The 106,348-nt window shown below is 44.7% G+C and overlaps 3 protein-coding genes across 4 annotated transcripts; 1 reads left to right on the forward strand and 2 right to left on the reverse strand.

Moving 5' to 3' along the window:
* The first annotated feature begins 1,003 nt into the window (after positions 1 to 1,003).
* On the forward strand, positions 1,004 to 42,490 carry tax1bp1b (Tax1 (human T-cell leukemia virus type I) binding protein 1b). 2 transcript variants are annotated; one of them, XM_038976250.1, is made up of 18 exons: positions 1,004 to 1,133; positions 7,026 to 7,219; positions 15,861 to 15,963; positions 16,551 to 16,741; positions 16,817 to 16,975; positions 18,135 to 18,374; positions 19,570 to 19,755; positions 20,389 to 20,640; positions 21,172 to 21,249; positions 21,304 to 21,414; positions 21,523 to 21,595; positions 21,878 to 21,996; positions 23,565 to 23,690; positions 25,741 to 25,827; positions 28,633 to 28,819; positions 31,490 to 31,650; positions 38,849 to 38,937; positions 41,458 to 42,490. In XM_038976250.1, the coding sequence occupies exons 2-18, from the start codon at positions 7,043 to 7,045 to the stop codon at positions 41,660 to 41,662; spliced, it is 2,544 nt and encodes an 847-aa protein (XP_038832178.1). In that variant the 5' UTR covers positions 1,004 to 1,133; positions 7,026 to 7,042; the 3' UTR covers positions 41,663 to 42,490. The 2 variants fall into 2 exon arrangements, with proteins under 2 accessions (XP_038832178.1, XP_038832177.1); XM_038976249.1 differs by having other exon boundaries at positions 21,172 to 21,414.
* Positions 42,491 to 43,823: 1,333 nt separating this feature from the next.
* On the reverse strand, positions 43,824 to 79,937 carry LOC120031330 (juxtaposed with another zinc finger protein 1-like). The gene is made up of 5 exons (XM_038977037.1): positions 79,804 to 79,937; positions 52,227 to 52,299; positions 49,353 to 49,555; positions 48,277 to 48,446; positions 43,824 to 44,999 (listed from the first exon to the last, which is right to left on the reverse strand). Exons 1-5 carry the CDS (start codon positions 79,916 to 79,918, stop codon positions 44,826 to 44,828), a joined length of 735 nt encoding a protein of 244 aa, XP_038832965.1. The 5' UTR covers positions 79,919 to 79,937; the 3' UTR covers positions 43,824 to 44,825.
* A 2,696-nt stretch (positions 79,938 to 82,633) lies between these two features.
* LOC120030950 (synaptonemal complex protein 1-like) lies at positions 82,634 to 93,919 on the reverse strand. The gene is made up of 8 exons (XM_038976457.1): positions 93,791 to 93,919; positions 84,796 to 84,858; positions 84,656 to 84,718; positions 84,285 to 84,401; positions 84,096 to 84,206; positions 83,887 to 83,979; positions 83,704 to 83,778; positions 82,634 to 82,696 (listed from the first exon to the last, which is right to left on the reverse strand). Exons 1-8 carry the CDS (start codon positions 93,917 to 93,919, stop codon positions 82,634 to 82,636), a joined length of 714 nt encoding a protein of 237 aa, XP_038832385.1.
* Positions 93,920 to 106,348: the final 12,429 nt, after the last annotated feature.

A 106,348-nucleotide genomic window follows, 5' to 3' on the forward strand; every position in this document is an offset into this window, starting at 1 on the left:
ACTAATAAAAATTTGATTTGAAATAAACTATATAATAACGGCATAGGGGGCATACTGTACTGTATCATAATACGACGATCATGTTACATACAGGCTTTGGCAGTCAGGATTTCCCTAAATATGTCAAGCCCCCCTAACTATATCAAGTCTGATCGAGTAAAATGATATTATGAAAGAACAGTATCTGGGGCAGCGGAATATTATGGGGAGCAGTATCTGATGTTGGAACAGTTATATTATGGAACATTATCTTATTTAAGCAATAAGGCCCGAGGGGGTGTGGTATATGGCCAATATACCACGGCTAAGGGCTGTTCTTATGCAAGATGCAAAGCAGGTGCCTAATTGCTATTTATTATAATCTAGTTACCAACGTCATTAGAGCAGTAAAAATACATGTTTTGTCATACCCCTGGTATAAGGTCTGTTATAAACATGGTTCTAGCCCTGAAGGCTGATTGCCTGACAGCTGTGGGCTCCTGAGTGGCGCAGCGGTCTAAGACACTCCCTGGTTCGAATCCAGGCTGTATCACATCCGGCCGTGATTGGGAGTCCCATAGGGTGGCGCGCAATTGGCCCAGCGTCATCTGGCTTTGGCCGTGGTAGGCTGTCATTGTAAAAAATCATCTGTTTTTACCTGACTTGCCTAGTTCAATAAAGGTTACAGTTAAAAATAAATATAAAATCTGTCGTTCTGCCCCTGAACAAGGCAGTTAACCCACTGTTCCTAGGCCGTCATTGTAAATAAGAATTTGTTCTTAACTGACTTGCCTAGTTAAATAAAGTTTTTTTTTTAAATGGCCCAAATATATTGACATCTACCATTTTGAAGGGTCCTACTCAAATTTCAGAGTTTCATTCCTGTAACAGAAAGTGTGTCAAATATCTATTCTTTGTACCATTCATTATTTTTCAGATAGTTAGCAACACGTTGTTAACAATTTGTTACATTGTAACAAGTTTGGAATTCCCACATGACAAATAACGGTATTTTTCCGGAAGTGATGTAGCTAATGTTGTTATTCTATTCCAGGAAGAGAAGACGGGGCTTGCATTTAACATCGAGCAACTGCGTCAATAACAGTTTTGACGAATATCTTTAGTTTTCCTCTACTCTTCAGCATGGCGAATGGGTATGTTATCATCTTATGTGCTCTTGTCGATAAAAGAGAACAACTATTGAAAAATGTATTCGTCTTGTCCTGGTAACTTGATATGCTAGCTAACGAACTAACTGGCTTGCTAACTAGCAAACCAAAGGGTCCCTGACAAAGCCAGGGCAGCAAACAGCTAGCTAGCTAGTGGGTGGACGGACAACTCACGCTATCTTGGGAGGACATAGTACAAGATTGGCTGAAGTCTGCCCCGTATCACGCTTTCGAGAATAGTCATTAATCTCTGTTAAAGCTAGCTAGCTATAGGAACAAACGAGCTAAGCTATCTTTAAGGAGTTAGCTAGCAATATGTTAGATAGATTACTAGCCTCAACAAGCACTTTGCAGCAGGATGCTAGTTTAACTACACGATTTAGCGAGGCCTTTTTCTTTGTTTTGTCACATGGCTATATTTATGTCTGGAAGATATGATACTTGCTCAGTTAATTATAATGCCATTACATTAACTAACGTCAGCTAGCCCTAAAGTTACATCATTGTGTGATTCATTTGGCTCTAACACACTCACTGACACACTTACCGACACACGCACTGGGTTGTCAACAGTTCAGATAAAGATGCTATCAACCTGTAAAATCAAACTAGGTAGGTTCATGTCACTCATCACAATCCATATAATAAATGTATAATTTAAGTATATACTTTTTTTTTAATGTCAGATACATTTGGCATGTCGAACAATGCTCTGCTATTGTCTGGCAATGATGAATTGTATAATTTGGAAATGTTTTAGTACGAGTCTGTTTTTAGACATTATTTAGTATGAGAATAAGTGGTGTGTGTTATTGGTGTGTTTTGTCTAGATTACAACCTCTGGTCTGTGTTTTCTTTCTCTATTTACCAATGTTGTCTTAGATACTTCTCATGTGCACTGTTTTCCTGAACACGTCACTGTGACTGAACAGAGAGACTGGAAATTCCTGCTCATCTTGTTTGATCTTTAGGTCTCTTTATGTAGTGTTGTGGTGTCTCTCTTGTCATGATGGATGTTTTTTTTCTTCTCCAAAACATTTTTATCCCAATCTCAGGCCCCGAATGAGGTGTTTTGGTCTTGGTTGGCCATCATTGTAAATGTGTTCTTAAGCGACTTGCCTAGTTAAATAAAATAAAAAAAGCCTACATGCCTTTATAAGACTTTTAGCTAGACTTCAGTGATATAACTTTTATCTGTTGAGAATGAGATCGTGGACAGCATTTTTGCAGTCCTTTGACTGTTAACTTCTTTCTCATTGCAACAGTGTGGAATGTAGAATATCTTATCTTGTTTCAGGGAAAATGCTGACAGATGTTGTGGCCAGAGGAATACATCAGCACATTTAGGCGACAGTTTATGCCAGACTAAATCTATACCCTTTATAGTTCACTATATGGGGAATAGCATTTGGACATTAAACGTTCTCTCACTGTGGTCGCTGATCAAGTCCTTTGTCTAAATATACCGACAACCTTTAGTTTGGTTCTTTCCTCAGAGGTCTCAGCGGATGAAACAACTGGAGGCCGTATCTGGATTACTAAATAAGAACAGTTTGAATGAAATGGTATCCTTGCTGCTTTGTGTGAACCAACCACACTGCAAAGCTAAACACAGGAAGAACACCGTCCTGAACAATTTGATTTGCATTTTTAGATAAGACCTTTGTTGTTGGTACATTTAGATTACATTTGACATTTTAGTGACTAAGCAGACACTCTTATCCAGATCGACTTATGATGTTGGTATGTTAAACTTTCTGCTTGTTCAGTCATTGACTTCATAGTCTAGTGAAGAGCTGGGGAACAGACCGTAACAGACCAACCCTTGTCAACTCTAGTCAGGGATGATGAGCGTGTCATAGTCATGCACACCACGGCAACAACAGTAGTCATATTCACCACGGCAACAACAGTAATCAAATCAAATTTTATTTGTCACATACACATGGTTAGCAGATGTTAATGCGAATGTAGCGAAATGCTTGTGCTTCTAGTTCTGACAATGCAGTAATAACCAACGAGTAATCTAACCTAACAGTTCCACAACTACTACCTTATACACACAAGTGTAAAGGGATAAAGAATATGTACATAAAGATATATGAATAAGTGATGGTACAGAACGGCATAGGCAAGATGCAGTAGATGGTATCGAGTACAGTATATACATATGAGATTAGTAATGTAGGGTATGTAAACATAAAAGTGGCATAGTTTAAAGTGGCTAGTGATACATGTATTACATAAAGATGGCAAGATGCAGTAGATGATATAGAGGACAGTATATACATATGCATTGTTTAAAGTGGCTAGTGATACATTTTTGATCAATTCCCATCAATTTCCATTATTAAAGTGAGCTGGAGTTGAGTCAGTATGTTGGCAGCAGCCACCCAATGTTAGTGGTGGCTGTTTAACAGTCTGATGGCCTTGAGATAGAAGCTGTTTTTCAGTCTCTCTGTCCCTGCTTTGATGCACCTGTACTGACCTCGCCTTCTGGATGATAGCGGGGTGAACAGGCAGTGGCTCGGGTGGTTGTTGTCCTTGATGATCTTTATGGCCTTCCTGTGACATCGGGTGGTGTAGGTGTCCTGGAGGGCAGGTAGTTTGCCCCCAGTGATGCGTTGTGCAGACCTCACTACCCTCTGGAGAGCCTTATGGTTGTGGGCGGAGCAGTTGCCGTTCCAGGCGGTGATACAGCCCGACAGGATGCTCTCGATTGTGCATCTGTAGAAGTTTGTGAGTGCTTTTGGTGACAAGCCAAATTTCTTCAGCCTCCTGAGGTTGAAGAGGCGCTGCTGCGCCTTCTTCATAACGCTGTCTGTGTGGGTGGACCAATTCAGTTTGTCCGTGATGTGTACGCCGAGGAACTTAAAACTTACTAGCCTCTCCACTACTGTCCCGTCGATGTGGATAGGGGGGTGCTCCCTATGCTGTTTCCTGAAGTCCACAATCATCTCCTTTGTTTTGTTGACGTTGAGTGTGAGGTTATTTTCCTGACACCACCCTCCGAGGGCCCTCACCTCCTCCCTGTAGGCCATCTCGTCGTTGTTGGTAATCAAGCCTACCACTGTAGTGTCGTCCGCGAACTTGATGATTGAGTTGGAGGCGTGCATGGCCACGCAGTCGTGGGTGAACAGGGAGTACAGGAGAGGGCTCAGAATGCACCCTTGTGGGGCCCCAGTGTTGAGGATCAGCGGGGTGGAGATGTTGTTACCTACCCTCACCACCTGGGGGCGGCCCGTCAGGAAGTCCAGTACCCAGTTGCACAGGGCGGGGTCGAGTTTGGAGGGTACTATGGTGTTAAATGCTGAGCTGTAGTCGATGAACAGCATTCTCACATAGGTATTCCTCTTGTCCAGATGGGTTAGGGCAGTGTGCAGTGTGGTTGCGATTGCGTCGTCTGTGGACCTATTAGGGCAGTAAGCAAATTGGAGTGGGTCTAGGGTGTCAGGTAGGGTGGAGGTGATATGGTCCTTGACTAGTCTCTCAAAGCACTTCATGATGACGGAAGTGAGTGCTACGGGGCGGTAGTCGTTTAGCTCAGTTACCTTAGCTTTCTTGGGAACAGGAACAATGGTGGCCCTCTTGAAGCATGTGGGAACAGCAGACTGGGATAAGGATTGATTGAATATGTCCGTAAACACACCAGCCAGCTGGTCTGCGCATGCTCTGAGGACGCGGCTGGGTATGCCGTCTGGGCCTGCAGCCTTGCGAGGGTTAACACGTTTAAATGTTTTTCTCACGTCAGCTGCAGTGAAGGGGAGTCCGCAGGTTTTGGTAGCGGGCCGTGTCAGTGGCACTGTATTGTCCTCAAAGCGAGCAAAGAAGTTATTAAGTCTGTCTGGGAGCAAGACATCCTGGTCCGCGACGGGGCTGGTTTTCTTTTTGTAATCCGTGATTGACTGTAGACCCTGCCACATACCTCTTGTGTCTGAGCCGTTGAATTGCAACTCTACTTTGTCTCTATACTGACGCTTAGCTTGTTTGATTGCCTTGCGGAGGGAATAGCTACACTGTTTGTATTCGGTCATGTTTCCGGTCACCTTGCCCTAGTTAAAAGCAGTGGTTCGCGCTTTCAGTTTCGCGCGAATGCTGCCATCAATCCACGGTTTCTGGTTTGGGAATGTTTTTATAGTTGCTGTGGGTACTACATCGCAGATGCACTTTCTAATGAACTCGCTCACCGAATCAGCGTATTCGTCAATGTTGTTGTTGGACGCAATGCGGAACATATCCCAATCCACGTGATCGAAGCAATCTTGAAGCAGCGTGGAATCAGATTGGTCGGACCAGCGTTGAACAGACCTGAGCGCGGGAGCTTCTTGTTTCAGTTTCTGTCTGTAGGCTGGAAGCAACAAAATGGAGTCGTGGTCAGCTTTTCCGAAAGGAGGGCGGGGGAGGGCCTTATATGCGTTGCGGAAGTTAGAATAACAATGATCCAGGATTTTACCAGCCCTGGTTGCGCAATTGATATGCTGATAGAATTTAGGGAGTCTTGTTTTCAGATTAGCCTTGTTAAAATCCCCAGCTACAATGAATGCAGCCTCAGGATATGTGGTTTCCAGTTTACATAGAGTCAGATAAAGTTCGTTCGGGGCCATCGATGTGTCTGCTTGGGGGGGAATATATACGGCTGTGATTATAATCTAAGAGAATTCCCTTGGTAGATAATGCGGTCGACATTTGATTGTGAGGAATTCTAAGTCAGGTGAACAGAAGGACTTGAGTTCCTGTATGTTGTTATGATCACACCATGTCTCGTTAATCATAAGGCATACCCCCCCGCCCCTCTTCTTACCAGAAAGATGCTTGTTTCTGTCGGTGCGATGCTTGAAGAAACCAGCTGGCTGCACTGACTCCGATAGCGTCTCTCGAGTGAGCCATGTTTCCGTGAAGCAAAGAACTTTACAGTCTCTGATGTCTCTCTGGAAGGCAACCCTTGCTCGGATTTCATCAACCTTGTTGTCAAGAGACTGGACATTGGCGAGTAGTATGCTAGGAAGTGGGTCGCGATGTGCCCGTCTCCGGAGCCTGACCAGAAGACCGCTTCGTTTGCCCCTTTTACGGCGACGTTGTTTAGGTTCGCCAGCTGTGATCAGATCCATTGTCCTGGGTGGAATGCAAAACACAGGATTCGCTTCGGGACAGTCATATTCTTGGTCGTTATGATGGTGAGTTGACGTTGCTCTTATATTCAGTAGTTCCTCCCGACTGTATGTAATAAAACCTAAGATTACCTGGGGTACCAGTGTAAGAAATAACACGTAAAAAAACAAAATACTGCATAGTTTCCTAGGAACGCGAAGCGAGGTGGCCATCTCTGTCAGCGCCGGAAGGGTAGTCATATTCACCTCGGCAACAACAGTAGTAGTCATATTCACCGCGGCAACAACAGTAGTAGTCATATTCACCGCGGCAACAACAGTAGTAGTCATATTCACCGCGGCAGCAACAGTAGTCATATTCACCGCGGCAGCAACAGTACGCCACGGCAACAACTATATGGACAAGATTGATGACGGCATTTCTGGTCCGGGATGAGCCTATCAGACAGCTACTAGAGATGAATATCTTTATGACAGACTAATGAGCCGTAACTGAATGTACCGGACTAATAGGCCCACTGTCATCTGCCCTTCTGGAGACTGAGCTTTGTTTAGAAATATTAAGACACTTTAAAAGAAGACATACGGTTGAAACGTCTCAGCTTAAAAAAAGAAAAAAAAGAACACCATGAATTGAAAACCTTGTTGCAGTTATTTGTAGAAGATGCTGTCACCTTTCCTTTTTTGGAATAGAGGACTTCTGTTGTCCTTCTCTTCCTGTGCTGAGTGACCCATGCCTCTCTGTTGTCCTCCTCCTCTTCCCATGCAGCCTGTGCTGAGTGACCGATGGCTCTCTTCCTGGACGGGACATCAGTAGGCAGTGCCATGGACACGTCAAACTTTGCACACGTCATCTTCCAGAACGTGGGGAAGAGCTACCTGCCCCACGCCGCTCTAGAGTGTCACTACACTCTCACCCAGTTCATCAAACCACACCAGAAGGACTGGGTTGGCATATTCAAGGTGAGTCCGTCCTCTCTCCTTCCTCTCCCATGCGTCTCTTTTAAGGTGGACGCAGTAATATAGCGTACACCACACAGGGTTACTTTCAGCTTACAGAAATCAAACACAATTTCAAATCTGCCATTATTTAGCTCCTCCCAATTGGCCTGAGTGCCATTGTGTTTATGCTATCATGCCAACACCTTGTCACGCCAAACATTTTTCCACAGCGATGGAGTTGGCAAGAGCACGAACAGATCTGGGTCCAGGCTAGTTCCCAATGTGTTCCATAATATTAGTCTGGTCAGTTATGGTCATCGTGTTATCGTTGAAGCCTGTAAGCAGGAAGTACCCCTGGCCACACTGTGTAGAATAATAATGTCATGTTGCTGATTCATCTGCCCATAACAGGTCAATTCTATTATAAAGGACCAAGGGCATCTGTCTTCCAGACTTGATTACATTTCTAGAGTGGAACCTGGACACCTACTAACCTATAATTCCTATCTGGCCCAATCCACTCGCTGTGAGCAAGCATATTAGAATTGTTGTGTGTCCCTAATAGTTACCTATCCCCTTTTATAGGGCACTACTTTTGGTCAAGTTCCATATGGCTCTGGTAAACAATAGTGCACTATATAGGGTGCCATTTAGTACTTAACTGAACTCTCAAGACTCCTGGTTTATCTGAGAGAGGTTTTGCTTTACTTATGTAAAAAAAAAAAAAAAAATGTTTTTTAAAGTAAGGTAAACCATGTCCTGTAACCAATGTGTTTGAGCGCAGCTGTACTCTCAGTATGAAAAGTGAGGTTGGCAGAGCGGAAGGGAGGGGGGGGGGGTCTTTTTGTCCTGCTCTGCAGACTGGCGTGTCCCAGATGGATCTGGTTATAGGAGCACATTAAATCCAATGCACTGGCAGTTACTGATTTGAGCCACTTCTGTAGTGAAAGATGGTGGGCAGAGTGGAGCTGGGGCGAGAGCTTCCTCCAGCAGTAGACCAGCAGCAGGAATGCTACTATAAAGGAGATGTGGAAATGATGAGAGGTGGTCTGTATGTCTGGGCTCACATCTCATCAGATCAAAGCAGCAGTCTGTTTCTGTTTTCTCTCTATGTGGGCTGGATTGAATGCAGTTCAATGAACACACACACACGCACACACACACACACACACACACACGATTGCTTCTGTTTCTCTGTACTTTTATGGCACTGCAGAATTTGTTTTTTTTTATCAGAGCGTATGGCAGAAGCCTTCAGTAAAAAGTGACTTTCAGTGTCATATAATTATATCTAATTGAACGGATAACATGATTAAGTTTGAGTTTAAACCATAACCATAAACTGGCTCCATAAAAGCACAACACAAGTTTCTTTTAAACATGAACCTGCTGTTTAATCTTCTGTGTGAAGTGTAGCATGGTAGAGAGGAGGCCAAACTCCAGTCAGTCTTGTTGTTATATTGGGGCTGCGACTGGCCCAAATGGCACGCTGTTCCCTATATAGGGCACTACTTTAGAGCACAATGTAGGGGATAGTGTGTCATTTGGAACGCAGCGTCCGACACAAGGGGGACGATCAGGGAACATCTGGGAATTTGTTTGAAATATTGGAGTCGGGGATTTGATTGGAGTGTTGTCTGATGGCGATGTCATACCACAGCACCCAACTGCAGCAGTGGTGCAAGTTCTCCCAAACTCCAAACACGCTAATTCACCAAGGTGGAAAAAGCAGAGCAGTGTGGAACATAAATCATGTAAATGTTCCCGGGCGTGTTGACAGACAGGAGGCTGGGGTGCCAAGCTGAGCTCCAGGCAGCACTCACAGGAGGACAGATACCTGGACCATGACTCACTCTCTCACTGTGGGAAGGGAAGAACACTGCTGCTACCTAACTTGAGGACCAAACTGAAGTGAAGAGGAAATCCAGCAACTCTTGGAGGACAGTGGAAGTAGATAAAAACGCTCATTTTATTTTTAAAACCTTGATTAAGGCCTCATACCAAAACACAGATTATTATTATCAAATTCTACTTCACTCACTGTCCCCAGAGCTGTGCTGTGTGGTGCTGCTTCACGGCTGGGTCCAATACATCAGCCTGTAAGGTGCTATCGCCCCCTAGTGACTTGGAGCTGCTATCGCCTCATAACGGATGAACTCCGATAAACATTTTGTCTTTATCTTTCAGCCTGAAATGGTTTCATATCCTTGTCTTTTTTTCTTCATCTGCACTAATCTGATAAGTCATGATAGGGAAGAGCAATAGGTTGTTAAAACTATACTGGGTGCGTAGGGTGGCAGGTTTCCTAGCGGTTAGAGCGCTGGGCCACTAACTGAAAGGTTGCTTTTCCATGGTTTAACCTAGTTTATCAGAACATTTGAACATGTACCTAGGCTATCCAAACCAATAGTCGTGTACAACAAATGTCGTAATAGCGCGGTACCACTCGCCAAGATAAACAAAACATTTCATCCAACCATTTATTTAGCATCGGCAGCAGAGCAGTGGGGGACAGACACTGACAGACTCTTGTTAGGCAGCACCGTGTCTTCTACCTGTTCTATCTGTCTATGGCTCTTTGATGTTGGAACGGTTGAGCGCACACACACACACAAACCGTGATAGAGGAGTGCCAGGACAGGCAAACACAGCCTTTATAATTATCCTGTCGTAGAGCACAGCCCCCCTGCCTGATTCATTATCCACTTGTCCTACCTGTTTGGTCTTACATCGCGCCGCCCCATGCGACAGAAACAGGAGATGGGTTCCTGCCTCGGACTAGGCTATATGCTAACAAACATGGCAAACAAGAACGCCTTCAACTGTTGCAGCAGCTTACTATGCTAGCTACTAGTCCGTAACCTGCAGGGTACTATGCTAGCTACTAGTCCGTAACCTGCAGCTTACTATGCTAGCTACTAGTCCGTAACCTGCAGGGTACTATGCTAGCTACTAGTCCGTAACCTGCAGGGTACTATGCTAGCTACTAGTCCGTAACCTGCAGGGTACTATGCTAGCTACTAGTCCGTAACCTGCAGGGTACTATGCTAGCTACTAGTCCCCAACCTGCAGGGTACTATGCTAGCTACTAGTCCGTAACCTGCAGGGTACTATGCTAGCTACTAGTCCGTAACCTGCAGGGTACTATGCTAGCTACTAGTCCGTAACCTGCAGGGTACTATGCTAGCTACTAGTCCCCAACCTGCAGGGTACTATGCTAGCTACTAGTCCGTAACCTGCAGGGTACTATGCTAGCTACTAGTCCCCAACCTGCAGGGTACTATGCTAGCTACTAGTCCGTAACCTGCAGGGTACTATGCTAGCTACTAGTCCCCAACCTGCAGGGTACTATGCTAGCTACTAGTCCCTAACCTGCAGGGTACTATGCTAGCTACTAGTCCGTAACCTGCAGGGTACTATGCTAGCTACTAGTCCGTAACCTGCAGGGTACTATGCTAGCTACTAGTCCCCAACCTGCAGGGTACTATGCTAGCTACTAGTCCCCAACCTGCAGGGTACTATGCTAGCTACTAGTCCCCAACCTGCAGGGTACTATGCTAGCTACTAGTCCGTAACCTGCAGGGTACTATGCTAGCTACTAGTCCGTAACCTGCAGGGTACTATGCTAGCTACTAGTCCGTAACCTGCAGGGTACTATGCTAGCTACTAGTCCGTAACCTGTAGTGTACTATGCTAGCTACTAGTCCCCAACCTGCAGGGTACTATGCTAGCTACTAGTCCGTAACCTGCAGGGTACTATGCTAGCTACTAGTCCCCAACCTGCAGGGTACTATGCTAGCTACTAGTCCCCAACCTGCAGGGTACTATGCTAGCTACTAGTCCCCAACCTGCAGGGTACTATGCTAGCTACTAGTCCGTAACCTGCAGGGTACTATGCTAGCTACTAGTCCGTAACCTGCAGGGTACTATGCTAGCTACTAGTCCGTAACCTGCAGGGTACTATGCTAGCTACTAGTCCGTAACCTGCAGGGTACTATGCTAGCTACTAGTCCCCAACCTGCAGGGTACTATGCTAGCTACTAGTCCGTAACCTGCAGGGTACTATGCTAGCTACTAGTCCGTAACCTGCAGGGTACTATGCTAGCTACTAGTCCGTAACCTGCAAGGTACTATGCTAGCTACTAGTCCCCAACCTGCAGGGTACTATGCTAGCTACTAGTCCCCAACCTGCAGGGTACTATGCTAGCTACTAGTCCGTAACCTGCAGGGTACTATGCTAGCTACTAGTCCCCAACCTGCAGGGTACTATGCTAGCTACTAGTCCGTAACCTGCAGGGTACTATGCTAGCTACTAGTCCCTAACCTGTAGTGTACTATGCTAGCTACTAGTCCGTAACCTGCAGGGTACTATGCTAGCTACTAGTCCGTAACCTGCAGCGTACTATGCTAGCTACTAGTCCGTAACCTGCAGGGTACTATGCTAGCTACTAGTCCGTAACCTGCAGGGTACTATGCTAGCTACTAGTCCGTAACCTGCAGGGTACTATGCTAGCTACTAGTCCGTAACCTGCAGCTTACTATGCTAGCTACTTGTCCGTAACCTGCAGCTTACTATGCTAGCTACTAGTCCGTAACCTGCAGGGTACTATGCTAGCTACTAGTCCGTAACCTGCAGGGTACTATGCTAGCTACTAGTCCGTAACCTGCAGGGTACTATGCTAGCTACTAGTCCGTAACCTGCAGCTTACTATGCTAGCTACTAGTCCGTAACCTGCAGGGTACTATGCTAGCTACTAGTCCGTAACCTGCAGGGTACTATGCTAGCTACTAGTCCGTAACCTGCAGCTTACTATGCTAGCTACTAGTCCGTAACCTGCAGCTTACTATGCTAGCTACTAGTCCCCAACCTGCAGTGTACTATGCTAGCTACTAGTCCCCAACCTGCAGGGTACTATGCTAGCTACTAGTCCGTAACCTGCAGGGTACTATGCTAGCTACTAGTCCGTAACCTGCAGCTTACTATGCTAGCTACTAGTCCCCAACCTGCAGGGTACTATGCTAGCTACTAGTCCGTAACCTGCAGGGTACTATGCTAGCTACTAGTCCCCAACCTGCAGGGTACTATGCTAGCTACTAGTCCGTAACCTGCAGGGTACTATGCTAGCTACTAGTCCCCAACCTGCAGGGTACTATGCTAGCTACTAGTCCGTAACCTGCAGGGTACTATGCTAGCTACTAGTCCGTAACCTGCAGCTTACTATGCTAGCTACTAGTCCCCAACCTGCAGGGTACTATGCTAGCTACTAGTCCCTAACCTGCAGTGTACTATGCTAGCTACTAGTCCCCAACCTGCAGGGTACTATGCTAGCTACGATTTTTTAAATTTTTTATTCAACCTTTATTTACCTAGGCAAGTCAGTTAAGAACAAATTATTATTTACAATGATGGCCTACCCTGGCAAAACCTGGACGACGCTGGGCCAATTGTGCATCACCTTATGGGACTCCCAATCACGGCCGGATGTGATACAGCCTGGATTTGAACCAGGGGCTGTAGTGACGCCTCTTGCACTAAGATGCAGTGCCTTAGACCGCTGCGCCACTCGGGAGCCCTAGTCCTTAACCTGCTGCGTACTGTGCTAGCTACTCGATCCTAACCTGCAGTGTACTGTGCTAGCTACTCCTCCCTAACCTGCAGTGTACTATGCTAGCTTCTAGCCCCTAACCTGCAGCGTACTATGCTAGCTACTAGTCCCTAACCTGCAGCGTACTATGCTAGCTACTCGATCCTAACCTGCAGCGTACTATGCTAGCTACTCGATCCTAACCTGCAGCGTACTATGCTAGCTACTAGTCCCTAACCTGCAGCGTACTATGCTAGCTACTAGTCCCTAATCTGCAGTGTACTATGCTAGCTACTAGTCCCTAACCTGCAGCGTACTATGCTAGCTACTCGTCCCTAACCTGCAGCGTACTATGCTAGCTACTAGTCCCTAATCTGCAGTGTACTGTGCTAGCTACTAGTCCCTAACCTGCAGCTTACTATGCTAGCTACTAGTCCCTAACCTGCAGCGTACTATGCTAGCTACTAGTCCCTAACCTGCAGCGTACTATGCTAGCTACTCGTCCCTAATCTGCAGTGTACTATGCTAGCTACTAGTCCCTAACCTGCAGCGTACTATGCTAGCTACTAGTCCCTAATCTGCAGTGTACTATGCTAGCTACTAGTCCCTAACCTGCAGCGTACTATGCTAGCTACTCGTCCCTAACCTGCAGCGTACTATGCTAGCCACTAGTCCCTAACCTGCAGTTTACTATGCTACCTACTAGCCCCTAACCTGCAGTGTACTATGCTACCTACTAGTCCATAACCTGCAGCGTACTATGCTAGCTACTAGTCCCTAACCTGCAGTGTACTATGCTAGCTACTAGTTCCTAACCTGCAGTGTACTGTGCTAGCTACTAGTCCCTAACTTGCAACCTGCTGAAGAACAGTGGGCTGGCATTACGTGGTGGGTTTTATGGGAAGTATTTTAAGCATGTTGGCATAATGTTTTTTGTTAAGAATGTGTTTTGCATGTTTAAAGGGTATAATTAGCTTAGCTCTTGGATCAGCTAAATTGCTTTGGTCTGTTTTGGGAACTCAAGATTCTCACTTTGTGCACGCTATTGTTATACCAACCTATCCCACCAATAGACCTATTGGATTAAGTCTACGTTTACAGCATGATTAGACCCATGTATGCACGCTGTATCCACTCCTCTCCTGGTTGTAAATGTGGATGCTTACAGGGCAGACTAGGCCCTCTTGTCCTGTGAAAGGTGCTTTAGTCCAGTCCTCAGAGTCTCTTCAGCCCCTGACTCTCACCTCTCTCACCACTAATGAGTGTTACTGCAGTAAAGCCTACTGCTACTAGCCTTCCTTCATTCTGTAATGACAGTCACTAACTATGTGCCTGCTTTAATAACTTCCTGTTCTTTACGGCTGGAAGTGGGAACGCCCCCCAGGGACAACTACCCAGGGTACTCTCAACAACACTGGCATCATTGTAGCGTAGCACAGGAGCATCTGTAACACACACACACACACACACACAGCAATGATGCGGTAGTGGGGAAAAACAAGCTGGTCAGACGGATGTAAGGAGTGAGACATACTGTCAAGTTGTAACCGTGCTGCTTCACGCTGACCATATGTAAACAAACTGTGAGAGATTTTGTTTTTGCTTACATAAAGTCTCAATGGTTAGATTCAAGTTTTGGTGTTGTCTGTATCATAGTTTGACCGACCAGGCTTGTTTTGGTGTCGTGTATATCGTAGTTGGACCAACCAGGCCAGCACTGAGCCTGTAGCCTAGACCTGGAATCCCAGGCAGCACTGAACCTGTAGCTTAGACCTGGAACCCCAGGCAGCACTGAGCCTGTAGCCTAGACCTGGAATCCCAGGCAGCACTGAACCTGTAGCTTAGACCTGGAACCCCAGGCAGCACTGAACCTGTAGCTTAGACCTGGAACCCCAGGCAGCACTGAACCTGTAGCTTAGACCTGGAACCCCAGGCAGCACTGAGCCTGTAGCTTAGACCTGGAACCCCAGGCAGCACTGAGCCTGTAGCCGAGACCTGGAACCCCAGGCAGCACTGAGCCTGTAGCCGAGACCTGGAACCCCAGGCAGCACTGAGCCTGTAGCTTAGACCTGGAACCCCAGGCAGCACTGAGCCTGTAGCCGAGACCTGGAACCCCAGGCAGCACTGAGCCTGTAGCCGAGACCTGGAACCCCAGGCAGCACTGAGCCTGTAGCCTAGACCTGGAACCCCAGGCAGCACTGTGATCCTGATTTCGTTTGACAGTTTTATGACCCTGGGCTGACATTCTGGATGTATTTTCTGTACTCCCCCCTCACCAGCCATCAGTTAACACATAAAATTCATATAATTACATCTTGGTTTCCATTTTGATGTATAACATTTTCACCTATTTTCCCCTTCCTGTTTGAGGTGAGCTGTTGCCGCTGTTCCGCAGCGGAGCATGTTGACGAGGCCGGGCCTCATTATAGGCCATACACGACACGTGGCACGCAGGAATATAGGAATGTTGAAACCATCACCCCTTTTCACATATAAAACCTTCACATAACCTAGCCTAAGTGGTGTTTACGTTTTTATATTGCAAAGGGTTTCATGATTGTGACCCATATCGACACCATATAGGACCATTCCTCTAGATTGTGGTAGCTCCATATTGGCTAATAAAAAGCATGAGCTGGCGTACAACCAGAGAAAATAATTTAGTGTAGAGGTGCTGACTAACGGCGAATAAACTGTAAGCTATAAAAATACATAGTCACACACTCTCTATATAAACTCTGAGTCGTTTATTGGTTAAAACAGCAATGTTTCGCCATCGCTGTGCCTTCTTCAGGGTGGCTACAATGCCACTGTGTCATGTGTAGGCAGGATACTGTTTCACAGCTTTGGGTGGTTTCTTTGTCCACTAACTTGCTCAATTATTACTGTATTTATGTCCCAAATGGTACCCTGTTCCCTATGTAGTGCGTAGTACACGATGTAGTGCACTAGGTAGTGTGATGTAGTGCACTAGGTAGTGTGATGTAGTGCACTAGGTAGTGAATAGGGTGCCATTTTAGGTACAACCTGTGTGTGATGTGGTGCATTGTGTCCCCACCCACTCCTCTGTGTTGCAGGTTGGATGGAGCACAGCGAGGGACTATTACACATTCTTGTGGTGTCCTGTTCCTGAGGACCACACTGAGGGCACTGCCATCCACAGAGCCGTGGTGTTTCAAGGTGGGATTTGGGACCACTGACTGCGCCGTGGTTTTATACAACTTTGACACTTTTTCTAACCTCAAGTCAAGAGGCCTGGCCCCTCCGAGAGCTGTTAAGACTTTTATACCAACACAGTAAAATACCAAACTCTACCCATTAAGGGATTTCTTGTTTTGGTGTTAACAAGATCGTTTTCATTGTGTTCATTGGGATCTTTATTAATAGGTAGACTTGGACTGGGACCAGAAAAGGGATCTGACTGATAAAGGTTGAAACTGAGATCCTGAGCATTTGTTTTATGTTTTAAATCACAATGAATATGATTATGTAGATTGGGGGGGGTTCATAGTTCAGCTCTCCTACTCTGAGAGGCCTGACGTTTACATTTGAGTCATTTAGCAGGCGCTCTTATTCAGAGCGACTTACAGGGGCAATTAGAGTGAAGTGCCTTGCTCAAGGATTCAAACCAGCAACCTTTCTGTTACTGGCCCAACAGTCTTAACCGCTAGGCTACTTGCTACCTGATATGACCCTAGGTACCTAGGCCCCGCCCAGAATGACCCCCTAGACTGTTTGTGATGTTGGTTGTTGTGTTCCTCCCTCAGGATACTACGTGCCCAATGATGATGGGGAGTTCTACCAGTTCTGCTATGTGACCCACAAGGGGGAGATCCGAGGGGCCAGCACGCCCTTCCTGTTCCGGGCTCAGAGCCCCTCAGAGGACGAGCTGCTGACCGTGGAGGATGAGTGCAACTCGGACATCCTGGTGGTGACCACCAGGACCGGATACCTGGAGGTACGTCAGAGAGAGAGAACCAGGCTCTGCAACGATACACACACGCACCTCAATGCTTTCTCTTTGTCCCTGCAGCAAAAGATGGAGGAGGCCCACAGAGAGAAGGAGGAGCTGGTTCGGACCATGAGCCTCCTGCAGAATGAGAAGGAGCAGCTGGAGGAGGAGAAGGGGAGACTGCATAAAGAGTGTGAGCAGGAGAAAGAGAAGTTTGCCCAACTGAGACGAGAGACCCAGGTGAGAACAACTCCTGACAGGTAGAGCAAAACGTAGCAAAACCCTTTGATACGGACAACAATGAGTGTTCTTACTGGTCAAGTTCAGTTTGTACCTCACTCATTTCCAAACCCCCTGTGCTGTGTCCACTGAACACGACCCTGCCTGAAACGTCTCCCTCTAGCCTGTCTCTCAGTGTCCCCCAGTGTGAGACACACACACATTGTTCCACCTCTAACCATTATAAATAAAGAAGTTGACAGTAATGATCTTGAGTGTGATCGCTGTTCAACTCCAGATATTTAATACTTTGACATGTATCTTTAAGACATTGTGTTAATGATAACTCATAGAACTATTCCGTTCCATAAAGTTGCTGGTTTTGAGATGAAAACAGAATTACACATTTGGTGGCTGTTAATTTTACGACAACACTTTTTATATGTTTTTTTATGTGCTGCGAAAAAAATGATTCCAAAATTCGGCTCATAAACTTACAGTAGAAACAAATTCAAATCTGCTGCAATGCCTTTTGGAGCAGTCGTTGAGCAGGCCTGTACTTACGACAAAGCAAGCTTCCCTTCCAGCCTCAAAGAACAATAACACGCCAGATTGAAATGGATGATTTGTGGCCAGATGATTTTACATCTCAAAAGTAGTATTTATGTTTTTCCTCCTCAGCTCACAGCCACACGGTTAGTGTTGGATTTACAGTGTGTGTGTGTGTGTGTGTGTGTGAGAGATTTGAATCCATAAAGGCCTGGCAGTGTCTCAGTGTTTGACACAGACGGGACTGGCTGGGAAATGGCTGGGATTTCCTCCAGTAGCCGCCTGTCTGTCACAGCACTGAGGGTTTGTTCTTGTTGTGCTTTAGAGACAGGAAGTGATTCAATTGAAGACGTTGCAGATATATGTCCTGTTTAAACCTGACATGGTTCCCTATTCTAATCTACATGACAGAGAAGCATGTCTGTTCTGTGTCACGTATTTCTATCTGAATGTTAGGAATGACAAACCAACAACATTCTTCAGGGAAACTAGTCGATGATAGAAGAGAACCTCACTGTCTCTTAGGTTCTCACAACTTGTCTCCTGCTCTCTGGTTTGCCGGGTAAAAAGGGACACAAAACATACATTTTTAAGTTTACAAGTACAAGTTACTAACTCCCTCCCTCCCCAGGAGGTGCAGGTGTCGTGCCAGGCCCTGCAGGAGGAGAGAGAGGAGGTGAAAAGAAGGCTGGAGGAGGCCACAGCCAGGGTCCTGCAGTTGGAGGATGACCTGATAAGAGTCACCCAGAAGGGCCTGCAGAAAGAGACGGAGCTGGACAGCCTGAAGGACCGAGTGAAGAAGCTGACTCTGGAGAATGACGGCCTGGAGTCACACCTGAAGGATGAGAAGGATGAGAAGGAGCTCTACAAGGTCTCTCTCTCTCTCTCTCACACACACACACACACAGCTACGTTGCGCACACTGCTCGTGTACTATGAGTCAAGTGACTAGCTGTGAAGGATCATACCTAGGGTTGCAAGATTCCAGTACTTTTCAAAAATTCCCAGGTTTTCCATAAATCCTGCTCAGACGATTCCAGATTTCCTGCAACCGGGATTTATGAAAAAACTGAGAATTTTGGGAAAATGACTAGAATCATACCAGAGATGTATTTTAGACTATAGTCAACATGCCACTCAAATAATCTGACCACTTCTCTCAGTCCAGATAATCTGACCACTTCTCTCAGTCCAGATAATCTGACCACTTCTCTCAGTCCAGATAATCTGACCACTTCTCTCAGTCCAGATAATCTGACCACTTCTCTCAGTCCAGATAATCTGACCACTTCTCTCAGTCCAGATAATCTCACCACTTCTCTCAGTCCAGATAATCTCACCACTTCTCTCAGTCCAGATAATCTCACCACTTCTCTCAGTCCAGATAATCTCACCACTTCTCTCAGTCCAGATAATCCCATTAGTGTATGTAGCTGCTGTTTCCCTGCTCAGTGGGATCCCACAGTGTTCTGGCTGAACAGGGTATGGTCTGTTCCGGCCCTCTTCCGCCTGGTTCTCGCCTGCTGTTTCTGGGGAGTTTAGTAGTGGTGGTGGTGACTGGTGTGTACAGCTCAGGAACTAAGAGTGGAACACACACACGCACGCTGTCGCCACGGCAGCACTAGTGAAAGCTGCACCTCATTTAGTATCCCAATTGGCACCCTATTCCCTTTATAGTGCACTTCTTTTGACCAGAGCCCTATGACCCCTGGTCAAAAGTAGTGCACTACATAGTGAATAGGGGACAATTTTGGTGGCGTCACACAGTGGGACTGCAGGGTAGTTTAACGAGCCCACCTCAATCTCTGTTGTAATTAAGGTTATGCTGCATTTATTTTAGGAGTCAGAAACGCTGCTGGCTACATGTTGATGAAGGATGCTGATTTAATATAGCACAGAGGGGTGTCTCTGGAACACCAGGCGGAAACATAGCTACCCTTTTTCATGATTCCTTTTGTATACGAACCCCCTACATTGTCCGTCTTTCTGTGACCATTTGAAATGTTTGGATTCTTTCTGATTGTAATGTGATTTGCTATTTAAAAAAAACAAAATTCCGGTTCTAGATCCACCTGAAGAAGCGTGAGCTGGAGAACACCAAGCTGAGTGCAGAGCTGCAGATGCTGAAGGCTGTGGATGTAAACAAGGAGAACACCATCGCTCAGTTCAAAGAGGAGGTGGGACGCCTCCGCTCCTGCCTCACTGAGAAGGAGAAACAACACAAGGAGGTCTTGGCCCAGGCCTCCCCCTTGGTAAGAATCATGATCTTATCATGGCAGCCTCTCAGATCCCTACTTTGGACCAGTGCACTATATAGGTGGTAGGGAATATGGACCGCACACATACAAGAGACTAGAGGCAACACCGTCAAAACCGCAGAGCAGCGCCCATGGAGCCGTCCTTGCTCAAAGGCACAATGGCAGTGGGCAGACTTGGGATTCGAACTCACAACAAATGTTAATTCCGAGTGTATGATTTGTTCATCCATACCTGTGTGTATGTGAGAGAGAGAGATGTGTATGTACTGACCTTTATACCTGTGCATCTATTGACCTTTCTCCCCTGGTGTCCCTGTGCATGTATTGACCTTTCTCCCCTGGTGTCCCTGTGCATGTATTGACCTTTCTCCCCTGGTGTCCCTGTGCATGTATTGACCTTTCTCCCCTGGTGTCCCTGTGCATCTATTGACCTTTCTCCCCTGGTGTCCCTGTGCATCTATTGACCTTTCTCCCCTGGTGTCCCTGTGCATCTATTGACCTTTCTCCCCTGGTGTCCCTGTGCATCTATTGACCTTTCTCCCCTGGTGTCCCTGTGCATCTATTGACCTTTCTCCCCTGGTGTCCCTGTGCATCTATTGACCTTTCTCCCCTGGTGTCCCTGTGCAGAGTGAGCTGAAGGCCATGAAGGAACAGCTTCGTCAGAAGGAAGAGCAGCTTCAGGCCAAACAGCAGCAGGCCTCCATGTTGTCAGCTGAGCTGAGGGACGCGTCCAGCGCCCGCGACCGCACCATGGCTGACCTGTACCGCATGAGGCTGGAGTCAGACGCCCTGCAGCAGGGGAAGCAGGAGGCCCTGGCCCAGTGTAGCCGTCTGGAGTGCCTGGTGAAACAGATGAAGAATGATGCCCAGCAGGAGGCGGTAAGGAGGATGCTTGATTTCAATGCATTTGGCTGCGTCCCAAATGGCTCCCTATTTAGTGCTCTTCTTTTGACCAGGAGCCATAGGGCTGTTTGGATTTGGGATGTATACTTAGTTTGCACTCGATTTAGCTTGGAGATTGAACTTTTGGGACGATTCCATTTGTCTCGTTATACTGGACAAACTAAATCAAGTGCAGCTGATATATTTGACAGACTAGTGTCCTGTCCAGGAGGTGTCCTGGTACATCAAGCTGCCTCACTACAGTAACAGGAGATAGACTAGTGTCCTGTCCAGGGGGTGTACTGGTACATCAAGCTGCCTCACTACAGAAACAGGAGATAGACTAGTGTCCTGTCCAGGAAGTGTACTGGTACATCAAGTAACCTCACTCTAAAAATAACTGGTGACTAAGCTCCTGTTCTGGATCGGACAAGGTTTACTTGCTCCAATATTTGACAGGTCTGACGTTAACATGAGGTGGCCATCTCTGTCCTCACTGTCCCTCTGTGTGTTGTGTTGTGGGAGCAGCAGGCTAAGTCTGAGGTGTGCAGGGTGGAGGATGAGGCAGGGGCTGACCCAGCCACCGTGGCTGAGCTGCAGAGAGAGGTGGAGGATGAGGCAGGGGCTGACCCAGCCACCGTGGCTGAGCTGCAGAGAGAGGTGGAGGACCTGAAGCTCCGGCTGCACATGGCTGCAGAACACTATAAGGAGAAGTACAAGGAGTGTCAGAGGCTGCAGAGACAGGTGGTCAAGCTCTCTGAACAACCTGGGGTGAGTGATATACACACACACACAGGCATGGATGCACAGACACACACACAGGCATGGAAACACACACACACACTCATCAACATGTGTCTTCATATTGTTTGTGTCTAGGAGCTGAGGAAGAACCCAGCAGCTGAGGCCATGGCCGTCCCTCTGTCTGTCAGTCCAGACATCTCTGTTCCAGGTACACACACATTCCCCTCACATATTACTACCAGTGACAAACCCGGAATTAAAACATGTCCTCCTTTGTTGTAAACCTGTCAGGTCTGGTTTACATGCTAAATCTTTGATTTAAAATCTATTGAACAGAGTTGAATTAGGGGTCAAAATAATACTTCCATCAGACAAGATGTGCATTTGATCCCAGAGGACAAGACTTGGAAGCGTTAACTAAAACACTTTCTAGGTCCTTGATGTTAAACCTATTGATGGGTCAGTAACGGTCTGTTCTGTCTGTCCCCAGGGAGTCCAGGTTCTGCTGACCCCATGCTGGAGGCCATCATCCAGGAGAAACTCAAAGGTTTCAGCAGAGAGGCGTCCGACAGGAGCGACAAGTACAGGAAATGCAAACAGATGCTGAGTGTAAGAACTCTTCTTCGCTTCCTGTCTGGTGTGTTCCTCATCATATTGTCACCAGTTATTGCATAGTCGACCAGAGCAACAAATCAATCTAAAAATATATCTATCATAAAGTGTAGAAAGAGACCACTGTTTCCCCAAAGGTGATACCGTGACAGTTTTTCCTCACTTTGAAGAGGTTCTGGTTTGAATAGGAACAGTCGGTGACCAGAGTGTTGTTGTCTCTCTAGAAGGAGAAGGAGAGTAGATATATGTTGTGACCAGAGTGTTGTTGTCTCTCTAGGAGGAGAAGGAGAGTAGCTACATGTTGTGACCAGAGTGTTGTCTCTCTAGGAGGAGAAGGAGAGTAGATACATGTTGTGACCAGAGTGTTGTTGTCTCTCTAGGAGGAGAAGGAGAGTAGCTACATGTTGTGACCAGAGTGTTGTTGTCTCTCTAGGAGAAGGAGAGTAGCTACATGTTGTGACCAGAGTGTTGTTGTCTCTCTAGAAGGAGAGTAGATACATGTTGTGACCAGAGTGTTGTTGTCTCTCTAGGAGGAGAAGGAGAGTAGCTACATGTTGTGACCAGAGTGTTGTTGTCTCTCTAGGAGGAGAAGGAGAGTAACTACATGTTGTGACCAGAGTGTTGTTGTCTCTCTAGGAGGAGAAGGAGAGTAGATACATGTTGTGACCAGAGTGTTGTTGTCTCTCTAGGAGGAGAAGGAGAGTAGCTACATGTTGTGACCAGAGTGTTGTTGTCTCTCTAGGAGGAGAAGGAGAGTAGCTACATGTTGTGACCAGAGTGTTGTTGTCTCTCTAGGAGGAGAAGGAGAGTAGCTACATGTTGTGACCAGAGTGTTGTCTCTCTAGGAGGAGGAGAGTAGCTACATGTTGTGACCAGAGTGTTGTTGTCTCTCTAGGAGGAGAAGGAGAGTAGCTACATGTTGTGACCAGAGTGTTGTTGTCTCTCTAGGAGGAGAAGGAGCGTAGCTACATGTTGTGACCAGAGTGTTGTTGTCTCTCTAGGAGGAGGAGGAGAGTAGCTACATGTTGTGACCAGAGTGTTGTTGTCTCTCTAGGAGGAGAAGGAGAGTAGCTACATGTTGTGACCAGAGTGTTGTTGTCTCTCTAGGAGGAGAAGGAGAGTAGCTACATGTTGTGACCAGAGTGTTGTTGTCTCTCTAGGAGGAGAAGGAGAGTAGCTACATGTTGTGACCAGAGTGTTGTTGTCTCTCTAGGAGGAGAAGGAGAGTAGCTACATGTTGTGACCAGAGTGTTGTCTCTAGGAGGAGGAGGAGAGTAGCTACATGTTGTGACCAGAGTGTTGTTGTCTCTCTAGGAGGAGAAGGAGAGTAGATACATGTTGTGACCAGAGTGTTGTCTCTCTAGGAGGAGAAGGAGAGTAGCTACATGTTGTGACCAGAGTGTTGTCTCTCTAGGAGGAGAAGGAGCGTAGATACATGTTGTGACCAGAGTGTTGTCTCTCTAGGAGGAGAAGGAGAGTAGCTACATGTTGTGACCAGAGTGTTGTCTCTAGGAGGAGAAGGAGAGTAGCTACATGTTGTGACCAGAGTGTTGTTGTCTCTCTAGGAGGAGAAGGAGCGTAGCTGCATGTTTGCTGATGAGCTGGCCAAGATGGAGGTGAAGCTGAAGGAGCAGCTGAAGACCAACGGTTGCCTGAAGCTGCAGCTGGCAGCCGAGGAGGACCGCTATAAGGTAGAGCAGTACTACAGACAGGTCTGAGATCAGCTTAGGAAGACCACTACCAGGTACAGTGTAGATTCTGTAGATACCAATCTAGGAGGACTATTACCAGGTACATTGTAGACTATGTAGATACCAGTCTAGGAGGACTATTACCAGGTACATTGTAGACTATGTAGATACCAGTCTAGGAGGACTATTACCAGGTACATTGTAGACTATGTAGATACCAGTCTAGGAGGACTACTACCAGGTACATTGTAGACTGTAGATACCAGTTTAGGAGGACTACTACCAGGTACATTGTAGACTGTAGATACCAGTCTAGGAGGACTACTACCAGGTACATTGTAGACTGTAGATACCAGTCTAGGAGGACTACTACCAGGTACATTGTAGACTATGTAGATACCAGTTTAGGAGGACTTCTACCAGGTACATTGTAGACTATGTAGAGCAGTACACAGATCTGAGATCACCAGAGGAGGATCATATAAGGTCAGTTGAGCTTCTGTTTCCTCAAACCCAAAACTGACAGGTCTGGGATCAGGCTTGGAGAATCACTACCCGGTCAGTGTAGAGCAGGGTTGCAGACAGGTTTGGGACCAGGCTAGGAGAATCACTACCAGGTCAGTGTAGAGCAGGGTTACAGACAGGTCTGGGACCAGGCTAGGAGAATCACTACCCGGTCAGTGTAGAGCAGGGTTACAGACAGGTCTGGGACCAGGCTAGGAGAATCACTACCAGGTCAGTGTAGAGCAGGGTTACAGACAGGTCTGGGACCAGGCTAGGATAATCACTACCCGGTCAGTGTAGAGCAGGGTTGCAGACAGGTCTGGGACCAGGCTAGAAGAATCACTTCCAGCTCAGTGTAGAGCAGGGTTACAGACAGGTCTGGGACCAGGCTAGGAGAATCACTACCCGGTCAGTGTAGAGCAGGGTTGCAGACAGGTCTGGGACCAGGCTAGGAGAATCACTACCCGGTCAGTGTAGAGCAGGGTTGCAGACAGGTCTGGGACCAGGCTAGGAGAATCACTACCAGGTCAGTGTAGAGCAGGGTTACAGACAGGTCTGGGACCAGGCTAGGAGAATCAATTCCAAGTCAGTGTAGAGCAGGGTTGCAGACAGGTCTGGGACCAGGCTAGGAGAATCACTTCCAGGTCAGTGTAGAGTAGGGTTACAGACAGGTCTGGGACCAGGCTAGGATAATCACTACCAGGTCAGTGTAGAGCAGGACTCTCCTACTCCAGTCCTGGAGAGCTAGATAGTTCAAGTGATGAGAAGCCTGGTCCCAGATCAGAATGTTTTATCCAACCTCCTCTCCCTATCATTGTCATGCCATGATATAGCCTGGTCCCAGATCTGGATGTGATGTAGCCATCTCCTCTGACTTATCATAGTCATGCCAAAGCACACACAGGTCTGGGACCAGGCTAGAATCAGAGCAGATAAATAGATATCACTCCAGTTGAAGGCCAACTCCAGGGACAGTTGTGTTGATGGGCAGAGCCTGTTCAGATGAAGGCTTTATTACTGTTTATGGGAGTTCTGGAGACCGCCAGGTTCGGACTCTGAAGATGTGTCCCAAATGGGACCCTATCCTTATATAGTGTCCTAGACCAGGGCCCGTAGGGCTTTGAACAACAGTAGTGCACTATATAGAAAATAGTGTGCCGTTTGGGACACACCCACGGGGATAGCCAGGGACGGGGTTGGACTCTGAGGACTCCTGTTGCCTGACTAATGCATGAGTTGGCTTTGTTCAGCTCAGCGCGGATATGTTCAGTGTCTCTGTGGAATTCAAACGGCATGTTCTGGTCTGAAGTCCCTCCTGGTGTAAATCTACTGTCTGAACAGTAACTGTTAAGGCCTTTTTATAGCTGCTATCAATTCATTGTTTGTCACTAGAGGTTAAAACTCCATGAAGGAAAAATGAGTTCTGCTTTCAAGTGTACTTTTTGACAAAGGAGCTAAGATGAGTCTGATATCAAATCATTTTCTCAACACCCATAATCTTAAATTGATGTCTCCTCCATGTCTCCTGACTGTCTCCCTCCTACAGAGTCAGGTGGCTGAGAAGGGTCGTGCGCTGAAAGAACTGAAGGACACTCTGGCCGCTCTGATGAAGGACAAGGAGAGACTTGAGGAGGTTAGTATAGTTGGGGAAGTTAGTAAGTATAGCAACACTACACTATAGCTTTAATTTCCCTCTATTCTAGACTTCTCTCTGAACTAAAAACACCCCAAAAGAGCAGCAATTTCCCCCTATCCTAATCTGGCTGGGTTTTAACACATCTCTAATTGGTGAAGTAAAGCAAAGTGACTTCTTATTTTCCATTCAATTACTCTGGACCACAGAGAAGTCCACATTGGGCCCGGGAAACTGCTGAAGGGTAGCTCGCTCGCGTACACATTCGTCACTAAGAGCAACAAAACGACCCAATTTGAGGTTGAGACTGTCAATTAAATTGGCGTCTGGTTCAAACTTCCAGTAAAACACAAACCTTCCATTGCCTTTGAAAATGAGAGGATATTCTTTTTTAATGAATGACTAATTAAACTGTTTGTGAGGGAGAGAGAGAGACAGGGGAGAGAGACAGGGGAGAGAGAGAGAGAGACGGGGGGACCGAGGGGGGGAGGGACCGAGCGGGAGGGAGGGACCGGAGTGGAGGGATGGAGAGGGAGCGAGCGAGGGATGGCGCGAGCGAGGGATGGAGCGAGAGACCGATGAAGGGAGAGGGACCGAGCGAGAGACCGATGAAGGGAGAGGGACCGAGCGAGAGACCGATGAAGGGAGAGGGACCGAGCGGAGGGAGGGAGTGAGAGACCGATGAAGGGAGAGGGACCGAGCGGAGGGAGGGAGTGAGAGACCGATGAAGGGACAGGGACCGAGCTGAGGGAGGGAGCGAGAGACCGATGGAGGGAGAGGGAGGGACCGAGCTGAGGGAGGGAGCGAGAGACCGATGGAGGGACCGAGCGGAGGGAAGGAGCGAGAGACCAATGGAGGGAGAGGGAGGGACCGAGCGGAGGGAGGGAGCGGGAGGGACCGATGGAGGGAGAGGGATGGAGCGAGAGACCGATGGAGGGAGGGACCGGAGTGGAGGGATGGAGAGGGAGCGAGCGAGGGATGGAGCGAGAGACCGATGAAGGGAGAGGGACCGAGCGAGAGACCGATGAAGGGAGAGGGACCGAGCGAGAGACCGATGAAGGGAGAGGGACCGAGCGGAGGGAGGGAGTGAGAGACCGATGAAGGGACAGGGACCGAGCGGAGGGAGGGAGTGAGAGACCGATGAAGGGACAGGGACCGAGCTGAGGGAGGGAGCGAGAGACCGATGGAGGGAGAGGGAGGGACCGAGCTGAGGGAGGGAGCGACCGAGCGGAGGAAGGGAGCGACCGAGCGGAGGAAGGGAGCGAGAGACCGATGGAGAGACCGAGCGGAGGGAAGGAGCGAGAGACCAATGGAGGGAGAGGGAGGGACCGAGCGGAGGGAGGGAGCGGGAGGGAGGGAGCGAGAGACCGATGGAGGGAGGGAGCGAGAGACCGATGGAGGGAGGGAGCGAGAGACCGATGGAGGGAGGGAGCGAGAGACCGATGGAGGGACCGAGCGGAGGGAGGGAGCGAGAGACCGATGGAGGGACCGAGCGGAGGGAGGGAGCGAGAGACCGATGGAGGGACCGAGCGGAGGGAGGGAGCGAGAGACCGATGGAGGGACCGAGCGGAGGGAGGGAGCGAGAGACCGATGGAGGGACCGAGCGGAGGGAGGGAGCGAGAGACCGATGGAGGGACCGAGCGGAGGGAGGGAGCAAAAGACCGATGGAGGGACCGAGCGGAGGGAGGGAGCGAGAGACCGATGGAGGGACAGGGAGGAGGGAGGGAGCGAGAGACCGATGGAGGGACCGAGCGGAGGGAGGGAGCGAGAGACCGATGGAGGGAGGGAGCGAGAGACCGATGGAGGGACCGAGCGGAGGGAGGGAGCGAGAGACCGATGGAGGGACAGGGAGGGACCGAGCGGAGGGAGAGCGACCATAGTTCTAGGAGCTGCTGTGAGGACGTTGTGGCCAGTATTGACTCTCCTGGAGAGGAGGGACATAGAAATGTAGCTGAAGTTAGAAATGTAGCTGAAGTTAGATCTGTAGCTGGCTAACACGCTGACCACACAGAGCGTTGCAAAATAAATGTACACATACATGTTATTCAATCATTGCACCCACACTGCTCGCACGCGCCAAGGAGCGTCTGCGTTGCCAAGCACTAAAATAGAAGTCAGTTCTATTTGTGACGCTGAACGCGGTGGAAGTCCTGCCTCTCCCATCTCCTCATTGGTTTATAGAAGCATATATCCATTTGCCATCTCCTCATTGGTTATACCCACGTGGGTGATTGAAAGATGAACTGAGGTCAGTCGGTCACCTTATTATGAAAGTTAGATGCCAATCGCCATATAAGGTCCAAAGAAGAAAAAGGAGGAGAGATGACTAGAAACTATTCGGTTGACTGTTTTATGTGTGGATTAATTGTCAGAGTAGAGGACCTTGTGCATTTCAGGTAAAATAACAACTCAATGTTTATATCCCAGGACAAATTAGCTAGCAACAGCAAGCTAGCTAGCTAAATTGGCATAAATGTTTAATGCTTTTCGACCTGTCCCCAAATGAATATAATTGGTTCAGAGTTTGTTTTGATATTTCAACCTGGGTGTCGTGATCGTGCGCGTCTGGTCCGGGCATGGTGTCTGTGTTTTCTTCCCAGGACCAGCTACACTTTGAGTGACGTTTCAGACGTGGTACTTCTTAGCATCAAAAGATCATATTTACAATATATGAATACATTTTCTCCACAAGATTGCACAATTCTGTTAGAGAAAATACAAGATCAGTTATTATAAAAGATTCTCTTTCCAATCCTAAATCTATAATAATGTAATAGTGTCTGTTGTCTTGTCTGTCCCCACCAGGATCTCCAGAAGACCGATGGTGCTGGTAGGAAGACGGAGGCTGTAGTGTCAGAGGAGATGAGAATTCAGTCTGTGTTCCTGCAGTATCCCCTGCCCTACCCCCAGGATGCCCCCACTCCACTGCTGGTCCCCCAGAGCCCCACACAGCTGCACTTTGGGAACCCCTACTCCACCTCAGACGCAAGAGGTTGGTCCCCCCTCCCCTTACTAACCCTACTCTACCTCAGTCACATTTCAGTTTAATATGAGAGGTTGTCCCCCCCCCCCCTTACTAACCCTACTCCACCTCAGTCACAATTCAGTTTAATATGAGAGGTTGTCCCCCCCCCCCTTACTAACCCTACTCCACCTCAGTCACAATTCAGTTTAATATGAGAGGTTGTCCCCCCCCCCCCTTACTAACCCTACTCCACCTCAGTCACAATTCAGTTTAATATGAGAGGTTGTCCCCCCCCCCCCTTACTAACCCTACTCCACCTCAGTCACAATTCAGTTTAATATGAGAGGTTGTCCCCCCTCCCCTTACTAACCCTACTCCACCTCAGTCACATTTCAGTTTAATATGAGAGGTTGTCCCCCCCCCCCCCTTTACTAACCCTACTCCACCTCAGTCACAATTCAGTTTAATATGAGAGGTTGTCCCCCCCCCTTTACTAACCCTACTCCACCTCAGTCACAATTCAGTTTAATATGAGAGGTTGGTCCCCCCTCCCCTTACTAACCCTACTCCACCTCAGTCACATTTCAGTTTAATATGAGAGGTTGTCCCCCCCCCCCCTTACTAACCCTACTCCACCTCAGTCACATTTCAGTTTAATATGAGAGGTTGGTCCCCCCCCTTACTAACCCTACTCCACCTCAGTTTAATATGAGAGGTTGTCCCCCCCCCCCCCTTACTAACCCTACTCCACCTCAGTCACATTTCAGTTTAATATGAGAGGTTGTCCCCCCCCCCCCCCCTTACTAACCCTACTCCACCTCAGTCACATTTCAGTTTAATATGAGAGGTTGGTCCCCCCCCTTACTAACCCTACTCCACCTCAGTTTAATATGAGAGGTTGTCCCCCCCCCCCTTACTAACCCTACTCCACCTCAGTCACATTTCAGTTTAATATGAGAGGTTGGTCCCCCCCCTTACTAACCCCACTCCACCTCAGTCACATTTCAGTTTAATATGAGAGGTTGCCCCCCCCCCCTTACTAACCCTACTCCACCTCAGTCACATTTCAGTTTAATATGAGAGGTTGGTCCCCCCCCTTACTAACCCCACTCCACCTCAGTCACATTTCAGTTTAATATGAGAGGTTGTCCCCCCCCCCTTACTAACCCTACTCCACCTCAGTCACATTTCAGTTTAATATGAGAGGTTGGTCCCCCCCCTTTCTAACCCTACTCCACCTCAGTCACATTTCAGTTTAATATGAGAGGTTGTCCCCCCCCTTACTAACCCTACTCCACCTCAGTCACATTTCAGTTTAATATGAGAGGTTGTCCCCCCCCCCCCCCCCCCTTACTAACCCTACTCCACCTCAGTCACATTTCAGTTTAATATGAGAGGTTGGTCCCCCCCCTTACTAACCCTACTCCACCTCAGTTTAATATGAGAGGTTGCCCCCCCCCCCTTACTAACCCTACTCCACCTCAGTCACATTTCAGTTTAATATGAGAGGTTGTCCCCCCCCTTACTAACCCTACTCCACCTCAGTCACATTTCAGTTTAATATGAGAGGTTGTCCCCCCCCCTTACTAACCCTACTCCACCTCAGTCACATTTCAGTTTAATATGAGAGGTTGTCCCCCCCCCCCCCCTTACTAACCCTACTCCACCTCAGTCACATTTCAGTTTAATATGAGAGGTTGTCCCCCCCCTTACTAACCCTACTCCACCTCAGTCACATTTCAGTTTAATATGAGAGGTTGTCCCCCCCCTTACTAACCCTACTCCACCTCAGTCACATTTCAGTTTAATATGAGAGGTTGTCCCCCCCCTTACTAACCCTACTCCACCTCAGTTTAATATGAGAGGTTGTCCCCCCCCCCCTTACTAACCCTACTCCACCTCAGTCACATTTCAGTTTAATATGAGAGGTTGTCCCCCCCCCCCCTTACTAACCCTACTCCACCTCAGTTTAATATGAGAGGTTGTCCCCCCCCCCCCCCCCTTACTAACCCTACTCCACCTCAGTTTAATATGAGAGGTTGTCCCCCCCCCCTTACTAACCCTACTCCACCTCAGTTTAATATGAGAGGTTGTCCCCCCCCCCCCCCCCCCCTTACTAACCCTACTCCACCTCAGTTTAATATGAGAGGTTGTCCCCCCCCTTACTAACCCTACTCCACCTCAGTTTAATATGAGAGGTTGTCCCCCCCCCCTTTACTAACCCTACTCCACCTCAGTCACAATTCAGTTTAATATGAGAGGTTGGTCCCCCCCCCTTACTAACCCTACTCCACCTCAGTCACATTTCAGTTTAATATGAGAGGTTGGTCCCCCCCCCTTACTAACCCCACTCCACCTCAGTCACATTTCAGTTTAATATGAGAGGTTGGTGGCTCCCGTGTTGTCCCTTACATACATATCTATTTCCCTTCTAACTCAATTCACATTCATTCAATTGCTATTCATTTCATGTGTAATTTATTGTACCTTGTACCTGAAATGATTCAATATGCTTACATAGGATATAGAAATGCCGGTAACTTTCCCAGGTTTTCCAGCAATCCCGGCTGAAGGATTCCTGGATTTCCTGATTCTGAGAATCATCCAACTGGGAATTCTGGGAATTTTGAGAAAGCGGATTTTGTCAACTTTAATATGCTTACATTCCTTTTGACCCTCTCTTCTCCATCACTCTAGACGGAGCGGACGGGGAGTTCTCTGATGACCTGCTTCCCCGCCTTCCCCCTGTGGGCCCCCACTCCTGGGATAGTAACGTGGTCTGCATCCAGCCAGCACGCAACCTCAGCCGGCCCGACGGCCTGGAGGACCCAGAGGAGCAGCAGAACAACAACAACAATGTGAGTCAGCTAGTCTGAAAACAACACCGGTAGTCAGCTAGTCTGAAAACAACAACGGTAGTCAGCTAGTCTGAAAACAACAACGGTAGTCAGCTAGTCTGAAAACAACCACGGTAGTCAGCTAGTCTGAAAACAACCACGGTAGTCAGCTAGTCTGAAAACAACAACGGTAGTCAGCTAGTCTGAAAACAACAACGGTAGTCAGCTAGTCTGAAAACAACAACGGTAGTCAGCTAGTCTGAAAACAACAACGGTAGTCAGCTAGTCTGAAAACAACCACGGTAGTCAGCTAGTCTGAAAACAACCACGGTAGTCAGCTAGTCTGAAAACAACCACGGTAGTCAGCTAGTCTGAAAACAACCACGGTAGTCAGCTAGTCTGAAAACAACCACGGTAGTCAGCTAGTCTGAAAACAACCACGGTAGTCAGCTAGTCTGAAAACAACCACGGTAGTCAGCTAGTCTGAAAACAACCACGGTAGTCAGCTAGTCTGAAAACAACCACGGTAGTCAGCTAGTCTGAAAACAACCACGGTAGTCAGCTAGTCTGAAAACAACCACGGTAGTCAGCTAGTCTGAAAACAACCACGGTAGTCAGCTAGTCTGAAAACAACCACGGTAGTCAGCTAGTCTGAAAACAACCACGGTAGTCAGCTAGTCTGAAAACAACCACGGTAGTCAGCTAGTCTGAAAACAACCACGGTAGTCAGCTAGTCTGAAAACAACCACGGTAGTCAGCTAGTCTGAAAACAACCACGGTAGTCAGCTAGTCTGAAAACAACCACGGTAGTCAGCTAGTCTGAAAACAACCACGGTAGTCAGCTAGTCTGAAAACAACCACGGTAGTCAGCTAGTCTGAAAACAACCACGGTAGTCAGCTAGTCTGAAAACAACCACGGTAGTCAGCTAGTCTGAAAACAACCACGGTAGTCAGCTAGTCTGAAAACAACACCGGTAGTCAGCTAGTCTGAAAACAACACCGGTAGTCAGCTAGTCTGAAAACAACACCGGTAGTCAGCTAGTCTGAAAACAACACCGGTAGTCAGCTAGTCTGAAAACAACACCGGTAGTCAGCTAGTCTGAAAACAACAACGGTAGTCAGCTAGTCTGAAAACAACAACGGTAGTCAGCTAGTCTGAAAACAACAACGGTAGTCAGCTAGTCTGAAAACAACACCGGTAGTCAGCTAGTCTGAAAACAACCACGGTAGTCAGCTAGTCTGAAAACAACCACGGTAGTCAGCTAGTCTGAAAACAACCACGGTAGTCAGCTAGTCTGAAAACAACCACGGTAGTCAGCTAGTCTGAAAACAACCACGGTAGTCAGCTAGTCTGAAAACAACCACGGTAGTCAGCTAGTCTGAAAACAACCACGGTAGTCAGCTAGTCTGAAAACAACCACGGTAGTCAGCTAGTCTGAAAACAACCACGGTAGTCAGCTAGTCTGAAAACAACACGGTAGTCAGCTAGTCTGAAAACAACACCGGTAGTCAGCTAGTCTGAAAACAACACCGGTAGTCAGCTAGTCTGAAAACAACACCGGTAGTCAGCTAGTCTGAAAACAACACCGGTAGTCAGCTAGTCTGAAAACAACACCGGTAGTCAGCTAGTCTGAAAACAACACCGGTAGTCAGCTAGTCTGAAAACAACACCGGTAGTCAGCTAGTCTGAAAACAACACCGGTAGTCAGCTAGTCTGAAAACAACACCGGTAGTCAGCTAGTCTGAAAACAACACCGGTAGTCAGCTAGTCTGAAAACAACACCGGTAGTCAGCTAGTCTGAAAACAACACCGGTAGTCAGCTAGTCTGAAAACAACACCGGTAGTCAGCTAGTCTGAAAACAACACCGGTAGTCAGCTAGTCTGAAAACAACACCGGTAGTCAGCTAGTCTGAAAACAACACCGGTAGTCAGCTAGTCTGAAAACAACACCGGTAGTCAGCTAGTCTGAAAACAACACCGGTAGTCAGCTAGTCTGAAAACAACACCGGTAGTCAGCTAGTCTGAAAACAACACCGGTAGTCAGCTAGTCTGAAAACAACACCGGTAGTCAGCTAGTCTGAAAACAACACCGGTAGTCAGCTAGTCTGAAAACAACACCGGTAGTCAGCTAGTCTGAAAACAACACCGGTAGTCAGCTAGTCTGAAAACAACACCGGTAGTCAGCTAGTCTGAAAACAACACCGGTAGTCAGCTAGTCTGAAAACAACACCGGTAGTCAGCTAGTCTGAAAACAACACCGGTAGTCAGCTAGTCTGAAAACAACACCGGTAGTCAGCTAGTCTGAAAACAACACCGGTAGTCAGCTAGTCTGAAAACAACACCGGTAGTCAGCTAGTCTGAAAACAACACCGGTAGTCAGCTAGTCTGAAAACAACACCGGTAGTCAGCTAGTCTGAAAACAACACCGGTAGTCAGCTAGTCTGAAAACAACACCGGTAGTCAGCTAGTCTGAAAACAACACCGGTAGTCAGCTAGTCTGAAAACAACACCGGTAGTCAGCTAGTCTGAAAACAACACCGGTAGTCAGCTAGTCTGAAAACAACACCGGTAGTCAGCTAGTCTGAAAACAACACCGGTAGTCAGCTAGTCTGAAAACAACACCGGTAGTCAGCTAGTCTGAAAACAACCACGGTAGTCAGCTAGTCTGAAAACAACCACGGTAGTCAGCTAGTCTGAAAACAACAACCGGTAGTCAGCTAGTCTGAAAACAACAACCGGTAGTCAGCTAGTCTGAAAACAACAACCGGTAGTCAGCTAGTCTGAAAACAACAACCGGTAGTCAGCTAGTCTGAAAACAACAACCGGTAGTCAGCTAGTCTGAAAACAACAACCGGTAGTCAGCTAGTCTGAAAACAACAACCGGTAGTCAGCTAGTCTGAAAACAACAACCGGTAGTCAGCTAGTCTGAAAACAACAACCGGTAGTCAGCTAGTCTGAAAACAACAACCGGTAGTCAGCTAGTCTGAAAACAACAACCGGTAGTCAGCTAGTCTGAAAACAACAACCGGTAGTCAGCTAGTCTGAAAACAACAACCGGTAGTCAGCTAGTCTGAAAACAACAACCGGTAGTCAGCTAGTCTGAAAACAACAACCGGTAGTCAGCTAGTCTGAAAACAACAACCGGTAGTCAGCTAGTCTGAAAACAACAACCGGTAGTCAGCTAGTCTGAAAACAACAACCGGTAGTCAGCTAGTCTGAAAACAACAACCGGTAGTCAGCTAGTCTGAAAACAACAACCGGTAGTCAGCTAGTCTGAAAACAACAACCGGTAGTCAGCTAGTCTGAAAACAACAACCGGTAGTCAGCTAGTCTGAAAACAACAACCGGTAGTCAGCTAGTCTGAAAACAACAACCGGTAACAACCGGTAGTCAGCTAGTCTGAAAACAACAACCGGTAGTCAGCTAGTCTGAAAACAACAACCGGTAGTCAGCTAGTCTGAAAACAACAACCGGTAGTCAGCTAGTCTGAAAACAACAACCGGTAGTCAGCTAGTCTGAAAACAACAACCGGTAGTCAGCTAGTCTGAAAACAACAACCGGTAGTCAGCTAGTCTGAAAACAACAACCGGTAGTCAGCTAGTCTGAAAACAACAACCGGTAGTCAGCTAGTCTGAAAACAACAACCGGTAGTCAGCTAGTCTGAAAACAACAACCGGTAGTCAGCTAGTCTGAAAACAACAACCGGTAGTCAGCTAGTCTGAAAACAACAACCGGTAGTCAGCTAGTCTGAAAACAACAACCGGTAGTCAGCTAGTCTGAAAACAACAACCGGTAGTCAGCTAGTCTGAAAACAACAACCGGTAGTCAGCTAGTCTGAAAACAACAACCGGTAGTCAGCTAGTCTGAAAAACAACAACCGGTAGTCAGCTAGTCTGAAAACAACAACCGGTAGTCAGCTAGTCTGAAAACAACAACCGGTAGTCAGCTAGTCTGAAAACAACAACCGGTAGTCAGCTAGTCTGAAAACAACAACCGGTAGTCAGCTAGTCTGAAAACAACAACCGGTAGTCAGCTAGTCTGAAAACAACAACCGGTAGTCAGCTAGTCTGAAAACAACAACCGGTAGTCAGCTAGTCTGAAAACAACAACCGGTAGTCAGCTAGTCTGAAAACAACAACCGGTAGTCAGCTAGTCTGAAAACAACAACCGGTAGTCAGCTAGTCTGAAAACAACAACCGGTAGTCAGCTAGTCTGAAAACAACAACCGGTAGTCAGCTAGTCTGAAACAACAACCGGTAGTCAGCTAGTCTGAAAACAACAACCGGTAGTCAGCTAGTCTGAAAACAACAACCGGTAGTCAGCTAGTCTGAAAACAACAACCGGTAGTCAGCTAGTCTGAAAAGAACCACGGTAGTCAGCTAGTTTGAAAAGAACCACGGTAGTCAGCTAGTTTGAAAAGAACCACGGTAGTCAGCTAGTTTGAAAAGAACCACGGTAGTCAGCTAGTCTGAAAACAACCACGGTAGTCAGCTAGTCTGAAAAGAACAACCACGGTAGTCAGCTAGTCTGAAAAGAACAACCGGTAGTCAGCTAGTCTGAAAAGAACAACCGGTAGTCAGCTAGTCTGAAAAGAACAACCGGTAGTCAGCTAGTCTGAAAAGAACAACCGGTAGTCAGCTAGTTTGAAAACAACCACGCTAGTCAGCTAGTTTGAAAACAACCACGCTAGTCAGCTAGTCTGAAAACAACCACGCTAGTCAGCTAGTCTGAAAACAACCACGCTAGTCAGCTAGTCTGAAAACAACCACGCTAGTCAGCTAGTCTGAAAACAACCACGCTAGTCTGAAAACAACCACGCTAGTCTGAAAACAACCACGCTAGTCAGCTAGTCTGAAAACAACCACGCTAGTCAGCTAGTCTGAAAACAACCACGCTAGTCAGCTAGTCTGAAAACAACCACGCTAGTCAGCTAGTCTGAAAACAACCACGCTAGTCAGCTAGTCTGAAAACAACCACGCTAGTCTGAAAACAACCACGCTAGTCTGAAAACAACCACGCTAGTCAGCTAGTCTGAAAACAACCACGCTAGTCAGCTAGTCTGAAAACAACCACGCTAGTCAGCTAGTCTGAAAACAACCACGCTAGTCAGCTAGTCTGAAAACAACCACGCTAGTCAGCTAGTCTGAAAACAACCACGCTAGTCTGAAAACAACCACGCTAGTCTGAAAACAACCACGCTAGTCAGCTAGTCTGAAAACAACCACGCTAGTCAGCTAGTCTGAAAACAACCACGCTAGTCAGCTAGTCTGAAAACAACCACGCTAGTCAGCTAGTCTGAAAACAACCACGCTAGTCTGAAAACAACCACGCTAGTCTGAAAACAACCACGCTAGTCAGCTAGTCTGAAAACAACCACGCTAGTCAGCTAGTCTGAAAACAACCACGCTAGTCTGAAAACAACCACGCTAGTCTGAAAACAACCACGCTAGTCAGCTAGTCTGAAAACAACCACGCTAGTCAGCTAGTCTGAAAACAACCACGCTAGTCAGCTAGTCTGAAAACAACCACGCTAGTCAGCTAGTCTGAAAACAACCACGCTAGTCAGCTAGTCTGAAAACAACCACGCTAGTCAGCTAGTCTGAAAAACAACCACGCTAGTCAGCTAGTCTGAAAACAACCACGCTAGTCAGCTAGTCTGAAAACAACCACGCTAGTCTGAAAACAACCACGCTAGGTCTGAAAACAACCACGCTAGTCAGCTAGTCTGAAAACAACCACGCTAGTCAGCTAGTCTGAAAACAACCACGCTAGGTCAGCTAGTCTGAAAACAACCACGCTAGTCAGCTAGTCTGAAAACAACCACGCTAGTCAGCTAGTCTGAAAACAACCACGCTAGTCAGCTAGTCTGAAAACAACAGCTAGTCAGCTAGTCTGAAACAACCACGCTAGTCAGCTAGTCTGAAAACAACCACGCTAGTCAGCTAGTCTGAAAACAACCACGCTAGTCAGCTAGTCTGAAAACAACCACGCTAGTCAGCTAGTCTGAAAACAACCACGCTAGTCAGCTAGTCTGAAAACAACCACGCTAGTCAGCTAGTCTGAAAACAACCACGCTAGTCAGCTAGTCTGAAAACAACCACGCTAGTCAGCTAGTCTGAAAACAACCACGCTAGTCAGCTAGTCTGAAAACAACCACGCTAGTCAGCTAGTCTGAAAACAACCACGCTAGTCAGCTAGTCTGAAAACAACCACGCTAGTCAGCTAGTCTGAAAACAACCACGCTAGTCAGCTAGTCTGAAAACAACCACGCTAGTCAGCTAGTCTGAAAACAACCACGCTAGTCAGCTAGTCTGAAAACAACCACGCTAGTCAGCTAGTCTGAAAACAACCACGCTAGTCAGCTAGTCTGAAAACAACCACGCTAGTCAGCTAGTCTGAAAACAACCACGCTAGTCAGCTAGTCTGAAAACAACCACGCTAGTCAGCTAGTCTGAAAACAACCACGCTAGTCAGCTAGTCTGAAAACAACCACGCTAGTCAGCTAGTCTGAAAATAGCTAACCACGCTAGTCAGCTAGTCTGAAAACAACCACGCTAGTCAGCTAGTCTGAAAACAACCACGCTAGTCAGCTAGTCTGAAAACAACCACGCTAGTCAGCTAGTCTGAAAACAACCACGCTAGTCTGAAAACAACCACGCTAGTCAGCTAGTCTGAAAACAACCACGCTAGTCAGCTAGTCTGAAAACAACCACGGTAGTCAGCTAGTCTGAAAACAACCACGCTAGTCAGCTAGTCTGAAAACAACCACGCTAGTCAGCTAGTCTGAAAACAACCACGCTAGTCAGCTAGTCTGAAAACAACCACGCTAGTCAGCTAGTCTGAAAACAACCACGCTAGTCAGCTAGTCTGAAAACAACCACGCTAGTCAGCTAGTCTGAAAACAACCACGCTAGTCAGCTAGTCTGAAAACAACCACGCTAGTCAGCTAGTCTGAAAACAACCACGCTAGTCAGCTAGTCTGCCTTAAAGCTAGACCAGAGGAGGCTGGTGAGGGGAGGCTCCTAGTAATAACTGGAGTTGAATAAAGTGTACGTTATGAAAGCATGTTTGATTTGATACTGTTACCTTTATTCCAGCCGTTACAGCTGTTCTCTGATTTAAGTGACACCAGCCTCCACTGAGGTTCACTCAGCGATATGTTGCATCATACACAGTGGGAGGATTATTTCTGAAGTAGTTTTCTACCCTCCACCACAGGGCAATGCCAATGAACAGCCTGCAGCAACTACTGAACCCCACAGCCCATTCTTAAATGATGGACAGACTCCCCTTGGCTTCGAGTCCAGGTAACACACACACACACACACACACACACACACACACACACACACACACACACACACACACACACACACACACACACACACACACACACACACACACACACACACACACACACACACACACACACACACACACACACACACACACTGAAGGCCTGAGCTCCCCAAAATGCATTGAAGTTGGTCTCTCACCCCAGCACAGCAGCTTCCCAGCTCCAACCTGTGTAAAGTCTTTGTTCTGTAATGTAGGTGTTAACATGAGTGGCCCAGCTAGTGGCCCACCCACGTAGAGTAGACCCCCTGACAGATGGTCTTTATTAGCCTGTTAGCTGTCCTGCTCTGCTCCCTCTGCCAACATCATCACTTGGCTGCTCATTAACACAACGCCCTCTCAATACCTTCTCTCTCTGTTGCTGTCTCAATACCTTCTCTCCCTGTTGCTCTCTCAATACCTTCTCTCCCTGTTGCTCTCTCAATACCGTCTCTCTCTGTTGCTCTCTCAATACCTTTTCTCTCTGTTGCTCTCTCAATACCTTCTCTCCCTGTTGCTCTCTCAATACCTTCTCTCCCTATTGCTCTCTCAATACCATCTCTCTCTGTTGCTCTCTCAATACCTTCTCTCCCTGTTGCTCTCTCAATACCATCTCTCTCTGTTGCTCTCTCAATACCTTCTCTCCCTATTGCTCTCTCAATACCTTCTCTCCTTGTTGCTCTCTCAATACCTTCTCTCTCTGTTGCTCTCTCAATACCGTCTCTCTCTGTTGCTCTCTCAATACCTTCTCTCTCTGTTGCTCTCTCAATACCTTCTCTCTCTGTTGCTCTCTCAATACCTTCTCTCCCTGTTGCTCTCTCAATACCTTCTCTCTTGGTTGCTCTCTCAATACCTTCTCTCCCTGTTGCTCTCGCAATACCTTCTCTCCCTGTTGCTCTCGCAATACCTTCTCTCCCTGTTGCTCTCGCAATACCTTCTCTCCCTGTTGCTCTCTCAATACCTTCTCTCTCTGTTGCTCTCTCAATACCTTCTCTCTCTGTTGCTGTCTCAATACCTTCTCTCTCTGTTGCTCTCTCAATACCTTCTCTCCCTGTTGCTCTCTCAATACCTTCTCTCCCTGTTGCTCTCTCAATACCTTCTCTCCTTGTTGCTCTCTCAATACCTTCTCTCTCTGTTGCTCTCTCAATACCGTCTCTCTCTGTTGCTCTCTCAATACCTTCTCTCTCTGTTGCTCTCTCAATACCTTCTCTCTCTGTTGCTCTCTCAATACCTTCTCTCTCTGTTGCTCTCTCAATACCTTCTCTCTCTGTTGCTCTCTCAATACCTTCTCTCCCTGTTGCTCTCTCAATACCATCTCTCTCTGTTGCTCTCTCAATACCTTCTCTCCCTATTGCTCTCTCAATACCTTCTCTCCTTGTTGCTCTCTCAATACCTTCTCTCTCTGTTGCTCTCTCAATACCTTCTCTCTCTTGGTTGCTCTCTCAATACCTTCTCTCCCTGTTGCTCTCGCAATACCTTCTCTCCCTGTTGCTCTCGCAATACCTTCTCTCTCTGTTGCTGTCTCAATACCTTCTCTCTCTGTTGCTCTCTCAATACCTTCTCTCCCTGTTGCTCTCTCAATACCTTCTCTCCCTGTTGCTCTCTCAATACCTTCTCTCCCTGTTGCTCTCTCAATACCTTCTCTCCCTGTTGCTCTCTCAATACCTTCTCTCCCTGTTGCTCTCTCAATACCTTCTCTCCCTGTTGCTCTCTCAATACCTTCTCTCCCTATTGCTCTCTCAATACCTTCTCTCCCTGTTGCTCTCTCAATACCTTCTCTCTCTGTTGCTCTCTCAATACCTTCTCTCTCTGTTGCTCTCTCAATACCTTCTCTCTCTGTTGCTCTCTCAATACCTTCTCTCTCTGTTGCTCTCTCAATACCTTCTCTCTTGGTTGCTCTCTCAATACCTTCTCTCCCTGTTGCTCTCGCAATACCTTCTCTCCCTGTTGCTCTCGCAATACCTTCTCTCTCTGTTGCTCTCTCAATACCTTCTCTCTCTGTTGCTCTCTCAATACCTTCTCTCTCTGTTGCTGTCTCAATACCTTCTCTCTCTGTTGCTCTCTCAATACCTTCTCTCCTGTTGCTCTCTCAATACCTTCTCTCCCTGTTGCTCTCTCAATACCTTCTCTCCCTGTTGCTCTCTCAATACCTTCTCTCCCTGTTGCTCTCTCAATACCTTCTCTCCCTGTTGCTCTCTCAATACCTTCTCTCCCTGTTGCTCTCTCAATACCTTCTCTCCCTGTTGCTCTCTCAATACCTTCTCTCCCTGTTGCTCTCTCAATACCTTCTCTATCTGTTGCTCTCTCAATACCTTCTCTCCCTGTTGCTCTCTCAATACCTTCTCTCCCTGTTGCTCTCTCAATACCTTCTCTCTCTGTTGCTCTCTCAATACCTTCTCTCTTGGTTGCTCTCTCAATACCTTCTCTCTCTAATCTTGCTTTGTTTCTTTCCCCATCTCTTCCTAACTCCATTCTCTCTCTCCTCTGTGCAGTGTGAACGTCCACATGCGCTGTCCACTGTGTGAGTTGATCTTCCCGCCCAACTACGACCAGAGTAAGTTTGTGGAGCATGTAGAGAGCCACTGGAAGGTGTGCCCCATGTGCAGCGAGCAGTTCCCCCTCGACTGCGACCAGAAGATCTTTGAGAACCACGTGCTCACCCACTTTGACTCCGCCAACGTGCTCAACTTTGACTAAACTTCATTTTCTGTCAGTCGCCACTGAAATGAAACTGCCTTTTCCCCCTGCCACATGTAACAGGTGTGACGATCTCATTCTGATTCACTTTTAGGACCGGTGACGTTTTGATTAGCGTATTTTATTAACTAGGGAAAAGGTCTTCATATTCGGCAGTGTGATTGGTGCTCTGATTTGATGTATAATTCAGACCAGGGCTATATATCTGTTTGAATCAGTCTTTAATAATAGCTTCTTTAACATGAAGTGTCCCATTTATTTGTTATTCCTCTGATTCTATTAGTGATGTGAAATGCTATGGCTGACCACTTGATCAGTCCCAGACACTACGTGAAGTCAGGGAAAGTAAGCTACATCAAGCGTTTTACCAAAACATGCATTTGAACTGTTCCAACCAAAATGCTTTCCCCTGAGCGTCATAGTAAAATTCAGGTATTCATTATGTTTAGAAAGCAACTGCCTCGGTGCACTATATGCAGACAGACGGGACAAATCATTTGCTTCTCAACCTGATTATATTATCTTTAAATCATCTATTTTAGAATCATATTTTAAGAGCCAACGGCATTATAAGCTTTCTCAGTATGTGTATGTCTGGTTAGAAAGAGCTGTTATATTTGAGTGTCAGTTGATTCTCATGATTTAGTTCTCCACTGGTTTGGTTGTCTGAATAAAGAAGTCATGTTTCACCTATCGCTACTGATTAACATGCCAGGATTCTGTTAGATCAGAAACTATTCTTTGTTATTTCACGATTATAGAAAACCTTTGATTTCTTTGAGTCCCATGTAATGAAATCTGAACTAATAAAGTCTGTTTGGAACAATATAGAGTATCAGACTATAATATAGCCACTTACTTCTACATGTACATACTCAGTCAGGGCTACTTTGTAAAGCAGACCTGCGTCTCAATGTTTTAAATGTACAACATCTGTAATGGTGCAGAAATGTCCAGGCACACAGAGGCAGTTGTAATGTAATAGCAGCTACATTCCTAAAGCAGCTAGTTTTGTACATCACCGTCAGCTACAAAACAACCTCTGCTGTTGCCTTAGTTTATAGGGGTGGCAGGTAGCCTAGTGGTTAGAGTGTAGGGGTGGCAGGTAGCCTAGTGGTTAGAGCTTTGGGCCAGTAACCAAAAGGTTGCTAGATGGAATCCCTGAGCTGACAAGGTAAAAATCTGCCGTTCTGCCTCTGAACAAGGCAGTTAACCCACTGTTCCTCGGTAGGCCGTCATTAATTAAATCAGTAAATAATTTGTTCTTAACGGACTTGCCTAGTTAAATACGGGTAAAGTAAATATAAATACACACACACAGTAAGGGTCATCATTCTCCAGAAACATATGAAAATATAATTTAATGCACTTGAGACAATACATTTACTATACACATATCAAATACCATATGTACTGGCAGTATAATACTGTCAATGACCATCTGCATTCCAAATGGCACCCTATTCCCCATTTAATGCACTACTTTTGACCAGAGCCCTATGGACTAGAGTGAATAGGCTACCATTTGGAACGCACACTTAACGTGTAGTTCCATAAGGACATTGATTTCCATGCAGTGGTGATGTTTTGATGGGTTGTTGATTAGCCCCTTGCTCTCTCTGATCACCAGTATGACACAGTACCTTTTATTAGACTACATTAAGAGACTAGAGGGACAAAAGAGGAGAAATAGACCAGAAGTGAGATCTGGCCATCTTTTATTTTGACAAGAATGTCTACTCTAGTTCAAGTTAGCCATTCCTGAAGAGTCACTATGAAGCTATACACAGATACTTACTGCATTGGAACTCAATCTTGTGGTCTACAATTCAAGGCAACCAGATACATAATCTCACCACAGGAAACACTGGAGATCTGAACAAATGTAAAACTCCTTGGAAAAGTTGAGTACTTCCGGTCTGGTTCTCTCTAGTTCCTGTGACTGCTACATGTCAGGTTGGTGTGTGCAGCAGCAGAGAGTTATTGGCAACGAAAACCATCCTAATTCTGTTGGCAACTGGTTACTACAAAGTGCTTAAATGCTTCAAACGGCTTTGGCGAAGAAGATAACTGATCAGCACCCTAGAATTGAAGGGCTCTGGATAACTGGGACTCCTGTGACACAAGATTCCAGTGAACAGCATTACAGCTGATTCTAAAATACTGTGTGTTTCCCAAATGGCTCCCTATATAGTGCACTACTTTTGTTTGACCAGGGCGCCGTTTGGGACGCACCTATCAGAACACATGGGCAGGATTGTGGTGCTGAAATGCTTGTGGCGAATTGTCACCTGAGAGTCTTTTAGTTCTAAAACACAAAACAAGTTGAGTGAAAATCCTAGCAAAGTGAATCATAAAACTACACTTTCAGAACATGGCAAGAAAAATATAAAGGGAATACTATTTTACACCTGATTATGAAAGTCTATACATCCTTCAGGAATATATCGTCATCTTTTACAAACATTCAGATTTTCTTGCCTCCGTTTTGTGATGGTGTGGTGGTGATGCTTGCTTTCTCCCCTGGCCTCACCACTCCCATGCCCCTTTTCAAACACAGCATTACCTGAACACTCGAGTCAAATTCATTAGGTTGCAATGTACACAACATATCTGTATGTAAATGTTCCACCGGGTTTTGCTCTGCCGAACACAGCCCAGAAGCATGGCTGTGAACCTTGACTCATGGTGCTTTCAAGACAATTGGGAACTCGCGGGGGGAAAAACAGGTCGTCAGTGATTTTCAGGTCGGAAAGTCAGAGCTCTAGAAAGATGCCAGAGTTTCCGACTTGGAATTCCGAGTTGGATGACCGTTCGGAATTCCCAGTCACAAAAAAAAGAAAAAAGATCCCTGCACTGAAGTCGGAGAGTTCCGAGGTGTTTTGAACGTGGCAATACGCTCGCTTTCAAACGCATCATCATCTTAACAGCAAGTCCTATGTGCCAAAAACGTTATCAAATGTGAAAAAGTACACAGCTGTCAAGAAAATACATTCCAAAAAATGTATAAAAAAAAAAATACAAATAAGGTAATTTTAAAGCATGCAATAAAAGAGTAGTGTACTGGAAGAAGAAGGAAAGTGTGTGTGTGGAATGGAAACATAGAAACAGAATCACTAGAACAGGATGATGTTCAAGGGATTCTATTTCTGTGGGGACAGTGCTACTGCTGCATCTTGTGGATGTGGGTGGAGACGGGCGGGTGGAAGTTGATGGTGTGGTGCCTCAGGCCCTGGGACGTCTTGTAGCTCTTCCCACAGCGGCACTTGAAAGGCTTGCGGACGCGGATCTGTGTCCGGTGGCCGTTCTTGGCGTGGTACTTGATCCCGTTCACATTCTGAATGAGGGGGAGGGGACAGTACAGAGTGGGAGAGGGCAGAGTAAGCAACGTTTGCATTAGTCCAGTGTTCTCCAGTCCTGGGGTGCTACTGGGTGTGTACAGGGCCCTTTGATCTAGCCCTGATTCACACACATCTGATTCAAATATTCAACCAATCAGGGTCTTCAACTGGATTTGGAGAACACTGGATCAGTCTCCTATAACAGTCATGAGTCTCACCACACTATAGTAGCCTAGATTCACCTAGAGATGTCTTCAGTCAACTAAACCTGACTCAACGCTCTACACAGCTCTTTGCATGTTTACTGTACAGCCTAGTGACAGAATAGAATAAAAATATACTTGATTATTTCTACATCTCGCAAAGGATTCAAGAATCTTTGTCCAGATGTCTTCTGTCAGCTGATCTAACTCAACGTCCTTCATGTCTGCGTGCTTCCTGTACAGCCTAGAGCAGGGCTGTCAGTTTCATTTAGCCCCGGGGGCCGCAGTCGGTCTTCAACGCTCTCCGGGGGCTGCACTGAAAATATATTTCCTCTCTGTAAAAATTTGCTAAACAATTGTCCTATATTTTTTATGCCCCCCCGACTGTCTAGCTTTCATTTGAGTGATTATCAGTGAGCTGGACACAGTCAAGATACTGTATATGAATGTAGTGATTATCAGTGAGCTGGACAGTCAAGATACTGTATATGAATGTAGTGATTATCAGTGAGCTGGACACAGTCAAGATACTGTATGAATATAGTGATTATCAGTGAGCTGGATGGACACAGTCAATCCAGCTGTCAATCCAGATGGACACAGTCAAGATACTGTATGAATATAGTGATTATCAGTGAGCTGGACACAGTCAAGATACTGTATGAATATAGGTACAATATAATTTCTATGCAGTTTCAAAATGGTTTTACTCATTTTAAAGTATATTGAGTTCATAGCTGCTGAGGAGAGGACGGCTTATAATAATGGCTGGAATGGAGGAAATGGAATGGCATCAAACACCTGGAAACCATGTGATTGATGTATTTGATACCGTTCCACTAAGCTGGTTGAGAGAATGCCAAGAGTGTACAAAGCTGTATTCAAGGCAAAGGGTGGCTACTTTGAAGAATCTCAAATATATTTTGATTTGTTTAACACTTTTTTGGTTACTACATGATTCCATGTGTTATTTCATAGTTTTGATGTCTTCACTATTATTTTATAATGTAGAAAATAGTAAAAATAAAGAAAAACTCTTGAATGAGTAGGTGTGTCCAAACTTTTGACTGGTACTGTATATATTATGTTTCTTGTACAGCCTAGAGTCTACTACTAACTATAGATCATGTTTCTTGTACAGCCTATAGTCTACTACTAACTATATATCATGTTTCTTGTACAGCCTAGAGTCCACTACTAACTATAGATCATGTTTCTTGTACAGCCTAGAGTCTACTACTAACTATATATTATGTTTCTTGTACAGCCTAGAGTCTACTACTAACTATATATCATGTTTCTTGTACAGCCTAGAGTCTACTACTAACTATATATCATGTTTCTTGTACAGCCTAGAGTCTACTACTAACTATATATCATGTTTCTTGTACAGCCTAGAGTCCACTACTAACTATATATCATGTTTCTTGTACAGCCTAGAGTCCACTACTAACTATATATCATGTTTCTTGTACAGCCTAGAGTCTACTAACTATATATCATGTTTCTTGTACAGTCTAGAGTCTACTACTAACTATATATCATGTTTCTTGTACAGCCTAGAGTCTACTACTAACTATATATCATGTTTCTTGTACAGCCTAGAGTCTACTACTAACTATATATCATGTTTCTTGTACAGCCTAGAGTCTACTACTAACTATATATCATGTTTCTTGTACAGCCTAGAGTCTACTACTAACTATATATCATGTTTCTTGTACAGCCTAGAGTCTACTACTAACTATATATCATGTTTCTTGTACAGCCTAGAGTCCACTACTAACTATATATCATGTTTCTTGTACAGCCTAGAGTCCACTACTAACTATATATCATGTTTCTTGTACAGCCTAGAGTCTACTAACTATATATCATGTTTCTTGTACAGTCTAGAGTCTACTACTAACTATATATCATGTTTCTTGTACAGCCTAGAGTCTACTACTAACTATATATCATGTTTCTTGTACAGCCTAGAGTCTACTACTAACTATATATCATGTTTCTTGTACAGCCTAGAGTCTACTACTAACTATATATCATGTTTCTTGTACAGTCTAGAGTCTACTACTAACTATATATCATGTTTCTTGTACAGCAGGGGTGTCTGCAGGTTTTATTTTTTTCCTTTCAAATAAGACCTAGACAATCAGGTGGGGGGAGGACAAGGGTGGAGGGAAAACCCTCAGACACTCGGCCCTCCGTGGAATGAGTTTGACACGTGGTCTAGAGTCTACTACTAACTGTGTCATCAGCCATAATCCTGTCATTCACGTCAGCAATGCCATTTTCTCAAGCTGATCCCCATTTATCCCGGACACACAGCCAAACCAGATGGGAATGGAACATCCTGTAAAAACTCCCTAAATCACTGCAGTGGACGTGGATGTATGCATTTCAAGATGTTGACATGCTGTAACACTGTTTTCTCAACAGCAGGAACCCCATGGAGGTGTTTGACGTCCATTTGAACTGGGATGTTATATAGACATCACATAGCAGCAGCTACTCTTCCTGAGGTCCACACAAAACATGAAACATGACATAATACAGAACATTAATAGACAAGAACAGCTCAAGGACAGAACTACATCAATTTACAAAAGGCAGACGTGGCCTACATATAAGTAGATACACACAAACTATCTGGGTCAAATAGGGGAGGCGTTGTGCCGTGAGGTGTTCTTGGGTAATGGATGGTTTTCATTTGGAGTCTTATGAGAAGCAGTCACTCAAACAGAAAGCATAGACTCTGTATCTAGCCAATATCACAGACAGGTAGGTAGAGACAGGATACTTTCCTGACCACATGACCTGATGAATAAACACTGGCTCTTAGTTTAACTCAGGGCTCTAGTTAAAAGCTGTTTGAGGTTTTTCCTGGACATGTCACGCGGTCAGGAATAGCCCTGGCTCTATTCATGGGGCAGTGCAAGGGAGAGGATATGAGACCCCATTTACACTCGGTAATAACATGCGTCTTGTATTATCTGGTTGCAATCATCTGATCACATGTCAGAGCATTTACACATGGTATTGATTCATGGACTGAGTGTGGTTGGCCCACCTTGTATCTCTTCTTGCAGCCAGGCACAGGGCAGGCGAAGGGTTTCTCCTCTCCTCCATTCATACACATGGAGCTGAGGATAGACTCTGAGCTGATGGCACTCTCTGTGGTCCAGGACTCACCACTGTCTGACTCCTCATAGTCCACCTCCTCTTCATCATACTCACTGCCTGGAGGGGAGAAACACATACAGACACAGGTACGTGCACAACACCCATCAGAATACAATGTCATAAAACGTGCCTACTGCCGTCCATAAACAATTAGAGTAATACTCCTATTTCAGCAGCTCCAGTACTCTGCTCTGATTCAAGCACAGTTAATGACTAAGGCTGAGTCCCAAATGGTACCTTATTCCCTATATAGTGCACTAGTTTTGACCAGGGCCCATAGTGCACTATAATAGACTGCCATTTGGGACGTATCCTATGACTGGCATGGGCATCCTAGCCTCAAGGGTTTTGGACCGTCTGATGTGCCGAGACAGATTCAGACTCAAGCCGTCCACATGTGTTCTGGCTGTAGGGTTCCCACAGGGTTCTACTGTTGCCTTGTTACTGAGCCCAAGTTTGTGGAGAGACTGAAAAAAATGCTGTTTTGTGGGAAAGAATTTAGCCCGTTTCACAAGGTCCCAGGGTTAAGGCAATGCAAAATAAGATTTGGCTCCACAACCACAAGAACCAAAGAGACAAGGAGCAGCAACTAGGAGAGAAAAACCCAGCATATCTTACTAAGTGGCAACATGGGAAAGACACAAACAAAGAACACAAGTAAGCAAATACCATGGCAACTTAAAATGATGAGATTCTGATTAAATAAGCCCTGTACCTTCCCTGTGTATGACTATACCAACTGACTGTGAGAGTCAACCCTCTATGCTTCTCTAAGGACCCTACTGTGAGACATTACAGCACCCATCTTCCCTGAATTACCTCCATGTCCTCTCCTGAAACTTAAGAGGCATTTCCTGATCCAAACCAAAATATGGGACAATGAAGTGACATAATCCATATTACAAACTACTGACGCATGCCTCCTAGATGACGGTGCTGTACTCTGTTGTCACGGTAACCTACCTGTAGGAGTGCTGCTACGGAAGGAGGAGGAGGGTGTGATGGGAGGAGTGACAGGCGGGGTGAGGTTCCCACTGCTGCGTCTGGGAGGAGTGGAGACGTTACTGCTACGAGGCAGACTGCCCGTCAGAGACTGAGACAGCTTTGGGTGCACCTTCCTCTTCAGCCTCTCAGGCTGCTCCCGACGCGCTGCCTCTGTCATAAACCTGGGCAAGGGAGTGGCCAGAGAGAGAGGGATGAGGACACACAACCACACATCCTATATGACCGACTCGGTTTGCACGCCACAAGGCTGTGCTAGCCTGCTGGGCTAAAGCCTAGCTATTAGCTCAGGGAGTTAACATAAGTCAGATCTTAGGCAAGGTTAATCTCATCACGCCAGCGTGGTTGTTCACAGAACCTCCTCCGTTACAAACTTATATCGCTGAAGTCACTGTACAACATATGCTCTGAGTCTATCATTCATTGAAACCACTCCCATGTTTAACAGAAGGCCTATATCTCTGACCAAACTTCATGTTTAACAGAAGGCCTATATCTCTGACCAAACTTCATGTTTAACAGAAGGCCTATATCTCTGACCAAACATGGTTACATTGTAAAGTATTCTGTAAACGTAAGTCATAAAAATGAAATGTTCACACAGACACTGTTAAAGCAGAAGTGAAATGAACAGATGAAAGCTGAAACCACATCAAGATGTGTGTCTAAAGACAGGGAGACCTCTATTATACAGTTACACTGCTGCCTCAGAGTGCCTCAGCCCTTTTAAACCTCTTTGATATGGTGATTGAATGGAGAACTGGGATGAGATTGAAATGTCATCTTGGTCTAGTAATGTAGGACCGAGGGCTATATAACATCCTATTACCCAACGCTAACACAATTAAACTGACTTATCCACCAGATGAGGCTGACTGCTGCTAGATGGAAGTTGCTAGTGGAACTAAGAGAGACACACACACACAGACACACACACACGGACCAGATTCCCTCGGAAGCTGAAGTGCATGGCCCTATGAAACCGACGTCAGTTCGCTGCTAAAAGCTTTTCTTCCTCCACTGTCCCTGTCCCCTTACTGGGCTCCAACCAGAGGTATTCTGATCGCAAACACACGTGGCCGCCCTTCTTGACAACGTACCAACCAGTTGTGCCATAGAAAAGGATCCTATTGGATAGCACCATTGGTGACATTTCAGACTAGCAGTTGAGTGAGCTGAAGGCATGTTCTTACCTCTGTCACGCCTCTACTGTTGCATGGACTTAGACCTCAAACCTCCAAACGGTCATACCGTTTGGATAAGTAACTGTTTCATCTGTCTCCGCACCACGTGCTCTCACCACTGGTGTCCCCCAGGGCTCTGTTCTAGGCCCTCTCCTATTCTCGCTATACACCAAGTCACTTGGCTCTGTCATATCCTCACATGGTCTCTCCTATCATTGCTATGCAGACGACACACAATTAATCTTCTCCTTTCCCCCTTCTGATAACCAGGTGGCGAATCGCATCTCTGCATGTCTGGCAGACATATCAGTGTGGATGACGGATCACCACCTCAAGCTGAACCTCGGCAAGACGGAGCTGCTCTTCCTCCCGGGGAAGGACTGCCCGTTCCATGATCTCGCCATCACGGTTGACAACTCCATTGTGTCCTCCTCCCAGAGTGCTAAGAACCTTGGCGTGATCCTGGACAACACCCTGTCGTTCTCAACTAACATCAAGGCGGTGACCCCATTCCTGTAGGTTCATGCTCTACAACAGTCGCAGAGTACGACCCTGCCTCACACAGGAAGCGGCGCAGGTCCTAATCCAGGCACTTGTCATCTCCCGTCTGGATTACTGCAACTCGCTGTTGGCTGGGCTCCCTGCCTGTGCCATTAAACCCCTACAACTCATCCAGAACGCCGCAGCCCGTCTGGTGTTCAACCTTCCCAAGTTCTCTCACGTCACCCCGCTCCTCCGCTCTCTCCACTGGCTTCCAGTTGAAGCTCGCATCCGCTACAAGACCATGGTGCTTGCCTACGGAGCTGTGAGGGGAACGGCACCTCCGTACCTTCAGGCTCTGATCAGGCCCTACACCCAAACAAGGGCACTGCGTTCATCCACCTCTGGCCTGCTCGCCTCCCTACCTCTGAGGAAGTACAGTTCCCGCTCAGCCCAGTCAAAACTGTTCGCTGCTCTGGCACCCCAATGGTGGAACAAACTCCCTCACGACGCCAGGTCAGCGGAGTCAATCACCACCTTCCGGAGACACCTGAAACCCCACCTCTTTAAGGAATACCTAGGATAGGATAAAGTAATCCTTCTAACCCCCCCCCCCCCCCTTAAAAGATTTAGATGCACTATTGTAAAGTGGTTGTTCCACTGGATATCATAAGGTGAATGCACCAATTTGTAAGTCGCTCTGGATAAGAGCGTCTGCTAAATGACTTAAATGTAAATGTAAATCTACTATTTACTCATGACATTTGGTCATTCATGCCTTTTCTGGCCAGAGTTAGGACAGTTTACACTGAACCATAAGAATACCATTAGGGATTTCATAACCATGATCCTTTGAGACATGGTTCAAGGTCTGATTGGTATATACACTGAACAAATAGTATTCTTCAGGAGTATTTCTGTCTATAATAAAGCCCTTTTGTGGGGAGAAACTCATTCTGATTGGCTGGGCCTGGGTCCCCATTGGGTGGGCCTGGCTCCCAAGTGGGTGGGCCTACCCATGGCTGTGCCCCTGCCCAGTCACGTGAAATCCATAGATTAGGGCCTAATTTATGATTTTCTTTAATGAACTGTAACTCAGCAAAATCTTTGAAATTGTTGCATTCATATTTTTGTAAAGTATAGATTAGGGTTAGGCTAGTAGCCTGCTCACCTGTTGATGTAGCTGAGGGCAACATATGTGGGCTGCTGCTGCTCCTGCTTCTCCAACTGACGAGGATCTGTGTCTGACGAGAGACAGAGGGGAGAGAGAGGTGGAGGGAGAGCGAGGTGGAGGGAGAGCGAGGTGGAGGGAGAGCGAGGTGGAGGGAGAGAGAGGTGGAGGGAGAGAGAGGTGGAGGGAGAGAGAGGTGGAGGTATATGATTAGGCTAACCTCTAACAGCAGACATGACACACACACAGCCACAAAGGTGCCACTACACAGTCTTCATAACATTTGCATGGGGTCAAGAAGGGCAGGAGTGGTTGTGTGTGCGGACTGGGTGTGTGTCACTCTCACCAAACCAACAGTAGCTAGCTAGTGTGATGATGTTTAACAAATGATGTCATGGGCGCTGTCTAGACTAGTCGTCGTCCTCAAGCTAAGCTCCGCTGGAGATCGTCCACAAACCACCTCGTATCCAAACCCCTCTCTCACATCTCATCAACAAACTACGTAGATAAATTAGCTTTTTATTAAAAACTCACAACAAAGAAGGCTGGGTCTAATCTAGGCTATACAACGTATTTAATGAAGTCTTCCATGGCACTGGCTTTCTCATAAGTCTTCTGATCTGATTCAACTACGCAGCCTCTTCCTTACTGCAGCCACCATATTGCCCGTAGTACCAGACACTCCACACACACTGTGCTTTCCCATGCTGTGCTCCAGACGTTTGGCTCGGCTCGGCAGTGCTGCCAAACAATGGACAACCTCCCTCCATCGCTCTCTCTCTCCCACCCTCCATCTCTCCCTCTCTCCCTCCACACCCTGAGGTGAACCAGGCCCAACTTCAAACAGCCTCCCCACTGCCATGCCATGTGGGAGTGGGGAGATGCCCCATAAAACCACCCCGTGTCTGCCACTCACCAGCTGTGCCTGCCTGCCTACCTAGTGCCTGCCTTGCCTCTGCCTGGTCTGGGCTATGGGAAAGTGCTGCCCCCCCGTGGCCAAGAAGAGAAACACTGGCAGCATGTGGCCCCAAGGGTCAAAGGTTATATCCCAAATGGCACTCTATTCAGTATATCGTGCACTACTTTTGACCAGGACCCATAGGGCTCAGCCTATAGGCCATTTGGAACACAGCCAAGCAACCACAGCCTTTAGGGGAAGGGTTCTTCAGAACTACAGGAGTGTGGGGGCAGGCTTTTGTTCCAGCCCTGCACTAAACAACCTGATTCAGAGTGTATCAATATAATGACACTGCGTATGGTGTTCGCCTCGCTGGCATATCTAATCAATAGATAACGCTAAGTGCAGTCTGAGGGTCTTTAGATCACATAGTCAAGCCTTTTCCATGTTCAAGTAAACGAGCAAAGCAAGTAGCAACGTGTTATGTGTGTATCAAAACACACCCTGGTATCCGCCTGAAGTCACACTGACTTATTCTTATAAAGCAGAAGCACTCCGTGAATGTCTTCAAAGCTCTCCCACTGAGGTGTTGCCCCAGATTTACACTAGATCTGACCTGTGACCCCTCATAAAAACCACTTCTGCAGCTTTTCCTGAGAGCGTTCACTTTGGGTGGGTCCAACATAGAGATCTTATTCAATGAAGTGTTCTTTATGTAATTCTACGGGGCCAAATGTTGTCCATGGACAACACTAGCTAGGTACGTGTTATCTGCACCAAAACACACCCTAGTACCTTCGCCCCATCTTCCCATCTGAGGTCCTGCGGGCTGTGTGTACAGAATGGTGAAAGTGGACAGTGGGTCTGGTCAGAGGAGTTGGGCTGTGTGTGGATGGACATAGTGGTAAGAGTACAACGCTCTCTCTAACACATGCAAACATGCACGCATGCACAGTGTTCACACACACATAGTGTTCACACACACATACAGTGTTCACACAAACACACGTCGAAGCCGTGCTGGGGTAATGGCTGACAGATACACCACCAGTCTTAGTAGGAAACCCTCTTCACTGCCATGATTCCATCCGTCCTCTAATAAATCCTATAGGCTATAGGTCTCTTAAAGCTTGCCTTTATGTTCATTCAGAGTAGGCTAAAGTGTTAATCAGACACTCTTATCCAGAGTGACTTATAGACAGTACATTCAACTAGGCCTATGTTGTTTAGTAGGGAAAAACAAACACATATCCCAGTTACTCAAGTCGACTCTTCTACGACCCATATTCGGCTGCGGAGCCGTCCTATTCGGCTGCGGAGCCGTCCTATTCGGCTGCGGAGCCGTCCTATTCGGCTGGGGAGCCGTCCTATTCGGCTGGGGAGCCGTCCTATTCGGCTGGGGAGCCGTCCTATTCGGCTGGGGAGCCGTCCTATTCGGCTGGGGAGCCGTCCTATTCGGCTGGGGAGCCGTCCTATTCGGCTGGGGAGCCGTCCTATTCGGCTGGGGAGCCGTCCTATTCGGCTTGGGAGCCGTCATATTCAGCTGTGGAACTGAAACCAAACATTGCACATCACTGTAGATGTGAAATGAGGATGGCCATGCAGCCTGAAGCTGTAAATTAACATCACCTCTCCATTAAAAGAGAATAGAGATGATATTACCACTATACTACCACTCCCACTATACTACTACTATACTATCATTATTCAACTAAATGGCGCCGGAAGAAATGGCAGCAGTTTTACGGGCGGCCAACCAATTGTGCTATTATGTGGGGGTTTTTTGCGTTATTTGTAACTTATTTTGTACATAATGTTTCTGCCACCGTATCTTACGGTAAAAAAGAGCTTCTGGATATAAGGACAGCGATCACTCACCTCGGATTAGACAAAGATTTTTTCTACAACAAGACATTCTCCAAACATCCCACAGGACCGACATCCCCGCTATTTGCAAGAGGAAGCGACGCAGGTACAGAGGACAATGAGCCGGATGCCTGGTCAGGACCCGGAGAAGGCGACTGGGAAAGCTGCCGTTACCGTCAATACAACTCGCCAACGTGCAATCATTGGACAATAAATTAGACGAGGTACGATCACGAATATCCACCCAATGGGACATCAAAAACTGTAATATCCTATGTTTCACGGAATCGTGGCTGAATGACGACATGGATATTCAGCTAGCGGGATACACGCTGCACCGGCAAGATAGAACAGCACACTCTGGTAAGACGAGGGGGGGGGGTGGTCTGTGCATATTTGTAAACAACAGCTGGTGCAGGAAATCTAAGAAAGTCTCTAGAGTTTGCTCGCCTGAAGTAGAGTATATTGTGATAAATTGCAGGGCACACTACTTGCCTAGAGAGTTTTCAGATATACTTTTTGTGGCTGTCTATTTACCACCACAGACAGATGCTGGCACTAAGACAGCTGTATAAGGAAATAAGCAAACAGGAAACCACTCACCCAGAGGCGGCGCTCCTAGTGGCCGAAGACTTTAATGCAGGGACATTTAAATCAGTTCTACCAAATTTCTATCAAGATGTCAAATGTGCAACCCGAGGGGAAAAATGTATATATCACCTGTACTCCACACACAGAGACGCAAACAAAGCTCTCCTTCGCCCTCCATTTGGTAAATCCGACCACAACTCTATCCTCCTGGTTCCTGCTTACAAGGAAAAATTAAAGCAGGAAGCACCAGTGACTCGGTCTATTAAAAAGTGGTCAGATGAAGCAGATGCTAAACTACAGGACTGTTTTGCTTTCACAGACTGGAATATGTTACGGGATTCTTCCGATGGCATTGAGGATTACACCACATCAGTCACTGGCTTTATCAATAAGTGCATCGAGGACGTCGTCCCCACAGTGACTGTATGTACATACCCCAACCAGAAGCCATGGATTACAGGCAACATTCGCACTGAGCTAAAGGGTAGAGCTGCCGCTATCAAGGTGCGGGACTCTAACCCGGAAGCTTACAAGAAATCCTACTATGCCCTGCGACGAACCATCAAACAGGCAAAGCGTCAATACAGGGCTAAGATTGAATCATACTACACCGGCTCCGACGCTCGTCTTATGTGGCAGGGTTTGCAAACTATTACAGACTACAAAGGGAAGCACCACTGCAAGCTACCCAGTGACGCGAGCCTACCAGATGAGCTAAATCACTTCTATGCTCGCTTCGAGGAAAGCAACACTGAGGCATGCATGAGAGCATCAGCTGTTCCGAACGTCTGTGTGATCACGCTCTCCGTAGCCGACGTGAGTAAGACCTTTAAACAGGTCAACATACACAAGGCTGCAGGGCCAGACGGATTACCAGGAGGTGTGCTCCGGGCATGTGCTGACCAACTGGCAGGTGTCTTCACTGACATTTTCAACATGTCCCTGATTGAGTCTGTAATACCAACATGTTTCAAGCAGACCACCATAGTCCCTGTGCCCAAGAACACAAAGGCAACCGGCACTCACGTCCGTAGCCATGAAGTGCTTTGAAAGGTTGGTAATGGCTCACATCAACACCATTATCCCAGAAACCCTAGACCCACTCCAATTTGCATACCGCCCAAACAGATCAACAGATGATGCAATCTCTATTGCACTCCACACTGCCCTTTCCCACCTGGACAAAAGGAACACTTATGTGAGAATGCTATTCATTGACTACAGCGCAGCGTTCAACACCATTGTACCCTCAAAGCTTATCACTAAGCTAAGGATCCTGGGACTAAACACCTCCTTCTGGATCCTGGACTTCCTGACGGGCCGCCCCCAGGTGGTGAGGGTAGGTAGCAACACATCTGCCACGCTGATCCTCAACACTGGAGCTCCACAGGGGTGCGTGCTCAGTCCCCTCCTGTACTCCCTGTTCACCCACGACTGCATGGCCAGGCACGACTCAAACACCATCATTAAGTTTGCAGACGACACAACAGTGGTAGGCCTGATCACAGACAACGACGAGACAGCCTATAGGGAGGAGGTCAGAGACCTGGCCGTGTGGTGCCAGAATAACAACCTATCCCTCAACATAACCAAGACTAAGGAGATGATTGTGGACTACAGGAAAAGGAGGACCGAGCACGTCCCCATTCTCATCGACGAGGCTGTAGTGGAGCAGGTTGAGCGCTTCAAGTTCCTTGGCGTCCACATCAACAACAAACTACAATGGTCCAAACACACCAAGACAGTCGTGAAGAGGGCACGACAAAGCCTATTCCCCCTCAGGAAACTAAAAAGATTTGGCATGGGTCCTGAGATCGTCAAAAGGTTCTACAGCTGCAACATCGAGAGCATCCTGGCTGGTTGCATCACTGCCTGGTACGGCAATTGCTCGGCCTCTGACGGCAAGGCACTACAGAGTAGTAGTGCATATGGCACAGTACATCACTGGGGCTAAGCTGCCTACCATCCAGGACCTCTACACCAGGCGGTGTCAGAGGAAGGCCCTAAAAACTGTCAAAGACCCCAGCCACCCCAGTCATAGACTGTTCTCTCTACTACCGCATGGCGAGCGGTACCGGAGTGCCAAGTCTAGGACAAAAAGGCTTCTCAACAGTTTTTACACCCAAGCCATAAGACTCCTGAACAGGTAATCTAATGGCTACCCAGACTATTTGCATTGTGTGCCCCCCCAACCCCTCTTTTTACGCTGCTGCTACTCTCTGTTTATCATATATGCATAGTCACTTTAACTATACATTCATGTACATACTACCTCAATTGGGCCGACCAACCACTGCTCCCGCACATTGGCTAACCGGGCTATCTGCATTGTGTCCCGCCACCCACCAACCCCTCTTTTACGCTACTGCTACTCCATCATATATGCATAGTCACTTTAACCATATCTACATGTACATACTACCTCAATCAGCCTGACTAACCGGTGTCTGTATGTAGCCTCGCTACTTTTATAGCCTCACTACTGTATATAGCCTGTCTTTTTACTGTTGTTTTATTTCTTTACTTACCTATTGTTCACCTAACACCTTTTTTGCACTATTGGTTAGAGCCTGTAAGTAAGCATTTCACTGTAAGATCTACACCTGTTTTATTCAGTGCACGTGACAAATAAACTTCGATTTGATTAATTTACTACCACTATAATATCACTAAACTAACACTATCACTATTAATTTACTATTACTATACTACCACTATTCATTTACTACCACTATCACTATTAATTTACTGCCACTATACTATCACTATACTATCACTATACTACCACTACTCATTTACTTCCACTATAGTACCACTATATAATCACTATAGTGCCACTGATGCTATTCATTTACTACCACTATACAATCACTTCCACTATTCATTCACTACCACTATAATACCACTATATAATCACAATAGTGCCACTTCCGCTATTAATTTACTACCACTATAATACCACTATATAATCACTATAGTACCACTATCACTATTCATTCACTACCACTATACTACCACTACAGTACCACTATACGATCACTACCACTATAGCACCACTTCTGCTATTCATTTACTACCACTATACTACTACTACTATAGTACCACTAACGCTATTCATTTACTACCACTATACTACCACTTGGTCTTTACAACACCAGTGAGACCTAAACCAGAGTCTGACCCAGCCAGCCACAGAGGAGAACACCCGAGCCACTTGGTCTTTACAACGCCAGTGAGACCTGAACCAGAGTCTGACCCAGCCAGCCACAGAGGAGAACACCCGAGCCACTTGGTCTTTACAACGCCAGTGAGACCTGAACCAGAGTCTGACCCAGCCAGCCACAGAGGAGAACACCCGAGCCACTTGGTCTTTACAACACCAGTGAGACCTGAACCAGAGTCTGACCCAGCCAGCCACAGAGGAGAACACCCGAGCCACTTGGTCTTTACAACACCAGTGAGACCTGAACCAGAGTCTGACCCAGCCAGCCACAGAGGAGAACACCCGAGCCACTTGGTCTTTACAACACCAGTGAGACCTGAACCAGAGTCTGACCCAGCCAGCCACAGAGGAGAACACCCGAGCCACTTGGTCTTTACAACACCAGTGAGACCTGAACCAGAGTCTGACCCAGCCAGCCACAGAGGAGAACACCCTAGTGGTAGCAAGGGAGAGTAGACTTAATAATAACAACCTACTTAATAATACAAATCATTCATTTGATTTGTTAAGTGCATTTCTCGCCAGGAGAACTCTGGGCCCTACTAATTATCTATTAATAATTATAACATGACATTTTATATAACATAGTTATTTATTAATAATTATAACACATGGGTTTTATATAGCGTAGTAATTTAATTATTATTATACATGGGTTTTATATAGCATAGTTATCTATTAATAATTATTATACATGGGTTTTATATAGCATAGTTATCTATTAATAATTATAATACATGGGTTTTATATAGCGTATTTCAATGACCCAAAAATGATATTACTCAGGGCCCAGAGTTGTTCCTGGTCAGGTCATATGGTCAACCAGGGAAGACTCCTGGCACTAGGTTGACTATGAATACAGCTGCAACCCAAATGGACCCAGTTCTCTATACAATACACTGCTTCTGACCAGGGACCGTATCCACATAGCAGCATCTCAGAGTAGAAAATTGGTCTAAATGCTGAGAAGAGACATTTTACTCTTATGGCTAAAAAATAAAAACTATGCATGAAGCCTCTTTACTCATCAGAGTCCCACCTGGTCGACAGATATTTAGGAGACTTCATGTCCTAAACAGTTAAGAGTTACCAGCAGTGTTGTTGATAGAATAAAGACAGTCAGTGGTCCCCACAACCATGCAATTGCTTTGGAGCTGTTGAAAGAATGTTTTGATATTTGGGGTGGCAGGTGGCCTAGTGGTTAGAGCAAGGGGCCAGTAACCGAAAAGTTGCTTTATCGAATCTCCGAGCTGACAAGGTAAAAAAAAGAAGGTCATTCTGCCCCTGAACAAGGCAGTTAAACCCCCTGTTCCCCGGTAGGCCGTTATTGTAAATAAGAATTTGTTCTTAACTAACTAGCTTAGCTAAATAAAGGTTCAATTTAAAACATTTTAAAAATATTTCTGTACGATGAAGAGAGATAATCTAGACCTACGTGCAACAACATGCGTTATAACGATCAAACTGTCGTGATTACCAACTTCTGAGGTGATTTTACTCCTGGCTCAGAGCTAGTCTGGGCAGTGTCTTAACATCATCCTAAAACCTACTCTGAGCTGGGAGGGTTTTTGGTCTTAAAACAGGTTTTAACAGGATTCCTAGGACCTTTTCTGAGATGCTTTGTGGATACGGGCCCAGAGCTCTCTGGGCCCTGGTCAAAAGGAAGTGCACTACACAGAAAATAGGGTGCCAATTGGGATGCATCCCCTTTTCTGGGCATTAGGCCTGCACTAGTGCGTGGCAGTGGTAGTGTTTGCTGGTGGTCTCCCACCAGGTAATGTATTGTAGTGGTCCAAACATCAACCTCAGCAGTCTGGAGGGAGGTAGGGTTTCTCTCAGAGCTCCACCACTGAGACTGAGTGTTTCATTAACTGTTATTTACCCGCTGTGAAAAGGACCGCATACCTCCTCTCCTACACGCTTGGAGACATGAAGATAGAAAGACACATTAATGATTGCATTATTCCCCTCCTGCCAAAAGCTGGGAGAGTGGGTGTATGTGGGGTAGGGTGGGTGTATGTGGGGTAGGGTGGGTGTATGTGGGGTAGGGTATGTTATGTGGGGTAGGGTGGGTGTATATGGGGTAGGGTGGGTGTACATGGGGTAGGGTGGGTTATGTGGGGTAGGGTGGGTTATGTGGGGTAGGGTGGGTGTATGTGGGGTAGGGTGGGTGTATGTGGGGTAGGGTGGGTGTATGTGGGGTAGGGTGGGTATATGTGGGGTAGGGTATGTTATGTGGGGTAGGGTGGGTGTATGTAGGGTAGGGTGGGTGTATGTGTGGTAGGGTGGGTGTATGTGGGGTAGGGTATGTTATGTGGGGTAGGGTATGTTATGTGGGGTAGGGTGGGTGTATGTGGGGTAGGGTGGGTGTATATGGGGTAGGGTGGGTGTATATGGGGTAGGGTGGGTGTATGTGGGGTAGGGTGGGTGTATGTGGGGTAGGGTGGGTGTATGTGGGGTAGGGTGGGTTATATGGGGTAGGGTGGGTTATAATGTGCCTGTGTGAGGAAATCCTGTCTAAGAGGCTAATGATCAGTACACAGGAGCAGAGAGCAGAGTCATGGAGTTCTCTAAGATGCCTAATGATCAGAAACTTAAACGTTTTACCTCTCTGTTTAACTCTGTTGCAGATAACCATGCCCCATATAAAAGATTATGGGTAAAGGACAGATCTAACCCATGGTTCACGCATCAATTGTCTTAAAGATTTCATGAAAGAAAGTTAGCTTGGGCTAAGGCTAGATTGACTGATTCTACCTCTGACTGGCAGTCCTTAAGACATTTGAGAAATAGATGTCTTATTCTGGTTAGAAAAGCAATGTCAACATACACAATTCAAGAAGTATCTGAGTGGTGGAAATCCAGCTAAATTCTGGAAAGTGGTCAAATCAACAACAATAAAAACAACAAATCCACTTCCTCAGTGCCCCAGCAGGTTACGACAGCCTCTGGTCCCATAACAGACACATATTTGTGGTGCTTTTAATAAGCATTTTGCCTCAGCTGGCCATCTGTTTGAAAGGATGGTTTCTGAAAATATCTCAAGTTCCACTAGATGGAGTCCTTTATTCACCTCTAAACAGATAGAATAGAATGATGCACTTCCATGATGTATTAAGTGCCTTGCAAAAAGTGTATGTCCAACAATCCACCGGTGCTGATTCGCTTGATCCCTTTCTACTGCAGCTTCTGGGGCTATCCCTAAGATCTGGAAGGCGGCGCATGTCCTCCCCCTTTACAAAGGCGGGGATCCTTCTGACCTAGATACCTACCACCCAGTTTCTAAACTATATTGCCTTGCAAAAATATTACAATCACTGGCAAACTCTCAGCTAAGAACTTTCTTAACTTCAAATTATATTCTTACTGTGTACCAGTCTAGTTTTACACCTGGACTTAGTACCGTTTCAGCAGCTGCACTTGTCTTAAATGATATATTAAATTGCTTAGATAATAGGAATCACTGCGCTGCCATATTTATAGACCTGTCCAAGGCCTTCGATACTGTCAACCATCTCCTACTCATTCAAAGGTTGTCTGAAATGGGCCTCAACCAGGCATCTTGCAAGTGGTTTGGGAACTACAGTTGACTTCGGAAGTTGACATACACTTAGGTTGGAGTCATTAAAACTCGTTTTTCAACCACTCCACAAATTTCTTGTCAACAAACTATAGTTTTGGCAATTCGGTTAGGACATATACTTTGTGCATGACAAGTCATTTTTCCAACAATTATTTACAAACAGATTATTTCACTTATCATTCACTGTATCACAATTCCAGTGGGTCAGAAGTTTACATACACTAAGTTGACTGACTAAACAGCTTGGAAAATTCCAGAAATAGACGTCATGGCTTTAGAAGCTTCTGATAGGCTAATTGACATCATATGAATCAATTGGAGGTGTACCTGTGGATGCATTTCAATGCCTACCTTCAAAGTCAGTGCCTCTTTGCTTGACATCATGGGAAAATCAACAGAAATCAGCCAAGACCTCAGAAAAAAATGTAGACCTCCACAAGCCTGGTTCATCCTTGGGAGCAATTTCCAAATGCCTGAAGGTACCACGTTCATCTGTACAAACAATAGTACGCAAGTATAAACACCATGGGACCATGCAGCCGTCATGCTCAGGAAGGAGACGCGTTCTGTCTACTAGAGATTAAGGTACTTTGGTGCGAAAAGTGCAAATCAATCCCAGAACAACAGCAAAGGACCTTGTGAAGATGCTGGAGGAAACAGGTACAAAAGTATCTATATCCACAGTAAAACGAGTCCTATATTGACATAACCTGAAAGGCCACTCAGCAAGGAAGAAGCCACTGCTCGAAAACCGCCATAAAAAAAGCCAGACTACGGTTCGGAACTGTACATGGGGACAAAGATCGTACTTTTTGGAGAAATGTCCTCTGGTCTGATGAAAAAAAAATAGAACTGTTCGGCCATAATGACTATCGTTATGTTTGGAGGAAAAAGGGTGAGGCTTGCAAGCCGAAGAACACCATCCCAACCGTGAAGTAAGGGGGTGGCAACATCATGTTGTGGGGGTGCTTTTCTACAGGAGGGACTGGTGCACTTCACAAAATAGATGGCATCATGAGGATAGGACAATTATGTGGATATATTGAAGCAACATCAAGACATCAGTCAGGAAGTTAAAGCTTGGTTGCAAATGGGTCTTCCAAATGGACAATGACCCCAAGCATACTTCCAAAGTTGTGGCAAAATGGCTTAAGGACAACAAAGTCAAGGTATTGGAGTGGCTATCACAAAGTCCTGACCTCAATCCTATAGAAAATGTGTGGGCAGAACTTAAAAAGCGTGTGCGAGCAAGGAGGCCTACAAACCTGACTTAGTTACACCAGCTCTGTCAGGAGGAATGGGCCAAAATTCACCCAACTTATTGTGGGAAGCTTGTGGAAGGCTACCCGAAACATTTGACCCAAGTTAAACAATTTAAAGGCAATGCTACCAAATACTAATTGAGTGTATGTAAACTTCTGACCCACTGGGAATGTGATGAAAGAAATAAAAGCTGAAATAAATAATTCTCTCTACGATTATTCTGACATTCCACATTCGTAAAATAAAGTGGTGATCCTAACTGACCACAGGGAATTTTTACTAGGATTAAATGTCAGGAATTGTGAAAAACTGAGTTTAAATGTATTTGGCTAAGGTGTATGTAAACTTCCGACTTCAACTGTATCTGTCAGATAGGACACTATGTGCTTTCAGATGGTGTTAAGTCCAGTTACTTTGATATTACTAAAGGTGTCCTGCCGGGGGTCGATTTTGGGACCTGTCCTCTTCACTATTTATATAAATAATATTGGTCTATCTGCAAAAACCTGTAACATTCATTTGTGTGCAGATGACACTGTTATGTACGCTATTGCCCCTACGGCTGACCAGGCTGTTGGAGCTGCAATCTGATTTTGTCACCTTGCAGAAAGTCATTGCTGACTTAAAATTGGTACTTCATGCGGTAAAAACTAAATGTCTGCTGTTTTCTAATTCTCATAGAAATACTTCAGATGGCTTACACATTTATGCATTGGATGGTTCTTTCATCGAGCAGGTTCCTGCCTATAAATATCTGGGCTTTTGGATTGATAATAATTTGACATTTAAAAAACATACGGATGAACTAGTTAAGAAGCTGAGATTTAAATGAGGCTTCTTTTATATAAATATATCATGTCTCTCCCTAAACAGCAGGAAGCAGATTGTACAGTCAACTCTCCTGCCAGTTCTTAACAGTAACACCCCTTATGGGAATGCAGCAGCAACTGATCTTAAACCTTTTGATGCCGTCCGTCTACCGTAGCGTCCTTCACTTTATCACAGGTGACAGTTTTAATACGCATCACTGCATCCTGTATCAAAAGGTTGGCTGCTCCTCATTAAAGTCCCGTACATCACTTCATTACTCCCTTTCTGTTGACAAAGCTCTACTATACAAGCTTCCGACTTACCTAACTTCGTTGTTAAAGTATAAAAACATGATTCCAAACCCGTTCACAGGATTGGTTAACTCCTGACATTCCTCCGCCGAACTAGGCAAATCCACTTTTAGTTTCAATGATCCACATTTTTGGAATCACTTACAAAATTCATTACATTTGGATTCCCTGGTGCCACTAGTCATGTTAAAACCCTGATGATAAAATGAGTTCACTGAGGTGTGCAATTGTTTTGATTGACTAATAATTTGTTTATGATGCCTGTGATGTTTGTGATGTTCTAACGTAATGTACTGGTTATTCTATATTTTATTTAATGTCAGAGCACCACTGAAAATGAGACCCTGGTCTCAATGGGGCTCCCATGATTAAATACAAGTGAATAAAGATAATGAGCAGTACACAGGAGCAGAGTCATGGAGGGCTGCTCACCGACCACTCTATTAGCCCTGGATCAATCCACTCACACACACTGTAAATCACACACACCTCAGCTGGCGTGAGTGTGTGTCTGTGTGTCTGGTAGGGGGCCAGCTAGAGGGGCCAACTTCCCAGAGACCCAACCAACCACTCCCCTCTGGGGCCACCTGCACAGAGACCTCCATGGCCCCCTCTGATTCCCCCACCCCCCTGACGGACCACCAGAACCAGGGTGTGGACCCCCCCCCCCCCACATTAGGACCAGGGTGTGGACCCCCCCCCAATTAGGACAAGGGTGTGGACCCCCCCATTAGGACCAGGGTGTGGACCCCTGGAGAGGAGAGAGGGCTAAACCATCCACACAGGTGGTCCACAGCGGTGGTCTGTCTGTCTGTCTTTTGGTTCTAGGGTGTATTGGTTTTGTTATAGTCACCTGATGCTGTGATCAAGACAACACACTCCCTCCTGAGCCAGTGACTGGCAAGCAGGTACAGGAAGAAAACTTTAAATCAGTGAACACAACTGCACAAAGTGACTCAATTAGTTGTGGTTTTTAACAAACTCACTGACAGGCCTGTAAAAGGTAGTAGGGTGAGACTGAAAACATCCCAGCAGCATCAGAAAGAGGCAGACGTGACGTAACGGCCCAATTCTAGTTAGGCCAGATAGTTAGAGAGAGACCCCCTCGCTATGTCCAGACTCCAGACTGCATGGGCCAGCCAACCACAGGACAGACGGTGATCACCATCATCACACAACACGCCTTCCTGAGGCAAGACAGGAAGTGACACACCCCCCCCCCCTCCACCCTCCCACATTTATTTCCACCAACCAGTCAGTCAGTCAGCTATCCCAGCAGCCCCTTCCCCCTCAGCCCAGCACACGGTTGGACAGCGTGGAGTGGCAAGGTTCATGGTGACATGTTTATGGTGGGTCTGAGCAGTGGGGGACACTGGCCAGAGTCCTGGTACCACTTCCACAGAGGAAATTAAACCACAGAGTCAAACTGCACTTCACTGGTTGGTAGCCTGTTCTCTGCTGCTACTGCAGAGACTTAAATAACACGGCTGATTGTACAATGACTGAACCTCAGATGTGAAAATTGACTGAAAACACATAGGCAATGCACACACACAGGCACGCACTCACATGTACATACAGGCATTGACACACACACACACTCACATGTACATACAGGCATTGACACACACACACACACACAGACACACACTCAACCCAAAACCAGATCCCCTAGTGAATGTGTAATATCAACACAGCCTGCAGGCTATCTGCTACAGCTCCACTACAGTATAAAGACAGTTCTGTTATTGAGTCAGACTACTACAGCTCCACTACAGTATAAAGACAGTTCTGTTATTGAGTCAGACTACTACAGCTCCACTACAGTATAAAGACAGTTCTGTTATTGAGTCAGACTACTACAGCTCCACTACAGTATAAAGACAGTTCTGTTATTGAGTCAGACTACTACAGCTCCACTACAGTATAAAGACAGTTCTGTTATTGAGTCAGACTACTACAGCTCCACTACAGTATAAAGACAGTTCTGTTATTGAGTCAGACTACTACAGCTCCACTACAGTATAAAGACAGTTCTGTTATTGAGTCAGACTACTACAGCTCCACTACAGTATAAAGACAGTTCTGTTATTGAGTCAGACTACTACAGCTCCACTACAGTATAAAGACAGTTCTGTTATTGAGTCAGACTACTACAGCTCCACTACAGTATAAAGACAGTTCTGTTATTGAGTCAGACTAATACAGCTCCACTACAGTATAAAGACAGTTCTGTTATTGAGTCAGACTACTACAGCTCCACTACAGTATAAAGACAGTTCTGTTATTGAGTCAGACTACTACAGCTCCACTACAGTATAAAGACAGTTCTGTTATTGAGTCAGACTACTACAGCTCCACTACAGTATAAAGACAGTTCTGTTATTGAGTCAGAGTTAGTCACCTCCTGACTGAGAACAGCAATGAGGGCCAGAGCAGTGACTGACTGGACTGGTGTCAGCCAATGTGTGTGTTACTGGTAGGGGTGACTAACTGACTGACTAAACTGTCTGCAGCAATAGTGTAACCCGGGGTAGGGGAGGTAAATGTAATTAGGTCCACCAGGTGCAGAGATCGGGGCGCCAGTTACTGCTTCCCAAATTTATTATTTCCGCTCAGCAGATTTTGGGGGGTGCATTCCTCGAGCCCCTAAATGAACCCCCTGTGCAGAGAGCAGCTACAAACACGCCCATTGTTAGAGCAGGCAGACAGAGAGGCAGACAGACAAGGAGGCAGACAGACAGACAGACAGACAGGCAGACAGACAGACAGGGATGCAGACACAGACAGACAGACACAGACAGACAGGGAGGCAGACACAGACAGACAGACAGGGAGGCAGAGACAGACATACAGACAGACAGGCAGGTGGTCCTACACTGACCTGTCTCCCATAGAACACACAGAGAGATCTGAGCAGGGACAAACTAAACCCACCATTGGTCAGTTTAACCACTACTAGACCACTACAGGACCATTGGGGAGCTTACCGTAACATGGTGGTTGGGCTGAAATTGGCCTTAAAGCTCCTGTTATTCCCCAGTTATTCCCCAGTCAGTTTTAGAGAGCCAGTCCAGGGCTAAGTCCCAAATGGCACCCTATTCCCTATATAGTGCACTACTTTTGACCAGGGCCCTAGTAGTGCACTATATAGGGAATAGGGTGCCATTCAGTATTTAGTTCAGGATCCATTAGCACCTGTTGTGATAAACCCTGCTGAGGGTTGGCAGGGGTTAATGGATTTAGTGGACCGGCCAATATTCACATTAGGGGCTTACGTCTGTTTTCATATCAGAGTTGAAATATAGAGTTTGTAATTAGGGGAAACGTAGGCAGAACCACTAAACAGACTCCAGTGAAGCCACACCACCTTGCAACATATTCACTGGAAATGGTGTTGAAGTTGTAATAGACCTCAGCATTTATGGGCGGTGGCAGCCTCGAGGTTAGAGAGACGGGCCAGTAAGGGTTGAAGGTTTGAATCCCAGGGCTGATGGGAGAATATCTGGCTATGTCCTCAAAACACTTGAAAAGTACTGAAATTAGGACAATGGTACATTTCTTTACACGCTCTATGAGCAGGAACAGGAAACAGTCACTTTTTTTACACGCTCTGAGCAGGAAACAGTAACTTACTTTCTTTACACGCTCTATTAGCAGCAAACAGTCACTTTCTTTACACGCTCTATGAGCAGGAAACAGTCACTTTCTTTACACGCTCTATGAGCAGGAAACAGTCACTTTCTTTACACGCTCTATGAGCAGGAAACAGTCACTTTCTTTACACGCTCTATGAGCAGGAAACAGTAACTTTCTTTACACGCTCTATGAGCAGGAAACAGTAACTTTCTTTACACGCTCTATGAGCAGGAAACAGTAACTTTCTTTACACGCTCTATGAACAGGAAACAGTAACTTACTTTCTTTACACGCTCTATGAGCAGGAAACAGTAACTTACTTTCTTTACACGCTCTATGAGCAGGAAACAGTAACTTACTTTCTTTACACGCTCTATGAGCAGGAAACAGTAACTTACTTTCTTTACACGCTCTATGAGCAGGAAACAGTAACTTACTTTCTTTACACGCTCTATGAGCAGGAAACAGTAACTTTCTTTACACGCTCTATGAGCAGGAAACAGTAACTTTCTTTACACGCTCTATGAGCAGGAAACAGTAACTTTCTTTACACGCTCTATGAGCAGGAAATAGTAACTTTCTTTACACGCTCTATGAGCAGGAAACAGTAACTTTCTTTACACGCTCTATGAGCAGGAAACAGTAACTTTCTTTACACGCTCTATGAGCAGGAAACAGTAACTTTCTTTACACGCTCTATGAACAGGAAACAGTAACTTACTTTACACGCTGTATGAACAGGAACACATTCAGTAGATATATCCAGCCACATGATTGTATGCTTGTGAAAAGCATCACCTCTTTAGGGGGATCAGGAGAGGGCTGTATGTATCTAGCGTATCAGTGTAGGAGTGCTGATCTAGGATCAGGTCCTCCATGTCCATGTATTCTTATTCATTGTGATCTAAAATGCTAAACTGATCCTGAATCAGCTCTCCCACCGAGACGCTTGATCCATACAGCTCTTTCAAATGGGTGGCAGGTAGCCTAGCGGTTAGAGTGTTGGGCCAGTAACTGAAATGTCGCTAGTTCGAATTCCAGAGCCAACCAGGTGGAAAAATCTGTTGATGTGCCCTTGAGCGAGGCACGGAACCCTAAATTGCTCCAGTTGATAATGGCCGACCCTGGCGGCGACCACAGGGTGTCTCAGGGGGAGTTGGGATATGCCAAAAACACATTTACAATTCACACATTCGTATAATACACACTTGAAATAGGACAAATAAGCACCCACTGTTTTAGCACAGGGGCCTCTCATCAACGACCCACCGCTGCCCCCTACTGCTCACAACCCCAAACAGGAGGCTGGCTCCCGGCTGGAATATGGAAGGAAAATATGCGGACAAGAATGCCTTGTGAGCTTGTTTTCCAGGCCCCTTCCCTAATTATACAGCAGAATGTGTTTGAGAGCAGCAGGCCACCAGATGAGGAGGAAGAAACGCCTGATCAAGTACCCTCGTTGTAATCCTCTTGGCAGGATGCGGCAGATTTCACACTCCTGTGAGGCGAAGGCGGGCACAGGGCAGCAGACCTAAGAGAGGGATCAGTGTGTGTGTGTGTGTGTGTGTGTGTGTGTGTGTGTGTGTGTGTGTGTGTGTGTGTGTGTGTGTGTGGAGAGGCAGGGGAGCTGCTGAGTTTTTCCACTCTGGGCAGTACTAATTGGCTCGTTATTCCCCAATAAGTCGTTGGAAGTGTTGGGAGCCCCCTTCCTTGGGCTAACACCTTGGACACATGCACAGCACACAATCAGAGGGATAAGGGAGGGATATCGGATATTAAAGACCGGGCTGGGCAGGACTGAGCTCGGCACGACTGGGCTGGGCCTGGCACTGGGGGTTATGTCTGGGGGCTGGGTTAGGGCTGGGAGTTGGGCCTGGGGTTATGGCTGGGGGCTGGGCTAGGGCTGAGCTAGGGCTGAGGGTTGGGCTGGGGCCTGGGGGTTGGGCTGGGTCTGGGCGGCTGGGGCTAGAGGTTGACATGGGAGTGAAAATGCATTCCTGTGCCGTCTTGTCCTGTCAAATGTTTTCCCGTACAGTCCCGATCCCGCAACAGTTCTATAACCCCCACAACTTTTCTGTCCTGATAAAAAATCCCTCCCTTTCTGTCCTGTCCTCATTTTAACGAGTAGAAATACCTTCCTCTGTTAGCTGCTCCCCTCTGTCTGCTGCCCCCCTCCCTGCACTCTGCTGTGTGTGAGTTTCCATAGCAACTGACTCATTTTGGGCTGCTCATTAGATGAGAGAGCAGTTAGTCACTGTTAGCTAGCTACTTTTCGTTGCCTGCCTAGCAGATAAAGGCCAATTATATATATTTTTAATTAGTGATTGAAGACTGAAGAAATCGTGTTACTGTTCAAAAATGATGTGGCCTCCTAAAACTGCTTATAATACAAAAATAACTCTGTTTAAAAAGAAATTCCTGTACTTCCTGTGGACTGACGATCTTGTCCCGAATTTGACTCTAGAATTTCAACCCGTTCCTGCAGGAATTCTGTTCCTGTGTCAACCTCTAGCTGGGCCTGGGCCAGGGCTTTCTATGGGGCTGGGCCAGAGCCTTTGCTTGGGCTGGGCCAGGTTGGCTTCCATACGTTAGCAGTATGGATCCCTAGGATGGTGGATTGATTGGGTAAGAACCTGCAGATATAATGTAGGCCAACGTGTAAAACTGGAGCATATGTAGTGGATATTTTCTAAATCCTTTTCAAGAGAGGCTAGTTTGACTGTGTAGTGCTCAGTGAATGACTATCTAGAATGTCCTTCAGCTTCCTGGTGATATGGAATTCCTCAGGTGTTGTATTCTAGGAATGGCCCTCATATTCCAGCTGTCACTGTGTATTGTGGCAACCTGAAGTGTTGCAGGCAGTTTCCCAGCATGTATTGTGGCAACCTGAAGTGTTGCAGGCAGTTTCCCAGCATGTATTGTGGCAACCTGAAGTGTTGCAGGCAGTTTCCCAGCATGTATTGTGGCAACCTGAAGTGTTGCAGGCAGTTTCCCAGCCGTCTCACTGTGGCAACCTGAAGTGTTGCAGGCAGTTTCCCAGCATGTATTGTGGCAACCTGAAGTGTTGCAGGCAGTTTCCCAGCATGTATTGTGGCAACCTGAAGTGTTGCAGGCAGTTTCCCAGCATGTATTGTGGCAACCTGAAGTGTTGCAGGCAATTTCCCAGCATGTATTGTGGCAACCTGAAGTGTTGCAGGCAGTTTCCCAGCTGTTTCACTGTGGCAACCTGAAGTGTTGCAGGCAGTTTCCCAGCATGTATTGTGGCAACCTGAAGTGTTGCAGGCAGTTTCCCAGCTGTTTCACTGTGGCAACCTGAAGTGTTGCAGGCAGTTTCCCAGCATGTATTGTGGCAACCTGAAGTGTTGCAGGCAGTTTCCCAGCATGTATTGTGGCAACCTGAAGTGTTGCAGGCAGTTTCCCAGCATGTATTGTGGCAACCTGAAGTGTTGCAGGCAGTTTCCCAGCATGTATTGTGGCAACCTGAAGTGTTGCAGGCAATTTCCCAGCATGTATTGTGGCAACCTGAAGTGTTGCAGGCAGTTTCCCAGCCGTTTCACTGTGGCAACCTGAAGTGTTGCAGGCAGTTTCCCAGCATGTATTGTGGCAACCTGAAGTGTTGCAGGCAGTTTCCCAGCTGTTTCACTGTGGCAACCTGAAGTGTTGCAGGCAGTTTCCCAGCATGTATTGTGGCAACCTGAAGTGTTGCAGGCAGTTTCCCAGCATGAATTGTGGCAACCTGAAGTGTTGCAGGCAGTTTCCCAGCATGTATTGTGGCAACCTGAAGTGTTGCAGGCAGTTTCCCAGCCGTCTCACTGTGGCAACCTGAAGTGTTGCAGGCAGTTTCCCAGCATGTATTGTGGCAACCTGAAGTGTTGCAGGCAGTTTCCCAGCCGTCTCACTGTGGCAACCTGAAGTGTTGCAGGCAGTTTCCCAGCATGTATTGTGGCAACCTGAAGTGTTGCAGGCAGTTTCCCAGCATGTATTGTGGCAACCTGAAGTGTTGCAGGCAGTTTCCCAGCATGTATTGTGGCAACCTGAAGTGTTGCAGGCAATTTCCCAGCATGTATTGTGGCAACCTGAAGTGTTGCAGGCAGTTTCCCAGCTGTTTCACTGTGGCAACCTGAAGTGTTGCAGGCAGTTTCCCAGCATGTATTGTGGCAACCTGAAGTGTTGCAGGCAGTTTCCCAGCTGTTTCACTGTGGCAACCTGAAGTGTTGCAGGCAGTTTCCCAGCATGTATTGTGGCAACCTGAAGTGTTGCAGGCAGTTTCCCAGCATGTATTGTGGCAACCTGAAGTGTTGCAGGCAGTTTCCCAGCATGTATTGTGGCAACCTGAAGTGTTGCAGGCAGTTTCCCAGCATGTATTGTGGCAACCTGAAGTGTTGCAGGCAGTTTCCCAGCATGTATTGTGGCAACCTGAAGTGTTGCAGGCAGTTTCCCAGCCGTCTCACTGTGGCAACCTGAAGTGTTGCAGGCAGTTTCCCAGCATGTATTGTGGCAACCTGAAGTGTTGCAGGCAGTTTCCCAGCATGTATTGTGGCAACCTGAAGTGTTGCAGGCAGTTTCCCAGCATGTATTGTGGCAACCTGAAGTGTTGCAGGCAATTTCCCAGCATGTATTGTGGCAACCTGAAGTGTTGCAGGCAGTTTCCCAGCTGTTTCACTGTGGCAACCTGAAGTGTTGCAGGCAGTTTCCCAGCATGTATTGTGGCAACCTGAAGTGTTGCAGGCAGTTTCCCAGCATGTATTGTGGCAACCTGAAGTGTTGCAGGCAGTTTCCCAGCATGTATTGTGGCAACCTGAAGTGTTGCAGGCAGTTTCCCAGCATGTATTGTGGCAACCTGAAGTGTTGCAGGCAGTTTCCCAGCCGTCTCACTGTGGCAACCTGAAGTGTTGCAGGCAGTTTCCCAGCATGTATTGTGGCAACCTGAAGTGTTGCAGGCAGTTTCCCAGCATGTATTGTGGCAACCTGAAGTGTTGCAGGCAGTTTCCCAGCATGTATTGTGGCAACCTGAAGTGTTGCAGGCAATTTCCCAGCATGTATTGTGGCAACCTGAAGTGTTGCAGGCAGTTTCCCAGCTGTTTCACTGTGGCAACCTGAAGTGTTGCAGGCAGTTTCCCAGCATGTATTGTGGCAACCTGAAGTGTTGCAGGCAGTTTCCCAGCTGTTTCACTGTGGCAACCTGAAGTGTTGCAGGCAGTTTCCCAGCATGTATTGTGGCAACCTGAAGTGTTGCAGGCAGTTTCCCAGCATGTATTGTGGCAACCTGAAGTGTTGCAGGCAGTTTCCCAGCATGTATTGTGGCAACCTGAAGTGTTGCAGGCAGTTTCCCAGCATGTATTGTGGCAACCTGAAGTGTTGCAGGCAGTTTCCCAGCATGTATTGTGGCAACCTGAAGTGTTGCAGGCAGTTTCCCAGCCGTCTCACTGTGGCAACCTGAAGTGTTGCAGGCAGTTTCCCAGCATGTATTGTGGCAACCTGAAGTGTTGCAGGCAGTTTCCCAGCATGTATTGTGGCAACCTGAAGTGTTGCAGGCAGTTTCCCAGCATGTATTGTGGCAACCTGAAGTGTTGCAGGCAATTTCCCAGCATGTATTGTGGCAACCTGAAGTGTTGCAGGCAGTTTCCCAGCTGTTTCACTGTGGCAACCTGAAGTGTTGCAGGCAGTTTCCCAGCATGTATTGTGGCAACCTGAAGTGTTGCAGGCAGTTTCCCAGCTGTTTCACTGTGGCAACCTGAAGTGTTGCAGGCAGTTTCCCAGCATGTATTGTGGCAACCTGAAGTGTTGCAGGCAGTTTCCCAGCCGTCTCACTGTGGCAACCTGAAGTGTTGCAGGCAGTTTCCCAGCTGTCTCACTCTCAGACGGTGGACACATCTCCCTCTGTTGGTCAGACTAACTCAATGTAAATATCTGCTCCCTCTCTGCACCAACAGTCAAATTAAACTAATAAAGGCTTCTGAAAGAAATACAACTAAACATTTTGAATGTATAACAATCAAACTAGGACCCCTATGAATACTGGGGAAATGCATGGGATTTAAAATGTTATCATGTTAAAATGTTATGTCATTACTAATACAATGAGTTATTCTACAAAATTGGACATTCTAAACAGCATTATGGAGGCTACAGCCATATCACAGCTAAACAGTGGTATGGTTAGGCTATCACAGGAGGAACACTTGTTGTGACTGGAAGACCCCATGTAGCCTATCCCTGACAGACAACCCCAAACCCCCCTCAGTCTCTATGGAGTGAAAGCGTACCCAGATGTGCTTCAGCCCAGCTTGAACAAAACAGGGAATCAGGTGCCCGACTGAGGGACTTGATGATCCAAAAAGCATTCCTCAGTCTCTCTCTCTACCTCCTCCCTCTCTCCATGCCTCCCTCTCTCCATGGGGGGGGGGGGTCAGCCCTATAGCCTCCCAGGCCTAGCAGAGAGAACAGGGGGATCAGCCATATAGCCTCCCAGGCCTAGCAGAGAGAACAGGGGGATCAGCCATATAGCCTCCCAGGCCTAGCAGAGAGAACAGGGGGATCAGCCATATAGCCTCCCAGGCCTAGCAGAGAGAACAGGGGGATCAGCCATATAGCCTCCCAGGCCTAGCAGAGAGAACAGGGGGATCAGCCATATAGCCTCCCAGGCCTAGCAGAGAGAACAGGGTGATCAGCCATATAGCCTCCCAGGCCTAGCAGAGAAAACAGGGGGATCAGCCATATAGCCTCCCAGGCATATCAGAGAGAACAGGGGGATCAGCCATATAGCCTCCCAGGCCTATCAGAGAGAACAGGGGGATCAGCCATATAGCCTCCCTGGCCTATCAGAGAGAACAGGGTGATCAGCCATATAGCCTCCCAGGCCTAGCAGAGAACAGGGGGATCAGCCATATAGAGCCTCCCAGGCCTAGCAGAGAGAACAGGTGGATTTCTCATTACCCATCCCCTCTCCATGCAGCCAGTCCATTATCTACATCCCAAAGGCACCCTATTCCCTTTATAGAGCACTACACCATTGGATACCCATAGGGCTCCAGTCAAAAGTAGTGCTCTATGCCTTGTCACCATACACCTCCTCTCCAATCCCCACTGATCCTGAGAAAACGCCACCACGCAAAATGAACACACACCAGTAAAACTAAAGCACGTGCCCCTCAATTTGATCAATTGTTAAATACACACATACAAATAACAGGCCTATAAGATATGGGCTAGTCTACACAGCATTAAGATATGGGCTAGTCTACACAGCATTAAGATATGGGCTAGTCTACACAGCATTAAGATATGGGCTAGTCTACACAGCATTAAGATATGGGCTAGTCTACACAGCATTAAGATATGGGCTAGTCTACACAGCATTACGATATGGCCTAGTCTACACAGCATTACGATATGGCCTAGTCTACACAGCATTAAGATACGGGCTAGTCTACACAGCATTAAGATACGGGCTAGTCTACACAGCATTAAGATACGGGCTAGTCTACACAGCATTAAGATATGGGCTAGTCTACACAGCATTAAGATATGGGCTAGTCTACACAGCATTAAGATATGGGCTAGTCTACACAGCATTACGATATGGGCTAGTCTACACAGCATTACGATATGGGCTAGTCTACACAGCATTACGATATGGGCTAGTCTACACAGCATTACGATATGGGCTAGTCTACACAGCATTACGATATGGGCTAGTCTACACAGCATTACGATATGGGCTAGTCTACACAGCATTAATGCAAATATATTGAATTTGGATTTCAGTGTTCCCTCAACAATTTTTGGTAATGGCATTTTTATAAACGAAGTGATAAAGGATGTGGTGGAACAAACTAGACAGAGACCTAGTCATTAAACCAATGTCCTCTAAAAGTAGCAAATGGTGCCATGATTACAACTCTGCCAGGACTTCTCCCTGCATTCCACCCAGTGACATGTTTAATTTTCCGTAGCGTGGCAGCCATGAACCTACAGTGCATTCTGAAAGTATTCAGACCCCTTCCCTTTTTACACATTTTGTTACTTTACAGCCTTATTCTAAAATGTATTAAATATAATGTTTTCCTCATCAATCTACACACAATACCACATAATGAAAAAGCAAAAACAGGTTTAGACATTTTTGCAAATGTACTCAAAATAAAAAACTGAAATACCTTATTTACGTAAGTATTCAGACCCTCTGCTATGAGAATTGAAATTGAGCTCAGGTGCATCCTGTTTCAATTGATCATGGTTGAGATGTTTCTACAACTTGATTGGACTCCACCTGTGGTAAATTCAATTGATTGGACATGATTTGGAAAGGCACACACCTGTCTATATAAAGGTCCCACAGTTGACAGTGCATGTCAGAGCAAAAATCAGCCATGAGGTCAAAGGAATTGTCCATAGAGCTCCGAGACAGGATTGTGTCGAGGCACAGATCTGGGGAAGGGACCAAAACATTTCTGCAGCATTGAAGGTCCCCAAGAACACAGTGGCCTCCATTTTTAAATTGAAGAAATTTAGAACCACCAAGACTCTTCCTAGAGCTGGCCACCCGGACAAACTGAGCAATCGGGGGAGAAGGGCCTTGGTCAGGGAGGTGACCAAGAATCCAATGGTGACTCTGACAGAGATCCATAGTTCCTCTGTGTCGATAGGAGAACCTTCCAAAAGGACAACCATCTCTGCAGCACTCCACCAATCAGGCCTTTATGGTAGAGTGGCCAGACGGAAGCCACTCCTCAGTAAAAGGCACATGACAACTCGCTTGGAGTTTGCCAAAAGGCACCTAAAGGACTCTGACCATGAGAAACAAGATTGAACTCTTTGGCCTGAATGCCAAGCGTCACATCTGAAGGAAACCCGGTACCATCCCTACAGTGAAGCATGGTGGTGGCAGCATCATCATGCTGTGGGGATGTTTTTCAGAGGCAGGGACTGGGAGTCTAGTCAGGATTGAGGGAAAGATTTTATTTAACCTTTATTTTACTAGGCAAGTCAGTTAATAAGAACAAATTCTTATTTACAATGACGGTCTACCCCTGCCAAACCTTGACGATGCTGGGCCAATTGTGCACCGCCCTGTGGGACTCCCAATCACGGCCAGATGTGATGCAGCCTGGATTTGAACCAGGGACTACGCCTCTTGCACTGAGAATGCAGTGCCTTTGACCGCTGCGCCACTTGGGAGCCCAAAGATGAACGGAGCAAAGTACAAAGAGATCCTTGATGAAAACCTGCTTGAGAGCACTCAGGACCTCAGACTGGGGTGAAAGTTCACCTTCCAACAGGACAATGACCCTAAGCACACATCCAAGATAACGCAGGAGTGGCTTCGGGACAAGTCTCTGAATGTCCTTGAGTGGCCCAGACAGAGCCTGGACTTGAACCTGATCGAACATCTCTGGAGATGGCTGTGCAGCGACGCTCCCCATCCAACCTGACACAGCTTGAGAGGATCTGGAGAGAAGAATGGGAGAAACTCCCCAAATGCAGGTGTGTCAAGCTTATAGTGTCATACCCAAGAAGACTCGAGGTTGTAATCGCTACCAAAGGTGCTTCAACAAAGTACTGAGTAAAGGGTCTGAAGACTTATGTAAATGTGATGTTTCTGTTTTTTTGGTTTGAATACATTTGCAAAAATGTATTAGATTGATGAGGGGAAAAAACGACTTAATAATTTTTAGAATAAGGCTTTAACGTAACAAAATGTGGAATAGTCAAGGACCCTGAATACTTTCCAAATGCACTGTATCTCATGGTTTTGGTCTGGTCAAGGGGCTCTCTCTGGGGTTCAGCCAAGGGATACGATTGATTTTGGAACAGATTGTTTATCATTCTGGACTGGGGTGATGTCATGGATCTAAAAAGGCAACAAGAGACTGCCTATATCTTGAGCCAGAATCCTGTCAGGCCTGACTGAATGCAGTGGTTGGTTGGAGTCTTTAGGAATGGTTGCCAGCTGATCAGAGACAGGCATCATGTTCACAATGATAGAAGCTTAATCAATATGGGAGGATCTTCTGTTACTGTGACCCTTGAGGGACAACATCATGTGTGAGTGAGAAGAGGTGGGGGCTTGATGTGACCCACATCCAGGTTCATCAATATTCAGTAACTCTGTGCAGCACGACAAGACTCACGCCCACACGTCTCCCAGGGTGACTAACATTCACCTCCACTGTTCTGTACTCCTCTACTGTCTGCTGCACAACTGCATACTCTAGCAGTTTGTGTGAGAGAGACTCACAAATTCTGAATGAAATTATAATGCATGAGTATAACATGCACTGTGATCTGAGCCCCATGGCCATTGTAATGTCATAGTAACAAGGAAGGCACCGTTAGAACAGTGTAAAAACAGTAATTGTCAACAAACTAAGGAGCTTGATCTTCAATTAGGTTTATTTAAAGCTACTCAAGTTGTCAACAATGGTTCGTTCTCAGTGGTGTAAAGTACTCAAGTAAAAATACTTTAAAGTACTAAAGTAGATTTTGGGGGTATCTGTACTTTACTATTTATATTTGTGACAACTTTTACTTCACTACATTCCTAAAGAAAATTTTATTTTTACTCCATACATTTTCCCCTGACACCCAAAAGTACTTGAAACCTTTTAAATGCTTAGCAGGACATAAAAATTCACGCACTTATCAAAATAACATATTTGGTCATCCCTACTGACTTTGATCTGGCGGACTCCCTAAACACACATACTTCATTAGTAAAATTCGTCAGTGTTGGAGTGTGCCCCTGGCTAGCCGTAAATAAACAAAAAACAAGAAAATGGTGCCGTCTGGTTTGCTTAATATAAGGAATTTGAAATTATTTACATTTTTACTCTTGATACTTAAGTATACATAAAACCAAATACTTTTACTCAAGTAGTATTTTACTGGGTGACTCACTTTTACTTGAGTCATTTTCTACTAATGTATCTTTACTTTTACTTAAGTATAACAATTTAGTATTTTTTCCCACCACTGTTCGTTCTATCATTGCGCTGCCTAGATGCAGTATCTAGCAAGTGTTTGCAACGTAGCTTGCCTAGGCCTAGTGCTGCAAACAGACAGGGCTGCAAATGGCAATAGCTAGAGTGAGCAATAGCTCAACACGGTTCCGTGCGTAAACCTTGAATGCATTGACCAACTGGCGCTCCCGAAGTGCGAGATGGTTCCTAATCGTGCAGTTTGTAGCTATACATTGCAATACTATAGCGTGACAGTATGTAAACAAAATCTAAAGACAAACGTCCCATCAATACCACACCTAACAACAGCGCTGTCAGACGCAGGAAGTAGCTATAGCTAGCTAACTGGTTCGAGCTAGCCCTAGCCAGGGCAATTGCAGAAGTGGAGTGAGCACAGATTGACTGTTTCTGTTTGGTTCGTTCAATACTTACCGATGTGGTTATCCTCAATGTGCACGATGAGTTCGGCCAACGAATCGAAGTGGAGTCCGCAACCACCGAACCTACAAATGTTAGAGAAGAAGGAGGCAGCGGCGATGCCTGTCATGGTCTAAACTACCTGTACATTGAATATGTGGGCCAGTGAGGGGAGTCAGCTACAGACACCAGCAGGCAGCGGCGCTTGCAGCTGGAGCATACGCATGGGGTGGGAGAGTGGAGCGAGAAAGAGCAGAGGGGCTATGTTCACGTGCTAGTCGGAACTGGGAAACTCGGAAATTTCGATTAGCTAATTTGTTGAACGCGGAACGTGAATAACTACAACCAGTTAGCAAGTCGAACATTTCCGAGTTTCGACTAGCACTTGATTGCGGCAATAGGGCGGCAGGTATTCTAGTGGTTAGAGCGTTGGACTAATAACGGAAAGGTTGCTAGATCGAATCCTCGAGCTGACAAGGTAAAAATCTGCTGTTCTGCCCCTAGGAAAAGTTAACCCATGGTTCCTAGGCCATCATTGTAAATAATAAAATGTTCTTAACCGACATGCTTAGTTAAATAAAAAAAATACAATAATAAATAAGGACAGTGACAATATTATTGCCTGTTGAGCACCCCTTAGGTAACTCACTTTATAATCGACGTCAATAATATACTTGACGTATTGCGTTACAATATTGTGAATTGTAGGCCAGAACAGTAGGCAACACATTTCTAAAACACCATACCTGTTTGAATTATGTGATAGGGTAGTAGGAACCTTACTTTTGGTCATTGTTTCCCCTGGGATCCTAATTAGGGAGGGTCACTTTAAAATGTTTAAAACGGGTGTGTTAGTCAGAGGGAGAATATTACCATCTGAGTAAATACAAATAAATGACTAACAAATTGAAGCATCATTTTAATTGGTAGTAATATAAATAACAATACGTCATACAACGTTGCTAAACGCAATATACACTAAAAGTATGTGGACACCTGCTCCTGCAACATCTTATTATAAAATCATGGACATTAATATGGATTTGGTCCCCCTTTTGCTGCTATATCAGCCTTTACTCTTCTGGGAAGTCTTTCCACTAGATGTTGGAACATTGCTGCAGGGACTTACTTCCATTCAGCCTCAAGAGCATTAGTGAAGTCAGACACTGATGTTGGGCGATTAGGCCTGGCTCACAGTCGGCATTCCAATTTATCCCAAAGGTGTTCAATGGGGTTGAGGTCAGGGCTCTGTGCAGGCCAGTCATGTTCTTCCACACCGATCTTGACAAAGAATTTCTGCATGGACCTCGCTTTGTGCACAGGAAACTGCTGAAACTGGAAAGGGCCTTCCCCAAACTATTGCCACAAAGTTGGAAGCACAGAATCGTCTAGAATGTCATTGTATGCTGTAGCGTTAAGATTTCCCTTCATTGGAACTAAGGGGCCTAGCCCGAACCATGAAAAACAGTCCCAGACCATTATTCCTCCTCAACCAAACTTTAGTCGGTACTATGCATTCAGGCAGGTAGCATTCTCCTGGCATCCACCAAACCCAGATTTGTCCATCGGACTGCATTGCGTTTGGTGATCTGAGGCTGCTCGGCAATGGAAACCCCTTTCATGAAGCTCCCGATGAAAAGTTATTGTGCTGAAGTTGCTTCCAGAGGCAGTTTGAAACTCGGTAGTGAGTGTTGCAAATGACAGGCAATTTTTACACACTTCAGCACTCGGCAGTAGCCAAATCCACTAATTTGAAGGGGTGTCCACATACATTTGCATATATAGTGTATAGGTTCATAAAAACCGCACAAGCAAAAACAATGTTACAAACAAATAAAATCAATTTCATGAAAACATTAACTTATTCATGTTGAATAGAGTTAAAGGAGGCAAGTTTGCTCAAAACAACAAAAATTTGACATATTTTGCCATGAATAATGTGAGTAAAGTTGCTAAACAGTAACAACAAAACAATATAACATACTTGGTTCATTTCAAATTTGTTTGACTTGCATTTGAAATTCCTATTTCGGTCAACAGCTTTCCAAGCATCAGACAACTATAGACATGAATGAAATTTTAGAGCAGTGGTGTAATGAAAATAGCATAGACCGTTTTCAGATTTGGCAGACACACAGAAAACGGTCTATCTTGAAAAGCACAGCACTTGCTTCTTATGCAAAGATCTTTTCAACTGTTTTTTTCTTCTTCTTTTCAGCACCAGTGACAGATGTCCAACCAGCATCCCGCATCCTTTTCATTGCAGCGAGCTTTAAAGTACTCCCAGGTGATTTCTGAATGGCAGGGCTCTGGATCTGAAACATTACAGACTAATAATGACCTGGACATCACAGCATTAACTACTTTTAAGTTACAGACTATATTTTAGAAGTTGCAGAGTATAGACTATACCATACAATGCAATATGGTATTTCACAACTTATTTCATAATACAGAGGGTGTACTGCCAAGTAAGTCAAGTATTTGGTGTTAATGTAAGGCTGGCTCATTCTACCTTCCTGAATATGTCCACTTTTTTATTCTGTGCTGCTGGGACACTTGGCTGCAGGCGGCTCTTGAATGGATCAGTTGCAACTGCAATGCTCTGCCATTATACGAACCAGAAAGACCCAAGTTAGAAGATGTGATATGTAAAGCAAAATTATTTCCACAATTAAATGTGCATGTGCACACCATACAGCTTGCATATAAAGTTATGATAATAAATCCTGAGTTTGAACAAATCCAATGTTTTAAGTCTACCCAAGTTCAAGCAGTGTGTTCATTAGATCTTGAAGCATTATTTACCAATAAATCATTATGTTCCGAGCTGTCAGACTTGGGGTCAAGCTCCAAGGTGCTCTTCCCCCAGGGCACAGATTTCCCAGTGGACGGAGGAGTTCTGATTCTGTAAGACTGTGGAGAAAATCACTCAATCACTCACAAACAAATAGGATGGAGAGAATCCTCTGGGGGAATGGCTCACATATCACAGTCAATAAATGAAAACACAGTTAATGAATACTAAACATAAAAAAATCTATCAACATACTCCAATACCTTAATCCGTGGTGTTGCACTAACTATATTGGTGGAGCTCCAAGATGGAGTTCTGAGAGCTTCGGTTTCCTTTGACGCATGAAACATACAGTACCACGTCAGTTCATCTAATCAATTCTACGGTGATCATTCAACATACAGATAATTTATTATTGAATAGCCTAAGTTATGCATTATGAATACAGCACACAAAATAATCAACCAATTCCAATACCTTAATTCGTGGTGTTGCTGCAACTCTAGTCATGGAGCTCCAAGATGGAGTTTTTGGGGCTTCGTTTTCCATTTCCTTTGACACATCAACAATATCAGTTCATCTAAGGTATTATACAGTGATGATGCACATGGATGTAGTGGAGAAACATTTCAGAAAATGTTTGACCTGAACACAAGCATTTTTAAGAAGTTCATGATCACTTACATTAATGTTTGGAGTCACAACTATTTTCTCTGAGGTTTGGGATGGGGTTACAGAGGCTTTTTTTGTCTTTCTCTGACTGTCCTTTGCCAAACGGAACATAGGCATCTTGGCGGAGGAGTATACTTTGGGGATTTCAGAACACTTAACTTCTTTGGACTTTGGCTCAGGCAGCTAATATGTAAATATAAAAAATTTAAAATAACAATTTTTGTCAGACACTTTTAAACAACACAAACTGTTGTAATGCTCTGATATCTGAATATCTACCTGTTCATCCTGTGTCTTCAGTTGCCTGCTCATTTTCTTTTCTTTTTTCAGGTCTGTAATCTCTTGTAGTAAGCTTTCCTACAACCCAACATGACATCATGACTGAGTAAATAGACAACATTTGTCACCTGACACAGCTTTGTCAGCATGGGACATGACACACTTACCCTCTCGTTCATTTCTTTCTTTAGTTGTTCCTTCAAACGGTCATTCTCAATGTTCTGCTGTGACAGCGCCAATTCCTGAGAAAAAATCAGAAAAATATCCAAGAAGCAGAGGTATAACACTCTACTGAAATGTTCCCAGTTAATCCAATCTCATGTGTATTTCTCTACTATATTGTAGCATACCAGTGATGTTCTATTAGCAGTTGCCTCCATGTCTTTCCTCTTCTTCTCATCAAGCTCTGCATCTTTCTCGTCAACCATTTTGTCATACTGGTTCTGATACCAACAGAGAACTAAATGTTAACAAACACACATGGATAACATTTCATACAACATGCAAGATGGCACGGTGTTGGTGTAATCTGTGGATATTGCCCTAAAGATAACTTTACCTTGTGCTTTTCCATCAAGGCAACCATGTCTGCTATCTTGTTCTGACATTTGATTTCAGTATCTTCCTTACTCTTGACGGCATCTGTTGCTGTAAGATGTAGCTTTTGCACCTGCAGGGATCAACATGTGCAGCAAGTATGTTGCCACATCTACCAGAATGTACCATATTATTAACTTCCAATAAGCACCTTTTTCTGAAGCTCTGTCTCAGATGTTGATTTGGTTTCAAGGTCATCAAGCAAATTTTTACATTCCTCTTCATTTGATCGTTGAACATTTTCTGACTCCTCTTTCAATTTGTTTATCTGTAATGGATGAAAAACCAAGTTGCATCACAACTGAATTACAATGTTACACTTGTCTTGTAAATTACCATTTAAAGCCACGCGGTACCTCATTTTCAAGTTCACTGGATTTTGCTGTCTCAACTGCAATTTGTTTCTTCAACGTTTTGTTCTGAGAACAAGTGAATGAAAAACAGGTTATAGAAAGCTGAACAGTTTATATTATTGTATAATTCATTTGTCATTTTATAATCGATTTCTTAGTCAACACAAACCTCTTTTTGGTATTCGTCCTGGACTTTAGTTTTACTCTCTAATTTTATCTTCAGGTTGGACAGCTAGAGAGAAAAAGCAGTGTTTGATAAGATAATTAAAGACAAAATAATCCAAGTGTAGACATGACTTTGATAATCACCTTTGACTCCACTGCTTTCATTTGTTTATCTTTCTTTGAGAGCTCAGCCTGCAGATCTCCACACTATAGAAATGAAGTCAAACAGAAAATAGTGAACTTTATTTACTATCACTCATCAGTGTGAATATAGAATAAAACAGACGTGCATTTAGATTTGGACATTTACAGTACTTGGCCATATTTTTGTTGTTGTTGAAAAACAGTGTTACACTGACATCACGTTGAAAGTTCCAATACAGACGTTTTATCTCAATATCAAATATTTTCTGGGTAACAATTAAGTACCTTTCTGTGATTGTTTTAAAATAAAATGGTAAAAAAATAAACAAAAATAACTTCTTAGCAAAGAGCAATTTCTCAAGCAAGAATTCTGCTAGGACTATCTGGGAGTGGTTTGAGTAGGGAGGGGGAAACTGAAAACTAGCTGTTATTGGCAGAGGTTGGAACACTCTTTCTTATTGGTCTATTAACTAATTTACCACATGGTGATGACATCAGGCAGGCCAAAACTCCATTCCACCAAAACATGCAGAAATTTCAGGCGGTCTTTTCAAACTGCTTTTACACTAAAAGGGAATTATCATAATTTTCACAATTTCACAATATTATTCCAACCTCATAGACAGTGATTTGCTTACACTTTCTTCAAGTTTCTTCTGCAGATTCTCAGTGTCTTGGCCTTGCTCTTCAACTTTGACATTTAAGGATTTCAATTCCCCTCTACAGGAAAAAGGTGAATGATTTTGAAAAAACAAATAAATGTTGCTGCATGCAGCAGCATTGTATAATGACTATCATTACTAAATATTTATAAACAATTAACTCTAACTGACCGTAATTGGTGGTTTTCTTCTTGGAGTCTTTCAATTTCCTTCTTCATCTTCATCTCTTTTGCCTCGCTCTCCTGAATGACAAGAATATTCCCAACACAATACCATGAATTATCAGCAAACTGCTCCATTATTCTGTATTATTCTATACAGACAGCATCACATGTTCAATTCATACAGACCTTAAGTTGTGCTACCAGAATGTTTGCCTCTGAGGATTCATTCTGAATCTGCTCCAGAATAGTCTTCTTCTCAAGCTGCAGCTGATTGAAACTTGCTAATAGCTCCTTATACTTCACCCTGGATAATTTACATTCAGTATTATTTAGAGACATGGAGGAAAACTATCCGTCAGGTTATTGAATACTTTATACTTGAACATCCAAGGACTCACTCATGCTGTACAATGTCTGTCTTTAGATTCTCTTTCTCCTTGATGGATTTTTCATCTCTTCTCATTGCAGCAGATAACTGCCCCTCAATCTCTTTTATTTTCCTCTGTGGGATACAACATATTAACAATTTCTTGTATGTACAGGTGTCAAACAAAAAATGTAAACACAAATATGCATTGCCAATATTGTGCAAGGAAAATACAATTAATAGAATGAAACCTCAGTCATATTGGCTTTTTCTTTCAAGTCGTTTTGCATCGTTTCAGCATTTCCAAGAGCCTTTTCCAGTAAAATGTTTTCAACAGAAATGTTTTCCACTTTATTCTAGAAGGGTACAACATATTCCAATATTAAAAGATAATAAGATTTATGCAAACAATATCCTTATGAATAAGTAGCGCTATAAATGTATCTACACAACGATCATCTGAACATCATCTTACCTTAACGTGGTGAATTTCAGCATGTTTCCCCTCAAGCTCTGTGGTGAGTTCTGATGTTCTGGTCTCCACAACTTTAATGGTTTCCTCTAGTGACTGTATGGATTTATTTTTGACATCCTAAAGGCAAGAGTAAAATAATTGCTCTTTCATTAACCTCACCATGGACAAGGCATGACAGTTATGAGGGAAGTGCCAATTTGAGTTCACAAAACATAGGGGACATATAATCTTTACCAATTCATCTTCAAGGATTTGTAACTGTCTGTCTTTCTTTTCTTTCTGTTCTTTGATCTCTCCTAGAAAACAAAATTTATATTTAATCTCTGGTTGCATACAAGCTAAAAACAAATGTCAATGTTCGAAAAATAAAGCAATTGTAACACGAAAGGGTGTGTGATACACTTTTTTTTTTAGCACAGTCGCAAGTACGAGGCGAAGCCGAGCAATACTTTACCTAATTCAAGGTTTTTCCTGTGAAGTTCCTCTGTGACTGCCGTAAGCTTCAGTTCAAGTTCTTTTGCCCTGAGAAACAAGTTAACATTCAAAGTAATATAAGAATCTTGATTAACATTTTGGGGTTCACCAAACAGGGGACAAAATAGTAACTTTATTCATTTCCCACCTCTGTATCTCAACTGTTAATGATGTCTGAAATTCCTGGGCTGTGGCCTGAATCTGTACAAGCTTGTCTGCTTGTTGATCTTTTATTTTGTTGAGCTCTTCCAAGCTTGAGTCTTTCTTGGCAATGACCTTTGCATTCTCCTCTTTGTTGCTTTCTAATGCTGTAGCAATAGCTTTTCTACTTTCCTATAGAGATTTAAAGTAACAATGCACGTTTTCCATTGTCTCATTATGTACTGTCCACAGCCACATAAAGATAAATAACAACTTAGAATGTAAAATGACCAACATATGCCTCCTTGGAATATACATGATGAACTGCATAACTTGCGTTTAAATATACTTTTTATTAGCATATTGGAGTACAAAACAACATACTAACCTCACATTCTTCATTGAGCTGTTCTGCACTTTGCAGACTTTCTAACAGAGATTGTTGTTCTTGTTTGGAACGTTGAAGGGCTTCCTGGTGTTGTTCTGTCAAAGGAAATAAGATGTTAATGTTCTTGTCGTAAAATATGATATTATACAGGAGTAAGGAAGTTTCACTTCCAGTAAAATGCATGAAATGGATTTAAAAGTTCACCAAGACCTATTCGGATGGAATTCATTTTACTGAGCGTAATGTAATTGTGCACAAGAACAAAAGACCACATCTGTAATTTTAGTCCTGAATCTGCCATGGCAGGAGAGTAACAATTCCAGCCAGAATAACCAATGTCCTCCGATATTACTACTCTCGTTCTTATCGACATCACTGTGTTTCCCGTGACATTAGAGTTTGACAAGTATTGCTTGCAGTTTGAGCAAGAAAACATAGAACTGATTTGATCAATTGAAGCTTAAAACAAAGTGCTGCATATACACTACATTACCAAAAGTATGTGGACACCTGCATGGCAAACATCAAATTCCAAAATCATGGGCCTTAATATGTAGTTGGTCCCACCCTTTGCTGCTATAAAAGCCTCCACTTTTCTGGGAAGGCTTTCTACTAGTGGTAGGAACATTGCTGCGGGGACTTGCTTCCATTCAGCCACAAGAGTGAGGTTGGGCACTGATGTTGGGCGATTAGGCCTGGCTCGCAGTCGGCGTTCCAATGCATCCCAAAGTTGCTCGATGGGGTTGAAGTCAAGGCTCTGTGCAGGCCAGTCAAGTTCTTCCACACCGATCTCGACAAACCATTTCTGTATGGACCTCGCTTTGTGCACGGGGTGGGGGGGGTAAAGGTGACCATACATACACATACTTTTGTATACAGTGTATATTTCATATAACTGGCCTGTCTTTATCAACTTTCAAAGTGAATACTTTTGTTTATACCTTTTGTGCCAGTTAACTGAAATTGAACATTGCCAAATGCATCAGTTTAATTAAGCCTAAATACGCAATAAAAAAGTATTGCGGTTATAGGCTTATTACTACATCCATTTTGAGATTTGTGAATTATTGATATGTAGCCATTGATTCTTGGAGAATATAACTTATAAATGCCTCATGAGCTTAGTTCAACTGTCGTACCCCATCAGAACCAAAAATATAAGCTTGTTTTACTCTGTTTGTAAACAATGTAAATGTAAACAAACACTATATAGCCTAAAAACATGATTACAACTATAATGTTGATATCATGGATGCGAGTGGTTACACTTCTTTAACCCCATCCCTAAGTTTTTTTTACCAAAACAGGGGCGGGAGAAGGCATTGTTAGTGTTTCAACTGCTGATTGTCTCTTTAAAGAAACCCTGGCTGTTGATGTAGTAGGCAGTAGATCAATAGAACACAAAGCATCCCCGATCCACTGAGGTTAACTTTGTTGGACATGGCAAGTTCACTTTCTCATCCATAAACGCATCTCAAGTGCTAATAGGTAATTACATAACCAACGTCTCTAGTAATACTAGTCCCGTCCAAATAGGGCTTAAGACCTAGGCCTAATCAATGAACAAAAAGTGCCCATCTTACGTGCTGCCTGTTGTAACCGTTTGCAACTCTCTAGGGTTTCATGGAGGTTGAGCAGGATTGCCTGAAGTTCTTTTTCTTTGTCCTTCATTTTCATCTGAAGTATCACAACCTGTAAGAGACATTTTCAGTTTCCATAGTCTACATACACAACGCCAAATACTGTTCATATTGTTTGTGACAATAGGTTACCGAAAATGTGTGTTTTAGGAACCACTCAGAGAGGGTGTCCATTACTCTACTCATGTTCAGTCAGTTATAGACCAACCTCTTCTTCTTTCATACTGAATTCTTTCTCAAACTTCTCCTTTAAAACGGCAAATTCTTCCAAATCCTCTTTGACTGTAAAATATTCACATCATTGGAGTTATTGTTCTCTTTTTATATACTGTGTAAAGTGCCTAGTGTTATGTTCACAACAACACAATACAAGTGCATTGATGATGATATATTTCAAGTATACATACCTTTCAGCATTTCATGGCGGTCAGTTTCTGCTTGAATACGTAGGCTTTCAAAGGCAGAATTCATCCTCTATAACAATTAATAAAAATGTTTTTACAAATATTCTTCTTCACTAGCATCATATAACTGACGCCATATTAATGAAGATAACAAAACAATTATATAATTTATATTATTTTTATCAAAAGAACAGAAAATTATAATATTCACCTGAATAGTTTCACTGTTTTCCATGAACAAGTGATGGGTTTCCTCTCTTTCAGATTCAACTAAGAGAACATAGGTTGGTTTGAGGACAACGTAGACCACAAAATGTCATCATTTCGCATTCAGGCAACTAGCATGTACACTTAGGCTGAGTAGTCGGCATGTTTTACTCACATAGATGGATTTTCTCAGCTGATCTTTCAAACGTATCCTTTAGTATATTACATAGGTTCCGTGTTGCATTGTTTCTGTTGGAAAAATAAACATTAAAGAAAAAAGCAGAATGATGATGATACAATCTATAGTGACAGTATCATGTTATAATCAAATACATACTTGTTCTGCAGATCATCATTCTCACTGATCTGATCCTCTAGTTTTATGCTGAGGCTTTCATTTCCGAACTAAAACATAAAGGAAAGGAAAAATAGGATATATAATAATAATAATACTTTTTTTTTAAGGACTTTAGCATTTTTACTCTGTCTTTTCAATATAGGCCTATACCTGTACATTTACTGGTACATACCTGCAATTCTTGAATGGCTTTACGTTGGGTTTCAATTGTTCTTTTGTTTTCTTGCAGCTTCCTGTCTTTTTGCACAGCTTCTGAGTCCACTTTGACTTTCCAATATTTTACTTTCTGAACTTCTTCAAACAGTTTTGAATACAGCTGACTGGGTTTGCAATTGGTCTAAGAAGATTTAGAAAACACATGTCAGAACTGTACAGCATAATCTATGCATAATCACATCAGCGGAGGCTGGTGGGATGAGCTATAGGAGGACAGGCTCATTGTAATGGCTGGAATGGAATCAATGGAACGGAGTCAAACGTGGTTTCCATATGTTTGATACGTTCCATTTATTCCATTCCAGTCTTTACAATGAGCTTGTCCTCCTATAGCTATTTCCTCCAGTCTCCTCTGAATCACAGCCTATTATGTAAAACTAATGCTCCTGAGAATTGAGATAAAGGCTAAATTGAGATAAAGGCTAATTTGCTCACATGCGACTAATCTCGGTTAACCCAGAACTAAAGTCTTGCATAATTGATCAGATGCTCGATTAAGTTCTGGTTAAAGAAGTGTTAAGAGAAGAGATAGAACGAGGAGCTCTACCCTCTCTCTTTGCAAGATACGGGCAAGTCTATGGGCCAAATGTCCCCTCCCCTTCCGAAATTCGCCACACCACACCAAATCTTGATTTTTCCAAATAACCGGTGACAAAAAACCCAAGGACCGGAACTAATGCTGCTCGCTATCTCCCACATCCCGTTGTATCATGACAGACCTACGGTACCATTTATGTTTCCGTAGTCTGTCCACCAGAGATTAACACTCAACTAATATTGGCTTGCTGGTGAGTTGTAGAATGTGTTATCTATCTAGGCCAGTGGTATTCAAACTCTTTCAGAAGGGACCCCATTTCTTTAGCCAGAATTTCTGGTGACCCCACCCCTCCCCAAATCTAATGACACAACCTTAAAATCAGTCCATTTCAATGTTTACATCAACAAATAACCTGAAATTCATTAAATGTTCATATTTCTTATCAATGTATCTTTCCCAAAAACGTTTGAATGTTGTCCCATACAATAATTTGTACTCTTCATTTTTTGTTCCTACCCAAATTATTATTATTATTTTAATTGGGGGAACCCTACTCCAATTCCCCCACGACCCTGACTTCGAATACCTCTGATCTAGGCTTCCAGTGCATTCAGAAAGTATTCAGACACCTTGGCTTTTTCCACATTTTGTTACGTTACAGTCTTATTCTAAAATGTATTTTTATTCCCTCATCTATCTACTACACACGATACCCCATAATGACAAAGCAAAAACAGGTTTGTAGAAATGTTTGCAAATGTATAAAATAAAAAAAAACTGTACATAAGTATTCAGACCCTTTACTTTGTTGAAGCATCTTTGGCAACGATTACTGCTTAGAGTCATCGTAAGGTACTCTACAAGCTTGGCACACCTGTATTTGGGGAGTTTCTCCCATTCTTCTCTGCAGATGATCTCAAGATCGGTCAGGTTGGATGGGGAGAGTCGCTGCACAGCTATTTTCAGGTCTCTCCAGAAATGTTCGAATGGGTTCAAGTCCGCGCTCTGGCTGGGCCACTTAAGGACATTCAGAGACTTGTCCCAAAGCCACTCCTGAGTTGTCTTGGCCATGTGTTTAGGGTCATTGTCCTGTTGGAAGGTGAACCTTCACCCCGGTCTGAGGTCCTGAGCGCTCTGGAGCAGGTTTTCATCATGGATCTCTCTGTACATTGCTCCGTTCATCTTTCCCTTGATCCTGACTAGTCTCCCAGTCCCTGCCCCTGGAAAACATCCCCACAGCATGATGCTGCCACCACCATGCTTCACCGTAGGGATGGTGCCAGGTTCCCTCCAGATGTGACGCTTGGCATTCAGGCCAAAGAGTTCAATCTTGGCTTCATCAGACCAGATAATCTTGTTTCTCAAGGTCTGAAAGTTCTTCAGGCGCCTTTTGGAAAACTCCAAGTGGGCTGTCATGTGCCTTTTACTGAGGAGTGGCTTCCGTCTGGCCACTCTACCATAAAGGCCTGATCGGTGGAGTGCTGCAGAGATGGTTGTCCTTCTGGAAGGTTCTCCTATCGACACAGAGGAACTCTAGAGTGACCATCGGGTTCTTGGTCACCTCCCTGATCAATGCCCTTCTCCCCCGATTGCTCAGTTTGGTCGGGCGCCCAGCTCTGGGAAGAGTCTTGGTTGTTCCAAACTTCTTCCATTTAAGAATGATGGAGGCCACTGTGTTCTTGGGGACCTTCAATGCTGCAGAAATGTTTTGGTCCCTTCCCCAGATCTGTGCCTCGACACAATCCTGTCTCGGAGCTCTATGGACAATTCCTTTGACCTCATGGTTTGGTTTTTGTTCTGACATGCACTGTCAACTGTGGGACCTTATATAGACAGGTGTGTGCCTTTCCAAATCATGTCCAATCAATTGAAATAACCAAATGTGGAGTCCAATCAAGTTGTAGAAACATCTCAAGGATGATCAATGGAAACAGGATGCACCTGATCTCAATTTCGAGTCTCATAGCAAAGGGTCTGAATACTTATGTAAATAAGGTATTAAAGTTTTTAATTCTTAATAAATTTGCCAAAAAATTTAAAAACCTGTTTTGGCTTTGTCATTATGTGGTATTGTGTGGAGATTGATGGGGGGAAAATTATTTAATACATTTTAGAAAAGGCTGTAACGTAAAAAATGTGGAAAAAGGTAAGGGGTCTGAATACTTTCAGAATGCACTGTATATTGTGGCGTGCTAAAGTTGACGTGACCATTGCGCCTTTTCAGAAATAAATGTTTGGAACATCCCAAGTGGTTTTCTAAAGACCCACTCTTGTTGATACTCATTGGTGTAATATAAACAGGTGAACGTATAGGGAAACTTCAGGAATCAAGGGGCTTGGCAAAGCAAACATCCCCCTCTGCTCTCTATAGCAGTTTTATTCCCCCACGTCCCATGCCACGTCCCACCAGCTCCAAGTCACATCACATACTATTATGTTTTTATCTGTGTTCACACCAAACTAAGTTGACTTACTTCTTCATTTTCCATTGGTGGCACAACTTTCATCTTGAATACATCTTTTGAGGGGAGAGAAAATCTATGAGAAAATAATTCTAACTCGAGATGCATGTGCAACTCATGATTTAGAATATATACATTTTGCACAAAACTGTAGGGCCCGGTTTAGCCTATCCCTATTTCCTTGACTAAAAAGCACCTTCAATGGAGTATCTGGGTTTGACAAACCAGCCCTAAATGTTATTTTTTGTTGTTGAGATTTCTGAAATTAAAGTTCCATATGAATTTTTTAAGTATAATGCATATGGTAATAAAATACCTGATCTGGTGGGTTTTGTTGGCACAACCGTATTCATAGAGGGAAAAGGCATGTTTGACTCTTTGTCCAAACATTTATTATAACCCTAAGAAATGAAGTAGCACATCAGTGTAAAGTCATTCATATTGACAAAATACCAAACAATTGTATTTCAAACAAAACAAAAAGCTGAGGTAACGTTACCTGCTGCAAAGCTTGCATGAAACATCCCCCATCCTCCACTATTTCCTGTGGTTTGACGGTAGAAACCTGTCCTGGGATTGGGTTGACTCTAGGAGGCACCAACAGCTTGAAGTTGAATCCTCTCTCCATCCTGAAAACGAAATGGTAACGTTAATGTTAGCTAGCTATAGTAGCTAATTGACGACAACAACACGCTATTGACATTTAGTAAAGTAGCAAGCAAGGGCCTTTGGCAATTTTTTCTTCATAAAACCTTAGTTAGCAAACTGAAATGTCGTCAAAACAGCAAACATCTAGCTAATTTTAGCTAGCTACTGTCGCTAATGTCAGCTATGCTGGCTGACGTTAGCTAACGTTAACTAGCTAACGTTATTCGAAAAATAAATGTTGCGGTCAGAGACTGGCCACATTTACAAGAAAACGAAATATATTGCCCTAATATATTAAGCTAATTAATATCTAGCTAATTGTGAATTATTTGCTTACGTTAGCTAATAGCACTGTACCTGGAGGTGAGCACTGTACCTGGAGGTGAAGAAGACAGCCAACGGTTTTTGAGTTCAAAGTCAACGGCTGAGCTCAACCGCAGGCACCCGCAGATCTCCTTTTAAACGAGCGCGTGGAAGGCGATGATTTCGTCATTTTCCAAACCTAAAACACAAACGACTTCTAAACTTTATTCCATCCTAAACGACATTTTTAAATATCTAAAATATCTATATTTTTGTGAGCGTGTGAGGAATGTAGCTATCAAACGGATACATTTGAAGAAATAGAAAGTTGCATTATACCAGTAATTTATATGTATTTTATGGAAACATTGTAGACTAAGTTAGCCAATTAATTCAAGCAGTTATTTTATACTTTGGCCACAGTAAATAACTACAACCCTGATCCAAAATAAATGACAGCATATGTTCAGTTGTTTTATTTGTTTGTCATTGCATTTTCTTCCTCTTGAATATACAAACATTAAGAACATCTGCTCTTTCCATCACAGACGGACCAGGTGTGATGTTATTTGTTAAATGCACTTCAATCAGTGTAGATGAAGGGGAGGAGACAGGTTAAATAAGGATTTTTATGCCTTGAGACAATTCAGAGGTTGAATGGGCAAGACAAAAAATGTAAGTGCCTTCCTTTGAACGGGGTATGGTGGTAGGTGTCAGGCGCACCGGTTTGTGGCAAGAACTGTAACGCTGCTGAGTTTTTCACGCTCAACAGTTTCCTGTGTGAATCAAGAATATTCCACCACCCAAAGGACATCCAGCCAACTTGACACAGCTGTTTGAAACATTGGAGTCAACATGGGCCAACATCCCTGTGGAACGCTTTGGACACCTTGTAGAGTCCATGCCCCAACGAATTAAGGATGTTCTGAGATGTTTGGTATACTCAGTGTGTCTTTAATTACATCATAATATCTCTCCTGGCTAATGAACACAATATCCCATTTCTGTTTTATTTTTTGTGTCAAAACCACATTATGGTCATCATCAATGTATGAAACACATGATTAAAAGTATCTTTATGTGCTTATTTGCTGACATCAAAGTGCCTCCCTCCAAGTCCCTTGAGCATGTGAAAATGATGATGATGACCAAAGATTGTCTGTTCCATAGAATTTGGAATTAGAACAATTTACTAGGATCTGTAGGTAAAACTGTCCAGTAGACAAATGTGTAGTGGCTGTGTGTGATCGTTGCTATGAGAACCGTTTTGATGAGTACCAATGCTTTTTTGAAGAAATGTTTGAAGCGTGGTAAATTTTACACTAATGTATCTGTTTCCTTTGATTATCACTGTTTGTTTATTCAAACAAAAATACTATTTATTGCTTAGAAAGTTATGCCACTGCAGTAATGTATTTTTGTTTGCAGTTTGTGTTTGGACCCCCATGTTGAAGTATTGAACCTGGCCTCTATTGAGGTTAGTCTTTTAGTTATCTATTCATATTTCTAAAATATTGTTGTTTATGTTTACATGTAGTGGCTAACTTTCTCTTTCTTTCATGCTATAGTTTTGTTTTTCACTGTGTGTATACGTGTGTGTTTGACAGACATCTAAGAGAGATTCAAATGTTTCATTCACGTCTTTCTTGTACAGTTCTTGGTAATGACCACAGGGTGGGAGTGTGTGACAGAAAACTAAAATAACTAAAAAAAATATACATTGGGCCCCTACCTAGCGAAAGCTTCCTACAGGACTGACTAAATACAAGTAGGATTATTATGAAACTGACATCCTCTACATAAGGCGTGATCAGCAGTTATTGTTTTCATATTTATTGTTTTCAGAAAGGAAATACATTTTTGTCAACAAAAAGTTATACAGACACAGTGCAGAACTTTGACCATGAGTGCACACCAGCAATCCACAGGGGAAAAGTGACATCTGTAGTCTACCTCAAATTGCAGGCCTGAGGCCCTGTCACATCTGATGGGCTCTCTCTCACGTCAGTTCAAACATGAAAAATAAACAAACCATGCTGTACCTTCCCCTCCTCCACCCTTCCATCCAGAACCGTACGTAGGAGGTGAGGAAGGACTGTGGTCTGTCATAGAAAACTATCACCAAAAAGGCAGGAGATCGGCAACAGTAGTGCTCTCTCATGGAAGCCTTATGTTCCACATAGGAAAGAAGAGGGTTAATTAAGTAAGTAAAACTCTTCCCTCCATTCCTACCTAAGCTACAGTACTTCTCCTTCTCTCCTTACTTTTTCCTTTCACGTTCTTTGGCACAGGACTTGACCCTGGTTGTGTGCCCGGTGGTGGTGTAATGGACTGGGTCCTCCTCACCGGCCCAGCCCAGGCAGCATCAGAACCGGGAGCATCACGCTTGCTGCTGGTAAACCTGTTTTTTCCAGGGGTGCATCCCAAATGACACCCTATTCCCTATATGGGGTTCTGGTCAAAAGTAGTGCACTATATAGGGAAGGGGCCTGGTCAAAAGTAGCGCACTATATAGGGAATAGGGTGTCATTTGGGACACAATCCAGGGCTGCTGGGCTGAGTAGTGTGGGATCTTTACAGTGAAAGCATCATGGCATAATGACATCACAGTCTCATCACAGTTACCCTGTACTGTTTGAGAGAGAGAGTCAAGGGCTTTCATATGAAATGCTGCCACTGTTGCCTCTCCAGTCTCCACAGCTATTTATCCATGGTCATTCTTGATGGGTAAAGCTGCTACTAATCAGACATCATTCACTACTGCGCAATTCATTACAGCTCATAAAAGCGGATGAGGTCATAGCTGTTATGTGTGATTTTCTGCATCAGAGATTTAGTGAAGACGTTGAACCTCTGGCAAACCAACCTACACACTAGTTCTATACTATGTGGTATTGTGGGGTAGACAGACAACTGTAAGTATTTGATTGGGAATCAGAACTTCCACAGATATCCTTATGGATGTATCTACTGAATCCGATCCCGTGGTTCTGGTCCTTAACTGCTCTATGACTGTTGAAATCATGTTTATTTTGTTTTCAATCTTTATTTATTCAGGAAGTCCCATTGAGGTGAGAAGACTTATTTTACAAGGCTGACCTGGCCTGTTCATGCAAAACCATATATCTTGGCTAGACAGAGAAGCTTCTGATGTCACAAAGCCCCTCAAAATAAGCATTAGGAGGAAAGTATCAGACACACAGATTTAGCAGAGCAGAAGGCCTCCTGGGAACCCAGTATTTGTTTAAATTCCAAATCCATACGTTGTGTTTATTTATCAAGTGTAATCTGGCGTAGTTATCAGTGCTGGAAGGGCAGCTCAGAGTTTACACACCAAGTTCAAATATTGCATTGTCAACGCAGCGAGCAATTGCAATATGTCCTCACATGAAATTGAATCTCTTGAAAGAGCGAGCGAAAACAAACAGTCAGTTACTTGCTAATGACATCATTATGTGCGTACCTGGATATCATTACTCTACACATTAAGGTTGTATGATTCTGTACAAGCCTCAACTTTTCATCAACAAACAAAACATTGCTGTTATATCCTAAATCTTCAATGTCTTCCTAATACTGTATATTATAAACATGACATTCTCATATCATAACCGTCCATTGTCGGGACATAAAAACTAATGAATTCCCTCGCTTTGTACCTTTGCAGCGCACCAAGACATTAGTCAACATCAATGTAGCTACAGATGATGCATTACATATAATACGTAGGCCTATGTAGTATTACAGTAACAGGTAAATGCCTGGCTCTGCCTAAGACAGGCATTGTCTCCGTCCCAAATGGCCCCCTTTCTCTATGTCGTGTACTACATTTGACCTGGGCTCTGGTCAAAAGTAGTGCACTTTAAAGGGAATATGGTGCCATTGGGACGTAGCCTTTGCCATATTGAGGGACTGTACAGAGGAAAGGCTATGTAGTGCATTACAGTATTACATAAAGCCAATGTTTCCAGCCCTGCAGGCACAAACCAGCCATCATTTCCCAAGGTATGGTAAGAGGTAAACACCCTGACACTGTAACATTCCATCAACAAGATCAAACAGAGAAGCCATCCACAGCCCTGCCCAGGTATTAAACAGTACAGTACAGCACTGTCTTCATAGGGGCGTGCACTAAGAAACCTTTCCAAGGTGATCCCATTCAAAAGCACTGTGGAAAGCAAAGCACGTATTCAGGAGGAGGAGGAGGACGAAGGATAAAACCACGTCCTGTACAATATAGATCGAATCTCCTTTAGTGGAGGTCAACGACCCCTCACTGTATGCCTCTTTTACCGTTAATAGTCCCGTTCTCCGGGGATATGATGTTTGGATTGTTCTGGAAATATATAGGCAATAAAGGACAAAGGGGTGTCATAAACGTTGATTAAAGCTCTTCTTAAAAGAGCCAGGCGGGAGAGGTTCCTGAGTTATGGAGGCGTGTGATCCTTCAGTCGCCGTTATTGTTTCTGTGACAGAGACCTCTTAATGCTGCTGCCTGTGTCTGGCTGAGCCATCCTGGACGACACGGTGCAGCGGTAAACATCTCTCTCTATTTGAGGAGAGGAGACAGTCATTAATCCCCAGGCTGGGACAGAGGAGAGGAGGAGAGGGGAGGAGGAAAGACATCACACCCAGCCAGCCCAGCCAACAACCCAGCCGAGAACCCCAGCTCCCCAGCCCAGCCTCCCAGCTCCCCAGCCCAGCCAACAACCCAGCCCAGTCTCCCAGCTCCCCAGCCCAGCCTCTCAGCTCCCCAGCCCAGTCTCCCAGCTCCCCAGCCCAGTCTCCCAGCCCCCCAGCCCAGCCTCCCAGCCCCCAGCCCAGACCCCCAGCCTAGCAGTCCAGCCCTGCATCCCAGCCCCCCATCCTCCCAGCCCAGCCCCCCAGCCCAGCCTACAAGCCGCCACCAGCAGGTCACAATAACCTCCAACCTGCGTGATTTTTCACCATCCAGATGTCTGTTTTATTTTTTTGGTACATTTTAACTGAGGCTTAAATTTCAATGATCCTGGTGGTGATAGTAGTGGTGGTTACATTGTTTAATGGCCTTTCTATTAAATTACATTATGATTATAATAACTCTTGATACACTGTTAGGGAGGGCTGTCTGTAGACTATTTTTTAAAGACAATATTGCATGTCATCACATTTCATGTCTCTTTAGGCCTATGTCACATTCTAAAGAAAAATGCTAAGTGGAATTCAGAGGATGAAGGGATGATATGTAGGATAGCTGCAAACAGTTGCATGAATAAGACTCAAGATCATGAAGTGATTTAGCTATCCTCCTGGCTCCTACATTAACAGCTGAAATAAATAATACCAGAGTAGAGGAAACATAACACTGCTCTGTCTGGAAACATGACCGTATCTAAGACAGTGACAGAATTAGGGAGAAGGGATGATCATTGTACAAGTGACAGGCAATTCATTTGTCCATATCCATCACTAAGCACCTCTCTTGTCTGTCATCCATTTAATGTGTGCATAAACCACCCCCTGACATAAACATGGAGAAGTGCCATAGATAGAAAGAGTTTGTATGAGTTCTACAGACAGATGTTTGTTTAGTTTGTTTAGTTTGATGGTAGAACCAGGATGATGTTCTACAGACAGATGTTTGTTTAGTTTGTTTAGTTTGATGGTAGAACCAGGATGATGTTCTACAGACAGATGGTTGTTTAGTTTGTTTAGTTTGATGGTAGAACCAGGATGATGTTCTACAGACAGATGGCTGTTTAGTTTGATGGTAGAACCAGGATGATGTTCCTCAGACAGGTGGCTGTTTAGTTTGATGGTAGAACCAGGATGATGTTCTACAGACAGATGGTTGTTTAGTTTGATGGTAGAACCAGGATGATGTTCTACAGACAGGTGGTTGTTTAGTTTGATGGTAGAACCAGGATGATGTTCTACAGACAGATGGTTGTTTAGTTTGATGGTAGAACCAGGATGATGTTCAACAGACAGATGGTTGTTTAGTTTGATGGTAGAACCAGGATGATGTTCAACAGACAGATGGTTGTTTAGTTTGATGGTAGAACCAGGATGATGTTCAACAGACAGATGGTTGTTTAGTTTGTTTAGTTTGATGGTAGAACCAGGATGATGTTCTACAGACAGATGGTTGTTTAGTTTGATGGTAGAACCAGGATGATGTTCTACAGACAGATGGTTGTTTAGTTTGATGGTAGAACCAGGATGATGTTCTACAGACAGGTGGTTGTTTAGTTTGATGGTAGAACCATGATGATGTTCTACAGACAGATGGCTGTTTAGTTTGATGGTAGAACCAGGATGATGTTCTACAGACAGATGGCTGTTTAGTTTGATGGTAGAACCAGGATGATGTTCTACAGACAGATGGTTGTTTAGTTTGTTTAGTTTGATGGTAGAACCAGGATGATGTTCTACAGACAGATGGTTGTTTAGTTTGTTTAGTTTGATGGTAGAACCAGGATGATGTTCTACAGACAGGTGGCTGTTTAGTTTGATGGTAGAACCAGGATGATGTTCCTCAGACAGGTGGTTGTTTAGTTTGATGGTAGAACCAGGATGATGTTCTACAGACAGATGGTTGTTTAGTTTGATGGTAGAACCAGGATGATGTTCTACAGACAGGTGGTTGTTTAGTTTGATGGTAGAACCAGGATGATGTTCTACAGACAGATGGTTGTTTAGTTTGATGGTAGAACCAGGATGATGTTCCTCAGACAGGTGGCTGTTTAGTTTGATGGTAGAACCAGGATGATGTTCTACAGACAGGTGGTTGTTTAGTTTGATGGTAGAACCAGGATGATGTTCTGCAGACAGATGGTTGTTTAGTTTGTTTAGTTTGATGGTAGAACCAGGATGATGTTCTGCAGACAGATGGTTGTTTAGTTTGATGGTAGAACCAGGATGATGTTCTACAGACAGGTGGTTGTTTAGTTTGATGGTAGAACCAGGATGATGTTCAACAGACAGATGGTTGTTTAGTTTGATGGTAGAACCAGGATGATGTTCCTCAGACAGATGGTTGTTTAGTTTGATGGTAGAACCAGGATGATGTTCTACAGACAGATGGTTGTTTAGTTTGATGGTAGAACCAGGATGATGTTCTACAGACAGATGGTTGTTTAGTTTGTTTAGTTTGATGGTAGAACCAGGATGATGTTCTACAGACAGATGGTTGTTTAGTTTGATGGTAGAACCAGGATGATGTTCTACAGACAGATGGTTGTTTAGTTTGATGGTAGAACCAGGATGATGTTCCTCAGACAGATGGTTGTTTAGTTTGTTTAGTTTGATGGTAGAACCAGGATGATGTTCTACAGACAGATGGTTGTTTAGTTTGTTTAGTTTGATGGTAGAACCAGGATGATGTTCTACAGACAGATGGTTGTTTAGTTTGATGGTAGAACCAGGATGATGTTCTACAGACAGATGGTTGTTTAGTTTGATGGTAGAACCAGGATGATGTTCCTCAGACAGATGGTTGTTTAGTTTGTTTAGTTTGATGGTAGAACCAGGATGATGTTTTGTCTGTCCTTGATTTCCCTGCATCACATTACCTCTAGCCTACCTAGCATTACTTCTGGAAAAATATCTCACTTGTTCTTTGTCTGTGTAACAGCATCTCTTAAATCCAACACTTAGAGGTCGATATAATGCCTCCAATTATTTATTTACTCAAGGCAGCAGCATGATTATTCATTATTAAGAGGTAGAGGATGGAGAGAGGAGAACATTCTCTCAGTTCAATTCAATTCAAGTGCTTTATTGGCATGGGAAACATATGTTAACATTGCCAAAGCAAGTGAAATAGATAATAAACAAAGGTGAAATAAACTCTCTCCCTCTGTCTATCTTTCTTCCTCTCTCTTCTATCTTTCTTTCTCTTTCTCTCTCTCTCTACAAGACAAGGTCCAAGTCTGCTATTCAAGGCTAACTTTCTTGTGTTTGTGAACTTGGGTAATTGGAGATGAATCAAATTGCTATCGGTCTACTATACTACTGTATATTAAATCCTTAAATATCAATTTCAAATGTAAACTTTATTTACCATGTTAAAAGCAGCCACTATTCTGGCTGATCAGGTTTTTTTTGCTAACAAGACGTGAATACCCATTTGTATAACGTAGCCTTTAAATAAGTATTGGTGCAAGTTGATAGTGGTGTACCCTCTCAGTTTTGTGCCATACGTACCTTATGTCCAGCAGTGTCCCGTACTTGCATTTGCAAACTCTGCCTTGCTCGCCCCAACAGCCCGCCTCCAAGCGGACCACGATGATTTACAAGTTCAGGAATCCCACGTGACGTCACCGAGGGGTGATGTAATGCTTCTCTAAATAGAACGTATTGTAATCTTTTCTCAGTCCAACGTGGTTCCTTCTGAGAGTCTGCTGCGTATTTTCTACACTTGTTTGGTAAGTTAAAATAATTGCTTTCCACTACAGTAAATTATAAACATGCAATTATGGATTGTCCATTTCGTTGTCCATTTCGTTTTGTACAGCTGCATTGTTATTTCTTTTCACTTCGGTTGATGTGACAAGTTGCTCAGAGAGTCACATCAACAGAATGCTGCAGCGCTCTACAGATTTCTTTGAATATTATTTTCTGTTGTCTCGTGCATATTGTATTATGTGCAGAAATGTGTTTAAGTCCGTTATTTATTCGTATAGGGCAGGCTTGCCATCTCGGTGCAATATTTAGAAGTCTCAGGACGCGCGTGGACTGACTGTTGAATGTTGTTGAAGTTGAGCACAGAGATGTCAAGTGCTGCTCTCTGCTCGCGAGCTGTCAGAGCCGTAGCTACTAGCTACCATTGTAATTTACCCCACAAACTGGATGTGTGAGTAGGTTAGCTATGTGTAGTATCCAGCGATGTGTCAGTGCAGGGTAGCCTATTGCGCGCAATTACTAAAGATAATATTTGGAGGAATTAATTGGCAATGGTTATCAACAGCAAATACTGACAGAGCGTGGGCTATACGTGTTGACGTATAAAAAAAAATCTAGAGCTTTACAAAGTAATATTTTTAATGATTCTGAAGTTTGCAGTATTTTGCAACATTGTCCCCCTGTCCCATCGATGGATGGATGCAGCCCACTTCTAGACGTTGTCCTGTGTGTCAAACTGGGCTGCGGGACGGGACGCGGACGCGGTTTACAAACGTCAGGTCCTCGACAACGGTAAAAGTAGCTAAAGAGGAGCTGTCATTCCATCCATAATACCAATACATGTTTATGATACTGTGGTAGCCTATAATACTGTTCATTTTGAAGAGTAATCTAACCGAAACATTACGTCATTCTGCAGGCCAGCAGTCGCTATTTGATTAACCGCCGCCGAGCAATTGAAGGTTTCAGAGGAGTTTTGCTGACTGGGCACACTTTACGTTAAGTGCCTGCGGTATAAAAATATGTTTTAATCTTATGATTAGATTGTCATTGAGTTTAAATGATGGCGAACCATTCTCTGTTTGTCAGTTTCCATTTTGTATTATTATTGTAGCCTATAACGATCAAACAATCTCTCTCTAAGATTACCTGGGTGCCTCTCTTCTGCAATTACTATTCACTATCGATGACGATGATGACAATGTTAATAACTATTATTATAGAGTTTGTGGTTTAACTAAATATGATTAATGTGCAACATTATAATATCTGATGAATCCATCTTCATAAATAAAATAAAAACTCGTATTAAATAGCCTAAATTAAATAGAACATGACCCAAATTATTTGAGGCACTTAACTTAAAATAAAAAAGATTCGTTAGAAGACTAGTAGAAGCGAGGGAAAGAGAGTGTACTGGAATTTAGGCCTACTGAATATAACTGTTCTGACTGATGGAGGTACGACTGCAAAAAAAGTTCATTGTTATTGACAGAATAATTATTTCGTAGCAAATGTCCTTGTGTTTGAAGCCCGATACTGGGTATTTAATAAAATACAGCTAACACTAGACAGAGAGTAGACTGAAGTATACTTCTTAAAAATGTGTTTATTTCTAATTGAATTATTATATATGAAGATATTCATCAAATCTGTCCCCATAGATCAGCTACCATGATCAACACATTGGTATAAAATAACGAACACAGTAACACAGAGTGAAACATTTACTTAATAATCTAAGTTAACTAATTAAGTTAACTTAATCAAAGTAGTTAAGTGAATAAAACAGGTATACACCACTATATGTGTGCTTTTGGCCAGCTGTAAATTCAACCACTTTCCAGTTTTGAGTCTATTTAACTAGGTATAGATTAAGATGTGATGTTATTATAATCCTCATGGTTTTACATATTATACTTTGGATTAGTTAGGGTCCTGTGTGGCTCTGTTGGTAGAGCGTAGCGCTTGCAACACCATGGTTGTGGGTTCAATTCCCACAGGGGACAGGTAGGGGGAAAAAGTGCATAAATGTATCAAGTCGCTCTGGAAAAGAGCATCTGCTAAATTACAATAATGTTTGTATTTTTATGAGATTTTTTCTTGTTGTTGAATAGCCTACTTCTATAAAACAAACTCTAATAACATGATTATATAGAGGGTGATTCGTACAATTTGCCGTGAGCGACACCGTCCACACAATCATAGTCCCCTCTATAAATAAAGGCCGATCTGACTCCAGGTATTGTGGTAGTGTAGAAAGGCCCTGTGGTTGAGTGTGTATTATGCCGGGCCCCTCCACAGCTCAGCGTTAGTTAACACCTTGTTGTCCTCTATGTGGATGTGAGTGTGTTGACTGGTGAAGCCCTGGGGTGGAGGTGTCACTAGGCTTGTTGGAAGTTTACACACACACGCACGCACGCACGCACGCACGCACGCACACACACACACACAGTTTAGACACCGAGGTGGTGATTGACAGTGATTGAGGGTTGCCTCTCAGGGGCCCCTCTGTGCTGTGTGTACAGCATACTATAGGGCCTATATGAGGAGTTCACAGCACATACAGAATTGTTTGAGCAAGCCGTGTTCCTCGCCTCAGGGATCGCTGTGATCCCACCATGAACCTGCACTGTTGAAGGCCCCCCCCCCCCCCCCCACACACACACACGTCGAACACACACACTGAACACACACACACACCGAACATACACACACACGCCGAACACACACACATGCCGAACACACACACACACACACACACACCATACTGTTTGAATTGTAATATGTGCCCTACCTGAAGAGTTCGTTCCCTGGTCCCTGTTGAAATCGTACTCCGCTCACTAATCCTTCCCCTCTCTCACATCGGGACCCAGTTAATGTAAAGTGTAACCAAATTTCCTCTGCTAAACTAAAACATCTATATCAAATAAAAGCCAAGTGCCCCATTGAAGGGAAAAGGCGTTGTGCTCTGGCGATTTAGAGGCGAGAGCAGCAATTGGGACAACTCACTGGGGCTTACATGGAGCCCTTGTTTCAGTGTTTTATGCGTATTATGGTTTTCATTTCCTTTTCAACGTGTTGAGTTGATGTATTTCTGAATGAAAAGCCCCAAACCAATCATATTTCCTATTCTGGTAATGACTCGGGAATAAAGTATAGGCCTAATGTGTGGAAATGGAATAGAAAATGTTTCTCTTTGAATGTTAGTCTTGTGGTTTTCTGATTGACATTTTGAGAGAAGGTTTTGGAACGTGAGCCAAATCACATTGTCAAACACTTGATGGACTAGTTTAAGTTGTTGATAATACCGTGAGAAGAGTTCTACTTAGCGAACAAAGCTTGATGAATTGAAAGTATCCAGGTTAGAGAATGGATCCTGCTGTTCAGACCAATCTTTATTATATTATATCTGGGCTACCAGTATTATACCTACAGTATGTGGAGAGTCTACTACCAGTATTATACCTACAGTATGTGGAGAGTCTACTACCAGTATTATACCTACAGTATGTGGAGAGTCTACTACCAGTATTATACCTACAGTATGTGGAGAGTCTACTACCAGTATTATACCTACAGTATGTGGAGAGTCTACTACCAGTATTATACCTACAGTATGTAGAGAGTCTACTACCAGTATTATACCTACAGTATGTGGAGAGTCTACTACCACTATTATGCCTACAGTATGTGGAGAGCCTGCTTCTTTGTCTTAGAG

This window comes from Salvelinus namaycush, chromosome 37, assembly GCF_016432855.1.
Source record: "Salvelinus namaycush isolate Seneca chromosome 37, SaNama_1.0, whole genome shotgun sequence".
NCBI lineage: Eukaryota > Metazoa > Chordata > Actinopteri > Salmoniformes > Salmonidae > Salvelinus > Salvelinus namaycush.

What these genes read in the sequence shown, in the direction of transcription:
- tax1bp1b (XM_038976249.1), top strand. Translation starts at nt 7,043, where the DNA reads ATGGCTCTCTTCCTGGACGGGACATCAGTAGGCAGTGCCATGGACACG. An exon ending in CCAGGACCGGATACCTGGAG is followed by an intron (nt 16,742 to 16,816) that starts GTACGTCAGAGA and finishes TTGTCCCTGCAG; the next exon opens with CAAAAGATGGAGGAGGCCCA. An exon ending in TCCAGACATCTCTGTTCCAG is followed by an intron (nt 21,596 to 21,877) that starts GTACACACACAT and finishes GTCTGTCCCCAG; the next exon opens with GGAGTCCAGGTTCTGCTGAC.
- LOC120031330 (XM_038977037.1), bottom strand. Translation starts at nt 79,918, where the DNA reads ATGACAGGCATCGCCGCTGCCTCCTTCTTCTCTAACATTTGTAGGTTC. An exon ending in CCGTAGCAGCACTCCTACAG is followed by an intron (nt 48,447 to 49,352) that starts GTAGGTTACCGT and finishes TCTCCCCTCCAG; the next exon opens with GCAGTGAGTATGATGAAGAG. An exon ending in GCTGCAAGAAGAGATACAAG is followed by an intron (nt 45,000 to 48,276) that starts GTGGGCCAACCA and finishes CCCCTCATTCAG; the next exon opens with AATGTGAACGGGATCAAGTA.
- LOC120030950 (XM_038976457.1), bottom strand. Translation starts at nt 93,919, where the DNA reads ATGGAGAGAGGATTCAACTTCAAGCTGTTGGTGCCTCCTAGAGTCAAC. An exon ending in AGACAGAGCTTCAGAAAAAG is followed by an intron (nt 84,207 to 84,284) that starts GTGCTTATTGGA and finishes TGATCCCTGCAG; the next exon opens with GTGCAAAAGCTACATCTTAC. An exon ending in CTGCTAATAGAACATCACTG is followed by an intron (nt 83,779 to 83,886) that starts GTATGCTACAAT and finishes ATTTTTTCTCAG; the next exon opens with GAATTGGCGCTGTCACAGCA.